Here is a 144,179-nt window from a genome sequence, read left to right as displayed (position 1 = left end):
CGTGTTGTGTATGACTGAACCTCATAGCTACAGGCAAAATTGTACTGTCAGGAAGATTTGCAGGTGATGTTTCTTGATTGCCTGAAGATCTCTGCACATAAGCAGGCTAACAAAAATTAATCCAAATCCTTCCTTTGCAGCACCACAAACACTGTTTTGGAAATGGGCTTCTGGAGCTGCCCTGCTCTGGGAGACAAGGGTTTATCCAGAAAGGAATTTAGATTGATTTTCTGTATGCAAGATCACAAATGTACTTCCATATGAGTGCTAGGGCATTCATTGATGAGAAGGCTCAGTGTGCAAAGGTCAGAAATGATCACAAAAACACAGACTGGAGGGTTGCAGATTCCTCGCTGCATCTCCCCCTCATCCGTCCCCCCAAAAAATATTAACAACAAATAGAAAAACACAAAAACTTTAAGGGGCACCTTGATCGTCGGATGCTGCTGAGCCCATCTTTCTCTGCTGCCTTTGATCTGCACTCCCCTCCTCTGTTCTGCACAGTGACAAATGCACTGCACACAGGGCACAGAGTGCAGCACAGCAGGACAGATCCTTTTAGCTAGAGCTGTGCAAAATGTTCATAGCAGAGCCCCAAATCACAAGAAACTTGCCTGGCTTCAGGTTTCATTGCAAACTTGGAACTCAGACCACGTTTGTCAAAAGGTTACTGAGATTTGCTAGCCCTTTGAGAAATTTATCTTTCTTTCCCTTGCATGCTCCTTTTCTCTCTTTTCCTCTCTAATCTGCCTGAATTTCTAAAACTATTTCGACAGTTTTTAGGAGCTAGGAGGGCTCACAGGTTTGGATTAAAAAACCTGCCCAAAGTACTCTCTCATGATGTCAGTTCAAAACTAGGTGAAAGTAGGTGATTCATTCCAAGAAAAAAGAAATGGAAACAACAGCCAAGTCACATCCTCTCAGTTCCTGCAAATCTGTGGGCCACAGACTTGGTTCATCAAGGGCTTGAAAATCTCCTTTGAAGTGCCTCAGTAATCCTACTGATTGCCATAGTTTTAGGGCCAAAGCTGGATTTTTTGAACCCCAAAAGCCAAAACGAAACAGGGGTGCGTTATTCCTTTGCAGACCAAAGTGAAATGGATCCCTGTGAAATAAAATCATAGTTTCACCCAGCTCTTTTTTTCAGTATCATGTTTAGGGACACCACGAATCAACAAAAGTTTGTATCGCCTTGCTTTTACACCATCCTTCACCCAAAGGTGTCCCATCACTTTGCGAAGATTATCGGAGTAATTAATTGACATGTGGTCAAAACAGAAAGTCGGTGCTAAGGTTTGAGCACAGGTCTCCTTAGAGCTTTAAAATCAAGCTCATCTGCCTTCCTAGCAGACGTGCTGTCTAGTTCTGTTTGTGCCAATGACATTTCATGATTCAGTTTGCATATTTAAAGAATAGGTGAGTGATCTTTCTCTGGACATACCTCATGTGCTCTGGTGCACATAATATCTAGTGGCATATGAATTCACACAGCGATACGCACTTTTTCAGAGCTTTTTGCACGGTATCTGAAGTATCTACCCTTTCAGTACCTAAGAAAGAGGCTGAAGCTTATGCACAGACTTAATGAACATCTTCAGTTTAAATATGACTTCTAAGCAATGTGTGAAGTTATCACATAGTGGTAGCGGATGCTTTTGTTTTTGATTGACCAGACCCATGAATTTCAGAGAACCTAATGCTTTTGCTTTCACAGATGTCTTATGAACAAGATCACTATTAAGCTAACACCTCTTGTGCCCTGATACAGATGTCAGGCTTGCTTTACCAGCTTGGAGGGACATTTAAAACAAAAGAAGAGAAAATAGTGCCTTAGGCTAGTGCAGGTTCAGTTGACTCATTATGTTTTAATGCCCAACCCTTGTTTGTTTTCTATTTCTCTTTGGAGATCTTTTGCCATGGAAGGTTAAAGATTACTGAGATAACTAACAATAAATGTGTCTGGCATTGTGACTTTTGACCAATAATTATAACTTGGGTTGACTGGAATGAATCTGTATCCAATTTTGTTTTACATCCTATTGCCACGAAATTGACAAGGGTGTGAATTAAAACCTTAGTCCTGTTGATTAATATCAAAATGGGGATGGCCATTTCTCTGAGCTTTGACAACAAGCTGAGCCCTTGTCTTTTATCAGCAGTGTGGACTGCAGTGCTGCAGTAATTGCTTAACTGCTCCTTTGCCCGTTAGGACTCAAATGACTTGGCTTTGGAGTGGACTTGAGAAATGACTCAGAGTTTCAACAAACACGCCCAGTTACAGGCTTTGTACTACACTAAATGCTTTCCAATATAACATATTTTTTAAAGAAAGGCTGTTTATTGCTCTCTGTAGACCTGAGGGCATATATTCAGTCACAACATAGGTGCAGGTTGAACGATAACTGCACAAACTGCTGTCTCACACCCTGCCAGCCTGCTTCAGTTCGATTCTGAAAGGGCGCCTGGTGTGGGGAGGAGAGCTCCTCTCTGTGTAAGCCCCAGCCTGACCGCTGCAGCTACTAGGGGTTAGCAACAGGGCTGCTTATGCAAGAGGTAGTGCCCTCATGTCCTGTGTACATTAGAGGCTGCACCTGCAGGTGGCCACCAGCACACTTCCTGGTGCAGAGACCAAGATTAGGTGAGATTTGCATGGGTGGTCAGTCATTAACAGTAGTCATGGCTTTGCTGGTCTGCACTGAAAAGAAGCACCTTAGAGCCATACTGGTTTGTGGAGCTTTAAGTAAGGCAGTCCTAGTGCTGGTCGTGTCTGAGATACCAAGCAGTTTATCGAGAGCAGCTGTTGGAGGTGGGCAGTTACAAAACGGCTGTGTTGGAACCAGTAACTGAGGCAAAAAGCATCAGTAATTCTCATCACCGAAGCATCCTGTCGGCCAAGCCACAGAACCTTCACTATCCGGCCCAGGAGCCCACACTCTGGTCCACGCTGGTCAGAGGCATACTGCAAAAATAAACTTACATTCTCGAATATGTGCTTTCTCTCATTCACAAACCTTCAAACAAAAGAGTTTGACAAAAATAAATGAACTTCATTTCCAGAAGTTCTTAGATTTCCCCTGTTGTCTTTTTTTTTTTTTTATACAGATTAGGTGATTCTTCAAATAGAAAAGCTTTAGAAGCACTGTCTTCCACAATCAAACATGTTTATTAAACAGATTATTATCTTTTCTGCTTTAAGTAGTTTCTAGCATTTTGGTGCCACAGAGGAAAAACAGTAGCAGGTTTAGTTATTAATAATATGTTGTCATGACAATTTTTTTTGCAATGTTGGAAAAATGCTCTCAGTAGCATTCTAGGTACAGTCAACTTTCAAGGTAGTTACATTGGCTGATTTCTTTGGGGAAGGGTGATAAGGGGTAGGGCTTCCCTCCTGTCAAAGTTTGAAAGATTTTCTAGAAGACAAAATGTGGTCTTCTTGCTTGGATTTGTAATTGTCCACTCATGTAAGTCGTCCCGTGAGACTTCTAAGATTATTGAGTATGAAGGAGAGCTCAGCATTCATGATACAGTTGAGATTTCTGTTTATTTTCAAGTTCACAAATGCAGGGGAATTTCAGAAAGGTCTTTGAGAGCTTCTTTCTTTGCCAGTCTTGGACTCAAGAATTCAATAACATAAATTCTTAGACAAAAAACCCCTGCAATTCTCCAGAATGAGGTGTGCGTCAGAAGGAAAAAATGGGCTGGAAATTTTTCTGTTTTGGAGAGAGGTATTGTCTAAGCCAAGAGGGATGAGGTGGTTGTGGATTTGAGTTTTCACAAAATTCGATATTAGCCAAATGTCCCATCAGAGGGACCTGACATTGAAGGAAGTCCTTTAGAGAAGGAGAGTTACGTTTGAAACTTTTGATGCCCACTGTATATGGGCCTAAGGCTGCTAAGGCATACAGGTATCCCATTTTACCCCATGGCAACCATGCCATTTAAAACGGGAAGCAGAGACCACCTTTTAAACTCTTTGCCTGCCCACTGCATGTCATCTCAGCACTGTGCACTGCCCCCAGGTAATCAGATACTCTGGTTTTCCAGTTAGTCTGCTTTATATGAAAAATAAATACCCATTGAACTGGAAGAGGAGAGCACTTGTGCACGTGTGAGGGGGAGAGAGACTTGCTCTGCTGCCAGAGATTAGCACGCTAATGTGAAATAAGGAAGAGAGGACCGAATCTCTGGGCAAATAAATATTTTATTATGTACAACAAGTGGAAGAGCTTTCTGCAAGAGAAGTCTGACTGCTGAAAACAGTGTATGGTGGATTGGGCCTCTTCTTGGGGGAAACCTGGCCTTGAGCTCAGGCAGAATGGTAAGAGGAAAGCAAGCCTTCCCTTCTGTGCTGCATCTCTGTCCAGGGGATATGGGAGGAGACTTTTTTTTTCCCTCCACATAGGCTTTACGAGAAAAGGCTGACCTGCTTTAGGCTTCTACAGCAGCCCCTAGTTTCAAACAGAGATGGATCCTTATCTGCTTTTGTGGGGCAGGAGCTAGATCCATTTTCTCTTCCTAGCAGAAATATCTCTTTTCATCAAAAATAACCCACCACATCACAAATCATTTCTGGCAGCCAACAGCTGGGCGTGGACATGGCAATAAGCAGTGAGTGAACCCTTCCTAAGCAAAACTGACCCCACCAGGCATCTCATGTCCCCACTACCCAGAGCAGGAGAAGCAGGAACTGAAGCAGGATCAAGAGGCATTTTTGTGTTTGCTCAGTCACACTCCCATAACAAAATCTCTCAAATGCTTGTCCCAGCCACCAGCCCACCCAGCTCTGCTAGGGGTCTAACAGCAGCAAGATGCCACAACTGGGCATCCCGGGCATGCCGAGTTGGTTTTGTTGTTGTCTGGGTTGTCATTGCATTTATTTTTAAGCCAGGCTTGCAGGTTTTATCTGATCTAAGTGTACAGTTGATATTAAATGTACATTTTGGTATAAAGTGGTGTGCCACCTCCTTACATCTGAGGACCCAGGGAGGTCCGTTTGATTTCTTCATTTCCCTGTTCGCTTGGGTGAGTACCCCCAGGAAGGACAGCAGTGGGCTGCAGTGTTGCTTGAGCCTGGGGGAGACACAGGATCTCTACACAGAGGAGAGACAGATACGGGGCAAGCAGCAACAAAGAGGTACTGATAGCCTGCCCGGGGAGCTTTAGAGCTGCGCTTAACAGAGGCCTTCCACTACGTATGACTAACACATGGCTTTTGCAGAAAAGGCTCTTTAGCCCTTTGGTAATCTCATAGATGAAGGAGGGAAACCTCTTAGCATGGGACTTGGGAAACATGTTTCTTTGGGAGAGACAAAAAACTTTTTCTATATATTCAGGATGGTTGTGGGGAGAAGAGGACAGGCTTTGTTTGAGGGATGGTGTTTATGTTTTACAGCAGGGCCCTGTGTGCTTTCTGGGTACTTGGAAAGGGGAGACAGAGGTCTTGCTTATGTCCTTCGTCCCTGGAGAACAATGCTCTACTGTCTTGGCAGAAGGGAGAACTACTGTTAGATATGTCAGGGTAGGGTTTATGAGTACTGATAAGGTAGCTCAGTTTAACCTGAGCAGCCCAAAGTGTTATATGTTAAGAGTACTTCCATTTTAGCTCTGAGCCATACATCTGCAGGTGGCCATGCACATTTCCTGCCATCCCAGGAAACCGGGATGCTTGTGGCCGTACTGCCCAGATATACAGAGATGGATACAGGCTGGCTTAGAAGCTCCTTTGTCTAGCTCTGAAACATCTGTCTCACAGGAGCCTGGGGACCTCAGCACCCAGCTATAGCCACACAACCCATGGCAGCAACAGAATTCACTGTACCCCAACACTGTGATGACTGGTATCTCTTTGGCAAAAGAAGGTGACGCATTTTTCCCACCAAAACCATCCCAAGTTGTGAAAAAACTGTAGATCATAGTTATCCTGGTCCATGTTAGAAGGAAGAAATGATGGAAACATTTCTGGCGAATATGGGCTGAAATGGCTTCGGAAGGGCTAGGTCTCTCCATCTAGGAAAAACCTGACAAAGTCATGCATCCCATGTCTTTGCCTCTCAAACCTTGGGAAGGCAAGCAGCAACAAGGAGGTTGTTTTCATATGTGGGTAGTGGATGCCTGAGTAATGGATGGCTGAGAGTACGCATGGTGGAGAGTGCTATACATACAATGAGATCAGGTATTATGTGAGGCATACCATGCCTAAGGTGTGCTGACAAGTCTCAATCTGTGTAGCACAAAGAGCTGTGGGACAGATGTTACAGCAAGGGGTACTCCAGCTGGGATGGGGTTGCAGGTTCCAGTAGTATCTGGAAATGTGAAATGCCCATGGTGAATGCAGCCCAGGGAGTCTCCCATCTGATTTTTCTGCTGCAGTCATTTCAGGGTGGCAGAGGTCCTGGCCGCAGTACTGACAGGCATTTTGGTGCGGAGGGTCAGGCTGCAGAGCTGTAGCAGCTGACACACAGAGAAGATGGCTGAGATCAGCCTCCGTTCCCATAACATATGGTTGCACCACGAAGGATTGCAAACACAGTCTCTACTGCACAGAGCAACTGCAGACATTTAAACCACCGTTGAGCTTTTATTGCAGTGTGCTTTTACTGTTTTGCCAAGCCATATTAGCACTGTGTATATCTGGGGATTAAACCATACCTTGAGTACCTGAACAGTACCTGTCATCTTGTGGCTACGGTGCAGAGAAATGTGCAGGACATAGGGTTAACTTTATTCAGGCTCTAACATCTACCTGTGCTGTGGGGAAGCATGCATCAGGTGACATGAGGTTTGTAAGGATGAATCACGCTTTCACTAGAAAGGTGATAGACTTGAAAAGAAGTGGACAACCTCCCAGGCACACAATTCCTTCTTCCAGGCAGAAGCAAGAGCCACAAACAATACGCACATCCCTTAAATCACATCCTTTCCTCTAATGAAAGATTTCAGCTCTCCTTGCACAGCTTTCCTTTCTCATATTTTTATCAGGGATATAAAACTACAAAATCCAGTTTGGCACTGCCATGATGTAGTGGGACGGCCTTTGCCAGCACAGCAGGAATCCCAAAGAGGAGGTGTCGCTACGACCCCGAACACGCTGTTCCTGGTGTCCTCATGGGCAGAGCTGTCTCAGAAAGTCTGCCCATTGCTGAAAGAGTTAAGAACATCTTGTCAAGGATATGCAGCTATCTGGAACTTTTGTTTATACAGAGAGGCAATAAAACATTCAGCGCCTTAGACCAATGTAAGAAGGGTCAATACAAGCTCCAGCAGTTGTATATAAATTAACCTTTTAAGTATGGCCTAATCCATAATGATTCATTGACAGGAATTATTCCAGGAGGCTGAGCTGCAACAAATTGTAGCAGTTGTAGCTAACTACAGTACCTCACAGCTGCTGAAAGCTTGGCTGCCTCTTAAGATGAGGTATCTAAGGGAAACATTTTAAAAGGCTTTGACAATGTATTTCCACAATACTTGTTAGAACTAGGACGTCTCCAACGATCTTATGTTTCTAAAGTGGAATAAAAGTATGAGGAATCTGAATATATACATGAAGGATGTTTTGAAAGATTTTTGCTTTTACTGTAGCGCTGACAGAATATGAAAAGGATGCTTCACTCCTACACACTGGAGTGGTCACCCAAGAGAGCTCATTTCTTCTCCTCACTAGGATTTAGCCAGGGTAGTGCAATGAGCGTTTGAGCTGAGAAGCCTGCAGCGTATTTGCAATTGTCAGAATTAAAAGTGAAGGAAGACAAAACAACCTCTCCACTCCCACCCTCTGTCAAACATGCCTAATGAATAGCTCTACACGCACTGTATCAGAAACCCCAAACGTTGACGGCGACGTGAGGCACTAATTTGTTGGTTATCATATCTGACAAATTGTCATCATGGTTCCACTCCTTCAGAGGGTGTTGTGCGTGTGACCTGGGGAAGGGCTCTCAGGCTTGAGCTAATGGATGTACGACTTGGAACAGAAGATGATGTGCCAAGATGGGAACCACAGAGTGGGCTGCCAAAAAAGAACAGTATAATTATCTGTGCATAATTCACGGCCGGAGAATAAGCTTTCCTCCAAAGTTGTCTGCTGTAGAGCTGTACCAGATTCATGGCTTTTTCAGTGAGTATTCACAAAGTAGTGACAATCTGTGCAGAAATGTTCACTTCTCCAAACTTTTTTTTTTTTTCTGTTGGACTAAAATAGACATTTCTATAGCACTCTTTGCTCTCAGGACTGGTCTGTTAAGACAAGTGATGACTCACAGATGTATATTCTTACTTTCTTCGATAGTTATCTCTCCCCTCACCCCACCTAACCTCTTCACCGATGGTATTTGAAAAAAAAAACAACTCCACAAGAAAAAGCACTAAAAATACAAACTATTGCAACAGTATAGGCTCATTGAATCTTCAGACTTGCTGCTATACTGTGACAACAGTGGTCCTAGTTCTCAAATTCTCAGGACAAACACTCAGACAACATGAGCCAAAGGAAAATTTCCTTTAATTCTTAGCACTTTTAGGCAACACAACTTGACAGTTCAGGTTCTGTTAAGCAGATGGCAAGGTATGAATGCACCTGTGAGCGTGCACGTATATAACCCACTGCTCTTTCAGCTATTATCAGACTGTATGAGTGTTGTTTGGTTCTTTTACCCTTGTCAGAGATACCACCTCTTCACCCCTGCTATGGAAGATGGATACTTTGTCTCAGCAGTAAGTAAAAACACATTTTCCAAACTGTTCATTTTCTTGAAGGAGATTCAGCTTCCAAAAGAGAAAGCTCTGGAAATTCCTTAGCTAGAAAGTCCTTCTAGAGGACATCAGGGTGAAGAACTGAATGTCCTATAAAGTCTATGCTGAATGGGAGGGAGATGGCTCTTACAGAAAGGCAAAGGAGATGGAAAATGTTCCCATAGTTGCTGGCAAGGAAGATGCAGATTTTGCTTGGGCACATTTCTCTTTGAAAGCTGATCCTGTTTTGTAAGGGTAGACAAGGAAGAGTTGCCAAATTCATAGGACAACGAAGTTTGGAAAGCACTGGCAAAATATGTGGAATTGGATTAAATTTGACAAAATGTCATATTGCTTTAAGGCTCCTCAGGGTGTCCTGAACCATTTTTGCTCCGTGCAGTACAGCTTTCCTGTAAAGCTTTGGCACTGCTGCTTCCAGCCCGAGCTGCTCAAAAACGTTGCTGTGGCTGTACTGAAGCTGTAGGGATCCCTTCTCACAGGAACTTTTCCAAGGAATTGGTGTTGATCTGCCTCTGGTCTATTTGTAGGAATCCCCCCCAAGGAAAATCCCGCACGAGCATAGGGTCTGTGCCATCCATGGGTGCTTGGGCAGTGCTCACAGGGTCCTGTCGGAGGCTGGGGCGGGCAGTGCTACGCGGACTTTAGAGTTTGGATCTGGGAGCGAGACAAAGTACAAATGTGCTTTCTAGGCCCCGACTAGCTGCTTCTGGGGTTGGTTGTGGGGGATGACACTTGTACATTTGTGGTATAAGCCTACCCTGTGTCACCGGCTTTGTCTTTTGTTACTCAGATGATTTATAACCACAAAATGTAAAAATCAGGACTGGAAAAAGATGTCCTGGTTCTGGCAGAGTGCTTCAGTCAGTGGGATAGTTTGTAATTTTAAGCACATGCTTAGTTGCTTTGCTGGATCGGGGTGCAACTTTCTTGCTAGATACTGCGATACTGCAAGACTTTCACTTTCTGGGGATGCTCTTGGAAGGAGGAAACAAAAACATTTCCTCTATAAATGTTTGTGGAAAATTAATTCAAATGTGTGAGTATGCAATGAAAATTAATTTCCACTTCTTTATCATGTTCACCAAACAACTCAACATAGTAATGAGGACCTAAGTTTACATGAACAGTGAGCAATGATCTCTGCAGCTTTTTATCCTGAGTGAGAAAACCTTGGGGTACAGACATATCCTGCAGTTTGCACTCATGTAAGTGCCTTTGTCAGACTGACCAACTGCCCAGAGGGCATCAGACTGGAACCACCTGGGGGGTGTCTCCTGAAAACACCCCAGGGACAGGCTGGTGCCATACCTGAGGCTGCTCTGCTGATAACCAGATGACTTCGCTTTCCAGAGATTTCAACCTGAGAGCTTTCATCAGCATTGCATTCACTGAGAGGAAATTACAAAAAAAAAAAAAATCATAAAAGAAAAGTACTGGAAAATCAGGTGCATACATGTACCCAGCCCCAGCATTGATCTAACGTAAATGGTAGCACTTATGAGGCAGATAATCCAGCTTCTCATTGATCTTGGCAGTACTAGTAGGGGGCAATATTTACATTTGGCTGAATTGCTCTTGGACAAATTTTCTCCACAGTATTAAATACAAAGAAGGCTTCCATTAACACCAGGAGAGCAGGGCTTTTCATTCATCTATTTTCCTCATCTATTTTTCAAAAACTACATGGCCTGTTCTGTGTTCTGTTGCTAGTCTTATACTGGGATAACTGCACTGAGTAAAGAAAAGTAGCAACCACATCAAAGTCTGCAGCACAGAAGAGCTGGACCCTGAATATTTGCAGCAAACACCAGAGTTTTCACCTTTTTTAAGTAAAACAGAGCAAGGATTTATTATCCTTCTCCCAGCAAAACAGAGCAAATCAGTATTCTTCCCTGGGTTATTTCTCTAAGCATCCTTCTTTCCTAAAAAGTCACTTCATGCTATCTCCATTCTGGAGATATTCTGCTTCTTTTGATGAAGAAAGAAGGGAATTACAAGGAATTGAAGGACTGAAGAGTTTATTGGCACCAGGAAACCAGTGTCTGTGGCATATCAGCATCAACAAAGAAATTGTCTTAACAGAGAGCCACACCTAGAAGTATTACAGTCCTCTCACGGGATCACACAGCATGTGGTACATGAACCCAGGTAGTGTATCCACAGCAAGCAAGGAAAAGCAAGTTTATAGAGCAGCAGCTAGAAAGGGAGCAAACAAGTAATGTGAAGGGAGACAAAACCCACCCATATAGTAGCAGAGAAACCAGAAACAAGTCTGTATGCAGAGCTGACCATGAGAGATAAAGATGAGAAAACGGAGGTAAAGATTTTTACTGTCTCACTGGGAATTAAAGGACAAGAAGCATGTGAGATGCTGTTGCCAGGAATAATGCCTGAAACACTGGAATAGCTGATAAGGGTGTTTGATTAGACTCATGACCCTGCAGACAGAATGAGACTCTGGAGAAATATTGTATCTTTTACCCCACCTCAAGAAGAAGGAGCTGAGATAGACACCCGCCTTGCCGAGCTGCAAAATCTATAGCTCTGGAGATGTTACACACTCCCTAAATAGAGCCAAGATCATCTGTAGGACACATGAGTCCCTCTTACAGAAAAGCATAAAAAGAGGAGACCTAGCCCTGGAGAAACACCTCCAGATAGCAAGGGAACAGCTAGCTATCCCAGGAAAAGGTCAAACCAATACAGCAAAGGAAGGCAGCAAAGCGGGAGGGAACAGCCTACCAATAATGCAGGCAGCAGAGGCCAGTGTGGGAGCTCTGTAGTGAAACAACAAGAAAGGCTGAAAAAAAAGTATTTGGCAAGGGCAAAGATGCAAGAGAGGTAGAGAAGCAGAACATTTGCCTCCATCCTGCAACTCCTAAGGAATGATAAAGCGGATTGCCTTTCAGATACCCACAGCATGGCTTCAGCAGAAGGACTTTGGGGTCCACACACCCAGCACAGCGTGGCCACCAGCCTTTGGATCCCACATCTGTCCTTACATCAACAGCCAGGTCAGAGCCACCTGGGACATAAAGCTGCGATGTTGTTGAAAGAAGCAATAAGCAGCAATTCTAACCTGGAGAAATGTGACCACATCACAGTGATGTACAATAAAACCACCTTGAGGTCAATGGGCAATGAAGGCTGTTGATAATAAATCCACGGAATGAGATATTATTGCTCAGAGTTTACAACAGTTGACATTCAAGATCACCACCCAGGGCAGAGCACCGGGGCAGTGCACAGCCTTCCTCCGGCCACAGTACAAACCCCCAGTACCCTCCGCATTTACAAGGAGACAGTCTCTGTGGGACATGTCCAGGATCTGAACAGGACTAAAGGGCATAGCTCTGTTCCCTGTGCCATGTCAGAAGAGGTAACATCTCCCAGAGAATCTGGCCCAGCCACTGTCTGCACTGCAGAGACCTCCTTATTGTACATCCCTGTGCATCATGTATAAAGGCTAAAGGGGGGATAAAATACTCTCTCCTGACCTGGCAGCTTTGGGCACTCATTTTTGGACACATCTGAATGCCTGCGCAAGGTACCGGACAGAGATGGATCAGGTCCAGAACTTATATGTTCCGGTTTCAAAAAGTGCATTATAATACTTTACAATAGATCTTACACTGCTAATTTAAATAATCATCAAAAATTATTTCTTCAGCTTGTATTTTTAAGAGATGGCTAAATTTGTGGTTTGCCTACTGTGCCAAGTGCCTGGCATGTGGCCACATGCTTTCACACATCTCCTTGCAGACTATGGGGTCAAATTCTAAAACCAGTGGTGCCATCCTACAGCTGAAGCAATTCCATCTACACGAGCTCAAGTGCAATCACAGTGGGACCAACTGCCTCTTTGTTTGGCATCAGGATGTATAAATATCTGACACTTCCTATGCAGGTATCTATATGTTTTGAAGTAACTGACATGTTAGAATTATCAATAAAAGAAAGATAACTTACACAATAATCATCACTTCCTGACAGCTGAAATTTCAGAGGAATCATCTCTGCCCTTCTTTTAATGAAAATGAGTAATGAAACCTTACCTATGTGAAGTTTGTCTCTCACTATCACAATAGCTCAGTTGACCTGTTAAGAATTGTCGAGAAATAACAGCAGAAGAATAGGCAGAGATTTTAAGCTGGACATTCTCTCCCATAGATATAAGACAGTACAGATGACCTAGCCTTAAAACACGGCCTCATTGAACATCTGCTTTTTTATTCCAACACATAGTAGGTAAAGCATAAAACAGATATTTAAATGTGTATTTCTTTTGTAAACACAATTTTTGAAGCACAACTTGAGATAAGACATCTGTGCAACAACTGTAGAAAAAATACAGTGTTTAATTCTCTTTGAAAGGTTTTGCTTCACCATATTTTTCAATGGGGAATTGCAGATTTTTTTTGTGCTGGCAAAGTACAAGCAAAATCCAAGAAGACAATCCCTTGCAGAAAGTGCTTACACAGCACAAACCATTTTCTTGCGTACTGAGGACAGTCACTTCATTCTCCTCCAAGTAATATTTAAGCTGGGATCTAAGGGAGGGGGAGAAAGGAGAAGCTGGTTAAGCTGGATGCTGATGCTGATAGTGGTTGTAAGTAAGTGCACCTGCCTCTCATGAGTCTCAGCCTCCTGTTCTGGCCAGCAAGTTTTTGAAAGGTGTATGTGTCCCTTAAAATGTGATTAATACCTCAGTGGAGTCTTCAAAAGGCAGAAGTTCCTGGCTGATATCTGTTTCAGTAGAAACAGAAAAATTCTGGGCATCCTCTGGTTTGAAGCAAAGTGAAGATAATAACCAAAGGAGAAGGAGGACAAGGGTAAAAACAGTGAAACTACCAGGGTGTGAGAGAGCAGTGATAAGGATATGAGGGCTCTGCAATGATGTGGCAATTCCCTTAGCCTGTGGCAGGAATATCTCTCACTGATTAGAGCTAATTAGGGAGGACGAGGGTTGAGCCTTTTCATCCTCCTCAGTAAATCTGCCTTTGATGCAGACTGGTTATAGCACAGCTCTGGTTCTAAAATGGGCTTTGAATGTCCTTTCTTCACTGGTCCACTTAAATAAACACAAGCAGCTCTCTAGGTCTGTTATGCACAATAATCTATTTTGGTTCCTGATGACTGATTTTTTTTGGCTCTGCAAACGAGGTGAGAACACCAGCTTTGTTTCTTTTTAACACTGTAAAGGAAGTCTTGTGTAATTTTGTGAGTGCTGGAAAAAGTTTAGAAAAGAGCTAAGGAGGTGATTTGGATTCCTGATTCTGCACCTTTTATTGAGGGACTACAACTGTGTATAGGTGAGAAAGCAGAAATTTTGTGACAGAAATCAGGAATGAGCAGTATTGGGAAAAGGATTCAGTTCTCTGTCCTAGAATGGATCAGTTAGCAACATCATGTCAGTTGGAAGCTGAAGCTGGAAAAATTCAGGTTGGCAATAAAGTGCATTGGCTTTTTACTAGGAGAAACAATACATTATTGAAACAATTTACTTAGGACTGTTGTGGGCTTGTCCTTAATTCAAGACTGGGTGGCTTTCTACAATTGAAATGGGAGATGTGGGTTTGGTTGCTCCAAAGCCTGGGTGAGGTTCTGCTGCCTGCGTTATGCAGGTGGCCTCTGGCCTTCAAACCAACTAATCCATGTACTCAAGAGCAATGGGCAGATCTCTGAAAGTTGAAAGGTTTGAATGGCACATGCCCCAGAGACATGCAGTTTGAATACCAAATGTCCCAAATGAGCCTCCTTGGGGAATCCAAATGTTTCACCGTATTCATCAGAAAAATTAAGACCTCAAGCATATGCGAATATGCCTGTGGTGACACAAGGCTAAATCCAAGTGACACCAGCAGCACCCAAGCACAGGTATTCTGCATCAGGGAGCAGCAGATGTTTCTGCCCAGCACTGCGCAATGCAAGCAGCTGGAGAAGCCAAAACCAGGTCAACGCCAGGCTGTGCCAGGCCAGCCTTGGGCCTCCCATCTGCCTTCCTGCACTGAAGCTCACCCTCTGAACACTGCCAGGTGAGAGGAGCATGGCTAAAGTTTGACCTCTCATGCAACCCATCAGGCTTTTACTGCAGCTTCATTACTGCACTCCTAATTGCAGTGCCCCAGAAGATGGTTTCTGGTCAGCTAAAGCCTCCCAGCAGGTTTCTGTCCTGGTGGATGTTGGCCAGTGGGGGAATGGTTTCAGGGTTCATGCTTTTGAAAGCACACGAAGCCTGAGCTGATACAGAAGAGCAAGATGATAACCACAGGCACTTAGGATTCATGAGGTAAGCCTGAGTGCTGTGCATGTGACTGAAGAAGCATTTGCTGTTTTAGTTCCTTTTATTGTGCTTAGTGAAGTGTCCTTTTTTTCTGTGGAATGCTGAGCCTTTTGGTTGGCACAGTTTGGGCTTTTGGCACATTTAGGGTTTGTGGTTTTTTGGTTTGTGGTTTTTTTTTTTCCCCCCTCTGCAGTTAGGAAAAGCCCTTTTTTTAGCTGTGAACTTTTTTTTCCACAAAAAAAAAATGCCCAAATCTTAATAAAATCTGAAGGTGGCAGTAACAAAACAGTAGCAGGGCTACGGCTACAGCTTCTAGGGCAGGTTTGTGTCATACAAAGAAGCCATCCCCAACCCACTGCTAAGCTAAGTCTGTAAGGTCTCACAGCGCAGCACTGTGAGTCTAGAAGGCTTTGTGGCTTGTAAGCCCAGTGTCTCCAGCAGGATTGTCCATCCCTGCACTGGGAAGAGCAGTGTTTGCCCAGCAGGGCTGTATTACAGGCAGAAGCTGTCTGTGCAGAGAGCCCACAGGCATGCCCACCCCTCAGCATGTTTGAACACCTCCTGCGAACACGAAGAAGGTGCATGTACAGGGGTGAGAATGTTTGCAGGTTTTGTCTGGGGAAAGTTAACGTACAGAGAGGCTTTTAGGCACGATGGTTTTACTGTGTTCATATTTTATACCCTTTATAATATCAGCAGAATGTATCACACTGAAACCGTAAATTGATTTGCATGGGTTGGTCATCTCAGAACAATGTCCAGCCTGCAGCAAACAGATATGCTGTACTTCGGTTCAGAGATAAGGTGTCTCTTAGTTTGTCAGTGGTAAAAATATTATCACTGGTATTGCTGGCCTGTAGCTGTGGTCTGGAGCGCCCCATGGCTCCTCCTGCTAGTCCCATGGCTCCTCCTTCATCTTTCCCCGCAGCCAAAGGGGAAGTTCAGCGAAGTTCACCCACCACCACCAGGAACTGTCCAAGAGGCGTGGCTGCGATAGAGAGTGATAAAGCAGCAGCCATCGCCATGGGTGACTGGCATGGGGTCAACCACAGTAAAACCCACCTGAGGAGCGTGTCTGTGAGGTTTCATCCTGAAAAAGGGTGCAGAACAGCTCAATATCCCAATATCTGCTGCTGCAGAGGACAGGGGATAGTAGGTCCAAGTGCCTCATGGAGGCTGCTTGAGATTCCCTTTCCAGATTGCCTGATAAACTGCAGGTGTGGCAGCAGCAACAGGCTTGGTGTGGGGTCTTTGCAAGGGGAGAATATCTGTCAGCTGCCTAATGCTTGTGCCCTCAACCGCAGCAAGGCCAGAAGGCACCCAAGTGTCCCTGCTGCAGTGCTAGCGCCTGACTTCCCTCAATTAGTTGCGTGATGGTCGGTGGGACAGGAGGCTGAGGGGGTGAGCAGGTCTCCCTGGACAGCACGGTGGGGATGATTAGGCAGGGACTGGCAGCGTGCTCCTGCTGCTGCTACTGCTACCGTACGGTGCTTCACGGAGGGGATGCAGAGGCGTAGCAGGCAAGCAGCAGGAGAGTAGGATGCCACATGGCGAGGAGGAGGAAAAGAAAGAGGTGGAGGAGTAGGCAGAAGGGAGATTCAGTTTAACATGGCATGCCAGGCCTCCACTGCTGCTTCCCTCCCTCAGGCCTGCTCATCATGAATTTAATTTGCGCATGGGGTGAGGGGGATTTTGTTGGCATTGTTTTATTCTTATTCGATGTGCTCCTTTGCATGGCAAAAGCTGGGAGTGTGCTCATCGCTGTGCATATAGGCAAACGTGGCCTTGGGTGTCCTTTAGTCTAAGGCCTTGATTCTGCAAACACATCTATAATATAAAAAGCAAGAGGACTTAATAATATACTTAAAGTGACACCTACTTTTGTCTTCATCTCTCTTTCCTTCCCCCTCCTGGTATACTTTTCCTTCTAAATAGCTAGTTTAAGCTCAGTATCTCAAAATCTGAATACAGAAGAGATAGCGTGGTGTTTTTGGGTTTTTTTTTAGATATCAGATTAGAGGCTGACCTCATCTACATAGATTCAGTAAAGCAAATAAAATCCACTTGTGCCCTGTTCCAGCTAAGTTTCAATATAAGACACCCTCTCTAGCAGGAAAGGCTCAGAAAGGGTCAGGCTTTGAATGGTGGTTGATACACAAGGACATTGCCATTTGGAAAGATTTGTCTTAACTTGACTCAGAAGGATTTAGGTATGTACTTCAGTAGATGATTGTTTGCTTTCCTTATAGGCATTAACTTGCTCTCTTAAAAAATTATATTTGGGAAGGCATCTATTGAATTTTTGAGCAAGTTAGTGGAAAGCGGTGCAATTACCTGTAATTCTGAAGGGGGATTAGAAAATTCATAAAAAGCAGAATAGACACACATATATATAGACACACACACACACATACATATATATATATATGTGTGTTTAAAAAACAGATTTCCAAAAACATTCCTGTGCTTTGGTACCGAGGCTCTGAGCAGCAGCAGCCTGCTCCCTCTTCTCAGTAGCTGCAACACCATTACACAGAGACACAGGAGTCACTATTCAAATGTAGCCCCTCAACTTCACAACCACAAGTGGGTTCTATTTTGGTCCTTACTTTTGAGGCTGCTTTTGATGAAGGGATCAGAGTTTTTCAGCTCCCTGCCACTACATGTTGCTGTTGACCTCTACCTGCTTCTAGCTTTTAGAACTTTGTTTCCATTTCTTTAGTGTGAAGGTTGGGGATGGGAATCTGTATTTTTAAAACCTTGGTGCCAGCTGCTGTGTGCTGTTGTACTGTGGCTGACTTTTACCTCCCTTACATTTCCTCTTGTGTTTCTAGATCTGAATTGTCCAAAGTATCTGCTGGAGTATGGCCTCTGGACCCACATATCCTGGTGATCTGAGACACAAATTTGTGTGGCAAATCCTGACCTGATCAAATTGGCAACAGAGCCTCAAGAATTGTTTAGGCACGTAAGGACCACTGATTTCGGTAGCTGGTAAGCCCCAAACTGAGAATCTGTGCTTTTTTTTTTTTTCCTGTGGCTTGATGCATCCCCTTCAAAATCAGTTTTTTCTATACTGCCTTTTTCTTTCCTCCCCACTGAGCAGACAGTGGTTCTGGTTATTCCCACACTGCTGCTGTATGATCTCTGGACAATATTTCCAGTGGGCTGTCATAAATCTTCAGTCCTCTTGCATTTCATGTTGTCTTCAGGCAGCCTGGGTTACAGCTGAGGCCGTGGGGCAGCCAGCAAGGGAGTGAGACCCTGCAGGTTCATGGTGTGCAGGGATAGGCACAAACCTCGAGTACCATCCACACGTGACATTGGGGGAACTTACTCAGACTGACCCTCTCCTTGTACAGCTCGGTAGCCTAATACTGAGTAATAACATGATATTTTAATATTGCTCTTGTTGAAGAAGAGAGATAGAGGTACTATTGGGAGACGGATTTTTAGCGGTTAAAGGGAACTGGCTTTTGGACTTTTTAATCTTGCACTCTTGCTTCTGTCCCACAGCTTGGCTGGGTAACCCTTCAAGGTTATAGTAACACCTTTTATGCCTTTTTTTGCTCATTACTAGAAGTATCTCAATCGTTATCCACCTTTATGAATCACCTGGAGATGCAAGTGAGACATAAATGCAAAAATAGTATTATTGGTATTGTATTATTATTTTTCCCAAGGAAATCGCTGTTTTCCACAAAGCAGGGCACATGATTTCTTGTTTATTGTGTAGTAATAGCCTTGTGTTGTGATGGTAAGTAGGACACAGATACAGCTTTTCAGTGATGTACAGTACTCTTTCTTATCTTTAATTAAATGCTATTCCCTTGTATTGGAACATATTCTGTGATTACACATGTTTACAGTCTCTAAGTAACTTACCACCAAATACACTAATGAAAATCGGTGCCCCAAAGCGACTTGTGCCTTTTGTCCTGTACTGTCCCACACCTCTCTCATTTATAATTTTTTTATTATTACTTCCAGTCTCCATTTTAAAAATTAAAGGGTTGAATTAAACACTTTCTTATGAATTTACTCCAGCCATCTCTGCTTTTGATCTGGGGACATGTACCTATCTAGCTCTCTCTGCCCTTCCCCAGAACAGTAACCCCTGGGGATACCATAGAGCATAGAGATGATACAATTTAATAAAGTCACAATAAAACATCCAAGGCCTCTCATACTTTTTCACTTTCTTTAACTCAATTTATTTTTCATTTCATGGACAGAGATTTAGTCCTGGTATTAGTTTATGATTTTGCTGAAAGAATTACCGAACACATACAAAAAGGAAATATTATTTTTATTATTTATTTTGTGCCATGTATACCATAGGAAAAAAAAAAGAGTTGAAATCACTTCAGTACCGCTGTGTTTTTCATTACAAAGTTATTACATATAGAAATTACTCCAAATTATCTGAAATGAATGGAAATTATGAGGTTTAAATTCCCCAGGTTACTGCAAGCACAGCACTGGAAATTTATTTTGTCATCTTGCTGAACATAATTGCTACAACAAAATTTCTTCCATTTTACAACCGCAGCATAACTTATTTATACCAGTGTTGTTGTAATTTTACATCAATAAGTTGCATGGGAAGGAGTATACAGGTGGTAATTGAAAACAATAATTTGTTGTGGGGTCCAGGTGGAACAGTTGGCTCAGAAAAGACTTGTTCGCTGCTCTGTAGATGCTTAGCATCTCTGTGGCCTTTGACTAGGGTGCTATCAAATCTCTGGTCCACCCAGCACTGAAGTGGCCTGATCATCCTAAATTACATTTCAAAGGGAGGCGAGAGCTACAACAGATCTATCATCGTGGCACCGACCTGCAGCTCACATGGGGAAGCAGAAGCAGAAGTGTGGTGCCTGAGAAGGCAAAATCAAAACTGGGCATGTGAACAAGTGGTGTGTGCGATCCTGGAGTCAGGAGCAGCATCCTTGAAGGAACCGAGCTGGAAGGAAACACAATCCAGGTCTGGGGCGTGGATGTAATGGCCAATACCAGCTGTTGCCCCTGGCTTTTCAGCTCAACCATCTTCAATGAGTGTGGCAATACAATGTCGTTTGTTTGTTGAAGGGAATGCTGTTATTTGATCATTTTCAATTAAGATGTGAGTAGTTGCCTGAGACACAAGCAATGACGTTCACACTCATACTTTGCTCTACTCTTTATGAACAGGAATGTGTAATTTGGGTGCAATACACAAGCACTCCCCGGCCAGGCATCTGCACTTCTGCGATCCGTAATTGTCAACAGGAATAATGAAACTGCAGAGGCTGGTACTGAACCTAGAAACTGATGAATTTCCCTGTTTGAGTTCCATTGGCCAAGTTAAAATAATAAAAAATAATAATTACAATGCTAATACGTTACTATGGATATACCTTATTTAGATAAAATAAAATAGGAAGAACACAGAGGGATAAAGAACAAGAATGAGTGAGGTGACATTCTCTTCTGCTGTTCAGACTCAGATTTTCATGATTCACAAGAGACAGGCTGGAACGTTTCTGTCACGAGTTCAAGCTGAAGATTTCATTGCCACATTCAGAGCTTAGAGGCCTTTGTTATTTAAACAATCCAAAGATTTCAAATCCTCTTAAAATCATCTGAGAAGGGAAAGAGAAGAAATTGGTTGAAACTTGCACTTGAAAGCAGAGGAGAGCTGTATGGATCCCAAATTTCAGGTTAAGTTCTGAGGAGCATCTGTGGAGAGAGGAGGGGTTCTTTGTTCCCTCCACATGCAAACCAAGTTGCACATGAATCTCTCTCTCTTTCTTTTGACAAAGTTATGCATTTCCATAATGGAGCAAGCTTTATAAGTACCTCTTCAGACAAAAATATCCCTCAAATTCTAGGAGTTTTTCAGGGATTTTTTTTTAACAGCAAAACTAGTGCTGGTTCACAAAACTCAGTTTATTGCACCAAGCAATGATGGCATTTGTTTTCCAAAGACACAAACAATCCTTGGATTGAAGTTGTTGGGGAAGATGTGCCAGCTTTTTTAAAAAAAGCCTCCCCAGCAACAGTGGATTTTTTCCATCTTTTTTTCTCTTTTTCTTTTTCTTTTTTCCCTCCAAATAACAGTCCTAACCTGGGCGTAACATGGATGTCCAAATGACATTCATAGTGGGACAGAACATATATAGCAGATGGGATGCTTGACTCTTACTTACTTTGGATGCTTGGAAAGTGTGTTCCCCTCTGCTTTTGCCTGCATGTGCACGCAGATGCAGGCAGACCTTTGCAGGATAAGAGAAGGTGCTGGAGAGAATGATCTGGCTTTTAGAAAGACCCTCAAGTTACAAATGTAGGGGCAGGTCTTGCTCTCACTGCAGTCCCTGAGGGTCCTGCAAATGATTTCAGTGGGGACACAACTGAATCTCTACTGTTGGAAAGTCTGAAGCTTAAACAGACCAAATTCTGCCTTTAGGAATGCACCCTTTAAACTGAAGAAGGAAAATACAGGGCCAAATACTGCATTTTATTTGATTAAGAAAAAAAAATAGTTTTTCTTCTGCTCTGGCTTACTGGTTCCATTATTTTATTTTTTTGGGTGGGGGCAGAGGTATTGTTTTGATTTTGTTTTAATTGAAAAAGGTGTGGGAGAAAACTGGGCCCCATCATTTGTACTGTTACCTAGCACGTTTAACACTTGGAAAGAGTTGGGAAAACGAGAGCCGCTGCAGGGAAAAAAAAAAAACCAGAAAAAAAAAAAAAAAAAAAGCTCAAAGAACCCCACAGACCATAGACTGAGCAGGGGACTCCAGGGAAGGTTTAGGATGTAAATGTTGAGAAAATCTCATTTTCTAAATTCACTCCTGGAAACAACTGCAAGAGACAGATGCCAAAAATAAGGGGACACCAAACGTCTTGAAAACACAGCAAAATCTGCATTGCTTTTGCTCTCTCCAAGAAGTCTTGGGAATGGGACAGGGGATAACACATTATCCTCTTAAGCCTTCATTTCACTGAACCCTCAAATAGGCTAGTGTCATGGAAAAGAAAATCAAGTGGATGAACGTTGCAATTTATATATATTTGAATAGATAACAAGAACAATTTTACTGTTTGCCATAAATGAAAAACCCCACCAAATCATTCCTCTGATTGAGGTTCTGAAGCTCTGTTTATGGCTGCAAAGTGATTTGATACAAAAAAATCACACATTTTGAGTTATTATATCACCCAGAAATTTGATGCCACTTAACTATGTAATTTTCAGAAATGATATAAAACCGCTGCAGAAAAATATTCAGGGAAGCCCAAAAGACCTCTTTTTATCTTTTTTTATGGGTCTAAAATGAGAACTCGCAGAGATCCTTGCACTGTATGTGAAGGCTGAACTGCCACCTCGGGAGCTTTATTAATATGTATGTAAATATGATCTGGTTAGATCCTGTGTTTCTGTGTCTTTTCACAAGGTGGAGCGGCTAAGCTGATCAGATCAACGCCCTGTGTTTATTTTTTTTTTCTGCCCAAGCAGCAACATTTAAAGATTCAAAGAGAATGAGGACAGCAGCCTCATTTATGTCAAGATTGTCTCAAACGTCGTTCCTTCCTCCCTTCCTTCCTCCCTTCCTTCCTTCCTCCCTTCCTTCCTCCCTCCCTTCCTTCCTTCCTCCTCTCTTCCTTCCCTCCCTTCCTTCCTTCTCTTCCCCCCACCCCCCCCCAACTCCCAGATCTGTATCAAAACCAATTTACTTCTAACTTAGCATGAGCTTTCTCAGTAAAGACTGGGAAAAAACTAAAATCACATCACACAGAATTTGCAGCTCCAATTTTTCTTGCACTGAAAAGTTATTTGAGCAAATGGGGAAAAAGTGGAAATTCATTCGAAATGTGTCCAAGTGACACATCAGGCTTATCCTCTGTGAGGATATTGGGACTCCCTCTTTACACTGAAGCCACTGTTATTTATGTATCTATATCCATGCCAAATTTTAGCTAAAGACTTTGCACGATTGAAAAAAAATGATAAAAAAGAAACCCAGAAGCTGAACATGTGTGTGCGGAGAGTTCTTGACTCATCATGCCTTGTTGTATGTAGGATAAAACTGAATACTTAACATTATATTAGCTTGTTTTCCCCTGTGGTAAGGACAGTGTTTCTAGATGAGAACTCCTCAAATCCCTGGATATTATGAAGACAGGAAAGATTATTACCTTGATACAAGTTATTTTGTGCAAGACTCTCCCCCCTAATTTAAACCAGGGGATTATAGCGTCTTCACAGCTAGCAAAAAAAGCTTGTGCTCTTGTTGCAGGTTATGCTCCCGTTTCGCCTGTTTTTTCCTTTCTTTCGGGGGATATTTTTTGCGTGGTTGGTCGCGGTTTTTGCTGCGGTTGTTACGCGGCCCCAGGTTTGCAGGCGGCGGGGCCGGCGCTGGGCCGGGGGGGCGCTCGGCGGCAGCCCGGGACAAAGCGGGGCGATGTCGGGGGCCGCCGCTGCCGCCCGGGCAGCCCCCGGGGACCCCGGCCCCTCTTGCGGGGCTGCTACCACCGGCTGCGCCGGGGGCGGGGGGGCGGGGAGAGGAGAGACAAGCGCGGGGCCAGCTGCAGATGGAGGCGGGTCGAGGGATAGGTCAAGGTTAGAAGGAGCTTGCTATTGATCTGGCTTTGAACGCGAGACAGGGAGAGCAGAGAGACTAAAGGGGGAGCTGTGAGACAAGACATTAACAGCTTTCAGTGCTAATGATCACAAGTGCCAGACAAGGGAGGAAAGAGGAGACTGAGAAATCACTTTGGAATTTCTCCCCCCCCTCCCCACTGGGATGTATTTTCGGAGGGGGGGAGGCAGGCTGGGGGCTCAGCCCCCGCAGCCCTGCCCGCAGCCGGCCAGGCGGTGAGGGCGGCCGTGGGGCTCCGGCGGCCCTGCCGCCCCAGGCCGGCGGGGCGGCCGCCTGGTCAATCATTGCCGGCCCTTATCTGCCGCGCTCAGTGCCCACTGGAAGACACTGGTTAATCAACAGATGATGCCCAGTAACTTCCCGATAAGCTGCGCTCCGAAGGGGTGCAGCTTCCTGCAGCTCGCCGAGAAAGGGCCGCAGCCGCTGCGAGCCGGACTTTGCACCCCCGAGGGTGGAAAGTGACCCCCCCACATTCCCCGCCACCAGGGCCGCAGCCCCGCGGAGCGGCCCCGGGGTCGGGCCGCGCTTCGCCCGGCGGGCACGGCCACTTTTTGTGGCCTCGCCAGCCGGGAGTGGAGGAGGGATCAAAGCGGGCAGGGGGGCAAGGGCAGCCCCGTCCCCGCCGGCCTGCCCGGACCCCCTTCCCCGCGGGTGCGGGGGCCAGCGAAGGGGAGCCCCTTCCCTCCGCCCCCCCGAGGGTGCCTCATGCCGACCCGCGGCGCCTGCCCTTCGCCTGCCCGGCGGCGCGGAGCCCCTGCCATCGCCGCGCTCATTTTCCTTTGCAGGACCCGGCTAAACAAACCAGAACACGCACGGCAAAGAATCTAAACGGCTTAAGCGCCGTTAAATGTCTTTTGCGTATTTGCCGTGCGTTAACAGAGGCGGAGGAAGGCAGAGCCGGGGCAGAGGAGGGCACTGCCAGGCTGGCCCGGCGCCCACCGCCCGGCCGCGGACCAGGGGGGGCCGCTGCCCTGGGCGCGCCGTCGGGCCGGGCTGCGGGGGGCCGGGGTCTGGCAGCGCCGAAACGCGAGCTGGGAGCGGTCGGGCGGGTGTAGGGAGGGAAAGGCAGTTTTAGTGGAGGAGGCGAGAGCGATGCTGTTTAGCCAAATTTCTCACAAAGCTGATTAAGGGCACCGAGATGAATTCTGGTCCCCCTCAAAGCTTTCAGGCGATTTAATACAAAAAATATTCATTTAACGTGGAAAGTGAATGACACGACTGCAGAGCAGCTCTCCTGGCGTACTCCGAATGGAGGCTGGGTTTCTTGGGTTTCTGCTCCATCTGCCTCCGAGCCCCCAGCCCTCCCCCTCCTCTCCATTCCCCTCGCCCTGTCCACACCTGGTGCTGAAAAGCTGTTTGCACCGAACAGCTTCCTTGTCTGGGGGGAGAGACGGAGAGAGGAAAAAATAATCGCAGGAGATGAGCTGGGAGAGCGGAGGCAGAGGGGAAAAGTTGGTTTCCAAGAATCTCCTAAGTTAGAAGCGCACGCAGTTGTGAGCATTTACCTGCGTGTGAAATAGGAGGACAAGTGCACCGAGCTGCAGTCCCTGGGAGCCCGGCGTCTCTCGATTCGTGGCTGAGACTTAATTCCTCCAAGGAAAAATCTTCTCTGCCAGGATTTTAAGGGAAGGGGGGTAGGGGGGTGGGAGAAGAAGGTCGGAGCGTGTGTGCGTGTGCGGATCGGGTGTGCGCGCGTGTCCCGCTACCATCACACTTCGGGTAGGGAGAGAGGAGGGAGAAAAAAAAAAACCTCTCCCCAGCCCACACAGATATTTGTGTTGTTGTAAAACTGTTTGAAAGAAATGCAGGGGGGACGTGCTCGCCGCCGAGGAGCTGCTGCGGCGGCGCCTGGAGGGAAGAGCAGCCCGAGACCCCTCGGGAGCCGCCGCCGCCGGGCGCGGACGGCGGGGAGCACGACCCAGCGCCGAGCCTGGCCGGCGGAGCCGCGATGAGTAACGGCGAGGCGGCGGCACCGGCGGGCAGCGCGCCGCAGCCTCCCGCCCGCGCCGCCTTCGGCCGCGGAGCCCGGCGCGGCGCAGCGCGGGCCCCGGCAGCCGCTCCGGCCCCGAGCGCGGCCGGGCCGCCCCGCCGCCCCCGCCCCAGCCGCCCCCGCCGCGGCCGGCGCCGGGCTCGGGGAAGTTTGGCCGTGCGTGAGGATGCGGATCCATGCCTGCCCCCGCTCCCCCCGCCGCCGGCACCCCGCGTCCCCGGGAACGCGGCGCTGCACAAAGCCCGGCGCGGTCCCCAGCCCCGCTGCGCTGTAGGCTGCGTGCGAGCGGGTGTGCGCGAGTGTGTGTGAGTGCGGGTGTGTGCGGTGTGTGCGAGTGGCGTTTCTTGTTCTCTTGCAGGGTACAATGTTAAAAAGCCACCGCTAGTCGCCCCCAGTGCTCCTACTCTCTGGGTCTTTTTGTCTCTAGTGCAGATTAAACGTCACGTCCGCACTTGAACTTGAATTTTATCCCATTGTACAGAGGCAGCCCCAGCCATAGAGAGACAGAGCGCTCCCAGAGAACCAGGACTCCGCCATCTTCACATTGCAATATATAATAGTAATAGCCAGCACCAGCCCAGCTGCACTGGGGGCTTCCTTCCTTCCAGTCCCAGTGCCAGGCGAGGGGGGAAGAGTGCAAAGTGGTGCAGGAGCACTGGCAATCCAAAAGCACCAGGGCAAAGCAGTGCCACTTGAACTGGGAAAGAGGAGACACAGTTTTGGCTACCCCTTTTCAAAAAAATTCTCTCTATATATCTACCCAGCAAGGGTCAATCTCTGAAAAACATTTTTTTTGGCATTTTTTTTTTGTGTGGGGCCAATCCCAATTCTAGTACTTTTTTTTATATTTCTGCTTTTTTTTCTTTATTTTGTTTTATTTTCTCTCTCTCTCTTTTTTTTTTTTTTTTTTTTTTTTTTTTTTTTTTACCCTCCTGGTGGAAAAGCGCACTTGCCAATTTGCCAAGCACTCTGGAAAGAGGGAAAGAGAAAAGTGTCACTGGCGGTGCATATCCTCCTAAGTTCAAGAAGAGATCTGGAAGTCCAAGTGGCAGAAGCAGTGGAGAAAAGACAGAGTGTGTGAAAGAGAGAGAAAAAAGAGCGAGAAAGAGCTTTTCCTGATGATGATGATTTTTAATTGAGAGGGGATCCCATCCAGTGCACCACAGCAGCAACAAAAAGGAGGCTTTTTTTCCTTTTCTTTCTTTTTTTTTTTTGAAAGAAGAAGAACTCGATAAAGAAGAAGAAGAAGAAAGAGGAAAAAAAAAAAAAAAAAAGAGGAGGAGGATCGCCCCCCCAGCACATCCCCCCAAACCAGTGCAGCTCTCCAGGCGATGCCAGTGTAAATGCCAGGGCAATGTCCCGTCGCAAGCAGGGAAACCCGCAGCACTTGTCACAAAGAGAGATTATCACACGTAAGTTTGAACTTGGAACCAAACCGAGCCGAAATCGAGGAGCAAATTAGGGAAGGGGAGGAAGCGGTTGGGGGGGGGTGGGGGGGGGGGAGACTCCAGGAGCAACCAAAGCTGGTAAATGACTTCAGAGAGAGGGAGAGGAGAAGGGAATTAAAGAGGGGAGGGGGGTGTGTGGCTGGGGGATGGGCTGGGGGTGGAGGGGGGGAGAAGCCCGAAGTTTGCTGTGCGTTTTTGCAGCGGTGCGGAGGTGAGGCGGGCGGGCAGGCGGGCGGCGTGGAGCGGGGAAGGCGCTGCCGGCGGGGAGAGCGCGGCGCGGCGCGGGGGGCGCGGGGCTCCCCCGGGAGCGGGCGCGGGGGGCGGCGGAGAGGGTCGCGCCGGGCCGGGCCACCCCGCGGGGCTCCGCCGCTCGCCCCCGGCCCTGCTCTTCGTTCCCTGCTCCGGGGGCAGCGCGGAGCGGTGGGAAAAGTTGGCTAAGCGCCTTGCCTCGGCGTGACAGCCCGGCCGGGAGGTGTGTGTACGGGGGGGGGGGGGGGGGGGGGGCGGACCGAGGTGGGTAGCAAGGGGGGGAAAGCGGAGCGGCCAGGGGGGGACTTAACGGGAAGCACACGGAGGCAGTGGGCCGGCCGGGGCAGGCGGGCCGGCAGCGGCGGGCGCCGAGCCCCCCGGCGCGGGGGGCGCGGGGCAGGTAGATGGGCAGGCTGCACCCTGCCCGCCCCAGGTGCATCGCCGGCGGGGGGAGATAACTCTCCTCCAAGAGGGGAAGGGAAGGCAGGATGAACTCGGTTGGGGCTAGAGGCAAGGCTGCAGAGGGCTGGGGACGGACGGGGGGTGTCTATCGGTGGCGGGGGACGCGGAGAGAGCTAAGGCGGGGGACGGGGCTGGAGGGCACGAAATGCCGGGCAGCGGCACCGGCTCGGGTGCCCGGGCAGGGAGCAGAGGCTGCACTTTGCTGAAGCCCCCATCGTGAAATGAAAACACACACATTACTCTCCCCCCCCAATAGGGAAGGAAAAAATAAAGCGGGGGGAGGGAAGGAGACGCCCCCCCTCCCTCCAGCTCCAGCATCCCCCCTCCTCCCGTTCCCACCCCTCCAGCCCCGGGAGAGGGGCGACCGCCTGCAGGCAGAGTAGGGGGCAGACCTCCGCGCCGGGCGCCCCGCTCCGCTGCTCCGCCGCTCCCGTCCCCGCGGGGCTTTTACCGCTGGGGGGGGAGGGGGGGCGCCTCCCGGGGCGCGGGACCCTCAGAGCTCCCCACTGCGCCGCCGCCACCGGGGCGGGGCGGGGGGGGGAGGTCAGGTCAGGGAGGTCCCAGTTTACCTCCTATAGCATCTGACCCGTTTGGGGGGCTGGTAGAAAATGCCCGGCGAGGTTTTCGAGGTTTGGGGGGGCGGGGACCAGGATGGGGCCCCGCACCCCGCCGGGAAGGCCGGCTCCCCCCCCCCCCCCCCCCAAGTCCGCAAGTTGCTGTGCTGCGGGGGGCGGCGGTGCGCATGGAGCCAGCCCGGGGCTGAGCCTGAGCCGCGGCGGATCCGAATATTTATGTTGAGATTTTAAAGAATTTAAATAAATAAATAAAATATTCCCCCGGCTTCTCTCCCCTCCCCTGAAAGCCAAGAATAGGAGCCATCTGCCAGGAGCATTTGGTGCTTGCGAGCTCCTCTCTTTCTTTGTTACCGGTGATAAATTTCTGTTTGTAAGATTTCCTTGGGAATCGAGATATGTATATAATTTTTCCACCTCCTGTGAGGTTGTTTTTCTTTTCGTAGAGGAGGGTTGTGGGGGGACGGTTTGGGTCCCGAAATTTCAATTTCTTTCGCTCTGTCTTTCCTTTCCCCCCCCCCTCCCTTTTTTTTTTTTTTTTTCTTGGTGTGCGCCTTTATTTTTTAACCCGTTCCTCCTTTCCCCCCCCATCCCCCCTCCCGCCCCAGCCCATCAGCTGGTGGAACACAAATGAAGATGCATCTGGTATTTAGCTCTTTCTGGGGGGTTTCTTTTTAATTCATTGTTATTTTGGAACCAGATTTGCATCACCATAAAAGGTGGATTTCCCCCCCTCCTCAATTCCCTCCCCTTCGTTAACTGCATTTTTGTTTTTAACCATCCGGTTTGGAAAATGCATTTCCCTTTTTGTTGATGGCTTCTTCCCACCCCCCCCACCCCCCCCTTTTTTTTAAATTTATATATTTTTTTATTTTTTAAGAAAAAGCATCAACAACCCTCTAAATCGCCCAGTGCAATTTCTCCCACTTCTCTTGTCTCACTTGCAAGGAGATGTGGGGTGTTGAAAGGGGGTGTGCGGAAAATCTGGTTTGTTGTGCACGTCTGATTTTGTTTAAAGGGGTGAAACATTTCTTGCTGCTGTTGCTGCTGGGGGGGGGGGGGGGGAGGTGGGGTGGAGAAGAGAGCCAGGTAGGTTTGTTCTTCCAATTTGATCTCCTTTTCTGATCGCTTTACTTGAAAGTAAATAATGAGACAGGAGAGCATTAAAAGGTGCCGAGGAGCTGCGTGTACAATGGGTTTAGCGGGGAGGCTGGGGAGGAATGGAGAGCAGAGCGGTATGCCGCTTCCCTCCCTCTCCTCCTGTATTTATTTATCTCTCCATCCTGAGGAAGCTGGCGGAGAAATCACGCTGCATACTGAACAGTGGCAGAAAAAAATTAAGGTATCCAGGGGAGGAGGTGGTGGGGGCCGGGGGGCTGCGGCTGGGGCTGGGGAGCAGGAAGCACAGGCATTGCAGCGCACAGGCACTGAGCCTCAGCTGCGGGCTTGCAGGAGGGGGGTTTCGCAATCTCCGCACTCCTCAGGAAGGTGTCATTCGTGGGGGGAAAAGGAGCCAGGGAGACTGTTCTCTGTAAGGGGGAGTTTGGAAAGTAGCGGGCAATGGAATGGGAAACCGAAACACTTTCAACAAAGTAAAGCCAACCCCAAGCCAAGCTCCCAAAGCTGGGATGAATTGATGCAGTTTTCAGAAATCTTGTATTTATGTCATGTTTAGCATGGGCTTCCCCCCCCCCCCCCTCTTTCTCCCTTTTTGGCGTCTGTCAGGAGAGTTGCATTTCAGGATGGATTGGAGGTCTGTGCCAGGCAAGGACAGAGAGATTGGGAGAGAGATGGAGGGTGGTGGGGGTGGGTGAGGGAGAGGGAGAGAGAAGGGTTTTCTGACACTGCTCAGCTGGAGTTTATTGGGTTTCATGCTCTTGGTGTTCAGAGAAACGTTTAGATCCTGAGTGTAAGACAAACAAACAAACACAAAAAGCAGAGAGGCTGCAACGTAGTTATGCTCCAGAGTTGCAGCGTCTCATTAGCACAGTGGTCTTTAAGACTGCAAAACGGAGTGGCCTGTTTCTCCTTGCCAGTCTTTCCCAGGCAGCCTTGTAAGGGATGCATGTGCAGGACAAAAAGAGAGGAAACACATGCAGAGAAAAGAGCAGCTCTGGACTTTTCTTCAGTGGTGGTGGACAGAACAAACTTGGTAGCTGAGCTCATTTTAATGGGTGGACAAAGCAGAAGAGGCGATCACGTAGGGAAGAGGAGGCTGAGCTGTTAAGCTGTTCTGTGCAAAGAAACGTTACTTTGGTTTGATTCAAGTTGCTGAGTTTCCAGCTTCAGATCTTCTGTTTTTAACTTGAGAAATCTGGTTTCAAACTAGCCTTGCATTTTGCATTTGAAGGACATGTGAAAGGCAAGAGCATGTGAAAAGCTCACTGGTAGCAGTTTTGCAGAAGGTGGCAAACCAAGAACATTTCTGTAGAGCAACAGCAAAGATTGGGAGGGAAAGGCACAGTAAAATCATAAAATTCCAGGTAGAGAACCAGGTTTCCCAAGGAGGCTCCTCACTACCTGGTCAACAGGTTCCATAGGAAGAGTAGTAATTTCCTTTATCACTTTGTATTTGTGTGTAGTCATTAAAAATAATTATAAAAAAAACCCTATGAATTTTTGCATGTCAAAGTTTTGCAAATTCCTTCAAGGAGGTTTTCTTAAAATGAATTTAGATTTAGTGCAATTAAGGTACTTTTCCTACAGACGACACCCCTTCCCCCCCCCCCCCCCCCCCCCCCCATGTAATCAACTCTAATACGAAGAGAATGTAAGCTGTGACTGAAGAATTAGAGGAAATTATTATTATTTTGGAGATGGCTGCATTTTTCATATCTGCCTAGCTGTGCACAGAAAAGCTTAACATGCTCTTAAAAGACATTACATGTGTTGGCTTTAAATAGGGCAGGAAAAAAGCCCAAAAATGGTTGTGTGCTGTTGACTTCCAGGTTGCCTTTCATTTGAATATATTTGTATTGGACTTTCAAGATAAAAAAGAAAAATAAAGCAAATTTTCATAGTTTCTGATCTTTTAAAATATTTTACAAAATCTAGTGCAGAGTAACTAGATTGTGGATGTGGGTTGTTCTGTCCTTTTTGGTTGATGTGCTCAGGGGCTTAAATGGATGTACAGTGGGTGAGAAATAATTTTGCATTTTTTTGCTGGTCGGCAGATGCAGAGCATATTTTGTCAGGCTAATTTAAATATTGAGAAATAAAGGTCTTGAAGATTTTACAACCTGGCTGCCTTTAACAGGAACGGTTGGAGCCCTTGTCTTGCGCAAAATGTACGTTTCTCTGTAGAACAAAGGGTTGTCTTGTGGCATATTTGACAATAATTATGACTTAGAGGAGTATGCGCTCGTAGAAGTAGTACAAATTATTGATATCAGTTACCGACTTCAGTTGACACCTCTTCAGCGGCTCTTCCCAGGGCTGCGCTTGCTGCTAGCGAACCCCTTCGCTCAAAAAATGCCTCGCACAAGGTGGTCGCTCCCCTTCCGTTTCCCACCTGGATTACTTCGAGCTCCGTCTTGTTTGTTGATGGAAAATACTTTCCAAAATAAACTTTGCTGGCTTGCTCAGCCGCCTCGCGAGCCTGCCTTGTGCCCCTGGCGAGAAGTGGCGGGTGTTGGCGACTAGGGGGAGCTCGCAGCCCGTGTGATGGGCTGCGGGGCCGGCCCTGCCCGGCTGCGGCTGCGGCGCGGTGCGCTGCCCCGGGAAACAGCCGCCGCGGCTCCGGCGCTCCACGGCGCTGAGCGGTGCTCCCAGTGTAAAGTTGTAGTATCGATTTTCACGAGGAGATCTATATAGCGCTAGCTGAGAGGGGCTGCGAGCCAGACAAATCTCTCTTTAGCTAAATCCCGGCTGATTAATTGGTTTGGGCGGACAGGAGTTTTTAATTAAAATGAGTTTTTAACAGTGCCTTTTATTGTCAACATGCAAAGTTTAAATTCTCGATTTGTCCTCGTCAGATGATGGCAGTCGGGGGGTAATGATACCTGTACATGAGCAAGTCTGTGTGTGTGTGGGGCGGAACAACCCACGGAGATCCGTTAGTTTGTTCCAGTGGATGTAAAAACACGGAGCGAGGAAGCTGGAGTTCTAGGAAAAAGTGTGCACAGCAATAAAGCAGACATGCACGTACATAATTTGGCATTGATTACATGTCAGAAAGCCACATGTACCCCTGCTGAGAGGATCTGATGTGAGATAGTGTACTGTACTTTGATCTTCAGGTCCTTATAGCAAAAAATCTGCAGTTTATGGAAATAGGCATTTTTTTCCTAGAGAAATAAAGGCAAAATCACATCTGTCACATAGAAGTTGGTGCTGAGCAGCTCACAGGCTGCTCTGCCAGGCTTGTGCTGCTCTCTGCTTGCAGTCGGCTTGTGCATCGTGGACGGACTTTAGCGGGACGCTTTCTCGCCCAAACATATAATTTCACGGCGTGCACATGGGAAGCTTCGATCAGGGGATGTTGATTTCACCCAGTCTGAGCAATTCATCAAGTTATGGTATTGTTAACATAGCACAAGCGTCTTCTTATTTTTAGGGTGCAATATGTGCACGGAGGTTATCCTGCGACAGGAAAGCATGCTTTATTCTAACCTGAAAGAGAAGTAAATTAGGTCAGACAAAAGATCAGGGCTGTCATCAGCTGTACAAAAACCCTTCACTCTTGGGTAGAGAGGGCCAGCAATTTATCTGATGATTTCTCTACCTCATTTAATGTTTGAATTGAGGTAGCTGGAAGCATATAGACAGGAGCCAGCTCGTTTGACAGACCGGTAAACTGAAGAGCACAGTGCCCGGGCCGCTGCTGATGCTAGTGTTCCCCAGCCATGGGGAAAACCTTCCCTTCTCCCCTTCTGAAACCTCAGACTTTGCTGACTGTGGCTTTCCTTCCATTCCGTGAGCGTTAACTTTTACCAAGAGAAAAAATTCCATGAGTGTTAACTTTTACCAAGAGAAACGATTCCTCTCTCTTCCTTCCCCTCTCCTCTGCCCACCCAGTGCACGCACACCCATGCTCCCCTTCCTCTTGCTCCCTCCTCTGCCTCCCACTCGTCTCATCCAGGTCGAAGCCTGGTGGAAAAGTCTCCCTGCGGAGACCTACTACCCCAAAATGGCTCTCTGCCTCCTTGCTGGAGCATTTCCTTCTTTTCGGTTGCAGTTTGGTTTCGCCAGGGCTGCCTTGCAGTTGTTGATTGAATTTGATCTCCCCTCAGTAGCCTCCAGAGAAAACACGCAGAAAAATAAACAGGGGCTGGGGGTTATCGCCTGCTTTAAAGTTAGCGATACTGTAAAAGCGCTTGGTGAAGCATCAGCATTGGCTGTAGACGGCTTTATATATATGTATATTTTTAATGAGGGAGGGAAAAAGCATCAATAACTGCATGCATTGATAAATGCATGATTCATTCAGCTGCTCTTACTACAGCATCTTCCTCTTTTCGTGTTTATTTACTTTCTGAAAATGTATCTGGGCAGGCTGCACACCGTTCCTCTGCACCCACGGTTACAGCCTCGGAGGCAGTTGTGTGTTCAGCTCCTAAATATCAGTCAAATATGCTTGTTGCCTGCCCTCCTTCCTGAAAAGCTGTTGCTTGCTCGGTACTGTAGATCCTTGCTGGAGCTTTAAGTAGCAGCTTCTTTTTCTTTCTTTCTTGTTTTTCTTTTTTTTTTCTTTTTTTTTTTTTTTCCAAAGGATATATAAAAAATGCCTAAAGCAGGCTATTCGAAAACAAATTAAAGCAGAGGGACACACTTCATGCGTTGCAGGCACGCGCCAGTAGAAGGGGGTTAGAAGAATATCATCATTTTACTGGCAAAAGTGACACCAGATCGGGGATTTGATTAATGGTGCAGCATTCACAGGGACTTAGTTCTGTGTTTTTGACATATGCAAGTCTTTTGTGTAGTTGCCTCAGTGCAAGAAATTCTGGTGTTTCTTTTTTTTTTTCCTGGAGCAGCTGATAATTTGTGTATGTGCTGGATATGCCCAAGGTACTTTCCAAAGGCTAAGCACTAGACAGCACAGTATAAAAAAGGAATCCAAAGTTAAGGGAGAGGAAAAAAACACACTGGTTTACTTAACTTTTTTATGACCTCTTTTACTAAGCCACTGGAAGAAGCCATAAATTCGCTGAATGTTATAATGAATATGCTTCAATGAAAGTAAAAAAAAAGGCTTAAGAAAATTGTATATGAGCAACAGTGTGCCATACACAATTGAGAAACACAGTCTCTTTTGAGCCTCATACTTAAGAAAAGAACAGAGCTGTTGTTGTTTAATACATGTTCAAAACTAATTACTTAATTTTGATCATGCCTTTTAAATTCTTGGGTATGAATCTGTGCTTCCAATATCCTTTTCCATGCCAGTTAAAAGCCTGTACCCAAATACTGTTCCTTCTCCTTTTGTGGCACCAAGCGCTCCTTTCTCTCCTTGGTTGTCGTTTAGTTTTAAATAAAACAAATGTATTCACTGGGGAACAAAGAATGCTTTTATATCACATCATCACATCCCATTTTATCTGCGGAGATTTACAGCTTCTGCAGTCTATAGAAGAGCCTGTGTATTTTCCACTCTCAAAAGCAGTAAATAATTTTTTATGAACATATAGTTTACTTAAGAGGAGACACGCCACTCCCTTCTTTAACACTATATATAGTTTCTGATGAAATAACATCTGACAAGTGTTGGAGATTCACACAGATCCTTGGATATTCTCGGCTTTTGTTCCATTTGGGTCCGGCGTGGTTATTGTGCAGTTTTCCTTCTTTTCCCTAAACCCTGATGTGTTGCCCAGCTCTTTGTGGCGGTGCTTGGGCTTGCTGCATCTCAGGTGTGTACAGAGGGTTAAACTGCTTTCTGAGGGATTCAGGCTACTTCTGCAAAAGGCGCCTGACTACTAACTCACAGCTGTGTGCGGGGCTTGCTCAAGCATTGGAGTGAAACGGGTTCTCCCCCCTCAGCCTCCCTGCACGGCTGGGTCCCGATCCTCTCGTCCTGGTCCCCTGGCTGTCGGTACGCAGCAGGGGCGGCTTGGCAGGCTGTGCCGGGGTGGTGGGCTCTATCCTGGCCGCTGTGGGCCATCGCCACCCACTGTGCCATGCTGCCGGCTGGCATGCAGGGACGGGGGCTGGCGTGCGGCGGCGGGTGACCGGATGGCGGCGGCTTGGCAGCGGCACCGGGGCCACGCATGGTGCGGCGGAGCGTGGCTGCTGCTCTGGCTGCCTTTGTGCGCTTTGCACATGCCTGAGAGTTGCTGGGAAAGTGAAGCAGAGCTGTGGGCCCCTGCGTTTCTGGGGCTTCCCCACCAAGTTGCCTCTTTTGGCCGACTCAGACTTCTATTTAGAAAAAAAACCTACAAAGAATTGTTTTTCAGTCCTCAGAAAAATTAAAAATTGATGGCAGATAAGCGGTGCCTAGTACCACTGAGTGTGATGCTGATGCAATATGTAGGCATAAGATCAACTCTGCACCTTGCAGCTGCAGGGAGCTGCGGGGAGGCTCTGGAAACAGGTTATTGATAAACTTTGACGGTGAGGAGCTGCGTCGCCCGCTTTGAGCAGCGTTAGTCTTTGTGCAGCGAGGATCCTGACACCGATCTCGGCGATAACCCAGCCAGAGAGCGTGTGATCCGAGCCATTTCCGTTAAGCATGTTGATGTTACAGTAAATGTAACATGTGGGTGTTGATTGAAGGGACATAATTTTCAGGCCTGCTTTGGGGCAACACCCTGAAGTCACTTCTTTGTGCTCGCTCCCCAGCTAGGCTGAGCTCTTTCTGGATGTGCCTTCAAGACAGCAGTGACTGTGTGCAGAGAACAGCATGCTCGGCACACTGCGGCACACTTGCGGGTGGCTTTCCGTGCCTGGACACTGGGACCCTGGGCAGCCCCAGCTCATCCCAGAGACGGGTGGCCCCTGGGGTAGCCTGCGCTTCGCCCCCCAGATGGGCACAAAGGCAGGCGGTGGTGGGGTGCTAGGGCAGGCAGGGCACCCAGCAGCACCTCTGTGGCAAAGACACTGGCAGCGCTTGTCTTAACCGTTCAGTTATCGATTTGTGCAGAAACCAACCGTGGAGGGGAGGTTTCACACGCAATACTTTGGCCCAGCACCAAACCGTTCCCTTTTCCCCTTTCTCTGCCTCCTTTTGGTACTGTGGAACAGGGAAAATGAAGATAATAGGTTCGCAACTTTTAGATCCCTTCTTACCTTGGTTCTGCAGTGCAATGAAAAGGCAAGAAAAGAAATTACTGCTGCCCGGACCCAGCCTCACCCGTACCCTGTGAACAAGCATCTACTGTTCTGTCCTTTGAGGGCTTGGAAATGGTTTTTAGTAACACAGTCTTGTTCACTATTAATGGGTATGATTCTGAGACATCTGACAGGCAGAAAGTAGTTGCATGTGCATTTGCTTTAATACTGGGCATGAGAGTATTGTTTGCATGGGGCACATATGCTCTAATGATGTCACCACGCTGAAGTAGGAGTGCTGGTGGTTTTGTGACAGTGCTTTTATGGAATTAAGAAGTTTGTCCACTGTATTTTGACGTGGTTGGCAGCCAGAGAGCTTGGAGACGCTGCTTACAGTCTAGCCAGCAAGTGTAACGCTTTTCAGAGAAAAGCAAATGATTTAGATTGTCCGGTTGCATTAATTTCATGAAGCCATTGGATAACAACAGTGTCACTCATGTCCCCATAGATCACCTGTCCCCGGCTCGCTGTGCTCCCTAGGTGGGCAATGCCTAGGCAGTCCTCTTCAGAGAAATCTCTGGGTGCAGAGAAAATGCCAGGCACACCTTAACACACCTGGAAGAACCAGGGCACGAGTCCTGGCTGGAAATAGCTCGTTTGCATTTTTTTTTTTTTTCCTTTTCCCACGTAAGGGAGATGAGATGTTTTCCCTTCTCCTATTTTGTGTAGCTTGATCTCTCCTTCTTAAAAAAAAAGAAATTAATTGTAAATAAATACTTGGGAGGAAACACCTTCCTCTCCTCAAGTCCAGCTACCAACAAACAGCAATAAAACCACAGAGTTAAATTCAAATAATGTGAAGCGACTCATTTGAAACCCACAGACACAAGTGGAGTCAGAACTTTAGATTGAGACTGGCCTAAATTGCCCCATTGGTATTAAAGGACTCCTTAAACAGCCTAAGATCTTGGCTGTTGTATTAACCAGGCATGACCTGATGCGTTATGGACTGGACTTGCAGGCTTTTTTCTCTTTCCCTTTGTGGGTTTTAAATCTCTCCTGTAATGTTACTTGACTGTAGGTTTTTAATGGCTTAATTGAGTTGTCAATAGGAAGCCTTTTATTTTTTTTTTAATGCCAAGTAAAAAAAAAATGCAAATCGACATGGATAAAATGCATTTGAAGACCTTTTCAGTATTTTGTTTTTCATTCTTTTATGTCTGTTTTCCACGTCCTGAGTAAGAGGATGTAATATAGCTTCTGCATTGTTGGGTGTATGGCTGGTCTCATGCTTGATGATTTATTAAGCTCAAATCAGAAATAGAGTCGAGGAAAAAAATCTTTTGATAGTTTGAAACCCAATTACTACTGATCACGAGGGCTCGGCATACCAAGAAAACGAAAAGCTGAATTTCGGTAATGTGACGACTGCCAAAATATGAAGGAATACCAGATGTTGTTTTAAAAAAGTGCCATTGCAGAGTCCTTGGAAAGAGAGAGTGAGCGAGTGTAAGTGAATAGGCATATGTGGATTTAACTAATATTCAGATGAAGTGTAGAACTGAAAAGAAAGAATTCACAACAGTTTAGCTATTCAAACCTTCTTCATGTTTCCACAGACGATCAAATACAGCACTTTTGCTACATTTTCTGAAGAACACAATTTAAATCACTGGCAAAAAAAAAAAAAATCCTCACATAAAAAAGATAATAAAGTTGAGTTCTGTGCTTTTCTTTTTATTTGTTACATATATATAAATGCCAGAATTCAGCCTTTGTCGTTTAAGAGACAGACTTTAATCTGAAGGCTTTACAGGAATGTTAGGTGAAACTAGTAACAAGCATTTTCCTTACGACCCTTGGTTCAGTTCCTGTTTTTGTGTTGTCTTTTCCAGCTCTTTGTCCCATCTCCCGCGTGTGTATCTGCATGCCTGTGTGTGCCTCTCTGTATGGGTTTTTTTAATATTTTGACACACTGCTCCCCCTTAATAGGAATTCTTCCTACAAATAGCGTGCACATTTCTAAAGGACCCTTTTCACAGTCTTTTTCTTTTGGCTCTAAAATGATGTATATGTAATTGGTAATTAAAGGTGCAAGCTTTCTTCAATATAAACAATATTGCTCAATGTTAGATCATTAAAGGGAAGCGCAGAACTAAATAATTACCTTTTGCATCGTGACACACTGTTCGCAGGCATCCGCTCCCCTCCCAGCAGTCCCTGTTCAGCGTGGGGTTATGGCTGCATTTTCACTAAAGCAAGGAGGCATCTTTTCATGATATAAATTGGTGAATTAATCATGTAGTATTGTCTTCAAACTCCTTTTAAGCTTAGATTAAGGGGTAAAAGGTAATTCATGGTTTTCAGAATGAGTATTTTGCTGTGTATTTGGTAAGCTTGGTGTGAGTTAGGAAAAGGAAGCCTTCCCGTGCCCATCATCTGCTCCAGCAGGATGGTTCATGCCTGAGCACTTTTCTGAGGTCCCTGTCCTTTTCTGCTGTCACTGGTGCTGCTGCTGCTCTCCGCTTTGCTGTTAGTGAAGTCTGATGAAACTTGCAATACAGCTGGTAGATACACCCATCAATTATTCATTCTGGAAGGCAAAAATGGGGGCAATTCTTTTTCTAAACTGCCTTTTTCAAGGTTCAACCATTTTTGTTGCCAGGTAATACATTTCACCTTCTACCTCTTATCTCTTTCCTATGCGTGTTTGTTTTTTGTATTTTTTTTCTTTTTCAATTTGCTGAAGAGTGGGACAAAATTCCTTTTGTTTTTCAGCCAGGATGAGAATTCAGATCTGGATTATAACATCTGTTTATCTCTGTCTTACTTCTTTGAGATATTTGTGTGACTTGCTTTCCCCAGGAAACACATAAGCAAACTGCGCGGGCTAGTAGTGAACATTTTTCCTCCTATTCCTTTAATCCTGATTCGATTAGAGGTCTCACTCACTGATTTACATACTGTTAGTTCCTCTGTTTTGTTCAGCCCAAATCCTATAGTCCTTGCAGAGGCAAAACAGCCTTAGGCAAAAGTCAGTGGTAATTTTGCCTGAGTAAAGACCAAGGTTTGTATGATTTGGCAGTTACACAGCAGAACAAGAGAAAACAAACCAAAAAACACGTTTTGCCCCAGAAATGGATTGTGATCCATAATTATTTTATAATGTAAGAATTATCTTCTAAATACCCATTAAAAACACACTGTGTTTTATTAATTGTGAAATTAGAAGTTATGTATTTCTTAGAAACTGACGCAGGTCACTCAGAAATACTTTCCCAGTCTTTGGGGGTAATGGTATGAAATCCATCAGGTCTGTGGGCAAGATTTAAACAAAAAACTTTTATGAACCTATATAACAACTGCAGGGTTATTTGACATCAGGAAAGTAGAGTGGAAGATTTCAGGCTCAGCCAATATTCCCAGTATGTTAAATAAGTGCCTCATTCTCTTTCCCACTGTACGCACTTTTGAAACCCCTTAACTTCGCATGAGGCTGTATCTTCCTTACCTTACTCTTGCAAATAGTTTGCTGTGATTCATGCTAATGGGTGGTCATTTAACCTTGGCAGTATCTTTGTGATGGGACAAGGTGGTACTAGTTTTGTATGCCACAGGGAGCCTGATCCTGCTTGTTTGGAGGACACAAGCTTTTCCCCTCTCTCTGAAATAGGAGGAGGGATTTGGGTGCATGAGCTTTGCTGGATGGGGCCTTGGCCAGATGGCTGAGAGACGTGGTGGGAATGAGAAGGTGGGATAAAAAGAGAGGAACTATTTCAGAAAGTGACTTGGGGCTTGAACATTTGCAAAATGGCTCTTTGCTGATATCCTTGCAGCGCTGGCAGCAGTGGGAAGGAGCTGTCAGGAAAGCTATGCCAGGTCAGCCTTTCCATTTTGTTTCAGGCAGGCTTGTTTGCGAAATATATTGAAATCATTCTGGGAGAGCGGAAAAGCTGAAAAATAAAAGAAAGATCTAATCAGGCTTGCCTTCTTTGGGGGTTGGGGGGAGGCTGGGCCTCTCGTGATGCATCCTTCAGAGTCTGTGAACATTCAAAGCAATCTCTTTCTCTTCTCCCCTCGTCCCTTTCCTCCCTCTTTCTCCTTGTCCATGTAAAGCAGAGGCTGACCATGTGGAACCGGCACTCGCCGACGAGGATGAGAGCCTGGCAATAGCAGAGCCGGGTGGCATCAGCATCGCCGCAGGCGGGACAGACCCCGACTTGTTAACCTGTGGACAGTGTCAGATGAACTTCCCGCTGGGAGACATCTTGGTTTTTATAGAGCACAAGAGAAAACAGTGCAATGGCACTGGTGGTGCCTGCTATGAAAAGAGCATGGATAAGAGCAGCCCTCCCCCCTCCTCACGCGCCGAGCTCAGGAAAGTGTCAGAGCCAGTGGAAATCGGGATCCAAGTCACACCCGATGAAGAAGACCGTCTTCTCACGCCTACAAAAGGAATTTGCCCCAAGCAGGAGAACATTGCAGGTACAGCATGTTTTACACTCAATCAACTGCCTAGGTAATCTTTTAAGGAGAGCCCTCTAGAAAGTGCCATGAAACAGAGGCTTCAGTCACAGGTCTTTATAGGAGCCATCAGTCTGGAGGATCCTCATGGCTCTTCAGGGCTTAGCAGGGCTGTCCATCCCACATGTAAATCCATGTAGCTATCTGTGCAGGGCCAGCTCCTGGAGAAAGCGGCCTTTCAGTCCCCCAGGAGGGCCAAGGGGCAGCCTGTACATGTAGGAAAAAGCAGAAGGTTTGGGTCAGAAACCATTTCAGGAGCATCCTTAAGCAGGTTGCAGTGGTGGAGGGATAGGGGACTTTAGTAAAATGCTCAGTTCAGTCCAGTTCAGATACCCTTTGTCACATGCAGACCTACTGGGAAGGACCAAATCCTGATCCCACTGACGTCAGTGGAAAAATCTTCTTCCAACTGACTGCAGTGGAAAGAAGGTTTGGTTGTGTGGGCTAAAGCTGGGGTTAAGTCCTTGCTTGTTCCTTCTGCTGGGACAGATGTCAGCTTCCTGGTCTGCATTACTTCCTGGGCCACCTCTCCTGGGTCTCTGCAGGTGGCTGGAGTCGGGTGGGCGACACCTGCATTCACGTGCGTGCCTCAAATGGGTCTTTTGAATGAGGAGACAAGAGCACGGGCTGGCCTGGGTAAAGCAAATTGCAGGCATTTCTAAAATTCTCCTACGTGGTGCAGTTCACATTTACTCAGCGGACCTCCCGGCTCAGAGGTGGGCAGGTGGGCAATGGTATCTGCCTGGGCGAGCTGCTGTGCAGCGGTTCCTGCAGAGCGCCTGGCATGGGGCCGCTTCCGCTGTGCAGGGCGTTTCTCCCCTCTGCAGCGGCATGTTCCTCTGCAGCAGTGAAAGGAAGGCTCTGCTCCGTGCTAGTGAGTGGGGGTTTTATGTTACACAGCAGGGTCTCCCCTCAAACAGGCCTTTTTTGTTCAAATCGACTGTATCCCATACAGGAGACCAGTAGCAATTTGTCTTTGCTGCCACTGTCCTGATTTCTCTAGGAACTGTCCTATGGGATTAGATCTGACAGTCTAGGATCCTGCCTGTAGTAGGGATGTCCCCATGACAGGATGCCCAGAAGACCTGTAAGAAGCTGCTGTCCTTACAGTTGAAGCTTTAGAGAGTCCTGCTTTTAGCATTGGAGGTCTCTGAGTCAGTCCCCAGCACCTCTGATGGGCTTGGCCATCATATAAGTGAGGATGCGAACTTTGAACTGCTGCAGTCTTCAAATCTCCAGGTGATCTGCCTCTTAGGAGAGGGCATATGCCACTCATTGACTACTGTGTTGTCTTCTAGGAATCCTTTTTTGGGTGCAGTCACCATCTTGGCAGGGGGCAGCCGGTAGCTTTGGGGGCAGCCTGTGCTCTAGTGTTGTATGCAACCCTGCTGTAAGGCCTGACCCTGTCATTTCCTCATCCTTTTTCAGCTTTCCCCATCCCTTTGCAGTTGTGAATGCATTTCTTGGCAGAGATGACTACCTCATGGGGTAGCAGCTCTGAGGGCTAGATTTCCTTCCCATTTGGTGGGAGCAGAGAAATATTAAAGACCTTCTCGGCCAGTCTGCTGAAGGTCTCCTGGATGGTGCTGAGCACTGTCAATAGCTGTTGATCTCTGTGCGAGCTGATGGTGCTCAGCCCCTTGCAGAAAGTGCCCAGTGCTTAGTAAGGTTGGTCCAGGAGACCTATGCTATAGTTGTAGTCCAGATCTTATCTTTTACTAATCTGTACCCAAGGTCAGTCTGTAAATACCTCAACTGCCGTACCAAGCCCACAGGGTGCTGTCCCATCCCGGCATCTGGGGGTCAGCATCGATATAACAAATGCAGAAAATCTGCTGAGGGAAGGGGTGAAGGGGATGTTCACATGTGGAAAAAGCATAGAAAAAAAAAATTAAAAGCCAATCTGGAGCACCTAATCTCTTTCAGACTCAACTGAATATCAAATGAAACTATGTCGGAAAGATTTTGAATCAAGAGAAATAAAAGGGTTTATCATTTGATTGGCATTTTCTCAGCAGTGCACAGAGATAGGGACATCCACTAAATAGTGCAGTAATAATGCTTTCTCAATTAGGAGCCCAGCTCCGAGATAAAAAGGTGCAGTGTCCTTCCATATTTTTTTTAATAGCAGCGGATAGTTTTCAATAGTAGGATAAAAGCCTCACATTACAGCCATGGAGGGTAGCCATGAAAAACCCACAGAAGTCATTCACTGGAAAGGCTTTAGTGGGATATACCAAACCCCTTATTTATATTTCAATAGAAAGGCTTTCTGCATTAGCCAAGAAAATCAGAATCTGCATTTAACATTAAAGGTATTTCCCAGTGAGCGGCTGTAGAGCATTGTTGTTAGATTTGTTAAAAAAAGAGACTAAATACGATTTCATAAAAGGGAAACTTAATCTCTAAGGCAGCTTTCTCCCACCCCGCCACCCCCTCTCTTTATTTTTTTTTTTTTTTGGTAATAATGCAACAGCCTACAGTATTTTTACTTTATATGTGACGAAAGATATTCTTAGCCTTTCTGTACTGCGACAGGAAGAATGAATTTCTTTATTCCACCAAGAAATATGTAAAATAATCCCTTAGAAGTATGGGGAGATATGTTTGTTCAAAGCATTTAAAATGTTATTTTAATCAAAGGCACAAAACACTCTACATGCTGTGTCAGCTAAAGGAGACCATTACATTTTAACAGCAAATCATGCTCTTTTTTTTCCCCCTCCTAGCCAGCACCCGCCCCACTCTGAAACTAACTTTTTTTTTATTAAATAAAAAGACGAAAAAGATTAAAGAATAAAAAAAATTCAGTGGCTCAAATGTATAAAGTAATTTAATATGGTGGAAGCATTAATTATTTTAGCTTAATTGAATTCTGAGGACTGCAGTAGTTGCATTTTTGTAGACAAGCTCTGTTTATTATTTCTTTGTGTAGATTAACAGTAAAGGAAACATAGATAACTTTCAGTTATTTATTGTAAAATAAATGTGTCAATTCATGTGTAAAGCAAGCTGTTCAAAGATAATTGAGTCTTTATATTTGAAGAGGGAAGCCAGAAATCACCCACTCGCCACTCGGGCTCCCTGAAATATGCTGCCACCGCTGCTGCCCTCAAATAGGTTTCAGCTCCTCTCCTTGATCTTGTGTTATTTTTGTAGACCTTCTTATTTGGTCGAAATTATTTGTGTGGCCTTCTGTGGTGTGACTAAGCTGCCAAACCTTACAGCTTCCCATGGCTGAGTGCAGTGAGGGTACATCAGGTGCTGAGGTTGGCTCTGCCATTGCACCCCTCTTCCCTCTGGCTGTGAGGAGGTGGGGAGCATTCACTCTGGTGCAGGCTGCACTGCAGTACTGAGGTCTTTCCTCCTCTCTTCCTTTTTACCTTTCTTTCTTTCTTTCTTTCTTTCTTTCTTTCTTTTTTCTTTCTTTTTTCTTTCTTTCTTTTTTCTCTTTCTTTATTTTTTCTTTCTTTCTTTCTTTCTTTCTTTCTTTCTTTCTTTCTTTCTTTCTTTCTTTCTTTCTTTCTTTCTTTCTTTCTTTCTTTCTTTCTTTCTTTCTTTCTTTCTTTCTTTCTTTCTTTCTTTCTTTCTTTCTTTCTTTCCTTCTTTCTTTCTTTCCTTCTTTCTTTCTTTCCTTCTTTCTTTCTTTCCTTCTTTCTTTCTTTCCTTCTTTCTTTCTTTCCTTCTTTCTTTCTTTCCTTCTTTCCTTCTTTCTTTCTTTTTTCTCTTTCTTTCTTTCCTTCTTTCTTGGTAACTCTGCTTGCTCTGGTCACTGAATGCCTCCTGACCACACAACAGACCTTGTGCCGCTTGGAGGGAGACAGGTAATGTTCAGGAGTCTGCAAGAATTTGCATACACACAGTGCAAATCTCCAACTGACATTTCTAGGTATCAGTAGAGACAAAGGCAACTTTATCTCCACAGTCAGCCTTTAAGGACCTTCTGATAATGAAATCTGTCATTTTTCCTGACTGGTAACTTGCAAATCCAAGCTTTTCAAGGTGCTTTCATTTAGTTATCACTGTCCGTAAGGTGCGTGGTAACATGTTAGCTGGCACTTGGAGGACGTGACCTGCTTAGGAGCAGTCTGTCCTGTGAAGTTGTTTTGTTTTGTTTTTTTTTTTTTTCCAAATTGGCTGACCTGTTTGAAAATCAGTTCTGCCTCTTGTACAGAGGGTGTGATAGTATCAAACAGATGTACCAGATTGTCGCACAGCAAAACACAGCCAGGCCAATGAGTTGGCTAGGAGTTATCAGTCACTGCTTCTTTCACTTTACCGCTGGCAGATATTTTGGAAAAAATTAGACCACTGTTTTATTTTATACCTCTGTCTTTCATATTTATCAGATCTTGGGCATAACTAGGTGACCTGTCCTGGCTGAAGAAGGCCCCAGGGCGGTGGCTCCTGCTGTCCTTTAATGGTATCTCCTGTCCTCCTCATGGTGCTGCTGGGCTTGCGGGCCACCAAGCTGTTTAGCAGGACTCTCTGAAACAATCCAGATTAAAGAAAAACTACTGAACAGCTTGTTTTTAATTCTGGATGGTTTCAGAAAACCCCAGCAGAGAGGAGGGAGACTCTGTGGGGCAGGCACCTCTTGGACCAGACCTTCTCCAGCTTCACTGGCTGGTCTGCACATTTGGGGTAGCATACCCTTGCAGACAGGTAACCACACCAGCAGCAGAAGTTCATTAAGACAGTGTAGTTAATTTCTGCAAAGATGGTGCCAGGGAAGAGGAGGGGGTTGATCTGAATTCCTTATTCATCCCATCCCAGCCGCCAGTGCTGGGCTCTATATATTATGTACTTGAACTAGATGTGCATCGTGAAAAAAGGCTCCCTGTCAGAGGTAGGATTTAACTGCAACCCCTGCTCCATGAATGTTCATTTCAGGCTTTTGAATGGTAAAACTGCCAGTGAGAGAAACTAAATAACTCGTATGTGCTGGAAGCCAGAGATAAACACCGCTGCAGGTTGCCATGAAATAGGCTATTTGATATATTTAGAATTGTTATTTTTCTCCAAATTAAGATTAGTTAAATCCATGTGTGTTGTGTGAGTGATTGTTAACTCAATGACATGGATTATCCTTTTTTCAAATCATGACAGCTAATTATTATTGCTGTCTACCCTGAGACATTCACTTACAATGTACCATTATGGACCCGCGCACCCATATTAACTGTAGGACTCAGACAGCCATCGTGATGCCTTCACACGTGAGGGGAGGAAAACATGAACTGAAACAACCCGAGGCCTGTGGCAGCGATGTTGGGCAGGTTGGGGAGCGGTGTCCTGAGCAGCAAGGAGCTGGTACGGAGCTTGGGGCCATCCCCCTTCCCAGGCCGCCGTGGCACATCCCCAGGGCAGTGGGTCTCACAGGAGTGACTTGTTTAAGGCAGGCCAGGAAAAACATGGTGTGAAGAGGCTTCCAGAAGTGTGTAGTAACAGTGCCCGAGAAACTTGAGTTGCAGCTGCAATCCTTTTCGTGAGGCTTTTCCAGGCTTGCTTCTTCCCTCACGTCTGCCAGGCTTTCCCTGAGCACAGAGGAGTTACCAGGCCTCCTCCTCCTCCTCCTCTGCTGCTTCATCAAGTATTTAGCAATGTGTTTTGCTAATCGGTGTTGTGGAGGGGACACACACCCCCCCCCACCCCCTACCCCCGCGAGTGCCAGCTGCCGCTCCCCTGGGAGCTGGGTTAAGGAGCAAGCCTCCTGCCCCTGGGGACCTCACCGAGGGCCTGACTTGGGTCGTGAGGAGAAAACCAAACCGGGTGATCTCACCCAGAGCCCTGCTGGCACCTGGAGCAGGGCAGGGGGGATGTCGAGGGAGCCTGGCTCTCCTCTGGGGACAGGACATCCCCTGCCCATGGCTGAGGCCTGTGGTGGCAGCTGCCCTCCCCTGGTTCACTGTGGCTTCAAGCATGACAAGGGGCTGATGAAATACTGAGGGCTTAAAGTTTTAAGGCTGCCGGTGAGGCCAGGTGGAGACCAGTGTGGGGGTCTCCAGGGGACATGATCTCCCACTTCGGGGGATCCTAAGAAGGAGTGGTGTGGAGGGTGCCCAGGGGTGGCTTGGCAGCCGCCTGTTGTCAGCGTGCCCCTGCAGCTTGGCAGGGAGGGATGGCAGGGCTGCGGCTGTGTCTCCCGCCAAGGCAGCGGTAAGCACCCTGCTAATCCTGGCGGGAGTTAAAGGTGAGAAACCTGCCGATTACAAAACATTTTCTTTCCCTTGCTTGAACTCCACCACACCCATGTGGCCCAGCTCCAGTGCCCTCTGCTCAGCCCCAGCCCAGGGGCCACCGGCTGCCCTCTCCCTGCCACCATCTCAGCTCACCCCCAGCCGTGTCCTGCCCAGGATCTGACATTGCCAGGCACCGAGGCTCTACCAGTGTCAACTATGAAATGAAAAAAACCCAAGCTAAAAACACCGCTGAAGAATATTATGCCCTTGATCCTCCCTGCCGGTTTTAGCTTTTTGTTTTGTTCCTTTTACCATCCTGTTTTTCAAAGTTATGTTCAGCACCCTGTGTGCGGTTAGGAACCCCGCCAGGCGGGGAAGGCAGGTGTCGGTGCTGGAGGGGCAGCATCACCCCGCTCTGCCCCATTTCCACCTGGGGTAACTCTCCTGAAACTGGCCGTGCCATGCCGGATTGATTGGGCGGCACAAGCGGGGACCTGCCCCTGAATGCACAGGGCACTGAACTGCAAAATGGGAGCTCTCTGCTGTTATTTTGTCTCTCTCTAATCTCTCTTAGTTATAGTCATCTTTGGTTTTATGTGTGACAATGCTAGGTAAAACCTTTTTGGCAGAAGTGCCGTTTTGCAGGCTGATGAGAGGGGATTTAAGGTGGTTGTTCAGTGCATGTGGCCATGTTGCTCTGGGGTGGATGTGCATCGGGAGTCACTCTTTAAGAGCAAAACTTGCTTGCTTGCACTGGCTAGGCACTTCTCTTACCCTCTTTTAATTCAGTGGAAGGACTCTGGACTTACTCAGAGGTACAGCTTGGTAAAAATGTCACCCAACAAAGTGGTTTTTTGTCTTTATTTAGTCCCTCTTGTGAAATTACTTGGACCATGTGTGGAAGACCAGAAACCATCTGTGTATCTCCGATTACTGTTAGCATGGAAAGATTGGTAGAGTTTTTAGGCAACACTAATGATACATGATGAAAAGGCACTGGTCAGCCAGTCATTACTTCTTTTTCTTAACAACTTTGCAAGCAGCTGTTAGGAGCAAAGTAAAAATAGTGCCCAACCATCCTACAGACTGCTTTGGCATTTGTCTGGATGTGACTAATAGCAATGGGCTTGTGCTCAGTGGAGTATTGACTGCAAGAAAGGAGTCTGTGTGCATTCGCAGGGGAATTTTGCGCTGGGATGTAGCCGAAGGAGAGCCAGTTGCGTGCAAGTATTACAAAAGAGAAAAGCACCCATATAGACAGAAAAAGTTGCTGTTCCTCTCTGATGGTGAATAAATACATAAAGGCACAGAAATTGTTGCTTTGCTTCAGCAGGACAGAAGTGCTGCTATAGCATGAGGCTGCCTCCTCCCTTCATGTCTTTTCCATATATTGTTTTTCTTTTTCAGCCCGTGTTTGAACTGTGCTGCCTATACACACAGTGACCAAATCGGCTGTGACCTAAAGGTTGAACCTTTCTAGGTTTTTTTGGAGATTGGAACATTTTTCTATCATAACTGGAGAAAAAAACCCCTGTGAAGTAATCATACTTTTTGTACAAGAAAGGCTTGGATTTCTATGTCATGTCGCATAACTTCAAAGGGCATAGATTTGGGGCTGAGTTTCAGTGCTGGCTTTGGTGGCCAAGTGGGAAGATGGGAGCCCGGAGGGTGAGAAATAGAGGAGAGAGGCCAGGTACAGAAATAAAACTGTGTTTCTCAGCAGACAACCGTGGAAGCCTGGAGAAACTGGTTAGCTCCTGACTTGGGAGACACGCACACTCGCTCGGACAAGAGCATCTTTTTCAGCATGGTTCCTTCTCCCTGTTCCCTCCCACCCTCCAAATGGTAATTGGTGGGCTGTGCAGTAGAAATGTTATAAAAAAAAAAAAAAAGAAGAAAAAGTGGGTGGGTGGGGTATCTAGGGATTTGGTGTCTAAGCTCAGGAGTTAAGCCGGAAATCCCAGAGATGTAATGAAAACAAAACGGACTTTTCACTCGCGCTGTGGCATTCTGGCAGTGAGAACGCTTTCGTGAGCCAATGTTTTCATTGTAGGTTTTCTCGAGAGAAGTAGTGGAAACGAATCGTTAACCCCTTAACAGGAATGAATGTGGTTGCTGCAGCCGGGAGAGCCGTCTTGGCTCCTAGTTGCCATGTTGCAGAGCTTGGGGGTGTGTGTATGTTTGTGTGTAGTGGGGAAGGTGGGGTAGATACTGCTTGTAAGGAGTTTAATAATCTTAATAGCAGATGTGAAGTGGTTACTTAGCGGTTGTTGTTTTTTCCTCTTTGCATGTATGCCTTTGCAGAAAGATTTGAGCATGATCAGCATAAACCACGGTTAAGTCCAACAGCTCTTAAACTTGCTCTTTCTTCTGGTGTTTGGTAGCGTATTTCTTGAGCGAGAAAACGGGGACACTGCTCTCCGGTCTCTCGGTAGGGTCATAAAAGCTGCAGATGGAAAAGACCTACCAAGTAGCAGATCCCTGTTTTCCTGGAAAGTGGAAGTACAGGATATGTGTGTGTCGCAGTCATGTTAAGCATATAGCTTTAAATGTCCAGCAGCCTTGGACAGCATTCAGCATTACAGGAGTAAGCCCCTTCATCAAAAACAAAAGAGTCTAGGGAGGAAGGGAGGTAGGAGTGATTAATCTAATTTACCTTAACAGCCACTTTCGGTGAAGAGATTGTGTATCCCTGTCCTCCATGCTCTGATCAGGCTGCATTTTATTTTGATATTTTATTTCACCTTTTGATCATGGCTGGCACTTACCATATTTCTCTCTCCACTCTCTCATTAGGCTATTTTATCTGCATGTATTCTTGCAAGCGGTATAGAGCATCAGCCCTCTGCTCTAGCTAAAGAGTATCTCATCTACCCTTTAGCATCTCTGAAGAGCAATTAAAGTCATTATATACCTTCTTCCAGCTGCCCTAGATCCTCTGGTCCAGCCCTGGCATGCAGGTTTGGGACTCTTGGTGCTGTGCAGACTTTGGACATAATTGCATAGCTGCTGCAAGGGGCTGTGTCCCTGCAGCTGACCTAGCTCAGCACGTCTGGCTTCTGAATAGATGTTTGCCTTCTTTCTTCCCACTTTGACAGCTCCCCCCTCCGCACTCCAGCCCCTCACTCTGCCCCAGCCCACTCCTTGTCTGCTTACTCTGGGAAAGCACTGCGGCGGCAAGGTATTTGTGGCTGAAACTGCCTTAGCAATGAGCAGAGGCTGAGGAGAGCGTTGGTTCTCCCGCACCCCCCTGTTTGAAGAGGGGAAAAATAGGAAAAGAAAGAGATGCTGCTGAATAAATGATGGTTCTACATGTTTTTTTATACTATGCTGCTTTCATAATGGTCATTTAAACAAGGTGGAGTGCTGGGGGAGGAGAGAACAAGACGAGATGGCAGACAGGGATTAAACAGTCTTCTTATAAGACATTTACTATTTTGAGAGTCTAACCTGTAGCCAGCTAATGTAACTGTAAAAGTTTCCTTTGAATTATTGGCAAGGCACCCTGAAGTCTTCTATTACAGCTGATGTACTTGTGTGCAGGCAAAATCCAGATTTGAATTTAGCACCTACTTGTTTTATTTTCTTTATTAAACAACTCCTGGCTCATTTTTTCCTTTCAATACTTGCTTTTCGTTTCCCGTTTTCTAGAGTGCCTTATTACTAGCTCATAAAAAGAGTTAGAAACTGAAGGGAAGTTTCCTGAGCAAGAAGGAATTTTTTTTTGGCCTTTTTTTTTTTTCCCCTTCCCCCTATGGCTTGGCCTGGAGCCAACCTGTCTTTCAACAAGTAGAGAGCCATTCCAAGTTGAAATTTATAGAGCAGAGTCCAGGTTCAAGGGCTGAAGCCCGCCAACAGCTCCAGCCTCTTTGTTACTGATTAATTCTGCAAGCGGTTCAGCTGGTTTGCTCACTTCTACCTGCTCTTCACAGCACTGCCGTGCTTCTGAGCCGGCTGCCACTGCTTTCCCCCTCCCCTGTTTTTCAGCAGCACCTTCACCCCTCACTGTACAGCATCCCCCCGCAAATTCATTTTAACCCCATGCAGCCCAAGCTGCACTTAGTTGGCTTTACTGCAAAGTTAAAAACAAAAATCTTTGCCCTCCACTTAACACACACACACACACACACACACCCTTTTCTTACAGCTAATTTTAAATGTCTGGAGCTTCCCATTTCAGTTCAGCTCATATTAATGATTGCTTCTTGGCATCATTTGGAACCCAAGTTCCCAGGTTTTAATTAGTTTACTCAAACGCACGCAGCGGGGCAAAATAGTTTCTTTCAGCTTTACCTGCAAAGGATGTTTCCTGTCTCAGTGAGGGGGGTTTCCCTTGCGGAGGGATTTGAAAGGCAGAAGTTTTCAAGTGGTCTCAATATGGGGCCCCACAAGAGTGAGTGTGGGAGGTGAGGGGGAGAAAGAGCAGGAAGAAAAAAAGGAGAAAAAAAACCCCCAACCCCAAAAGAGAGTTTGGGAAAGTACCTTGAAATGAGGATGGTCCCAGTCCTGCAACAAACTGGATGTTAAAGCATCATCTTATTGACGTCAATGGGGGTTTTGCCACTGGCTTTAGCGAAGGCAGGATTGCATCCTTAGCCTGCACCAAGCTGTAGGTATGCCAACGGTCCTTTTGCAGTCAGCAGGATTACTGATGTGCAGAAAGTTGAGTATGTCTGTAAGTGTCGGCAGGATTAAGATCTGTGCTGGTATTTTCAGACCCAAGTGAAATGCATGTGGGAGGTTTTTAAAGAAGAAAGTGCATGGGGTTTTAAAAAACGGAGAGTATAGCCAAGGCTGCCATTTTTAAGTGCCTTGGGGAAAAACCTGGATTGCTATTAAAAATATCGGAGAACTAATGTGTTACTAATTGTGACACAATTAACTTCTTAAATGTATTTGATTCCAAGTCTCAAGAAAATAAAAGATGGGGATGTATAACTAGAAATTTGGTCCTGTGTTTCAGTTAAAACATTTCTTTTTATTAACTAGAAATAAAAGCAAGCCTAGAGGTTCACTTTACTGTGCATCTTGGTTACTCTGCTACTAGAAGTCTACTTTTGAGTAGGTTGTTTAAAGAATTAAAAAAAGGCAACAACAAAGAAAAGAAGCTCAAACCCAGTAGCTGTCTGAGACCCCTATATGTGGCTTTACCACAAAGCTCTTAAATTCTTGTTTAAACATTTCTCCAGAGCTGTTACTCAGGAAATAAAAATGTGTGCTGTTTGTCTATAGCAGATTAAAAGTTTACCTTTAATGTGACAGCTTCTCAAATCTAGCGTAGGAAACATGCCTGTGTTTTATGGTATTATGAAACAGGTCTGGAGCAGAAACAATCTATTTAACTAAGAGAGAATGAGATAGAATTTGTGGGTTTCTTTCTTTGTTTATAATCAGAAACCTTTCCTGCGCCTGTCTCTAAAACTTTCATGCATACAAGTGGCCAGCACATGTAAAACACACTTTGAAATTTAACAGTAAACCTTAAAAGAATCTTAAGTTCAGAAAAATGGATCTTTTTTTTTTTAGTCTATGTAATGATCTGGCAGAGGAAACTAAAGTTGTTTTTTTTCCTCCAAAACATTCGTAATTTCAGCAGTAGAAAACTGAAGCACACCCGAGCTCAGAGAAAGCTCTCTCACATCTGCCTTCGCCTGTGTGCTGATTCCCTGGGGTCCCATTTATAACAATCTAACAAGATAGAATCTGCCTTTGAGTATCAGTAAATATGGCTAAAGATTACAAAACTGTACTTATAATTGTTCAAGACTAAAAGGCAGAATACAATGGTTGATTAATGTTTATGGTAGAGGGCCTTTTTGCAGAAAGACGTTAAAATCAGTAACCCTCAAAACCCCCTAAAAAGCCCCTGAGCCCCCACTCCAGCCTCCTCGGGCTCCACTGAAGGATGCTATCCTCATTGTGCAAAGTTCATCATTTAAGATGGTGCACTTTATTTTTCATGTTGAAGCTGATTGAGGATACCCCATCGGAGCTGTTTCTTGAAGGGGATGCACAAGCTAGCTCTCTGTTAGCAGTGCTAGGTGCACAGGGGCAAAGGACATCTTTGCTGGACACCAGCAACACCCATCCTTCAGGTCAGGGTGCTTTTGGCAATGCATCGACTTGGACTGGCCTCACCCTAACCACGTCTGCTCTGTGGGTGACGAAAAACACCCTCAGCCCTCAATGCTCCCTATCCATCAATTAACTTTCATTAGACATATTTAAGCAGGGGGAGGTTATGGGTGCAGCGGCGTCTGTCAGCGACCCCTAGCAAATGCACCTGCATGTTTTGGAAGGGCTGATGAGCTGAAGTGATGAGGTCTCGGTTAGTGCAGGAGCCTTGGGGCTGCTCAGGCTAGGGTTTGTGCTGGGCGACCGGCAGCTTGCAGCAGGCATTACCTAGGTGGGGTGCTGCACCGGTTGCCCTCAATCACTCTGTGGGGAGCTTGGGAACTCCTGTTGTCTTGGCTGTTGGGAGGCTTCCTTGCAGTCTGGAAAGGTTTATTTTTTTGAGAAATAGTGAGTGGAGAATGCGATACCAATAGATGTTTCTCTTTCATTAGCTCTTTTAAGATGCTTATTTAAATGTGTTTGCTTTGCTTTTCAAATGGTAAATGTCAGTGTTTCAGGTATCACTGTTAAAAAAAAATAAAAAAATTTAAAAATACATCTTTGAACAAGCCCAGGCCAGGACTTTGTTAAAATGCTGATCTAGAAATGGCAAAGGTGACTGGACATGCAGGAAGGATGGAAGATGTGGGGAAGAGTCGGTGCTAGTTTACATTCCAGGCTGGTCCCTCTTGGAGGCTCCTGCCAGGGCAGAGCCCAGAGCAGGTCCTGCAGGGGGGAGAGCTGTGGCCAGCAAGCGGGACTGGGTGCTGGCAAGGGTGCTCAGGGAATGTGCTGAACTGGTGGCTGTGACTTTTGCAGTGAAAAACCCATGTTTTGGGGAACAGGGTAAGGGCACAGAGAGAAAACCTGGAAGGCCTGATGTGTGTACGCTCCAGCGGAGTTTGTTTCTTACCGAGGAAACTGTGGCCTTCGAGGTGAGACACTAACTGGGGTGTGCAGAGCACTGTGCTAGCAGAAATACCACCCCAGCATGCCATCACGGGAGAACCCTGGCACTCCTAAAATCACGCTTGAATAGTTCTGTTTCCCACCCTTGCGTCCCTACAGTTCTCCCAGCCATGGCTGTGTGATGGCAGTGCTGAGCAGAGCCTAAACCTCATCCCCTGTAACCCTTCTCTGGGGCAGGTCTTCGTGGTTTGCTGGGTAAAACGCAGGAGAACATCAGCCTTTTCTCCAGTCCTGCAGTCCCACCTTTGTTCCTGGGAGTGGAGCAGATCCAGGAATTTTTAGTGCTCCTTTCTGTTGGTTTTAACCCTCCCATCTCTTTGCCAGCACCAGCTTTAAATCACCACCCACAGGAGATGTGCAGATAGCCACTCTCATTTCTTGGATAAGGCAGAAAAGGTGTGAATGGCGTGATTTTCCAAAGTGTCTGCCTGCATCTGGTGGGGGCTCAGGGTAGCCTGCTGTGCTCAGCACCCCTCTGGATGGTACCACAAGTGCTGCCATCCAGAGTGACAGCAGGGAGCAGGAGATGGCAGCAGGGGTATTGCCGGGAGACCCTGCCCTCTGGGTTCACTGCTCATAGCCCCTATCCTTCTGTGTATGCATTGGTATTTTTGAAGAAGCCCAAATCCCCCCGGGTCTCCCATGCTGTTAGCATGTTCCCCCCTCTCCAACTCTTTGGCAAAACGGTTGGACTGAAAAAATATGAAATCACAGGCAGAGCGCCGGGGAGGGCACCAATCTCACCCATTCCCTCTCGCAGCCTGCACACTGCTGGTGAGGAAGGCAGGCTTCGTGCCACTTCCCAGAGCCTGGGCAGCATTGCCGCCGTGGGCATGGTGCCAGAAGATGGCTTCTGCCTCATAATTGAATAAGGATCTAAGGAAATTTCACTTGAGAGCATACGATAGGGTCCTTCCTTGCATGGGGAGATGGGGTCCCCGGAGCTGGGTGCCTCAGGCGAGAACCTGTCTGAGTTTGGCTGGGTCGGGTAAGTCTGGGTACACTCACCTCCACTGTGGCTGTTGGTCCCAAGAGGAGCAGGGACTCCTCCATGCTGCATCTCCGCAACTGGGGTGCCGAGGAAGAGGAGGAGGCAGGGGGGAAAAGAGGGGTGGGGGAGAGGAAAATAAAAGATCTGTGACAAAATCATGCGACACCCACGTAAATATTGTTTGTATGAATTGGGTCCTTCATCTTTTGTTAGCAGCAGCTTGTTAATTAACAGCAGATTAGTGCTGCTTTCTTCTGACACATGAATATATTTTGGGCTAGAAAATACTTGTACTCAATAAAACTGTGTGACTGAACAATTCAGAAAGTACCAGTGGAGCGCCGTAATGGATTCCCTTTTCATCCCCTCCCCCCCGCCTCCTCCTCCTCCTCCTGCTCTAAATGCAAGCAGATTTCTGCAGTCTAGTGCAGAAGAGACATGTTAAACACAGCTAAATAAATCATGTTTACTCTTGGCGTTCTTGGTAGTGAAAAATCTGTTGGCTGTTTTTACTTCCTTATTTCTCAGCATTTGCTTCCTACCTGTTTTTGAGCTTGTGCCCAGAAATAGTAGTTTTGTCAAACGAGTGGATTATGCCAACCAGCAGTTCCCTCTGCCAAGGAAGCTGCTGGATTGCAAAACCCGGTGACTTCTTTCTTACAGTGACACTGAGATTCTCCCCCTTCTTCCCCCCTCCCAGTACTATAATATAAAAGAAAAGTATTAAAATCTGGAGAAGGAGAAGATGTAACCAGATCCTAGCAGTTTAAAACCCCAGATTAAGGAAAGTTGAACTTCTGTTCCAGAAGCCCTCCTTTCCTTGAAGCTGTTTGTGGAGGTAAAAGAGCTGGAGATAGCAATAATAGGAACCAGGCTTTTTCACTTTCTCATTATCATTCCTTGTCCCATTCCCCACCCCACCCCCACCCCCCCCCCCCCGCCCCCCCAGATGGGTGTGGGTTTTGTTTCAGTGTTGGGGTTTTTTTTCCCCTTTACAGAGAGCTTTGCAGCTGGGAGAAAGAGGTAACTAAGCCTTTATTTTAACCAAGTTGGCTCTTGAGCTCTGCTGTTGTGGGCAGCTGGCAAAGTCTGGTTTTGGGGCTGAATTCTGCCCCTGCCCCTGCTCTCCTGGGTGGCTTCATAAACTTCTTACTTGAGTGAAGGCTGCTGAAGGGGCTGAGCTCCTCTTTGCAAGGTAGGGTGAATGCAGATGTGACAAAGCTGTGCACAGCTATATGTTCATGTCTGTAGGTTTATGTGTATATATATGCAGCATATCTACTGTCATCGGCAGAGCTGTGTTGAGTGGAGGGGGGTGTAGCCCAAAAGGCTAATGTACCAAAACTATGTTTTGATGCAGTCCTGGATATTAAGCACTCCTCTTTGACCTCAGGTGGCAACTTTTCAGCCTGGACCGATCCTCCTCACTGCTGTTATCCCAGTTGTCAGTGATCCCAGATGTGACTGTAACATGGATTACGAGCCTGGTGGACTGTCCCTGTTTGGTTTTAAAATTAGAAAAAAGATCCTTTTTCCCATCAGAGCTTTGCATGTATTTACTCTTTGATCACATTGGAAGGGCCTTATCCTGTCTCCAGAGGAGCTTTAGTTCTGCTTTCAGTGGTAACAGGGATCTGGCCCATGCTGAATATTAGCATTTTAATGGCTTACTTAAAACCCCATTGCTGGTACACTCGCAGGGCTCCCAGCATGAGGAGAGTCCAGCTCCAGGGTTTTGCAGAGCGATGTTACAGGCTGCAATGCCTGCTGAAATAGAGGAGCGGGGATGGCCTATTTGTCATACATTATTAGTATTGTCAATAATAACATGCCTACAGAAGCCAAATTAATTCCTTCTTCCACTTTACTAAGTCCAAGAAATGCCAGATCAGTTTCAGAACAGGGGAAAAAATAAACAGAATCAAAGTTTGTATGTTATGATTCCTCTGAATTTCTGGTGGGAATACTCTACTATAGAAATGATATTTCCATAGAGGCATTGGCTGCCAGTTTGCTTAATTACATTAAATAGTGGTATAAACCTCGGCAGAACATAAACCTCTGTTACAGTCAGTCATTAGAATATTGAATCATAAGGAATAATGATACCAGTGCTAACGTGTTACAAGTCTTTATTATATTAGTGATTGAAGTGTTATTTAAAAAATAAGGTTTGTTGTAGCGGTTTAGGTGTGCATGCATATTTTCTCTGATCACCTATTAAGAGACTGAAGACTGGATTTGAATTTATTACAGGGAAATAAAAGGCTTGCTTAGAGGAAGAACTACTAGATGGCTCTTTATGATTTTACAGTTTGATTCTGCTTGTCCTTAAGGAAGGTTCATAACACTTACTTCAGAAATGCCATCTACATCTAGAAAATTAAGGTTAAAAGGACTTCTTTGTTGAAACTAATTACAGGCTAGTTCAGTTTCTTAGTTGGTGACATTTTAGAATTTTGCTTGTAATGCAAGAGGTTATAGAAAGATTTGGTTAGATTGATACACAGCAATAAGCTGCCGTTTGAGTATATTGACATTTTCATCAGAAACAAAACAAAACCCTGCTAGCCTTTATTTTACTGGGGTGATAGGTATGAATTTAATATTGTTTCTTCATCCTGACCATGGACGTTGGAAGGAATTATTTGCTTCATCTTGGTTTGTACAGTATCTCTGTTTTGTTACAATCTTTTTTTGTGTTTATTTGAATACACTTTCCTGGGTAATCAACTTCGGCTTTCATTTCAAGCAGGCCTGATAATAAAAAGCCCTTTATCTTATGGAGAAAGATGCTGTTCTGTACAAATGAATGGGTGAATCGGTAGTTATGGGGAAATCTGGTCCAGAAAAAATATACCTTAGAAAAAATGTCCTGTATGTAGAATGGTTCTTGGTTTCCTGTAGCTGGCTTTGCTCAGTTTTGTCATACTGAAAGGGGTAAGGTGTTTGTTTTATACCCTACTTGTGTATTACCTCTCCTGGTGCAGGGTTCAGTTATCCTGTCTAATTAGCACTTGTGACGGGCCAAATTCTGCTGGGATCCTAGTCTTTGGGTGAAACTTTTCATTGTGCTATTTAGCAGCAGGATTGGGCGCAGGTTTGCAACATGCTTCCTTGTGCAAATGAAACATTGGTTTATTAGTTCCCTGTTTTAACTTACATTATAGTGTGAACTAGATTGCCGGTTGCTGATTTATTTGTCCGCTTTCTTTTGTTATTTAAAAGCTAGTTAATTTTCTAGCCTCTTTTCCATTCAGAGAGTATTATTTACTCTGTTGTGCTGGTGTCCAGTAAATTGAGGACTGAAGCTTTAGATAGATCCTCAGGGTTCCCCTTGTTTGGTGGATTGTTTTTTGATTGCTCCAGTCATTTAATTTGACAGATTCAGTTATCAGACTTGGGCCTGCTTGTACACATGCAGCTGGATTGCTTTTCCCCTGAGAGATCCAAAATTCAAAAAGAATCATAATCTTAAAAACCTCTGTGTCTTGTGTCCCCGCCCTGCCCTAATCACTTGCCCTGCTTTGCTTGTTTAAGTTTGCTTGGTGTTGGTGAAGTGCTCTGAGTGTGAACATGCTCCATACACAAAGGAAAATTTGTGAAACATAAACATGCATGTTAGTGGGACTCCTCAAACACACTTATATTGCTTGAAATGTAATGTATGTGTTCACACTAGCCAGGTAGTCTGTTTTTTTCACATTGGAATATAGCACTTATAAAATGCCTACTTTGGCAAAGGGTAAGCCAAGAAAACAGGAGCTGTGATTCTCTCCAAAAGCTAATTGTGCCTGTATATTAAGTTTGTCTATCTGTGCTTTACAGGGACATCAGCATCACCTGATGGTCCTCCTTCACATTTCCAGCAGTGAAGCAGTTAACAGTGCTACTGCTTAACATATTGCTGTTATGGAGTCTTTTTAGTTTCCAGGACATTTAACTAAATCAGGTGGATGTCATTAGCTGATATTCACAGATGGGGAGACTGAGGCACAGAGGAGCAGGGTGACTTCATCTGCCTCTCCCCAAGTTCCCTCCCCTTCCAGGAATTGTTTTTGCTACCAAACAGCTGAAGAGCTGCTAAAGGCTCATCCTGCCTAATTCTATCAGTGGTGTGTGGTGTGGGTTTGGTTTTTTTTTTTCACTGTGGGACAGATTTCAAAAATACTAGCTGAAGGCAAACTTTTGAGCAAGGAAGAGGTACTTACCTGAGCAGCAAATCCTGCGGTTCTCTTTTTCCAGAGGCCATACTCTGCCTGAGGATACGCGTGTGCAGTGCAGCATCTGCCGGTGTGAGCTGGGCTCAGTCCCAAATGGCGAAGGCAGAGAAGTCCACCAGTGTTACTGACTCCTGTCCATCTGGGCTCTTCTGTGTCCAGTTCACTTCCTTCCTTTTAGCCTCTTGACCATGTGTTTGTGGTCAAGCCCTCTGATTATTTGTAGTGGTATTTCTCTCTCTAGCTGCCTGTATATATTATTTTGCCCTTTGGAAACAGCTCTTTCTATCCGCTGAGTTCCTTTATTAATTCCAGGGCTTGTTAAATTGCTGCGATTGTCTGTTGGGGGGGCTATGTGTTTCAATTACATCAGGAATATTTGCTGGTATATAGAAATATTCATGGTATAATCAGGCCTAAAAATTTTAATCCCCACAAGGATTTTTACAACCATTGAAACTCCCCAGGACTTAATTACAAGAGTTGGGGAACAAACTTGGGAAAATTGATGAACTGTTTATTGTCAACCCTTTATGCCTTTTGGAAAGCATACTCCACAAATCAGGGTGATTATTGCTATTTGTTAGTTTATTGTGGTAGCTTCTGGACATTGCAACTCAGATCAGGGCACCATTGTGTTAGGCACTCTGCACCCCTGGAGCAAGAGCTTGGAAGCATTTTGGGGCTGAACAGACCAGACAGGCAGAGGGATGGGGAGAGCCACGCTGCAGGAGGGGATGTGTGGTAACTGGGTGGCTTGTGCCCTGAGGTGTGTGCCCCAGTCCACTCCCCAGCCCAGAGCCTTGTCTGCAAGACCACCCTGCTGAGATGAGAAAACACCCTGCTTTCCTGTGTTACTTTTATGTCACGTCTGTCAACATGCTGTATTTCTTTATCCCTTATGATGTTTTTAGGCCCAGTCCTGCCCCTGTTCTCCTTCTTGGTTGCTCTCATAGCAGAGGGATATGGTCATCCTGGGGCAAACTCTTGTGTCGGTAGGGTGGGCAGAGGGCACAGCAGGAGGAAGCAATGAATGCAGCCTTGGGGTAGGCGAGAGCCTTTTTTCATGTGTGTTTAATGGGGGTGAGCCAAGTTGTTCTGCTTTTTTCCTTAGCTTCATGTTCAAAGCACAGACAAGGGGCCAGGAGCTGGTTTAGATGAGCATCAGGTGGGACGGGAGATGGCTACTCCTGCAGGAGCCCCCGCAGGGACCCGGCTTACAGGGATGCTGCCAGTGCTGCCATGTGGCACCTGGATGCCCCTGCGAGACTCCCATCCCGGCCCCTGAGCAGGTCCAGTGATGACACCCCCCTCCCATTTCCTAAAAAATGGGTTTTGACACTATATGAGCAATCTTGCAGGCATAGTATGGGCTACTTCTGGGAATCCACATGGTCTTTTAGGTAAGTAAAAATCTTCACGGCCTGCCCTTGGATGTCTCAGCCTTCCAAATACCATGCACAAATATATGGACAACCTAAAATGTGGATTTTTACGCAGTGAGAAGAGTTGCATGCTCAAAACAGGATATTTAGATATATTAGGATATTTATTAACCACATGGGGTGTTCCAAGCTCAGTTTATTTATCTTTGTAAAGTGCTTCCAGATCTTTGTGTGGAAGGCACTAGAGACATGAAAGGCTTATTATTATTATTATTGTTATTATTGTTGTTGTTATTATTATTACAGCATCTAAGTACTGACAGGCAACCACAGCTGTGCGCTCAATTCAAGCCGCTTAAATTTGGGGGCTGATTTTTATGATATTGACTCTTAATACTTTTTCCCATTGAATCCATATGCAGAAATGTGTGTTCACCTGCCCTGCTGAAGTACCATTATTCTCCAGAAATATGTAAATGCGGTGCTTTTAAAGAAAGGAAGAAAATGTGGCATAAAGATTAAGTATTCACATTTATATGGCAGAACTCAACTGCCATTTCAGAAGGGCTTCAAAGAAACCAACTGTATGAGCTGGTAGTTGCTTCTCTGTCATTAAAAAAGAAAATGCATTGATTAAAATAAAGCCAAGGATTCTCATAGACAAAGGATAACATTTATGGTGTTTCAAGGGTCTGACACGAGCTACGAACAGCCCAGGAAATGGAGAGCTGAGTTTCACAGTCAAGCGTTTTAATCAGTACGGTTGTGCACAGCCGCTGCTGCGTGTGTGTTATGTAATATCACACTTCACCCGCCCACGTACACCTAGAGACAACAGGCATCTTCGAAAGGTCTTGGCATTATTCAGAGGAAAGACTCCCAGCAATACCCCTGCATGGTGTTTAACCTTATCTTGTGTTTAGGCGTTTCTTTTTTTTTTTCTCCCCCTCCTTCCCCTTTCCTTTTGTTTTTCCCTTTTCTATTCCTGTGGTACATCAATAGTGGGTATTTTTATATCTCCAAAAATGGAGCAGATATAGGGGGGAAAATCCCATTAGCTCCATGATGTGTTTTCATGGCAGCTCTGAAGGTTCCAGTCATGGCCATTTTCTAGATTTTGTAGCATTGTTCTCATGCTGTTACTTTTACTATTTTTTTTTTTAAAGTAGAGTTGAAATGTTACATTCTGAAGACACCAGCTAATAATTAAGTGGTACCTAGCCTATGCTTTCTTTAGGTTTTTAAAATAGGAAATAATTAACCAGAGATTTTAAAGATCTGCAGAAAAGCCAAACAGGCCTGTGAAACCGCAGGATCTAATAACAAAGAAGGTGAGTTGGTTTTCCAGTGCCCTAAGAGCTTGAAGACGGCCTTACTCTGGCTTTTGAGTAACAGAAAGAGCTCAATAGCATTTCATTCTGGTATGAAGTAGCCCTGAAGTTAACTGTTTTTCCAAAGAAAGACACACACCCCGCTCCCCCTGCCCTGCCCCCCCCCCCCCCCAAAAAAAAAAAAGGATGTCGCTGGCTGCTAATTAGATGTATTTTAACTGCAAAGTCATTTTAGCAGCTAATATTGTTATTATGTGCTTCCGTGTGAATCCTTAGTGAAGCTATTAAACTGTGAGAGCCTGAACTTATCAGACATTTTGTAATGTGGCTGGGGTTTTGTATCCTTGTTCAGAAACCTGTGGGGAGTGAAGGACCTTTTCTGGCTCAGACGTGGAAAACACATTTCTTACCAACTGATTACCAGGGTGGGCAGCTGAGACCTTCTTGCATCCTCCTTTTGCACTTTTTTTTGTTGTCTCCTGTCCCCCCCCAGCAAAAATATTTCTTCTTTCTCTTATACTCCCTCCCTCCTCTCCCAGACACTGTCAAACCCCACAGTGCACCCTCTAGCCAAGGAAGGGGGTTTAACTGCAGGGACCAGTCTGTTATTTTGGGACACTTTCGACTCCTGCCTGTCGTATACAACAAGTTGGTGGTTCTCAGTAGCTGGTATGCTCTCAGCATCAGGCAGGCACCTGCTTTTGAAAAGCAATAGCCCACAGCAGACAGTGGACTTAGCCATCATTTTCCTATCGGTTTCTCACCCAGGATTCTTACTTTGTAATTGCTGGGTTGGGTTTCTCAGGGTTTGGATTTTTCCCCTGTCTTATTGCATCGGTTGCTTTTGTTCTCCTTCGCACCCTAAAACAAAGTGACTGATACAATACCCAAACTGATGAAAAAGAAGGAGATTTTTCCCCCCTTTATTTGCTCAGATTTGAATTGGGTTATCTGCCTATCTTGTTTATGAAATTTCTGCTGTCTTTTCTGCACAGACTGTGACTCCCAAATCTTCCACAGCTCCATTTCCATATTCCTGCGTGCTTGTTCTTTGTTAATCACTTGGCAAGCGCTTATTTGAATATTAAAAATTTCTTTAATCATCAAAGGCAGGAGCACAGCTTCATGAATATTCATATTTTTTTCCTCCTCAGACTGGATTCTAGTTCATTACCCTGCAGTAAAGCCAAACAGTCATCAATCGCGCTCATTACAGCCGCTGGCGTTTTGATTGGCTGCCTGCTGCTGGTAGCCCGCGTCCCCCATCCTCCCGCTCTCCTCCATGAGCTGTCGTGTACCTGCCAACAACAACAACAAAAAAAAATATCAACAATGCAAGAATAAATTTATCCCGTTGAAAAACAACTTTGCAAACTTGTCAAACAGTCCTCGTCACTTTTTTTTTTTGGTTTTACACCAAAAAATTTTAAAAAAAAAAATTAGAAGGGAGAAACTTGAGCTTTAGAGATGAATATTTGTCAAGAGAGTTGACGTAAGTTTCATTTGCATAATGACTTTGTACTTCTGCATTAATAAAATTTGCATATGAAGCCATGTTAATTACTCCTGATCATGCTTTTTGCATTCATGCATAGTAATTTTCTCCGACTTGTGAGAATTAATGTCTTGGCATGGGGGGAGGAAGGGGGGGAGTTGGGGTACTGTCAAATTTCTGTGCCAGTGCCCCTCACTCACACTCTCTCATTCTTGCTCACCACATCGCTGTTCTTGATCTGTGGCTCATTTATGCATTATCATTTGAAATTCTTGGGAAAAAGAAATGTATCAATTCAAAGGGAATCCTTGTTTCCCCCCCACCCCCCCTAAAAATCCCTGAGCAAAATACAACAAATCTCTTCCCTGCCCTCCTCCTTCCCTCCCCAGTGCAGCCTTTCCATTTCCAGCTCAAGCAAAGTTTTAGTCTTAGCATCATAAGTTGGTGCAGGGGAACTGCACCAAAACTGCTGTGTGTGTGCTGGGGGAAGAGGAAAAGGCTGGTGTGCAGGTGTGTCTGGCTGAGCGCCGCGCTCCGTGCACGAGTGTGTATAATAGCACGTCTGCCTATACCACTGGGTTGTTCTGCCTTTCCTGGGGGGTGCTGTTTGTCTGCCGCTTGCAGGGTGTGCATGCGTTGCTCTGCTAGATGCTGTTGGAAACGTTTGTGCATGTGTCTCTATGCTCTGTGTGTGTACACGTGTGCTTGTGTACATTTGTTTTGTCAGCCTTGTTGGTATCTGTATGAAAAGACATGGTAGAAAGATAATAATAGCAGGTGGGAACGGTCCATATGAGAGGGTGTAATACAGATGAGACAACTAGTTTTAGGAAAAGCTTGGGAAAAAATCTTTTGGAAAGATTAGTGAACAGATCTGTCTTTCACTTTTGGATGTGTCTGTTCAAAGCTGCTGCAATGGTACATGTAAAACCCATCTCAAAACATCTGCAGTACTCTCCCTGAACATGAATTGCACAGGGTAGGGATGAGGCTGCAGCCTGCACTCTGAATTTGTAGCCATACACTGTTTGAACAGATGTTTTTCTTTTTATTGAAAGAGAGTTTTTTAATAATAGAGCTGAGCTTTAGTCTCTAACCAGCTATTGATTGATTTTCCATCACCAGACAGGCACAGAGAGACACACAGAAAAACTTGGTTCAAGCCCTGTTAAGTGGCTTACGCGTCTGCCTGTGCACCACCTGCCCGTCTGCCTGTGCACATATACACACCCAGGCACCCACCCCTGCAAGCACACAGCACCCCCAGGGAGGCACCAGCTACGTGTGCCTGCATTTACATGTGATGTGAGACGTAAAGCAAGTTCTCTTAAATTCAAATCGGGTCCCCTGGTCTAAACCGTGCTGAGGTGGGACATTGTGAGAGTTGCTTGTGGCTTCATCTTTGTGCTTTGCTCAGGGACTTTTCTTGCAGGTGTGCCAGAGGAGCATGGTGGTTTACATATACCGTATCATATAGCCAGTTATGCTTAGGCTCAGGGAGAGGGACAACAAAAAGATGCAGTTTATGCCTTGATTGTGGCTTTTGTCACATTCATCTAGGCTCTTATGCTCATTTCCATCTTCTGAGGTCATGTCCAGTTTACCTTGTTTTCTTCTTTGCAAGTTTAAAAATAGCAGAGAGAAAAAAATATTACTCTTAGCTGTGTGCATAGGAGTCAATATAACCTGTGAGCTACTGCCATGTAAAGGCACTGAGTATACGCTGAGTTTGTTTAAGCATGAGGACAAAATTCTCCTTTACCATCAGCAATGCAGATCTTTTATTTACATGGTGACAGTCCCTGTGCATGTTTCACACTTGTGCTACGTGCAAAACTCCCCTTCACATCTGTGCAGACTGAATGCAGAATATATAATTGAGATCTGCAGTGCAGGTGAGTGATTTCCCAGGGCTGACCAAGAGGAAAATCGAGCCTCGCACATCGTGTCAGCGATGTCTGAGCAACACAGAGCTGCATGTGTGCGCCTGTTCGCCCTATCCGGATTGGGTATTTGCCTCCAGGATTGCAATGCAGTTCTTGTGGTCTGCTTTCCCTTAGTGCTCGTTGTTGCTGTGCACTTTGCGGCAGTCAGGGGTGGCTTGCAGGGGTGTTTGCTTTTTGAAACCTTTGTGCAACACGATGTGGTCAATTTGCCATAGAATGCCAGAGACTGGCTCCCCTCCCTTGCCTGGTGCTGCACGGGTTGAGGCAGAAAAGTCTCAGCACCACCTTAGGATACCGTCTGTCTACCTATCCGTATTTGTTTATCTTTTTGTCTGTTTGTTCATTTTGTGTTTGTCCATCACCTGTAGCAATTAAGCTGAAGAATGATAGAGCCCCTGTCTTCATTTTCAGCTTTAGATAGAGCCTTTATGGGGAAAAATCCCACAGAAGAGGAGCTGGAGAGGTAAAACATGAACATGTTGCTAGCAAACACAAGCTGAGTGTTTCTGGGCACCACTGTTCCTCTTTTTATAGCTATGAAAATGTATCACGTACCTAATGGTGGAGCTCCCCTTTTCTCTGTGCATTTCCTTGAGGCCAGTAGGTATGATTCCCCTTCATGATTTGCCACCGATCTCATTCTAGATAGGACTGTCCTGATTTGTGACAAAGGAGCAAACCCTAAAGTGGTGGCAAAGAGGAGGAGGAATCACCTGATTTTACTTTGCTTGTAGGGGCAGACTCAGCCACCTGGTCTGGTAGCCCCGCAGTCTTTGCCTCTTAGTGCTGGACTCAGGAGTGGTGGTGGGATTCCCTGAGCATCTGCCGGAGTCTCTCTTTGTCCATTCTTCCTCTCCCTTACTAACCCTTTCCTTTCTAATAATAGGTTAGTGCTTTTTATATTTCCTTGTATATACATCAAAGGACATAAAAACACCTTCTGAGTGACATGTTAAGTTCCAACCATTCATTGGCAGCTCATTCATATAGTCCTTCCCATAAATTTGTTAGGTACCTTGTTAAAGTGGATTGCTGGCTTGCCCCCAGTACCTCTGTCAGAAGGCTCTTACAGGATCCCTTTGCCCAGATGATTAGAAACCTCCTCTTTGAAGCCTTAATTCCCCTTCTACACTAGAGGAGATGTATTACACAAGAGCAGGGAGGGCCTCCCTGTACCCACTTGGTGAGCTCTTAGCATCTTCTTGGACACCTCAGGGCTATGCAAACTGTATCAAATTCATTGCCAATGGGCAGGTGCAGCCCACTGGGACTAGAGGAGAGGCTGTTGCTCTCAGGGTGGTGGTGAGTGCAAGGACCCATGCACTTCCACATTAAAACCCCGTGCAGTTGCGGTTGATGGTACGCTTGCCTGGCTTCATATAGTTCCTCTGTGTGATGAGCTCCTTCCAGACCTCTAGTATGGCACCACAACGTGCAGAGGGATGAGTGACTGCAGGACCTTAGTCATGGTGGGGCCACAGACACGTCTAGGTGTAATGTGAGATGTAGCTGCTGCCCTGTGGTCCTACTCTAAATCCCGATTTCAAGCTCACAACTTTCCCAGCAAGGATGAGTGCCCAGGCAGCTCGACATAGCCTATGCTAGCCTAGTTATTTTTATAATATTAGGAATATAATATATAATTAAGTCATTGGAGGGAATCTGTTAGTCTTAGCTTGTTTTATAAAAAACCCGAACTTGTCATTCATGTTACAGTGACAGTAGAGTGGTCCATAAACACACAGAAATCTCTGTCTGACATCAGTTTCTACATACCTAGTATACAACCCTGCCCAAAATGCAACATAGGTATGGTCTGGATAGTAGTTATCATTACTGCTTGTGTACTACTTCCAGGGAGATCAAACAGTTACAAAAGCCAAGGAACTGGTCCCCTAAAATAAAAAATCCTTCCTTGTCCCACAAGCCACAGAGATGGCTTCTATTTGAAACCAGTCCTCACAAAAGAGCACAAATTTTGTCGTGATGCTTGAAGCTCAAGTATTTACACAGGGAATTTAGACTCTTCACTTGTGGTTTTGGCAAAAGCTTCACACAAATGTTTTGCACTGGTGGTCTCTTAGCCATTTAAGATAAACGACAAAATCAAATGCAGTCCTTGCAGACTGGAGTGCTGGATGCTGTGCCAAGGATGAAGTATCCCTGTTTGCCTCATGTGTAGCTGTCAGATCAACATGCAGGCCTAGTTTCCGAATCAGGACTCTCAAGGTGGAAAGGGTCCCTTGGAAAATATTGGAAGGAACACAGATAAATATTTCTCCTTGCTGCCACGGTGCCTGTGTGTATCTGCAAGGCGCACATGCATGTGCAGCCAGAATTGCCGCCATTAAAAAAAAAAAGACCATTTGCCAGAAGATACCCCACAATTAACACACATATTTCCTGATCTAAATACAGGGGGAAACTGTGGTTTCTGATCTACCACTGTGCGGTAACTGTTGGCAAATGCCAGTTTTTTAATGGCGACCACTCCACCACATATCTTCATTTAGAAACTGCCCTTGATTAGTAGCTACCCTTTATTTAATAATTAAGTGGTAGGCATAGTTTTAAATGAAGGGGGTGGATTCTCTGTGGATGTAAAGTGGTGGCATTTGCTCAACTTCCCTTTAAACTCTGCTAATTTGCACCAGCCAAAAATGTGACTCATACCTGATTCTGTGTGTGTGCACGCGTGTGTGCCTGTATTTGTGCAGGTTTAGATCGATATTTAAGACTTGTATCTTAGTTTTTCAAAGCCGCAGAACTCAGTTTGGACTAGTGCCAGGAGGAGCGAGCATTTCTAGTGGAGCAGGAGAAAACTCTTAAATACAGCTTTTAAATGGTAGGTGATTCCTAGAGGGGTTAAAAATAAATAATACGGTTGGAGGTTACAATATCCTCTTTTAGCTACCAGGAAAAAGGTTGCTCCATTCTTCGCAGGCTCAATAGGGAAGCAGCTTGCATAATCGGGGCATGCAAAATGCACAACTGGCCGCAGCTCAAGCGGGAAGGCAGCACAGCAGCCGCCAATGCTTCCTTCTGGGAGCTCGGCTCCTGGCACCTCGCTGAAGCCATTTGAGCTCTAAGTCACTGCACTTTGTCCAGGCTGGTGTGTGGAGCCCACTTCAGTGGCGGCTCGGCAGAAAGCCTGCCCAGTTTTGTGTCGGCTCAATGCATTAACACAGCCGTAAAACAATAATCCCCCTTTTGATTCGGTCCCTGAGCAAGTGCCGGTGGCGATGTCTGCCCCCCTCCAGCTCTGCTCCATGCCAGGGCCGCCTGTCCCCTCCACTTCATGCCTCTCCATGCCCTCCGTGGGCCCCCAGCCTTGGTTCGTGGGTCCCCCAGGTCTCTTCTTGCTCTTTCCCTGCCCGGCGCGAGCCCGCCAGCCTCAGCCAGACCAGAGAGGGGTTCAGACCAAGCGTGTTGTGCGTTAGGCAGCCAGCCCCCGCCTCACCTGTTTCCCCTGATGATGCCTCCTCTGTCCCTTCAAACTTAGATCCGACTGACAGTTTTTTCTATTGTTTTTTCTCCAGGGCCGTCCAGGCCTGCAAACCTGCCGGGGGCTCCCATAGCTGCCTCCTCCCACCCTCACACATCCGTGATCACGTCACCTCTCCGCGCACTGGCCTCCCTCCCGCCCTGCCTTAGCCTGCCCTGCTGTGGTGCACGTGCAGTCTCAGTTGGCGGGACTCAGACTGAGATTCAGACTGAGACGTCAGGCACATTTGGATGTCATTGTCAGTTGTCAGGTAATAGAAACATTTTTTTTTTTTTGTTGCTATCTGAAGGTCAGTAGTGCTGCCAAGTGATGTCGTCTTTGCTGTGGGAGAGCTGCCTTTGCTGGGTTGCGTGGGGAAGGCAGAGAAAATGCCCTAAACTATCCCTCTCCCCTTCCTCCTTCCCCCTCCACCCCAGTGGAGGATGGGGAGGGGGAAAGGGTGTGCAAATCCTTCCATTTCCCCATCCCTCCCCTCCTGCCTTCCCACCTTCAGCTGTCACTGGCAGCCATGACTGGGCCATTTGTGCCACATTGTGAACAAATGCCTGAGACTCCTCACAGAACATGATACCCCAGTATCAAGATTTCATCTCTCTGGGCTGTTTATTTTAAGCTTAATTGGATAACATTTAACATCTGAGGGTTTTTTTTTTTCTTTCCCTCCTTTTTTTCCCCCTCCCCCCATCCCCCCCCCCCCTCCCCACCCCCACCCCCCCAGTCATTCATATTAAAGGCTCTCCTCTGCGTCCATGTGCACACAGGATGTATGTGCTCCATGCCATTTTCTCCCTTGTTTTGAGAAAACGCTCCTTGGTAACTTGCCACACATCCCTTGCCTCTCCCCCATCAGCTTTTCTTTCCTTTATTCCTTTTGGATGCCTGACTTTTGCCACCGCGAGGAGGGGAAAGTGATGTGGAAATGAGGGTGCAGCGAGCTAGCCAAAGAGGACACGGACATATTGTTGCCAGACCCCATCATTTAAAACCCAGTGATCTCTTTGAAATCAGTGGGTGTTTCTGAGCATGGCTCAGTTGCAAGATTGGGTCTATGGTGAACTGCGGGCTGAAGAGGTGAAAATGGGTAGGTCTTAAAAGAAAATACAGCTGTGGCAAAATCCACAAGTGTTTATGGAATCTCACTGTGGTGGGCCAAATCCTGCAGCCCTCATTCATGCTAACGTGTGTGAAGTTTTAATAGGGAGTTGCCAGAATGATGCTGGATAAGTAATGCATGAGGACCAGAGGATTTAGAAAGACAGCAATGACTGTCAGGAGTAAAAGCCTTTGGGAAATGACTCCTCATGTCCCCCTGCAGCTGGCAAAACTTTGCTGTGCTCAGCTTTTTCCTTCCACAAGAAGTGGTACCACCTGGCTGCAGTACGCTATATCTCCTGAGAATGTCCCTGTACATCTCCCACTGCTGTAATAAAGTGAAACAAAAAGTTTTGAAAGGAATTTAAATTTGCATCTTGGAAACCCTTGGTCTTGAAAGATAAAATATTCTTGAGATGAAGCTGAGAGCATTCTGCAGGGTCCTGTTTTGACCCTGGGTGAAGCTCAGGGCATGTGAGGAAGGCTCCCGTGCTGCCTGGGAGAGGCTCAGCCTGCACCCAGCCACTTGTGTTGAGGCGCAGGCACTGGGCTTGCAGCAATGCACCGTGTGGGGCATTTGGTCAGATTTCTTATGTGAGCTGCTGTACGCAGCATGGGGGCGATGCTGGATTAATCAGCCTCATCAGATTGACCAACTGGCCTGAGGTGGGTGTAGAGATGGGCTCTTCTGAATGGTAAGCGCTGGAGCAGAAAGTGAGATAGCTCCCCTGCCTCCCCCCTTCCCTCCTCCCTGTAACAAGCAAACCAAGCTGGAACTGATCTCATGTTTTGCTGTTCTGTCTTTGCTGGTGCAGCATGCACAGAGGTGCCTCTGGTAGGCAGGTAGCTGTAACTGAACTGGATGCCCTGCTTCCCTGTTGCTTCTGATGCCAGCAGATAGTAGGGAGGGAAGCAAGTACAACTAAAAATAGAAAAGGAAGCAATATTAAAAAATGTGGGAAGGTGAGGCTTTTGTACTTTGCGTACTTTGAGTTCTCACTTTGGAGTTGTGCACTGTGAGTTTTCAGTATTGCCTGTTTGCTGGGAGAGCGGTGCCAGCTCTGTGGAGAGAGAGGCTTGTTATCATGGCTTCCTGTAATTACTGCTGCAGTCTGCAGCACTTAGAGAATAGGTTATATCAAAGTTCATGCTACATGTTTATGACAGTAGCTGGTCAAGGTCTGCTTGAAAGAAACATTTTCTTCCCTAGAAAAAGGAGATTATGTCTACTTAACTCTTTCTTAGCTCCTATAGCGTTCACTGTATATGAGCCTGGGCATGGTTTAAACCCTGTGGTAAGGGTTACGGGATCATTCTAGCCCCCCAAATGTTTTGTGGAAATAAAAGAAAAAAGAGTTCTTTGTGTTGACTAATAATCTAGTGACGATCCCTGCATTGTGCCCTCTTTGTTAATATAGACATTTACAACAGTCACTTGCTCCAGCTTTAGAGATCTGCTTGTCTTTCTGACTTGATTAGCCTTTTATTCTGTCAGCCCTGTTCTTGCTTCTGAGGAATTGTTTCCTTCTTTGAACAAAAGCCATCAACAGTTCCCGCCTCTCCTCCTCCTTCATCATTTCTTACCTTTCCTGTTTTTCAGCATTCATTTAATTCAGGACCTGGAGTTTTTCCATGCAGTTCTCAAGCAGGCTGTGACTCTGAAGGCTTGAAGTTGCAGGTACTCCCAAATCTCTGCTGAGCACTCACATATCGGGCCCTCAAGAGTCCCAGCAGTTTTGTGCTGGAGAATCTAAACTTCTGGCTGCCGGTGGGATTTGGGGTATGCGCGTGTGAAAACTGCATTTGGAAATAAATCTCCGACCTAGATAAGAGCAATTGCCCAGCATGCTGAGTAGTGTTCAGTCATGCACAGGGGAAGCTGTGCTGCCTCATCCAGAGCTGTTTGCGATCTTTAGAGAACGTACTGCTGACAGTAGTTTCAATCACAGTAAATGACGCTGGGAAGTCTGCTTGGGTGTCCACTGTGTTGCTCGGCTGGTGCTGATCATGGTCCCTTCTGTCTCTGTTCAGTTCTTTGTGTTCAGGGTACCACAGGATGAGGAATTTGGGAGTAAAGGTCTATGTTTTTCCATGTGATTTAAAAAAAAAAAATCTACCCCTGGAACAATCTCTCTCTCAGTCTCTTTATTTATTTATTTTTTGCCTCAGAGGCTTCTGTCTGTTCAATTGGGTTCTCCCATTTAAATGTTTTTAGTGCCTATTTAATTAGAAGTTGGAATAGAGTCATGAAATTCACAGGGTTGTGTAGCTTGGATCTAAAATACAAATGGGCAAAGCATTCATTTTGCTTTACCCCTTGCCAGATCAGGGTGCTTTTTTGAGCCTGCTTTTTATTTCATTTCAATGAATTGCAACTGCTCAGAGTAACTGTAAAACACACACAGGTTTTTTTTCGCATAACAGAGGCATGCAAATGATTGTTGAGAGACGTAATTATGTAAAGAAAAGTATATGCCTGTATGCGTGCACACATACACTGCAATGCTTTTTGTGGGGCTATTTTTTCACAATACATCTTCATAAGGCTCTTTTTATGATGCTGATTTATTAATATTGTACATTAAGGCTTAAATTGTCAAAGCTGCCTAAGAGATTTGGATGCCCATTTCCCATTAAAGTTAACGAGAAATGAGCTTTGAAAATCTCAGCGCAGAAGTGCATGGCACTTTACAGTGTGATCTCCAAAGAAAAAAGTCCCTGCCCTGAAGATACTACATGCAAAAACCCCAGAGATGGAATTACAATCAGCATAAGACAAAGGGGTTTGTAATGGCACAGACAATAATTTATCCCATACGTGTGCATTCAGATATGTACCTGATCCAAAAATCTTTGGACCTGGGCCCACAAGTGAGGGTTTATATACCTCCGTAAAGATAATTAAATCTGTCCAATACACATATATTCAGCTCACCAGTGAAACTGCTTCCTTCCTGCATGTAGGCCGATGGAAGAGGTGGAAAACAATTATGGTACTTAGTTGCATATATAAAACCAGCAAGTGTGCATGGACAGCAGTGATTAATGAAGAGGGCTGTGAAGTTTAGGATCTAAAATAGAGGAAGGCATGGAGCAATAGCTCAGAAGAGAGGAATAAGCTCCTGTTTTTTCAAGGAATCAGCTGTATTGGTCATTAGAATGTTCTGAAAATCAGTGTCATCTTGTAAAGTTAATACCAATTTACTTGGCTACTGAATTTCTACTTAATGCATTGTTTAACTCGGCTGGTCTTTTCTTGGCAAAGATTAAGGTGACAGTAAAGATAAAAGGAGTACCTGTAAGTAAATAATGGGTTTAAAAAGAATACTTTTCCCTCCTTCAATTGTATCACTATATTCATTTTGTGTCAGTTTTATAACTGGTTTCAGCCAATAAGAAGAGCTAGATTAGACCACCCGGCTGCAAAAACCTTGATGCAATTAATACAGTCTGCCTAGAAAGCAGTATTATTTCAAAAACTTTTATGTTAATGATATGGTATGCACTCGGCACACTTCTTACTAGAACAAGAAGCAAGCTTTTGTTCACTCCAGACTGGGTTTTATTAACACAGGAGGATCAATGGAAAACAAAACAGTAATCAGAGTGGAGAATGAAAACTCATCCAGCAAAAACCTACTAACTCATCAGGTCCCAGGACGATGGCTGATACTCTACTCTTCATTTTTTGTTGAGTGGAATCTCAAAAAAAATTAATGAAAAGTCCATTAAAATTTGATTCCTGATCAGCACTGGGTCCTTTTTTGAGATGAGAAAGAGGAATTTGGTATATGTGTCTGAGGGCAAAGATCTAAGGTTTCCCTGAGACCTTTTGTAAATGTATCTTTTAGTTTTGCTGCGTAAAGGTTTGCATAAAGTACTGTCTAACATTCAGGAGAGATGTTCCTATTAGTCATGGTTGCTTGTATTTATTTATTTTAGTGAAATATTTAATGCATGCTATAGTAGAATTGACTTTGTGGACAGAACTCACAGAGTTCAGGGAGGTGTGAGAGATGTATATACTAAAAAGTGTAATGCATCAGTCTGACTGTATGCATCCCTCTTTTCATCTATCTATCAATCTATGTGTTCATCCATCTATCCAAGTATTAAAATCATATGTGACCTGTCTGTCTATGCAGCTCTCTGTCTCACCAGATATTAAAATCAGATCCAAACTCAAAATAGATGGATCTAATCACAAACTGATTTTTTGACTGAAGAGTGTGTTTGTCAAGAGGCAGTGAAGAGACCTTAAGATGGCAAAGAGATAGCTAAAATTAGGGTGCTGCATGGGGCAGCAGTGCTGGCAATTTGAGCATGGCTGAGGCTTTGTTCTAGACAGACGCCCGATTGCTATAACTTTGCAAGTCCTAATTATGTCAAGATAAGAACCAGCAGGAGCAACAGCGATATTTAAAGGTGCTTTAAACTGGATGCCTGCCATTTCCAGACATCCCAGGAAAAAAGAAAAGCCCTTAATTGCAATATTAACGGGTGGAACTGAATCTGGTAATCTTGGGACAAAAGGTTCAAGGCAACGTTGCCTGCTGCAAAGACAATGGCTCCAACATTGAGAGAGTTAACTCAATCGCATACCACTATGCTGAGCCCGAGAGTCTGAACTCTTCAAACGCTCCAAATGGAGAGCTAAATCAAAGAATCCTGTTTCAAATCCATCCAAGATGTTGCTGTTTTTCTCCTCTGACAGGAGAAGCATTTGGAAGTGCAGTTTCTTTCTTTTTTTATAGCTGTCTTAAAAAGGAGTTTGGATGTTTAGCACAGCTGGTGCTCATTACATTATGCACTATCAATAAAATAGCATGTGTAATTAATTTTTAATGCAGTGCTGTATGCAGCGCTTTAAAGCAGTTACTGTATGGGGAGAGCCGACACCGGTCACTGACATCAGAAATATTGAAATAGAGGTCTAGATTTTGCATTTTTAAAGTGTGTATGTGTGAGTGGGGGAAGGGTAATGCCTAACCAGCAATTCTCTGGCCACAATAAAATTTTAAAATATAGGAACAAGATGGATGAAGGTGATTTTATAATTTGCTTATTGGAATGAATGAATTTATTTCCTTTTGGAGTTTGGCGGGTTATGAGTAGGTGACTTCAGAGTATAGGTAAGTACCTGGGACTGCACAGTGACTGATCCATCTTTGTTAAAGCATGAACAGGCTTTGGTATCAGGTGGGAGATAAGGCAAAAGGGGAGGTTAGGAGAAAGCAAGGGAAGGACATCTCTGTTCTATCTCACTGAGCAGTTTTTTTTTTTACAGGGCTCCTTTCTTGTGCCGTGTTGTTCCTGTTAATAATAACCCCCGTCCCCCCCCCTTGATTCATTAAATATTTGGGAGTATCAGTGGTTTGGAAAGGAGAGAGTAGCTTGGTTACAAAGTGGCACAACTGATGGCAAGGTGCCTGCTGCTTTGACAGAAGACCCAAACAAATCAGTCGTCTTTTTTTCTTGGCGTGCAGTGGTTTCCAGAAGACACCAGCACAGATAAAGACTGCTTTACTGGTGCGCAGTAGGCAAGGTTTGGGCACCACTGTGCAGCTTTCGGTAGCCGATATGTCCAGAAGCACCTCGGCTGTCCAAAGGAGGAGCAGACCTATTTTTGAAGTTGTAGCATGGTGCGTTGTTTGTATTCACAAGCAGAACTTTCATGTTTCTGCAGCAGAGTAACCACTGGGATGGTTTGCAGGATAGGACCAGCCTCTCCCTGCTGCCACCTCCTTCCCACCCTTTTCAGGGAGTTGAATGCTTCTTGGTGAACGCTTCCTAAAGAGAGAAGAAATCAACGGCACGAAGAGAAGGAAGGAAGCAATCACCTACAAAGCAACAAAATTAGGGGTAGTGTTCGTCAGGTGCCTTGCCTTTTGGTTGGGCAACACACCAGCTTTCTAAGAGCTGATTTTTTTTTTTTTTTTAATACACATGCATGAGGCATAAACGTTTGCAATTATTCTTTCTTTCTCTCAGTAAATTGCCATTCATTTGTGCATAGCATATGCTAAACAGTTCACTTGTACAGCCTCACCTGGCGTATTCAGGATGGAGTTTTCTCTTGCCCCTTCAGCAGCAGCTTTTTGCCATCACTTTTCTTCTCGCTTTCTGTCAGATACATGCGGATGTGTTTGTGTGTCTGAGCCAGGAAGCGAATTGGGCTGTTTGTGAGAACAGAGATAAATCTCTTGTGCACAAATATGATGCTCAGCGCCAAAGGAAGTAGGGCGAGCCATGGTGTAAGGTGTAGGTAGTTGTGATGAGAACCACTCTTTAGTTCACAGGCCAGAGTGGGAAGGTGGAGGCAATAGTGAGGCATTGTACATTTTGCAGTGAAATAATTTTATTTTATTTTATCTTATTTTTTTTGGAGGAGTTGGATCACGTATTCTTCCTGGGTTTGCTCAGGTTTAGGCCAGAGAACTGCAAAAAAATTACCCCATGTCCCTCCAGAGCTGCCTAATTCAGAGGACCTGGGTTCTTTTTTCTTTTCTGAGTACTTCATAAAAATAGATGAAAGGAAGAGTTCTGCGCTCAGATGGGATGCTTTATGTTCAGAAAGGGATTTAAGTCAAAGAAGCCATGCTGATGCACCTCGCATGTGCCCTGCTGGGCTCCTGTGTGCTGCATGTTGGTCCTTCTTTCTGCTGAGCAGTAAACAGCTGAGCAACTGTTAGCAACATACGCTTTTATGCTGTTTGCTTTGTTTTGGACAGGCTTTTTCCAAGCATTTTTGCAGTATGTACAGAAATCTGGTAGGCTAGAGTATGGTACATGCCTTTGCTATCTTTATTTCCCTCTTGTTTTTGTCTTAATCAAACCGTTTCTATGGGTCCCTGTTCCAGCTAATGCAACCCACAGTAGCACAAACTGGAGAAGCCAGATTCAATGAGACAGTAAAACATGCACTTGGAAGGAAGCAGGCAAAAAATCCCACATAGAGAAAGCTTACATTTTTTAGGTATTCAGCTGCAAGAGTCAGAGGTCCTGGCACTTCTGGAATGAGGTTAATGCAGGCGCTAAGCGGGGTGGTGGGGAGACACAGGCACTGGAATCATGCCATGAAATGGTGCTTTCTAAGTTATTTTCATTGTTATTTAACATAAAAAATCTCTGGTTAGAGAGAAGCCAGTTTGCACAACATACCTGCAGCTTTTATGCTTGTTGAAATGTCACTTGGCTATTTGGAGCCAACTGTAAATGTATTAATTTCAGCACATCCCCTGGCAATACAAGGGGGAGCATCTTATCCTTTTTGTGTCTCAGACTGTCTCCTTACATGTGCTGTTTTGACCTAGATTACTTCATGTGAGACCCAGATCTAAACCTGATCCTTACGTCTTTTCCATGGCTGCGTGACAAGCATGGCGCTTCCAGGGTGTGCTGCGCTATGCCAGCAGCCTGCTGAGGGGCTAGGGACTGCCTAGGGACCCTTAGCTGAGCATCCCTTTCTAGGATGTGTTTTTTGACTTCGGTGGCATTGTTATGCCAGCTGTGAACATGAGCTATGGAATTCGGGGATGTACAGAGATTTAAGTAAGGATCAGAATATTGCTGGGAAATATGTGCTATGTAAAACTGTTCAGGTGATCAGGGTGAAAAACAAAAATTCATAGAACCTTGTAAAACCTCAGCATAATACCAGTGCCCTTTGCCTGCGGGGGAACTGTTTTTTCAGATTGCATCTTCTAACAGAGATTTGGGTTGTTTTCTCCTCTCTAGCTGAACAAAGATAAGTTCATTTATTATGGTACAGACAGGCTTAGAATGCAAAGTCTGTCCAAAAATTAGGTCTGCGTGTTTACAGATTGATTAATCCAAATCCTTTATAAAAATGTGTGAACCATCGATTAAACTGGGAATAAGATCACTGTGGTTTTGCCTACAGTGAGGACAAGATTAGTGAGTAACTTTACCTTTCTGGAAAACCTTATAAAATATAATAACAGTGATAAAAAATATTATTTATCTGTTTTTTTCTGGGTTTTTTTTCCCCTTAAACTGAACTAATACTTCCATTGTAAATTTGAGGTGGAATCTTAAAAGCTCTGTAGTCTGTTGAAGCCGAACACTTCGCTATCATGATCAATAGATACATAGAGCAGTTGTAAAATAATTCTGTGGAACTGCTGTAAATTCCTTCCCAATTTCCTTCATACTTTCTCTGCACATTTTCCAGGAGGAACGGAGTGAAAGCTTGCAGCGGTGCTAGCCCCTGCCTCCACACCACTGTCAACGTTCATTAGTGCCGTTGAGCACACTCATAAATGTCTGAGCTCTTCCTGTATTTAGAGCCCACTGGCCAGCAAATCTTTCCTTCTGCTCTCCCCTTTTCGAGGAAAGACCTGATGGTCCGGGGTTGATGTGGGCACTTGAGGTATAATTTCAATTCTGTGGCGTGGTATCATCCAGAGTTGTAAGGGAAAGAGTGTGTGGGAGGCAGTACCATCACTGTCTTAAATATTTTGCTCCTTGCCCTTTCCTGCTAGGCTCGCCAGGCCGTGTCTTGTGATTATAAACTGAGATTTCATAAATTTTTTTTCTCCTTAATAGGTAAAGATGAGTGAATGCTATATCCCACGTTCTCCTTGCTCTTTCTTCACAGGTATCTTTGCTCTCTGGGGCTGGCTGGGACTGCCAGGGAGGTATTAGCCAGGGGATTTCATTGCCCCAGGGTTAGATTTGCCCCTCTGCATGACAGAATGGGGCTGTATTGCATATAGCTCCCTCCCAGCAAGTCCCAGTGAGTCACCATCTTGCTTGCTGGGCCATCTGATGGGAACAAGCTGCTCTGTCCGTGGCCACCCCGGCCATGGAGCTTCTCTCCATCCACACCTTTCTGTTCCCCTGCTCTGCCCCAAGCATTCATACTTCTTTCTTTTTTTAATATATCATTTTAACTTTGCCATCAGGTAGGTCCTTCATTCATTGCTGTCACTGCCAGTGGTCCCTGCAGTAATAATTACAGCATTTTTTTCTAAAAATTGAGTCCAAAGTGGATTTGCTGGTTTTTTTGTGGGTTTTTTTAACTTCACATTTTTTTAAATGGAAATGACTGCTGAAAGTAAACACAGCTTGCAATGTACAGGCTTATTGGGCCAGCATGAATTTCCTTAATAAGCGGGGGTATGCGTGTGTGTGCGCGTGTGTTTTTTTTCCCCCTTAAACCTTGGAATAAGAGTGCTGTCTCTTTAAATCCTAACTCAAACTTTACTGGCGATTTTACAGAGCCTGGTTTCATTTATAGTGGAGCCAGACTTGCTGTGTGAGAGCCGTCCGCATGCTGGAATTAGTCTTAAGCTCGCTTCTGTGGCGTTGCCAAATTCCATGTTTGTGTTTTATTTAGAATTCTTTTCACGGCCAGTCGAATCTGTTCAGGCACACATAGGCAGTGTTGCGCCCCATGGAGAAAATAAGCAAGTTTGCGTTTTCTTTGGCATAGGCCATGGCCACAAAAGACTGCGGTCTAAAAAAACATTTTTTAAAAGCTATTTTAACCCATAACAGATGTATAAAGTAGGCACACGCATGCCAGCTTCCTTAGTTTTAATTAAAAAATAATTACGGCTTTAATGGGATGCTAGTGACAAATTTGGATGAATGGTGGGTGACATTATCTCAAGGCTTGCTTCAACTTATAAATTAGTGCATTTCTCTTGGCCAGTGGTACAGATGAAATTAAATGAAGGAGCAGATTAATATTTCTTAAAGTTACATTAAACCAAATGAAAAACCAAATCAAATAAAAAACCAAGACCCCTTCCTCCCTTTCTTGCTCAGACTCCCGTTTGCATGAGATCACAGAACATGGAGGAAAGGTCATTTTCCCTGGCTGATAAATGATCTGGCCGACGATAAACTAGGCTTAGGTTTGCAAGGTACCTGTCTCTTCTGTAATTTCACATTGGTAGCCACATCGCCAAACTATTGTGATTAATGTCAGCAAGCGCTTCTATTTATAACCACATCTAACTAGCTAACACAGTACCTCCGAGCCAGGAAATCTTAAATATAAACCCATCCCTACATTCTGCATGTTGCAATAGTTCTCTCTCCATACCTTGGCTAACTGGCTGCCTTTTGGGCTGTGATTTCACATCTTTAGGCTATTTTCAGTTTGGGGCTTTTAAGGCTCACCAGAACTGGGCTAGATGCACAGGCTTGCACAGGTAACAACAGTTTATATTTATGAAGAAATAAACAAAAGTGTAATAAAAATGTAATGAGCTAACCCCAGATGGTATCTCTGTTGTTATTACAGTCAGGTGTATGCGGAGCTGGGGAAGGGAGAGGGAAGGCTCAGCATGGGAGGCTGTGGATATCGAAGGAGGAGAAAGAGAGGTCTGACAGGTTCACTGGAAAAAGTGTCTTCCTCCTTCCCACGCAAGCCTCTATCCCACCCATGGACACCCTGAATAAGTGCTGAGAGGAGAGGCGATAGAGCAGCACAATTTTTCAGGGCATGCAGCAGAACTGCGTTTCCTCTGGACATGCTCATCCCACCCTGGTGCTTTCCAGCAGCCACAGCAGCCCAGCATGGGATGGGGCTTTCTGGATGGGAGCAGATGATCAGCTTCATGATCTATGGCACAGGCAGATGAGGATCATTTTGTGTGTGGACAGCCAAACGCTGCTTGCTGTTCTTAGATGTATTCTTTCATGAAACTTCTCATCTGTTTAACATTTAGCTCTCCTTATAAAAAAAACCCTGAAATGCTGATACATGTAATCTGGATGGTGAGAGCTCTTCTTCATTTAGGCATTGCCAGTTTTCTGTAACAAACATATTACATTATTTCCTCATTAAAAAATAAAAGCAATTTTGGGGAAAAAGCAGTGGAAAGAAAGGTAGAGAAAGAGGGTATCAGGTGTTTGGTGGATAGCTGTGCACCTTCCCCTAGACCAGTCCAGATTTGTCTTATGGTCTACAGATGTTTTGCTACTAATTTCCACGCAAATGTGGCAGTGTCCCCCACCTTGCATGCTGGAAGCTGCTTGCCATGTTAAGCCAGGGAAACCCAGCAAGAGGAAACTTCTCTGCTTGGTTTGAGCTAGTCTGGAGAATCTGAGCTCCTCAGGGTGATCTGTTTGATCCCTTGGGGAGAGCAGTGTCTCTCCTTGGTGTGCAGGATGTCCATTGCCCGAAGCTGAACCGAGCCAGACTCTCCAAAGATGTGATTCTTAGGCTTTGTTCAACTGCAGCAAAAGAGAGGGAGATTTTCCTTTGTTGATTGAATGAGGATTTCTGTGGTAACGTTTCCCTGAGCTTGAATTCCTCATGAGTGAAAATGAAGTTCCAGCATTAAAAACATGAGTCACGCAGTGCAGATGAGAGTAATTTCTGCATTCCTGGAATTTTTGGAAGGGAAACATTACATTCATGATAATCCTTTCAATTATACCTTATTGCTAAAATAATCCATCAGGCATTCTGCAGTAGAGCCCTCTGCTATTTGGTTACAGTTGAAGCTTTGAAAATAGCACCTGAAAGCTTTTAGACTCCTGCGTGTTAGTATCTTAATTTTCTTTTTATGTTGTTGCACACAGGATGGTCTGGTGTTTTTTTTTATTTTATTTTATTTAGTCTTTAGGATTTTGTTGTTTAATAAATAAAGCTAATTTGATTTGTTCTGATCTGTCTCAAGTATCTAATTGCTGCTGTAGAGAGCGATTAATGTCCAGTTGAAAGGATTCCACATCTATAAATGAGAATTGAAAGCAGATGTTAGTTTGATGAACGTGTGCTGCCCATTGCTTGTCTACACTGGCTCAGAGAGCAGGCTGCTGAGATATCGCTATCTATCAAAAGAGAGATGTTAGATGCCATATACACTTCAGAGTCACACACCTATCATGAGCTGACTGAACAGTTAACAAATAACGTATCCCAGGTATTTTTTTTTCTCTGCTTGAGAAATAGCTATACATAAGACAGTGTTATCCTCAAATTGTCAGAAGTACTTGACAAACTCCAGTTCAGGAGAATGCTCTGTGAATTGCTTACAACCAGGACTTTGTGTCTCAGTTTTTACTCAGGGAGTAGTGTTGTCTGAGGGCAGGTAAGTTCCATTTTCAGTGCTATTGCATGTGCAGTGTTGATTCTGAAGTTAATTCAACCCATTTAAAAAAAAAAAAAAAAAAAAAAAGAGGTTGTTGATGCTGTTCTTTTTTCTATTTGCTTACTGGCTAGGTGCTCCAGCATTTCTGGCAAGCCAGGCCAAATGGTTTTCAGAGTTTGCTAGCTTGAGTTCATGCAGATCTGTGGAGAGCAGACAGTAAAGGGAGTGAAAGACTGAATTGCCTGGGCACAAGATCAGATTTTGTAGTGCCCAGCCAACTTTGACATTCACCTGTGCACAATAAGCACAACAGCTTTTTAGATAAAAGCAGGTACAATCAGGATCTTTTCGCGTGGCATCTCCAGTTCAGTAATGCATGATGCTTTACAGTCCTTTCACAAGCGGGTTCTCTCTTGGCCGTTGGAGTACTCCTTCCCGGCCAGTGTGTAACAGCAGGTTAGCAGCCAGCGCGTGTCAGAGTGGAGGAGGAGAAATTTTGGCCAAGGGCAGGCATTTCTGATAATAGCAGTAGAATTGTCAGTGTTTCCAAAAAACAGCACGCTTGCTTTTTAAAGTCTCTTTTAAAAATCTTTCCTGTACTTTTAAAATGTTTGCCAGTATTACTGTGAACAAAAGAGAAAAAATAGCCGAACAAATTTACTCATATTGATTTTTTTGTGAAATAGCCTTTGCATTTTTATTTTTTTGTTGAATAGCTATGCAGGTAATATCTATGACTAGAAAACTATTTCACAGATGGACAGACGGAGTTGTAAAGACCACCACAAATCTTCCCTGCTGTCTATAAATCAGGCTGACTTGGGATGTTTATATGGCAGGAGAGAGAAGGAAAGAGAGAGAGAGGAGGGGAGAGGGAGGATAAAAAGGACAGAGAAAGGACTTGGAGTCATGGAGAAGGATAGGTACTGGCATGTCAGAGCTCCAGCTATGTCAGCTTCCGTACTGTAGTCATGTCAAAATTACAGCAGAGAACTTCCAGTGGGACCTTTAGTTCCCCTGGGACCTGAATAGGGCTCTACATACAGCGGGCAGGCGAGAGCAGAGGAGATACTTGTTTTACATTTAGCTGGCTTTTCCATTTGGGATGTAACTATAACAACATTAACTTCAAATATAATTACTTCCTAAAATCCTTGGGCTTTGTTTCATAGACAGAGCTGAACTGAGCAGCAAGACTTTTTCAGTTAAAGTAGATATACTTTACTGGATTAAGACCTGGCCTTTTAAGACTGTTTCTGATGATTTTTCCTGACCTGTATCTACCTGACTGTGCTAAAATGTCAACAGTTCCCAACTGATATACCTCACAAAGTGACTGGAAGTCTGAATGTGGACCAAAATAAAATAAATGGTAGCTCTACCCCTATCAGGTCATACTTTCAAGCTATTAAAATAACCCAAACTTGCTTTTTGTCTTCCTTTACTCCTCTTTTTCTTCTCCACTCTCTTCTTAGCTTTCTTTTCTTACAGGGAAGGAATGCAATTGATGTAAATATGACTATCCTAAATTAAGCTGGTGAGATACTCATGTGGCTGATATTACTAGTTAGTCTGTAGCGCATGGTGAAGTCCATTTCTGCGGAGGAAAGCCAGGACTGAAGTCAAGAGATGGGGCACAGTTTACGGTGCAGTCAGCAAAATATGTTGCAGTTTCTCTTGGTGTAGTCTCTTGACTGGTTGTTCCTACATCCTTATGTGGGGTAAGACAAAGCGTCCCTGAGAAAATGTGTAGAGAAAGCTGTCCTTTGTAACATGGTGGCTTTTCTCATTGCAATGAACCCAGCCTGTCGAATGAGCTGTGGATGTGTAATTTTTGCAGGACAGGGCTTGTCTGCAGTATTTTATTGTTTCTGGAAGTGGTCACTTGAGCAAGTACACATGTGCTGTGAGTCAGTATTGGTTTGCTCTGGCTGCTTCTTAGCAGGTATTCCTATGAATAAAGGTGTGCCTGGCCCTGAGCAAATTGTGGAACTCCCTCGTGTTGGCAGCAGGAAGGTGTAAACGGGTTGGGAGCTTCACATGGAGCACATAGCTCAATGCACATCAGAGGCTCGGGATCAGGAATCTCATGTTTGCTCTGCACAGGCAGATACTCTGTTGGCCTTACACAACTGAGGGCATGGCTGCAAGTTTTAATCATGTCTAAAATCAAAGAAGAACACCGCACAGGGAGCGTTCCTTGGGAAAAACAGTTCTGGGAGACCAACAACAGGCTCTCTTTACAGGTGGGAGAAAATAAAGCATTCCTGTCCAGGGGTCCCCAATGATATCAATGAAAGGACTCTGTATCTGGCTAAAAAAGGAAAATCCAGGCTGAAAAAGTATTGTGAGTGGATTTGAGAATTTGCTGTAAGTTTTTATTGCTGTCCGGTGAAAAGTATTGATAAAAGAAGATTCTTGTATTGTATGTCCTATTCCCCACAGTCTGGGAAATCTAAATCCAAGTCTAAGTTGAATTTTTACCTGTGATCTTGGAAAAGTCCCTGAATTTCTCCATGCAGTGTCTCCCACCGATTCAGTACGGAGTTCCAACTCTTCACTCTCTGATGAGTGGAGGACATTATGAGGATAAAGATGTGGAAGTTTCTGAGGTACTCAAATGCTAAAGTATATAAAGTATATAAAATGAATGAGAATAATTTAGGCTAATTTTTGAGGAATTACTTGTCCTGGCTTTTATTGGATGTGACGGAAGTGAGACCGAGGGCCATTGATGGTGATTGATGTTTGTCCAACTGTTACTGTGCTTAAAATACTCGCAAGTGTATAAGAGGTACTGCTGTTACTTCTCTCTGTGAAAACGATGGATCAAATTGTGCTCTCAGGTACAGCAGCTCAAGACCATTGCAAATTAAGCCGTTGGAAATCAATGGGGTTGCACATTTGTAACTGAGATCAGAATTTGGCTTGGCCTTTTGTGGTGCTCTGTGTGTTAATTCTTGCATCTAAACCTGGAAGAAATGGCTTTTTTATTACAGCAGTGCTTGAAGAGACCCCAGGAAAGTAAGGTGTAAATATTAGAGGCTGCCAACAGCTAGTGGCAGTTTCGGCCTAATAAACTGGAAGTAAATAACTTGGTGATTAGCCGGAATTGGCAGGCCACTTAAACACAGCACCGACCGTGTACATGGTTTTCCCTGTTCACACCTTAATACTATATAACAGCATGGATAGATGCCTGGAAGATATATGAGCCTCAGCAGAACTTGTTCTGAATCTACCTTGACACTTCTATTTGTGAATAATGTCAATGATAACAACAACAACAACAACAACAATAAGTACTTGGCTAGAACCTTTCATCCCAAGGAGCCCAGAGCACTTCTAATTTGCAGAGTGAGCAAACAATAAACAATAAAATTTGAGTCGTTACAGCAAGGGTAGTTTTGCAGCACAGATGCCAAAGTGGGAAGCCAGTGGAAATTGGGGCTTCTTGCTGCCGCCCCCACCACACAGTCCCTCTGTGAATCTGGCCAACTCCCTTTCCCCCCAGTGTGTCTCTGTAGTGGGGGTGTCTGAGGCTCCGTCTGAGGCAAACAGGTATGTGGATAATGGGAGCAGTGCAAGAACCTGAACAGGGTTATTGTGAATAGACTTGTATGTTCAGAGAAATTCAACCCGTGGAGATCCACTTTAGGAAGAAATATGATCAAATAGCAAGGGAACAAATGAACTCTTTCAGGGCAGGGCATAGACAAAGTCCATGGGAGTTATCAGAAAAATCAATTGCTATTGATTCAGTGAGCATTAGATCAGGCTTCTTGCTCCCTGACTGCCATTAAATTGTATTTCAGGAGACAACAGGGTGTTTTGGCAAGGGTAGTAAAAGAAAGTTTGGCACAGTCCACTCATTTTTGCCATTGCCATGCTCCTGTCTCACTTCTCTCCCTTCTTATATCTGTGTACTGTAAGTAGCAAGAGAAGATTCTGGTTCAGTTGTCATTTGCTGCCTTTCTGAGTCCTGCTTTAAACACACAGGATTGCTTCAACATTTTGGTGTTCCTCTGGATGACTTTACTTTTTCCTTTGCAGCGATGAGGTTCCTGCTGCAAGCAGGAATTCCCCTCTCCTGTGTAATAAAATGACCAGACGAGGTTGGCATTGTGTTCCCAAATAGAAAAGGATATAAAATACTCAAACAGTGCCAGGCTCCCTGACAGAATTAATACTTCACAGTATTGTATCACCCCTGCAGCCTCTGCTTTTCAGTTACCCATCCCTCTTAGTCATTTCATTAGTCATTATTTTTGGCAATGGGTGTAGCGATCTGGTTTGGTTGGAAAGCACCAGGGTACAGCGTCCAGGTTTGTTACTTATGAATAGTGGCCATCGTGTTGACATGTAGATTCATAAGAATTTAAGCTGTGTAGGGGTCAGAGAGTGTAGTGTTTCTTGACTCTTCTGTTCTCTGAAATGTCTTTTGGTGGTTTAGAAACGAAGTGATAATCCTTCAAAATGCTGCAACTTGCCTGAGATTGTGTAGCATAGTTCATCTTTGTGGTTTCTCCTAATCAGCCCTCACAGGTGAGTATGACCATTTTACAAACAGAAAAAGAAAAAGGACTTAGGCACAGACTTGGTTACTAAGTTCACAGCCTCTGGAGGTCTGGTCTGGTCATGTTGCTACATGAACAACAGGCATAAAATGAATGTATGGTTGAAAGTGATTTGCTTTGAGTTTGGATTAGGCCCATAAACGAGGTCAGCAGTTATCAAATTATCTTGCAGAAGATAAGTGTATTTTGGCCCAAGGTAGTCAGAATTGAAATGCAGGACAGAAGTATGTCTAAATTTCCTACTTAGGAGTGCTAAAACTTATGCATGGAGACACTGGAGCATTTCTGATGAAATCATGGGATCTTCTTGGCTTTTAACCTTTACCGTAACTGAGAACGTGCAAAACACATTTTAAAAAGAGGGGACCTGAAAGATTTAAATACAACTAATTTTACTTTGTTGAGATTAAGTACTTGATACCTGGAGCCTGCTAGGAAAGCAAACAAACCAGGGTTGGCTCTGCGGTGTGGATCTCTGGGTTTTGAAGAAGCCAGGAATCCAGAATGGCTGCTTCATGTGGGATTTCTTAATTTCTTCAACCTCTTTGGTGAAAGTCAGAGCTGTGTGAAGGTAGGTGCGCATGGTATTTTGCAAGGAGACATGAGCTTGTTCTGCCCATGCTTCAAGCCAACTGGACACAAGCCAGCCCTGCACAGGAAGCCGTACAGCTGTGTGAGTGAGGATGTTGAGCCCCAGCCCTGTCTTTCTGCAGGGCTTGTTAGCTCGGGTTTGGGGTTGCAATAACCACAGCTACATGTCTTCTGCCTTGGTGCTGGCTTGCATCTGGCCAGGTTGGAGTGCAGGCAGGGTGAGCCTTTGTCAGGCTGCCAGATACCATGTAGACATACCCTTCCTCACCCTAGGTAGCAGCTTCTCAGGCACTTAATTTTTGTTGAAGTCAGCATGAGCAAACGTTAGTCATCTTGAGTAGCGGTTGCCAAAGGAGGTGCTTTGTGTAACACATAGATTTAGCAATCTAGGCATTGACTTTGCATTACTAATGTTTGGTCTGCTTTCTCCCAGGCCTTTCTACTCTTGGTCACTGTCAATTCCCTTTCCTGCTAGTTGCTCTAGCCCATAATTGCATCTGACTACAGTGATACAGTTGTCAGCCCTGGAGAAGTCTCTAGACTTTATTGCTACCCTCCCTCAGGCAATGCAGTTTGCCACCAGGCTTGAGAGGCTGGTTTGGAGTCTCTTGAAATTGTTGAGATCTCGACAGTGCATTATGGTGATATCGCCCTTTCTCTTCACCTTGAAGAAGGGAGTGGCAATTCAGCCATAAGAGAACAAGTGGTGTTAGAAAGCTGGTGCTTCTTCCCTAGGGAGTACAGTAAAGGTTTCACCCTAGAGGGTACAAATTATGCTTCACAGAGTAAAACAGAAGGAGTAAAAAATAAGCTGGTGTAGGCTTGAGTTTCCAACTTGTCTGAGCTTTGATTGGTTTCTGTCATTCAAGGAACTGTAGAAGTGCATTTTATGTTTCCTTTTATTGACTGTTACTAATGCACTAGTATCCCTTCCTATTTGGCTTCTAGCTGAGGAAACTTGAACTTCATAGTGACATAAAAGCTTGACATTTCCCAGAAAAATTCTCCTTCCTTCACTTTTTCAGATGCTAACCCTGATATTCTGAAAATACCCCCACATGATCTAGGTGTGAAACTGTGGTCTGTTCAACCCACTAGACACTTCATGGTGACTTCTGTCAGGTTTCTCATAAGGGTTTGTGTCCTAAGAATTGAGAAGAATAGCGAACGTTCGCTTTGCATTGATTACTAAAGTTTCAAATTGTGTTTTTCTTCCTGTTGAAATGAAACTCAAAGATTTCTGAGAAATGGAATTTTGTTTTCAGTTTTTTAGGTTCAAACCCAATGGGTTCTGGGTCAGTATTGGTGTTGTTTCAGCATCTTTCTCACAGATCATTTGCAGCCTGACAGAAGCGGTCCCTAACCACTTGCAGTCTTTCTGATGACATTTCACTGAAACTCGGCTCTTAACACAGGCCATATTAGCTGTCAAGAATCTTTGGTAAAAGTGTTCTGAGCAGCTCTAGTCCACGGTCTTCAAACTTGTTTTAACTTTAACCATGTAAGTCAAATCTTAAGATAGGATCTGTGGTGTCCTGTGAAAAGGAATGGGCTTTACACACTGACTACATTGCTTGGCTGGTACAGTTTTCCTCCAAGAGCTTTTTTTTAATGTGATAGACCTAAGAAGAGCCTTCCAATTGTCTTTTCCGTGCCATGTGTATCCCAGCTAGACTCCAAATAGAATCCACAAGTCCAGACATGGGTCACTTAGCTCTGGGGTGTTACAGATGCCCTCTTAGACCTGAGAGGAAAGCACTGGAAACATACCTTGTAGAGTGGATGCACTTCACAGTTGGAGAGATGTAACCTAATTTGCCAGCTATCACAAAACACTCATTTAATTTCCATTGCTACAGTTTTGGCTAGATGTGTTCAGGCCCTGCAGGGTTCAATTCACAAGGTTTTATGTGAACTGAACCCTGCTCTCAGGTTGAGGAAAGGTGGGTGGAGAATCAAGTATGCTTAGAGGGATGAGTCTGAGAAATTCACACCTTCAGAACTCTTCATCATCTTCCTCCACGCACACATGCACTGAGCACTTTAGTACACTTCACTCGTGACTTCATAGTGATCCTGGTAATACTTTCTATCTATTCGTGTTTCTGGTTTTCTCTGCTGAGTCACTCAAAGTGCTATACAGTGCTTTCCTCTCCTTTGGGCTCTAGGTGCTGCCACTAATTAGCTCTTGCATTGTTATAAACTGCATGCAGGATCTGCCCCACACTGTAAGTTACCTTGCTGTAGATTTGATCTTCTCTTGGCAATTCACATGTGGAGTCTGTCTCTCTATCCAAGTTCATGAGAAGCCTGATTTATAATTTGTAGAAAATATGATACTGATACAGTTCTGCTCAATCTACTAAGAACAAACACCAGTGCCATACTGTGGCTCATTAAGGCTATTTGCAGCAAGGTCCACATCCAAAAGAACCTCAACCCAAAATCCAGTAGGCACAATCATACTTATGTTCCACAGCCTTGATATAGCACGTGCAAGGGCTTGGTGGCATTTTTAATTCACAGTTGTCTCCCTATCAGTGTCTCTTTCTTGAACTTTCATATTAATCCCAACTGCATTTTGGTGTGTTTGCCGTATTCTGCTCTTGCTTAGGCCCATTTGATTATCAGGAATTAATACCTGTAGCGGCAAAATTTATTAAAGATGAGATAATAAAAGAACAGGATTTTGTGTATGCTCCAAATTACCTCAATGAGCATATATTTTTACTTTGGCTGTAGAGACATTTTAATGTGGCTCCACAACTTCGTTCAAAGCAGTTCCCTTTCTTGCTACTTCCCATAGGTGTGTCCTCAGAAGGAATAATCCAAGCCTGTGAGCGATTTAGCCTGTGAGTGATTTAGCTGCATGGCCTACATGGCCTACCTCACTCGTCTCACAGTGACAGTATCTTTTCTTCATTTAAGCTCAGTACAGAACATGTGGCTTTGAACATGTGGATTTTGGTGGAAGACAAACAGATTCCCTCTCCCCTTGACGCTAGAAACAGCAATAGCACTGAGCAGTCAAAATATTTCAGTCTCTCGTTCTAACCGTATTTGAGCGTGCCTGTGTTTCATGTCCTGTTATCATTGCAGGAAAGAATCCCCCATACTTGATAGCTTTTTTTGGTGCTTTTTGCAAACACGAGAGTGAAGAAGTAAGGGGGAGCTCTTCCACAACAAATATCGCTGCATGCTCTGGGATCTTTTGGAAACAAACCTTTTTTTTTAAAAAAAATTATCTTTCAACAGTCCTTATTATTAAGATATTCATTCTTATAAAGGGATGTTAAATAATTAAGCCTGTGGAAGGGGCAACATCAACAAATGCTGGAATATATTTAAATAATGAAGAACATCTTTAATTTGTACATGTAAAATAATTGTGGGCCGATGGCAGGTTAAGCATTCATATTTATTAAAATGTACTTGCCTTTCCTTTAGAGGAAGAAGGTTGTCATTTCCTATACTCTCCCTCAGCCTGAGCCACTTCAAGGCTTCCTTCTCTTCAGTCAAAAAGAATCAATTATGCGTTGTGGTTGCTTTCCCCCGAAATACTTTGATTGCTTCATTTTGTTTTAGCTGAGAGCACTCAAGTCATTCCTCTTTATACAGGAGGGAAGAAGGGTGTAGAAATTACCCAGTCTGTAACCAAATAACCTGGCCTTTAGTGAGGATTCCTAGTGATTCAGAATATTGACAGCAATCAGGAGTCTCAGGCTGTTGAAACTTCCCCTCTAATTGAACTGGGAAAGGTAAACCAGTTTCAGTGCTCTGCACACTGTAATTGCAATAATTTAATTTAGCTATTTAACCTGTAATTCAGTGGTATTTATTAAAGAGCATAGGAGAAAATGAGGCCATTAGGAGCCAGAGATGAATACATTGAAATGAAAATGAACACTTCTAACTGCTAGTTGACCTTCGTTTTGTAGCAGTTTTTATTAGGCTGGTCACGGTAATTACTGGGACGTGAATCATGGAGAAAAGTGAATAATTCTGTAATGAACATTTTTATTCATTATCTTACATTTTCAGGAACCAGAAAAGTATAATGTAAAACTATCTGCAATGTTCCCCTTTTGTTTGTTTTTTGACAAATAATGGTTTGTGGACAATAGCACAGTGCAAAACATCACTCCACCGTGAGAATTCGTGTCACGCAGAATTGATGGGCCCATGGTGTTCTGCATGCAGCATGCGGTGCTGTGGAGCGCGCTCAGGCAGCCCGAGCATTTTGTAAATCAAGCAGGAATCGTAATAGTAGATGTAGGACATGCTGGTCACTTCTGTTAAAACTTAGGAGGGCACATTTTGGGACAAAAGCTGAGGTATTAAAATTTTCTAGTGACTTCTGCTGGGCTCTCTGGGCTGGAGTCTTTTCACCCTGGCTCCTGCCAAGGGGCAGTTTGTCTGGGGACAGGTTTTCCTGACCACCAGCACACCATTCTGGGGAGCAAAGTCAGCATTTGTGTAGGCTTCCAAACGGTTTTTGTAAGGCAAGAATGAGGCCTCTCCCAACACCGCTCACTGTGCGGGCAGTGGAGTGCTCTCTATTCCTCTCCTGTTTCAGCCCACACCAGCATTTCCAATGCCAGCCTAGCCCAGGAGCGCACGAGCTGCCTCCTCAGGATTTGCTCCAGAGGAGAAAGGGTGGGGAGAGAGCAGGAGAGGGCGGATTTGGGGCTCTGGCTCTTGCATGGCTGTGCTGGGGCTGCCATCTCGCTGGGGAGCAGTGGAGGGGACCAGCACCCTGCAGGGAGGTGGGAGCCCAGGCGCTGCCCTGTGCCGGTGCCTGTGCGCCGTGTAGCACGGTCTGCCGGGCATCCTGCCACTGCAGCCCTTCCAGCCATGTTGTTTCATTAAATCTGCTCCTTTGCTGCAGCAAATTGCTTGGAGTTAGTGTCTCAGCAAGGAGAACGGGCAGCGTTTTGGCAGTTGTGCTGTGATTGATATTCTGTTCGCTGCTCTTGAACACTCTGATCGTTCTTTTTACCACTCTTGTTTTCTTACTAGTGTTATTAAACCAGCTAGACTCTACAGGGACCTGGCCTCCTGCACTCCCATAGTTCACAAGATCTGGAGGGGTTTTTCTTTTGGCTTTGTGGTCTTTTTTTTTTAAAATTTTTTTAAAGTCTTTTTGTTTTTCTTAATTACTGCCCAATACAATGAGGTGTAAATTCAGTGAGTGCAGTGCAATGAGGAGGGTTACTTCCCGAATCCCTCCAGCATATCTGCACTACCCAGGGCCACAGTAATTCTAACGTGGATGAAGAGGGTGAATTTATTGATTGCAATTATTCACCCTGAAGAGGATGTTAATAGTTCCAGCTTCGAAGCTCTGTGTGCTGGAGATGATCTTTGCTAGGCATTCTTTTCTCTACTTAAAAGTGGCCAATAAACCTACACTAAGCAGCAGTGATGAAAAACTCCAGCTGCACTAACTTCTTAATTTCCCAAAGTGTGTGTTTTCTTACTTGAAGCTCTTTGATTTTCAGTCTGACTTTGGAAAGGAACATAGGTCTCATTTAGCTTTAAAGTGTCCCAGTGTTACACATTCCCAAGATAGTTTTCCTAATTTCTTTCACTGTCTTCACTTTGAGGCACATCTCAGTCCCTCTGGCAAATGTTTCACTGGGACTGACATTAACTTGAGACTAGGTATTCAAATGGCTGAGGCTATATTCTGTGGGTTTAAAGTGGTAAAAAACAAATGGAGTTGTAAGGTGTTAATACTTTCAACATTCACCTGGGGTCAGAAATTGAATGTAACTTAAAAACTGAGATTGGAAGTGTGCTTATGGAGAGGCACCAAGGAGCTGGGGTGAAGAAAGGGAATGTGATATTTTCCAGTTGATTGATTTTCCTGCTGTATCCCCTTACCTGCAAGCTACCTCTTACTGCGCAGCCTAGAATCCCGGCCTGGTAAAGATGTCACTGTTTGCACCAATTTTCTCTACTTCATACGGATTTAACGTCTGCCTCACTGCAGAGTCTAACCTGAATGCTTGCTGGCCATTGGAAAGCCCTTTGGAATTTGGCAGTGTGATCGCAGGGTGGCTTGCCAAGTCTTTTGTGGGGGGTTTAGTTACCTATGACTAGTTTTCTTTAGAATACTACCCATTCTTCTGGGGCCCTGTTACTAAATAGAGATGTACAAATGCATGTCTGACCACCCTGATACAGTGATCAGCCAGAAAACTTCATCTTGGGTCAACCTAATAGGGTTGAGTTTTATTACTTCATCTTATTAATTATTTATTATTAAGTCTTATTAAGTCTTCATCTGCAGTGACTACTTAAGAATTACGGATGGTATGTGAATGCTGACTCAGTATTGCCAGGATACTCAAGGATTTGAGAAGGCTTAATACAGCTCAAAGTTTAAAAACAATTAGGAGATTCTGGGCTGCATTTCTTTTAAAGACATTTATTTGCCTTGTTTATTCAAATGGGTAGAACTGAATGTCCTTACTATAGACACTCTCTTTGCAATGCAAGAGTTAGAAATCCTTGCTGTACATTTTTCTACATCTATATCAAAGATACTGTAGTGGTGAGAGTTACAGATATACCTGTACAAACAGATGTGCATTCAACATATTCCTTTTGTCTTCAATATGTCCTTTATACACACGCGCGCGCGCGCACACACACACACTCTCTCACACACTCTCTCTCAAATTTTTGTTTGGAAAAAAATGCCAGACTGTAATAATGGTATACTTTTTCTAGCATAGGATCTTTTTAAGCCATAGACTCTGCCACTGGGGATTCTACTATGAGATAATTGACCTCCACGTGAATTATGTGTCCTGAGTCTAAAGCAAGGGCACACGTGGTGGCATCAAAATCAATTATCTCACAATCCATCCCCCAGTGGAAAGAGCTGCTGCAGTTAGAATAGACCCATGAAAAAGATTTAGATATTTTAAAATGTTTTCAGTGACTTAATTCTTATAAATAATGTTACTGCAGTATGCAAAGAAATAGAATAACGGTGGTGGATTAAACCGTGCTAAGTGTGCCTATCGATGGACTGTCTATGAGCATTCAGAGCTGGGGCCAGAATCTCCCTGGAGTATCTCTGATGAAGTATCACCAAGGCTGTATTAACTGGGCTGCCTCCATTCCTGCCACGCAGGTGACTTTCAAGCAGGTGCATCTTCATTTCCTCTGTGGTCATCATCCTCTTGTGTGTGTCAGGGAGCAGCAGAAGTAATGGACAGAGCTGTTAAGCTCTGAGGACAAAATGCTACCTCTGCCAACCCTTACAGCCCCTTGCCAGAGTAAAGGTGTTTGGAGAGAGCAAAGGTATTTAACTCTGGGATGGCATCTCCGGTCAGAGCCTGATCACTGAAATGATCATAGCTAAACTATCATGTACTGGAACTTTGAAACTCTTCAATTGCCCAGTTGCTTGGTTACAGGACCATTTGTCATCTATTCTGGTAACAGGGTGAGAGGTGGGGGAACTGGAGGGAAGGGGGGAGAAGATTACATGTGCTGTTGAAAATGCAATGAGCACATTCGATCATATCTAATTCCCATTTATATTACCGTGGACATCCCTACTGTCCAGCTGCCCTCTCAAAGAGTCAGAGTGATGGGATTTTTTGATGCATGAATGAAGACTGGGAAGACGGCCAGCAGGCTGTTCATAGGCTTCTTCATCATTTATTACATTCTAGTTTTAATTGTTTTCCTGCTTCTCTTGAGATACTTATCTAGGAGGAATTGTACTATGCAATGCAGACACACGAGGTGGCAACTGAAGATTGCTTGCTAGCTCAGTACGGTAGATGGTTCTTAATAAAATAGAGAAGACTATTTACATTAATAGAAGAGGTCCATTTGTAAACCTTTTATTACTGAAGTGCACAAGTTTGACGCCTGTTTGTCCATTATAGAGGTGTGGGTTATATAATAATCACCACATAACTGCATTGTCTGTACCCTTATAGTAATGAAAATGAGATCTCTCCATCTGCTACTCTGTTACACCCTATTGTATCTGCAGGGCTACATTTATCTCTGGCAAAAGTTTCTGGTAGATTTACAATAGGGCAAAATTTGGCCTGCTTCATTTCTGACTGGTACTTCAGCAGTGGAAAAATTAAACAGAAGCCACCAGAAGAGAGCTTGATGATAGGAGGTAAAACAAAGAGGAAGTTAGCAAAGGAGGGAAGGATAATTAGTGACAAAAAGATAGGAATGGAGTGTGTGTATCACAGAGTGAGATCTGGATGGAGAAATTCAGATCTCTAGTTCCCTGTACCTTCAGTGAAGATTCGGGGTCATTTTCTGCAGACAGCTTTCAGATGTCACCCTCACTGCCATGTGGATTCCCTCATCGGAGCCCAGTGGCTTTGTTGCGGGTGGTACCTCTGATTACCTTTCATGGTCCCCGTGCTTCTCCCCAGCCCTGCTCTGTCCTGCTGAAATTGTGTGTGCCATGGTCACAGCCTTTCCTCCTTTCAGAGCTGGCTATGGCTGTGAGGGGGGCAGCGCCTGGCTGAGGAGCTTGGCCTGTGTTTGGTCAGCCTCCAGCCCCAAAATCCTGACACAAATGCTTTGTTGTACCCAGGGGAGCAAAAACTGGCAGTGTGGAGCTGTGTGAGATGTGGCTCCAGCCTTTGCCGGTCGGTGCTTTGTGTTTTCAGAGCACCCCGCACTGTGTAGGAGATGTGACAAAATGCTCCAAACCTCTGAGGAAGGTCAGGCCCGTAGGCTGATGCAGGAGTGACCACTTTGATATGAGTCCTCTTTGATTTGAAGAATAAAAAGATGCAAGGCGCTTTTTGTGCTTTGAGGGCTAGAGAATTAGGGGAGCTTTCATGCCTCTGTCCCACTTTAGTCTTCAGGAATGCAAGGTTTATGCGTTACTCCACTTTCCTCAAGCACAAGAGTGCAGTTGAGGACAATTGTGCATGTGTTGGGGCTTGGAAGATAAATGTAGGGGATCTTCCTAGGTGGAGAAAGCGGCTTTAGAAACAGGCTTTGTTGAATTGATACCTCAAAAATTATTTTATTATTTCTCCCAACACTTCATGAGTGTTTATCTCACCTCTTGGGGGAGTGCATAGGGCTGCTCATGTTGTCATCGTGAAAGTTCATGTTATTCACTGAAGCAATCAGGACTTCTCTGTTTGTCTGGTACCTAGCATTCCCTGTTAGTTAATTGGGAGAGTATTTGTTGACTCTGACGGGTTTGCTGAGCAGAGTCCACGTTGCCAAGTTCAGTAGACAAAGCATATACACCAGATTTATCCATTCCTCATCCATCTTGACAAAGGGATAAATATTGACTCAAGTGTTCAATCTTGTTTCCTTCCCATCCCCCCTCCAAGCAAAACCCAAAGAACATATTTTATGGATACAGCCAAATGACCAAGGTTAGATAAAAATACCTTGTGCTTGTACATATGAAACGGAATCAATTAGCCTGAATAACAGGTCATCTCATCTGAGACCGCACACATCATTAGATCTAAAAAGATGATAACATGTGATTTATAAATATATATCATATATATTTCATAACGAGTTAGGGAAAAAACCTTTTACCATCATATGTTTTTAATTATAAAATGAGTGTTAAAGTATGTGAATCAGCTTTATGTAAAAATACAAAACAGCTGAAGTACCCTGATAATAAATCCGTAGGTGTGTGTTGAGAAAGAGATGCAGTTCGCGTGACTGATGAAATATTAACAGTTTTGACCTGATCTCTTGGTGACTGATATTGATAACACTCATTTCTGGAGCGCACCAGGGCTCCCACACGGCACAGACTCCATTGAGGTTGCAGGGTGTGTGTGCAGCTTGTGCAGAGTCCAGTGTTTCTAAATGGGGTACTTGGAGCAACCCGATTCATTTTTGTGAATCACGGTCATAAATTTAGAAAGCAGAAAATGCCTGTTTCATAATGCTGCCCTGACTCTGGCAATGTGACATTGTATTTTTGTTGTCTACTCTCAAATGCTCCTCCTTGTCTGAGATGCTGCTGGCTTGGGGCTTGCTTCTCTTAAGGATTTGCTGTTCTCAGAGTTAGGAAACATTTTGCTGATAATCAGCCTACACTGTCAATGGCCCAATTAAATCCCATTACTTCTTGTTATACCCGAGTGGGATCCCCCAAACAATTCCTTGGCATCCTCACTATCTGTCCCCTGTCAGACACTCCTGGATGCTTATCTGGAGCCTCCCGCCAAACTCCAGCTATAAGTCAGCCTGATTGCTGTCTGCTCTGTACATGTCTGGGGCCCTTCTTGCTGCTTTGCATCCCATATCCCTCAATTGCATTTTTTTTTCAAATCTGGTGTGCCATGATGTTTTGGTTAGAAAATAACTTCTCTGTAGAGTTAAGCATCTGCCTGAGATTGATAAAGGCAAAACAGTCCAAAGTGAAGGTTGTCAATTAATCCCTTTGTCACTCAGCTTCGTCTGCTGGTCTCAGGGGTTGTAGAGGAGGGAATGCTCTTGATCACTGCTTGATCCAGGGACAATGACAGCGAGCTGTGGAAAATACCTTTACTTCTCAATTTGTACACTTCAGTCAGCCTTTGTTATGCACCTGGGCCAAATTCAGTCCTCAGTTTGACCATCCCAGGATGCTCTTGAAGTAAGAATCTGATACACAGCAAGAGTAAATGGGAAACTATTTTTCCACAGAACACTGACCCAAGACTGTGTATTATTCTGTGCACCTTGCTAATTGGAGGGTGTTGTCAAATTGGAGGTAATTCACAGAACAACAAAAATGATGAAAATGTTGGCAGGATCGTTTCATAGGGAAAGTTGAAAAGAACTAAAAATATACGAGCAAGTTAAATAAGGAGCAAGTACAGGAAATATGATTCAAGTAACTAGGAACATTGGGGTGATTCAGTAGTGAGACAGCCCCTCCAGACCCCATTTCCAGAAGGCTTGAGGTGACGTTATGAAGCCCGTGAAGCCAATGGGGCTTCAGTAATGGCTTGATGCTACGCACCAGGTGCATTTTCAGAATGAGAGCTACAGCTATGAATAAGAGGTAAACTGACCTATGTGTGAAACAAGCATTAGGAAAAACTTCCAGACCGTGACTGATTTTCAGGTTGTAGAGTGTTCTTAAGAGGTGGAAAAATGCCAAGCTTCAGTAAAGTACTTATAAACCCATCTCCTAGCATTTGGTGACTACATTTCCTTTGTTTGAGGCATTTAAACCTAGATTGGATGTTAAACCTAGACTAGGAACAGAACAAGAAACTACACAGTTGATCAGAAATCAAGAGCAAACAAACTAACGAAGGGATGGTTTGGGAAAGAGCTGCCATATCTGACTTGTGCCCAGTCCTGAAGTTTTCCATCTGCTGTTGGTTAGCAGTCAGTCTCCTGTGGAACTGGTAAGGATTTGGCTGAAGTAAGAATTCTGTAAAAGCTGAGGATGATTTTGCTGTCTGTATTGCTAGGGAGCATTTTGCCGTGGTATGCTGCTGTGACACACTCGGGTTGCATTTGGCAGTGCACGTGTCTCCATTAAATGCCCTGTGAGTCAGGCAGCAGACTTAAAGTTGATGTCGTTTTTTGCTCACACCAAATGGAGGTGTAGAACTCATAGCCACAGGATGTCACAGGGGCTGAAAGTAACAAACGGCTTCAGAAAAGGGCTAGGTAAAATCAGGAATGCTTGGTGGGTGGTTACCGAAAATGCTAATCCAGTCTGAATCAACCCCTGGCACTGAAAGACTCTAACCCATTGATTTCTTGGGGCTGACAGGTCTGGATGGGGTTGAACCTTTTCTTAGCTTGATTCATATGCTCTTTCTCTAAGCTTCTGCTGGCAGCCATGGTTGAAAACGGGGTCCTGCCTGTTGGCGTGACCCAGTTATTTTATGTTCCTATATGAGCAAGAGCAGTAGCGTCTGGCTGATGGGATCTCACTGATTTCACTCTGGCCTGAAAGAGACGTCAAGAGTCCAGCCCAGGATGCCATCATTTCTCTTACAGGCTTCCTGTGTGAAGCCAATGCAGCATTTGGGTCTGGCCTAAACACCCTTTTCCACTACTTTAACTAAAGGGGTCTTTCAGACAGATAATCCAGCATACTTCAGGGTATAGACTGTTTCTACTGATTGCCACCCCAGTTTAGCTGACCTGTTTTAGCATACCTATATAAAATCACAGTGAGAAATTTCCTGATGTAGCCAGTTTTAAGCTGACAGAAATAGAGGCTACGCTGGGGTTTGCACTGGTTAAAGTGAGTCCTTTTGATTAAACTGGTGCCAAATTCTGTGTGGACAAATCCTCATATTGTAACAAACCCACACATCCTCCCTTTCCTCTGACAATCATATCAGGCTGGTGAGTCCTATGGACCCAATCTAATAGAAATGGAATTTTTACCATGCAAATCTTATTACCTAAAGTGCCAATGAAACTAATGGGATTTTGGATAGTAAAAAATACTTTGTATGTGATACACAGTTTGGAATATAAATTCATGGGGTGGGGGGTAGGGATGTAAGGAAAAGGAGCTGTTACTGCATGTGGTCCTTTGTGACTTTGGAGGACCTGTTCCTCCCAACACCCCTCATCTCCCCGTTGATTTCAGTGGGACCAAAGTGGTATTTAGCGTCTTGCTGAAGACACTGAGCTCCTTGCAAAATTTGTTTTTCAAAATACACAACTAAGTGTCTGTTTGTTTCAGAATTCATTTGAGGGAGGGGAACAGAAATAAAAAATAGCCCAAATGCTCCATTCCAAGGACAGACATTGAAAGGAATATATATTTTTCCAAAGGGAACCATTTTTGCTGTCGAGGTTGGCTGAATGCGTCAAGAACAAAGGCAGCATTTGGACATATATTTTGATAATCCCTCGATAAAAAAAAAAGGCAGTTCAAGCCCCCTGCAATATGTACACACACATATATGGTGTATGTTATATATATGCTAGAATTGTAAGGCTGCCAACCTGTGTGGCAACTCTCAGGCCGAGGACAGTGTCAGCAGATAGATGCAAAGTTAACAACTGAAGTGCTGCAAAAGCTACAACCTTTCAAACTGTCTCCTGTAGTTCTTATTTGTTGTGTGATAAGACAGCACAATTTGCAGAGGGTTCAACATCCATTGTCACTGCCTGGGCAGAGTTCCTACCAACTTTTCTGGGAGCTTATTTTATGTGTACATTCAGCCTTAAAATATTTTAGAGTACAATCTTTTTACATGCAACCACTTGCCCAGTCCCCCTTGGTGGGATGGGAGAGAGGATTGGAAGGGTGAAAGGAAGAAAACACATGGGTTGAGATAAAGACAGTTTAATAATAATAATAATAATAATAATAAAGAAAATAACAAAGAGAGAGAGAAATAAAACCCAAGAAAAAGAAGGGATGGAAATGAAAATCAGTGCTTACCACCAACCAACTGATGCCCAGCTTGTTCCCTACCAACAGCTCCCTGGCCAACCTCCCCCTAGTTTGCTGACCATGACCTCATATGGTATGGAATACCCCTTTGGTCAGTTGGGGTCAGCTGTCGTGGCTGTGTCCCCTCCCAGCTTCTTGTGCACCCCCAGCCTGCTTGCTGGCAGAGCAGCATGAGAAGCTGAAAAGTCCTTGACTTAGTGTAAGCACTGCTCAGCAGCAACTAAAACATCGGTGTGTTACACGTCCGAAATCCGAAATACAGCACTGTACCAGCTACCAGAAAGAAGATTAACTCTATCCTAGCTGAAACCAGGACACTTGTTTTCCTGTCACCTTGGAAGCAAGGATGCAATAAATGATACCTTTATTTTTGTATTTATTTTAATGAAACACAGAAAAGGCACTTTAGAAAAGTGGAGGAAAGAGGAGGAGGTCAGATAAAAACAACTGCAGTGTGATGTTCGTTTTTGTGGCATTGATAGTTATTATTCCCAGAGAAAATAATGTCCTTTTTTATTTGCTTTTAACATTTTGCCCTTGGCATCTGTTCCATCCATTGTGGACTAACCTAGACTCTGTTCTCTGACTATGGGTTAAAGCGAGCACTTACTGAAAAGCATTCTCTACTTAATTACTTTTCCTTCTTCTGGAAGCTATTTTTTTTATAGTCACATGTTAATTGTGTATTAGTAGGCCTTTCTGATTAGTTGAAAACATAATGAAACCTTTGTAAACAACAGAGAGAAAGAGGGAGAGGGAGGGAGGGAGTGGTAAGGGGGGAGAAAGGGACAGGGAGAAAGAGAGGTGTGAAGTGGGGGCTGGACCGGTGGGGGGGAGGTCGGTGAATTTTGAAAGGCAGAAATAATGCCAGTGGAAATTTCTGTTTTTTTGAATGACAACTTCCCTCGCCCAGATTAATCAACTTACTTAACGAGAAATGAGATGCATGGAGATGCAAATTGCTGTCGATCTCCAAAAGCAGGGTGGCAAAGGCAGCAAGTTGGAATGGCATGGAGGGGGGCTGAGCCGCAGCTGTCCACTAACAAGTCAGTCCTATTTGTAAAGGGCACGGAGCTGAATAACGGTTTTGTTATTGGCTTTCTCTCTCTCTCAGCCGTAGGTGGAAATGCTGCATTTGTTTCCTGCGACTATTTCAGTGAGATAGATGTCCTCCTCTTTCATCTTGCCTGCCCGTTTGATTCCCACAGTGGAGCCCTGTGTTCCCCATGTACCCCAACGTTCCCCTGATGGGGTGGAAAATTGGGATGCATGAGGAACACAGGCTTAGGTGCAGGGTCTCAAACGTGCAAGGTGATACCAGGAATTATTAAGTTGTCTGCACCCCCCTTCAGAAAATCGGGAAAAAATTTTCAAAAAAGAAAATAAACAGTACTTGGACCCAGTTTGGTGATGCTCATAGCTCAGCCAGTGCGGATCAGATTCAGTGAATCAGCTGAATCAGGTCCTGTTGTTGGAGATGTTTTTTTCTTTTCCTGGAAAGCTGCTCCTTAAACATAATTCGCATTGGTTGTTTTTAAAAGGAGTACCCTCCGTTTGCAGCGCTGGATTTTGAACAGGCAGAGCCTCCCCTCACTCTGGTCCTCCACCCCCACCCCCTTCTGTTGCTGCTTTAAAGAGCTGTGCTTATAGGGATTTTGCAGCTCTTCGTGTGTTATTAGAAAACGTGTGGCTGGGACGGTTAAAATGGGAGTGCTACTGTATGCAAGAGCAATATTCACTGTAAGCAATCCAAGGAAATCCTGCCAAGGCAGTATATGAACAGCAGCCAAACAAAACACAGGCGCCTTTCCAGTGAAAACCAGCACACTTCTGCAAATAGAGGAAAAATTGACTTTCTGATTTGGAGTGTTTCTACAACTAAGAAGAATTACTACAGTGATTGTTCTAAAAATATATTTCAGCAGCACATTCTCAAAGGGGTTCGGATGCTTAGCATTGTTTAATTATGGTTCTATTAGGTGATCAGTCTGGATTGTATAGAAATAAAATAGGAAGTTTTTAGGATCTTCTTTTAAGCCAACACTGGCATTATTTTCTGCAGTATTACAGTGGCATAAAAGACCACCTATTTAAGGAGCAAAAATTGTATTTTTATCTTTGCACTTCAGGAAGTATGATTGGAGATTCATCTTTTGCAACTTCATAGTCATAGATTGCAATTTAACTGCTTAATCTAAAGCAACCCCCAAGATCCCTGTTTCTGTAATTGATGGTTTTTATTTTTCATCTAAAGTATCTTATACATTTCTCCTTCCCTTGTGTGTGCACACACCCCCCACCCCACCCCACCCCACCCCACCCCACCCCCCAGTATTTAGGCTTTTAAAGCTTGTGTTTGTTTTGCTTCTTTGTTCACCCAGTCTGGGATTTTCCTTTACAGGACTTTTGAGTCCTGTAGGAACCCTTTAGTGTAAGATGTTTCTGCAGACATACTGGCATTCAAAAAAAATTTGAATGATGGAAGTTGAATGGGATTCCACAAATTTGTTTATTGCCAAGAATAAATATGATTTTTTTTAAAAAAATGTTTTGCTAGTCTCAGCTACAATTTTTTTTCAAAGAATTCTTAATAACGGAGTTTAAGAATGCAGTTGGTTTATCTAAAGTGAGCTAAAGAAGTAGGATAGATCTATGGAGAATATTATTATCCTTTTTTACTTCCCCACATCAACATAATATCAGCTTAAGAAAAAGCAACAGAATTGCCAAGGATTAATTTCAGTTTATGTATTTCTCAAATTTTAACTGTTTTAACTAAATGTACAAAAGATACTTTACCAGATATGTCTCTATTTATTTCTTTTAAATATTTACAGCTCAGTTCTTTAGGCTTATAGCTGTTGTGAACTCAGCTCTCTTTTAACTACACCACCACAAACCAGATTTATCCCTACCTTGAAGACAGTGTCTTGAGACTAACAAATCCCAATGTGGAAGAAGACCCTCACCCAGAGCCCATTGAAGCTAGTGGAAAGATTTCTGTTGACTTAAGTGACATTTGTATTGGGATATTAAACATTCATTTCCTCTTCTTTTTTTGAATATAACTGCTCATTTTCAGAGTGAGATACTCCCTGCTTTAAACAAATCTTAAAGTTGCTCTAATTTACTAAATTAATTTGTGCTGTATCTACCATTCAGGCAAAACTTCCAGCAGGGTGAAACTGTTGTATACTCTTCTCTGAAGACAGAATTGTGTTTTTGAAGGTCTAGTTGGAATAGCTGGGGAAGGACGGATCTCTGACGTGTACTCAGCCCCCCTTCTCCTTTGTGCATAGTGCTGTATTCATAGCCAGTCTTACAGGGAGCAAATCATATATGTATACACATACACACACACACACACACACATATATATACACACACATATGTATATATATAAAAATAAAAGGAAGCTTAAAATGTAAGCATTTCTGCCTTGAATGTGAGTGATATCATCTGCTGTGTTCAAATTAGGACATGGAAGTTGTGGCATATGCTATGTCAAGGCACAGCAGTGCAGTTCTGTATCTTTAAATGTTGATGTGTAGCAGTGAAACCAGGTGAGATCTGGCCCCAGGTGCTGGCTGCTGCACGCATTGCTGAACAATTTATAAAGGATGCAGATTGGGTGATTGGATGAGTAAAAAGTAGGTCTTTTTCTAAAGAGATCTTTTGTTTTTGTGAATATTTCATATTGTAGGTTTACTGCAATGATTAAAAAATTCGTCGACTTAAGCTTTGTACGTTCCTCTAATAGCAGCTCAGTATCATTCAATCCTGACGTGGCTCCCCCTGATGTGCAGTACTTGTTGGCACAGACCCCCCCATTATGCCAAACTGAAGAAAGATTTTGTCGAGACTGTGAAACTCATTTCACTAGTGACTGTACATGACTGCTGAATTAAGGGTCCGTCACAGAATTACTCTGATGGCAAAGCTTGGATGCTGAAGAGGTGCTCTGAGGATTGCTGCTGCTTTCCCTGTCTGCATGTCAAGAGCCTGCACGGCTTGAAAAACAGCTCCACAGCAAAGTTTTTCCTTCGTTCCTTTCAATGTAAATCCAGTTTTGAATCATTTTACCTTCAAGTCCATAGGTTCAAATTCTGTGGTCGCCAGAGATGAGGCATCAAGGTAAATTTGGAGATAATTTGGATAGTGGCCCATGCTGAAGGTGTGTGGCTCCTAAACCTAATTAGAGGTGTTGTTTGTTGCAGGCAAAAATTATTGATACACAAGGAAGGTTTTATTTGGAGACATCTGTAGGTTGGCAGCTGTGCCAGCCATGTCTGTTCTTCTAAGTAACGGAAGCCGTGCAGCCGGGAATAGCAGTGTTTTGGTGACAAGTGTTGAGAATATTGGTTGACTTGCACTGTGAAAATATTTTCATTATTTTTATTATTACTGTTCTGCAAGCAGATTTGGGATACGTGCCTGCCTATGCCTGTGTGTGCGAGCGGATGAAGTGGAGAGGGAGGGCTATTATTTTTATTTTTTTTCAGTCACACCTCCTTAGCATTTTGTACATATCAGCATTCTAGCTGAGCGATTTGCTAATTGCACTGGAAGACCCACTTTAAATTCAGGAATACTGAAACTTTGAAACTGTAACATTTTGACTGGCGAGAATGACCAGTCTTCTTTTCTCTTTCGCAGTGAGCTAGTTGAAGGAAGCTGGCATTGTCGCAGAGTGAAAGCTCTGCAGAAGTGCCGCAGGTTTTTCATATGGAAATGTGAAATAATGGGGTGATTAAATAGAGCTGTATATTAAAGTACATCTGACATTAGAATTAGCATAATGTGCTCTAGCCCTAGGCTGAGTACTTTATTTGCCATCTGCGTCGGACCAAAATCCCCTGGGGAAGCGCTAAAATATTCTGAATAAACTCAGCCCGAGTTCTTATTGAGAGTAAAATACCATTTGTGGCACGTCGTATTGATTCGTCTTAATTGCGGTGCAGAAAAGAACATTCAGTTGCTGATGACTTTTGTACTCTGTGACAAGTCGGCTGGAGTTATTCTAACACTGCAGTTGGTTAACCTGAACAGACTGTCGTGCTCAGAGAAGGAGAAAACCTTATCTTCAGTAGCATAAACTACAGTATCATCTCTCAGCTTTACTCCTTTCTATCTCGATGCAGCATCCTTTCTTTCTTTCTTTCTTTTTTTTTTTTTTTTTTTAAATATTATTCCCTGGAAACAGCAGCCAACGAACTGAAGGGGGAAATGGGGCTTCATTGAATCAGTCCAAGAAAATTCACATTCTTACCTAGTTATTCTCCCCAGTCTCCCTCCCCACACTTCCATCCCCACATCTTCTTAAAAAAAAAAATCCAGAAACATCTGACCAGCTTTCATCTAAGGGAGTGAAAATCAGTGGAACTTGTCCTTGAGGATCCATCTCCGGAACCATTAGTTCAAGAGATTTATTATGTATATTCTGTAAAAAGCTGTGGCTTCTCCTGTGCATAAGCCCACAGTCTTAGTCGGTTGTAATGGTTTGATTTTTGTCAACTCTCCACTCAAATAGGTTGCTGAATACCTTTGAAAAAGTGCTTATAACATGCATAAAAGATAAATATTTCATCTGAAGGAAAATACTTTGATGCTCCATGCAATTCTGTAACATTCATAAGGTCCAGTTTTTACCCTATAATTGCCTATCATTATACACAATTTACATATTCAAACATTCCCTACAAACCTTAGTCTAGCATGTTTTTATTACAAATTCAGATCAAGGGAATAACCTTTAACTTCAGAGACAAATGAGACAAATTTACAAGTGCATGTCTGCTGTTTTCTTGTGTTTTATAAATCCCTGCAGACCCGAACACTTTTGCTATAACGCCACTCAGAACAATATACATATATTACTACTTGTTTGTAGTGCTTCAGTAATGAGTCCCCTTTGTATTAGATAACCTATATAATTCAGCATCTAGGCCCTCCATAACGTCAATTATCTCCTCATAGCTAAATGTACATTCCATTAAAACAAGATTTACAGCCTTTATAATAGTTCTTAGGATTGAATGTGGAGATTTTGTGGATTTAAAGAAGCAGAGATGGGAGTTAGCATTTGTTAAAGAAACAATGAATTAAAACAAAAATGCTATTTCATTTACTATCTATGAATAGACACCTAATACCCTTAAGAAATAATTGTAGTAAAACAGACTGAAGTACTCCGGGGGAAAAAAACAGGAAAATTTGTTTTCAACCTTTGGGTTTTTTTATTGTTTCCTAATTTACTCTTTATTTTTCCATTATATGACATGGACAATTTCCTTTATGTATCCTCCTTTAAGTTCCTATTCAGATTACTGAGAATTCTTGCTTGTAAGATGAGAAAATGGCACCTTAGAAAAGTCTGTGGGAAAAAAAAAAATCCTAGCACTTGCCAGTTTTCAAACAAAACTACTTACAGGAAACCGATTTAAAGGGAAGCTGCTGGCATATCTCATATGTTGTAGAAGAGACTGACATTATTTCAAATGCATTTGAATACCTTATGCAAAGAAAAGGCCTAAAAGTGTCCTTGAGCAGTACAAGGGTTTTTAATGAATGCTGTAAATGGGATCCTATATATTAAAACACCAGCCATGGGTAGTCCAAAGGTCTTTTCATCTTAGGAGCGGGTACATTCCCCCTGATCCCTACTCCACTCCACCCCCCACTCCCCCCCCAAGTACTACATTCCCCATTTTCACTGATAGTTTTTGTTATTTTATACAGGAGGTTTGTAAAGCAACCTGTCCATCTGCTAGCTGATGTCTTGTGTTCAGAGAAACTAACTAAAAGACAGAAAGCTGTTTAGATGCTAAAGGTGGAGTCAATTGGAACTGTTATATCACAAAGGGCTAATTTAAAAGTTAACTCATTCACTATTGATCTTTTAATATTGATTTTCCTGTTGGGCCCTTACTTTTCACACTTCTCTCTTTCTCTGTTTTATAAATTGCCTTTGTATTTTAGAATTTAACACCAATTAGAAGAAGGTGTTCAGAGATGACAAACACGTTTTTTATCTTCCATTTTAATAGGACTTCTGGGTCAAAATCCCTGTGTCATGAGTTCCAGCTTTTGCTATATATTTTTCTTTCTTTTTCTGCGCTAAGTAAAAGCACTTCTTATACTTCTGTAGGCTAAACATTAACTTGCAGTAAGCCACAAGCTCTTTTAAGGAATGAGAAACTGGACATCCAGGAGGAAGTCGCCCAAAATGACTATTGACATTTTATACCTAAAAATATAATATTGCCATTTTGTAATGCACTAGAAATTAAACTGAGCTGTGCTTTTGGCTCATTTATCTGAATCTGGCAGTACAGATCTGAGGTATGATTAAGTCTTACAGAAAATGGGACTATTGAACACAAGCTGCATCTTCAGCCAAAGGTTGCCTGTGTCCATTAAGAAGAAGGAAGCATCTGTTTGTGTTATGCATGGCTGTAGTCTGCCTGCGGTCTCCTTTTTTGTTAAGTATAAATGCCAGAGAGGACATATAAAATGCTTCTGGGGAAAGTTTAATGAAAAAAAAATATCACAACTTGGAATATTCATATAAGCCTAGTTAAGATCCTTGTTTGTGATAACCTGGCATAGCTTATCTGGAAAAATTCAAAGACTGCAGTGATAGTTATTGGAGCCACTTTGAATTCATAGCAGGGTAATTCAAATCAGAGTTTTTAGCTAAGAGTATGATTTTAGAGGTATCAGGCTGATATCTCTAAGTCTTTCAAGGATCCATGCTCTTTGTTCTTGGGATTACAAAAGGATTGGCTGTAGCATGGCAGTTTGACTTCTCAACGAAGTGATTGGTAATTAATCTGTTTGGTTTTCCACTCATATGATAAAATAGTTCATTTGGCAAAAAATACATTTATTATTAGAAGAATCATAAGTGGACAATTTGCAGTCCTGCCTAATAGAAAAGGAACACTGCTAAAAGGCACAAATGGCTTCAGAAAATAAATTAGGCTCCCAAAAGCGGTGCAGTGTTTAATCCATGAAAGACAGTTTGGCAGTTTAGCATAGAAAGAATTAGTAGTGCATTACTAATAGTAGTATAATATTGATATATTTTAATACTGGTGTCAACCAGTGCTACTGTAGATCTTTCAACAGGTAGGAGATGCTCTCGGGAATATTCACATTGCACTTCTCAGTTACTTCCCTTCCTTTCTTCAGACACCTTTATTTTTCCATCCACCTCTTAGAAACATTTCATTTTTATTTTCCTGTCACGTGCTTTCCTTTCACCAACCTCATCCTGAGATTCCCCATTTCCAGATGATGGCAGGCTCTTTGGCTCCTCATGCTTGTGCTCTTATACCTAAACCTTTATCTCTTCTTCTTGACTGAGATGCACTTGTCAGCTGAGCTTTACGAGAACAGTCTGAGTGGAAGACGCTTAGGTTGTGAGACTGCAGGCGTCTTGCTGAGTCATAAACCACCGATTTTAGTTGCCAGTTGATGCTCATTTTACAAACCGTTGGTGGTAGCCCCCATCACCCTCACCAAGATGTGCTGCAAGACTCTCTTGAGCCCTTTCTTTAGACAAGGCAGTGTGGGGATGGATGCAGTTTGTTAGCTCTGGAGATAGAGGAGTTGCACTTGTTTTACATCTTCAACTCATGTTGCCATCAAACCAAAATTAAAATGAAGAGAGGTATAAAGAGAAATGGTTCCTTTGCGTTTGGTGTTTGAAACTAGTGACTCGCATTGAACTGGCAGTTCTGATCCTCACCCAGGCTTGGATCCTGCTTCACACTTCTGTCATTTTATTGAGGCTGCCAGTCCCTCTGAAATGGAGGTAGCAGTACTTCCAAACAGCCCAGGGAGTGCAGGGAGGGTAAAACTCATGATACTGGGTGTGTGCTCAACGGATGTTTATTCAATCAGAAATGTATGTAGGTAAATGTTCTTGCTAACCTGGATAATTTAAAGTGGTTATGTGGCTTATAAAACCTCTTCAGCAGAAATACCTATATTAGAGATAATTTTGCATACCCAGTCAAGCATTGGGTATGAACCGATATAGTTCGTACTGCAGATCCACACTGCAGGCACCTGGAAAGTATTTGGCCCTTGTTTAGGTGACCTGTCAAACCACATATAACCATATATTTTCTTCACTATGAAACACTAAATCTTTCCAGTATTTAATGCCCTTCTCTTTAATGTCAGCTGGTCTTATAAGGAGACTTGTTAAACTAGTGTTCTCAATTATGGCATTTTAATTTAATAATAATTCAATTAAAGGTGTGTTTTTTATGGAGCATCCACGCTACCTTTATTGGCATTATTAGAGTAACCATCGTAATAACAAGGAGTAATTTTTTAAAATGTTCATTAAAAACTGAGTGGTGGAGAAGAAAGTAACATTGGTGGAAAGACTGTAGGAACCCGATGCATGTCTGTTCCTGAGTGCTACATTAAAAGGTGTCCTTTCTTTAAAGCTTGCAAGTTTCTACTTTTCCTGAACTTCTAAAGGTGCGGTAAAGCAGCATCAAAATTCCTTAACATTTTTATTGCCGCTGTTGTAACTTTGTAAAGGGAACCAGAAAATTTATCTGGAAAGCATTGCTAGAGGTAAAGAATGGCAGTGGTTATGTGGACCCGACTGCAGCTCCTCACCACAGTCTTGGCAGGGGTTATGGGTGGGTGATTAAAAAGGGGCAGGGGGGAGTTTGTTCTCTGTTACAGTTAATGGAATTATTCAGGCATGCTGAGGGAAGGATTCATAAGGCACTGGATGTCACTGTAGTCCAGCAGAAAATAATGAATTCTCAACAGTTCTTATCTCACACTGATTATTGTTTGATGGTATCCAGAATAACTGAGTATATTTTAAGCGAATTTTATCTCCAGGGCAAAGGCGCTCAGCATTCAGAGTATATAGAAAGTCATGTACCAGCTAGGCAAGGAAGATCTGCGTATCACTAAATGATGCAACTCAGACTGCAGAAGACAGATAAGTCAGGGGATTCAGGCTGCCTGGTGCAGTGGGATGAATGGCCACAGACCCAGGCTACTTTTGTGCTGGGCTGGGCAAAATGACCTGTCTTCTCACTGCCCCCTGTAAAGGTAGAATTTGAGAGGCAGGAACTAAATTTAGCTTTGTTTTTTGCTGCTCATGAAAGAGGAGAAAGCTCATTATTGCTTTGACATTTTGAACGGAACATAATCTGTCATGCAGTAATGGAGGGAACACATTTTAATATTTCTGGAAAAGACCATCTTTTGTCTGAATATGCAGAAAAGGCAAGAGTGTTCAATAAGTTCATAGTTTATAATTACCTGCTTAGGGAGAAGATACTAGAGAGATTTTTACTCTACCAGATAAAAACATAACAAGATCTAATAGTCAGCAGTGGAACTCAATAATTTGAATAGGAAAGAAAAAAACATTTTTGTTAAAATACTGAAAACAGTCCATTGCCACGGACTACTCCAATACATAGTGAATTCTCTCTCACTTGACATTTCTAAATCAAGTTGGGAGAATGGGGTGCTGAAAGGCATGAAGTGGTTCAACTGCAAATCACTGGGCTGAAAGACATCTGCATGTGAGGTGCAGACTAAGTTTTTTCCTATATTTTTCAAGTACATATAGGTAGGACAAAATATTATGATCTTCAATTGCAGGAAGAAAGATTTAGATTACGCATTTGGCGAACCTTCATGATAGTAAATGAGAAAAGGAATGAAGTAGACTATCCAAGTGGAATTTGAAGCAGTGTAATAGAGCATCTGTGATAGATATGAATAGATACATAGATATGGACATCCCTTGGGTCAGCAATAGGACAAGGACAACCCTTAAGGTTTATCCAAGTCCTCTCATTCTTAATTTCATGGTCCTTCCTAGCCTTCAAATCAGTATTTCTGAACCCGTACACCTGTGTCTCTGTAGCATCCAGCCCTACAAACCTGGCTCGTGTCTGAAGGCTAGTGGCAGTGTTTGTTTGGCTTTAGAGCAACCTTGAAGCTACTATTGACTGCTCAGGGCTTGTGGCATGGGTGTCTCATCTCAGTACTTACACCACATCTACCAGCTAATGTACAGATAAAAATTACACTTGAGCCATCAGCCCCCCCAGATCATGTCTAGTTACAGACTGTAAGGTTGGATCCATGTGCAATTCATTGAACGGTATTAATGAAGTCTTGGCTTGTGCTTAACTCTAAGCACATGAATAATTTCATCACTATCCAACAGAGCACTTCAGCCTATGCTTAAGTTTCACTGATGTTGATTACTCACATGCTCAAAGTCAAGCACATGCTAAAGTGATAAAGACTGCATATGGCAAAGCCTATATAGCTAGTTGTCATAAAGTGGGTATTTAGGCAGACTTCAGTGCAGGTGGCAAGGGATTAAGATAGCCATATATCAAAAGTAGCCTTATAACAAAGAGTTTTATAGTGTAGGTGCACTGCATTATTAAATATAAGGATCATTCTTGAGCGATATGTGGCTGTTTCTGGGCATGTTTAAAATATTTAGCAAGTTTTTGAATATAAAAATGTTCGGAGTGGATCTTCAAAGACTTTTTGACATTGTTCTGTTCTTAAAAGTGAGCATCTACAGTGCTCAGGGCAACTTCTAGGCAAGATAACCATGAAGTGATAATATGGAAATGAACATTTTTTTTTTTTTTTTTTTTTAAAAAACAGGGAGTCTGGGGAGAGTCTTTGAGGGTTGTGAAAGTTAAAATATATATATCTATGTGCATGGGCATGCACACACGAACACTGGTGAAGCAGGCAGAGATTGGTAGCCAGGTAGCCTGCAGTCAATTTTGCTGTCGTGTTGGGTTCTCCTGAAAAGGAGTGTTAAGGAGCATAAAAGCTAAACAAAACAAAAAAGAAGACTGTTTTATGACTACTAGCTTGTAAATCTTAGATCACTAATAGCACTAATTTGCTCCATTTGAGAGAAAACGAAAAAGGAAGGAGACTTGCTTTTCTCACTTGAATTTCATGGAGGTGAAGTTTTGGAGAACAAAACAAAACATCTCAGTTCCATGTAACATGTCGTAGCAAGCATCCAGCCAGCTGCCATTTTGAGGGTAATTTTTTTAATCAGCCATTTCAGTTTTAGATTGGCCTTGATCCTCAGCCTACTCAGGAATTTTTCTCCTTACGTATATGCCTTTGCTGAAGTAAGCGTGTTGCTGTTGTCATCGTCATCGTCTAATACACAGCTGCTTTCTTCCTCCTGTCAGCTCTTGAGCTAAGCAAGGAGAATGCATGCACACACACACATGCTCACACACTTTATTTTTTTAAAGAAAAAAACCCCACAACAGAAAAGAATGCGTGCTGTGACTTTAAAAATGAAAGGAATCGAACAGCTGTGGGTAATAAATCGATTAATTAGAGTGGATAAAATGAAGGTGAAGGGTGCAGAGCACTCTTTAATTTGAAGATATATGACCTTGTAAGATACTGCACTTCATTTGCTATTAGATCACACTTCAGAAGGGGCTTTATTAAAATCTATTCTAGGGTGAGCTGAGGTAAAACATATTGTTAAAAAAAGCTTTTGACAGAGTATGTTATATACTTTAGTCTGCTTCAGTGATTTCTGTCACTTTTTATACTACACATGTTGCAGTGCAAGAAAAGTTAAAGGTCTAGACATTTTCATCATATTTCTGTAAGAAACAGAAATTTAAATATTTGAAGTAATAATGGGAACATTTACTGTTGCTTTGGCTGCAGAGCTGACATAAAATTCCCTAACTGCCTCAGTGCTGAGTAGATTTTTAAGAGGTAATGTATAAGTTCCTTTCCGTGTTTGTATGTGGCTTTCATTAATGTCAATAGCAGTTACGGGCACTTTTTCCAAGCTGAATACAGCTCCCAAACTTGCTTTTTTTCCAATGGCGGTTGTTAGAGATTAATCAAAGCAGCTGGGTCTGTCCTGTACGACGCAGCATGCAGGGCTGGGGCACAGGGGCCGTGTCAGCCAGGCGGAGATGCCTGATGTGCTGTGTGCGTTTTTTCTTGGCTGTGGAGAGCTGGCTTCTCCAAAATCAGGGTCTGAAGCTGCTATCCACAGCAATAGCCCTATTAAATCAATAGAAGCATGAGGAGCTGCACCACATTTATCACCTACTTTTGTAAATAAGTCTCAATCTGATAGATGCTTTTTCCTTTACGCTTTTGTGGATGTTCATTGTGTGATAAGATTAGATAGACTGACAGGCTGATAGGTAGGCTGATAATCTTCTAGCCTCCTTGTCTAAGGTTTTGTAGGTTTTGTTAGCAGCAGCCGTTTGTGCAACAGCCAGAAGAGGGGAATTCAGTCAGCAGCAATCCTGCTTCGCCTGGTGTGCCCGAGTTTAGGTTTTTTGGTTTTTTTTTTTGACTGCTGTGAGTCATTCCTCTTTACAAAGGTAGTTTCGATAATATGGTTCTGTTCACCATATAAACTCTTTCATTTTCATGCTCAAACACGAGGCTTTCGTGAATTGCAATCCCTCCGTATGGTAAAGGGCTCTGTAGTTCAGCTTCGGGTCTCGGCTCCTGCGGAGGGGCTGGGATCAGGCTTCATTCAGGTCATTATGCAGGTATGGGTCAGGCGGGAAGCTTGGTTCAGGCTTTGAACTTTCAGGAAGTTTAGTGCCTTTAGGTGTAGTGGAGCCATCACTAGCCAAAAAACGTGCTTTCATAAAACAAACAAACAAACAAGAAATTAATTTTAGATTTTCCAAAATAGGTAGTTGTTATTTCAGGAAACCTCCTCCTCATTAAAAAAAAAAAAAATCCTAACAAAACAACAACAACAACAACAAAAATCCTGGATCACGATTTTCAGGTTGACACATATTTATGAATTTATCAGAGTCTTGCAGAGGCATTGAAAAAAGGAGGTGGCGGGAGGGGGGGGAGTGCTTTTTGAAGATAGCACATAGTTTATATTGTGCCCAGGACTGGAATTTTCTAGTTAGCAAATTATGACTGTAGTGCAGACTTGTCCACACCTGCTCTTTATGTAAAGCTGAATCAAGGTTAAAGGAATGCTTTCCACCTTTATGCAGTTGTTCAAAGAGGCTAGAAAGGCAAACAGAACAATGTTTTTGGCTCTGGTGAGTGTTTCTGCATTGGAGGGCAGGCTCAGGCTCAGAAATTCTTGGGACCCAGTTCAAGCATGGCCCGACATTTGTTACTGTTAATTGCAACTGTGCTGTCGGCTTTGATTACCGGATGTTTCATTTGAGTGGCTTCTTGGTGTTTTGGCAAAAGGGATGTCAAAGTGGTTTATGCAAGGGTATGTTTTCCAAGCTCTTGTTGACTTGAATAGGACTTGTGCAGCTAAATACCTACATAATATTTTAAAAATGGAAGGGCTGGCATGACTGAAGCATGTATAAATTAAATTCAGCAAGATCTCCGGGGACTGCTGCATGAAGTATATAAAAATATAAAATGAAAGAGAGAAAATGACTCTGAAGCTCCTTGCAGGTGCCTTGTAAAACCTACCACACTGCATTTTCCTTGGTTTTTGTCTGTAGTCATAAATCTTTTGAAACAAATTCCTTTTTGTGGAATAAACACGTGAAAGGATTTGGATCCTTATGCATCATAAAGGAAGGTTTTATTTGCGAGTTAGAGGATATAAACGTATATAGCACTGATGCGTATGTGTGATATTTGTCATACATGTTAAGTGAATAAATGTGGTGAGTAAATGTGCTGTTCAACAATTTATATCAGTCAATACATTGCAATTAAGTCCTTCTTTCAGAAATGCCAAGGAGGAAATGTGTTAGCAAAATAAAGCTCATGCCAACTGTATTTAAATGTTCTCCGTGTATTATTTTTTGAGTGTTCTTTCTGTTTTTCTTTTATAGGTAAAGATGAGCCTTCAAGCTATATTTGCACAACATGCAAGCAGCCTTTTAATAGCGCTTGGTTCTTGCTTCAGCATGCCCAGAACACACATGGATTCCGCATCTACCTGGAAACAAGCCCTTCAAACAGTTCCCTTACTCCACGCATCACCATCCCTCCTCCTCTGGGACCGGAGACTGTTGCACAGTCCCCGCTGATGAATTTCCTTGGTGACAACAACCCTTTCAATCTTTTGCGGATGACAGGACCCATCTTGCGCGAACACCCTGGCTTTGGTGAGGGTCGGCTCCCAAACACGCCTCCGCTGTTCAGCCCACCACCTCGTCATCATCTGGATCCACATCGCCTTAGTGCCGAAGAAATGGGGTTAGTTGCCCAGCATCCCAGTGCCTTTGACAGAGTTATGCGTTTAAACCCCATGGCAATTGAGTCCCCAGCGATGGATTTCTCCAGAAGGCTTCGAGAGCTGGCAGGAAACAGTTCCACCCCTCCGCCAGTCTCACCCAGTCGCACCAACCCTATGCATCGTCTATTGAATCCTTTCCAGCCGAGTCCTAAATCACCTTTTTTGAGCACCCCACCACTGCCTCCCATGCCCCCCAGCAGCACTACGCCTCCCCAGCCTCAGGCCAAGAGCAAGTCCTGTGAATTTTGTGGGAAAACATTCAAGTTCCAGAGTAACCTTATTGTGCACCGGCGCAGTCACACAGGAGAAAAGCCCTACAAGTGTCAGCTCTGTGACCACGCTTGCTCCCAGGCCAGCAAACTAAAACGCCACATGAAAACACATATGCATAAAGCTGGCTCCATGACGGGCAGGTCAGATGATGGACTGTCCACCACTAGTTCCCCCGAGCCGGGCACAAGTGAGCTTACTGGAGAGGGACTGAAATCCAGTGAGGCAGATTTCAGGAATGAGAGCGATCCTTCCCTGGGCCATGACAATGAAGAAGAGGAAGAGGAGGAGGAGGAGGAAGAGGAGCTCGAAAACGAGAGCCGGCCAGAGTCGAGCTTCAGTATGGACTCGGAGCTGAGTCGTAACCGAGAAAATGGCTCCAAGTCGCTGCCGGACGAGAAATCCCTTGTCTTGGGAAAAGTCATTGAGAATGTAAGTCTAGGTGCCATCCAGCAATACAACGACATGCTAGCTGAAAAACAGAAGAGGAGTAGCTTCATGAAAAGGTCTTCTGACCAGCGAGACTTGTGTCCTCGAGATCTCTGCCAGAGAGATCCAGGTGATGAAGACTCAGTGGTAGGAGAGCTAGACCGCACTGAAGAAGGGACAGTCAACGGAAGAAACTTTGGCCCGGGTGAACCCTTCCCAAACTTGTTCCCCCGCAAGCCGACGCCTATCACGAGCCCCAGTTTAAACAATTCCTCTAAACGAATAAAGGTAGAGAAAGATTTGGACTTGCCACCAGCAACAATAATACCTTCCGAAAACGTTTACTCCCAGTGGCTGGTAGGGTACGCAGCATCGCGGCACTTCATGAAGGATCCGTTCCTCGGATTCACAGACTCCCGACAATCCCCCTTTGCGACCTCTTCCGAGCACTCGTCGGAGAATGGGAGCCTGCGTTTCTCCACCCCGCCGGGGGACATGCTGGACGGGGGGCTCTCAGGGCGCAGCGGCACAGCGAGTGGAGGCAGCACCCCCCACATCAGCGGCCCCGGCCCCGGGCGACCCAGTTCGAAGGAAGGGCGCAGGAGCGATACATGTGAGTACTGTGGCAAGGTCTTTAAGAACTGCAGCAATTTGACGGTGCACCGTCGGAGCCACACTGGAGAGCGGCCTTACAAATGCGAGCTCTGCAACTATGCATGTGCCCAGAGCAGTAAGCTGACGCGCCATATGAAAACGCATGGCCAGATAGGGAAGGAGGTCTACCGCTGCGACATTTGCCAGATGCCCTTCAGTGTTTACAGCACCCTGGAGAAACACATGAAAAAGTGGCATGGAGAACATTTGCTGACAAATGACGTCAAAATTGAGCAGGCAGAAAGAAGCTAAGGCCCCCCACCCCCCGCCCCCCCCACCCCCCCACCCCCTCCCCACCCCCGCTAGGTTAAATTTCAGGGGTCTAGGTACCATTTTATTTGTACAGTTTAACTATTGCCAACTGAGAAAAGATGACCTAACTTGCCTCCGTAAACATAACTTAGCATAACTATGGTAGGTGCCAGACTTTGGCACTTAAATGTAACCTGTGTCTACAAAGTTCTATTAAACCTGAGGGTTGATTAAGGCAGTAAAAATTGTGGAGCCTTTTAACTGTGCAATAATTTCTGTATTTATTGGGTTTTTGTAATTTTTTGGCATGTGCAGGTACTTTTTTTTATTCTTTCTCTTTAAATTTCTTTTAAAATTTTGTTGGGTATCCCTTTTTAATTTTACCCAGTCGTAGCCTGAGATTACTTGCATTGTAGGGGAGAAACATATCTTTTAAAATTATAATTTTTGGGCCGCTGCTTTGTTGAAATTTAAGCTAAGCATGTGTAATTTCTTGTGAAGAAGCCAGCATTTGAACAGAAATATTTCTTTTTTCTTTCCTTTCTTTTTTCCCTTTCCTCTTCTTAAATAACCTTGAATATTAGGGAAAACAAAATTGTACAGCGGATAACAATCTTTAAAATTAGCACTTTGTTTTGGAATTGGATCGAATATGGAGCACTGACAATGTGGCTGATGATAGAGAGGCCTTTTCTGGATGAATTTCATCACTAAAGTTAGGGCAACGAAATGTCATAGGTGCAGAAGGCAGCTACATTCAAAAAACAGAAACATTCTTAATTGTGCATTACTATCGGATACTTTCTTCTTGTTGTTAAGAACTCTGCCAACATAATGGTGCCACTTCGTCATTTTTCTGGGGTGTCCTTCCCTCCCTCTTCCCCTCCCATGACTTTTCCCAGAAACAGAAAAAGTACCATCTTGAGTATTGCAATATTATTTTCAAACCTTGGAGGAGCCAAATGCCATCTTTTTTCTTTTTAAACAGCAAAATCATAAATTTGGCTTCAGGACATCTACTTTAGTCGAGATTTGCTGCAGTTAAAATAATGACGTGGGGTTGGGAAAGTGTGAATTTCTCAATGAAAAGCCTCAGCTTATAAGCATATGGTTTATGGACAGAAATATTAGAAATATCTTATATGATGTTGTTATAAGGAAGGGAAAAATAAATTCTAGTTGATTTACCTGTCTTGGCAAGATTCCACTCCTACTGAAGTCAGTAAGAGTTTTCCCCTTGACTTAATTAGGAACAGAATGGAACTGAATTCAGACAAAAGCATTATGACAGAAAAAAGTGAAGAGAAGAAAAATGCACCTGCTTGACTTTCAAATTCCAAATTTTATAGAGCCTGTTATGACTAATATTAGCAAACAGTGGAAAATTATGGTTAGAGATTTTAATTATGTTGACCCGCACTTTAAAGCTTTTGTTTGTGGTTAAGAGAAAAATGGCTTCTCAACAAGAAATTACATCATATTCTTCTACTTGGCCCAAAGGTGGGTTAAACTGTAAGGGAACAGCTGAGATTAAGTGTCAGTGTTGCTAAGCATGGCATTCACAATACTGGCACTATAAAGAAAAATAAATAAAAATAATTTATTGGACAGTTTTTCTACTGCCATTCAATTTGACGTGAGTGCCTTGAAAACTGATCTTCCTATTTGAGTCTCTTGAGACAAATGCAAAATGTTTTTGTGAAATGGAAAGACTTTTAAAAAAAAAAAAGGTAAAACAAGAAAAGTACATTCTTTAGAAAAAAAGAGCCACATTTACTTAAAAAAAATTACTGGTTGAAGATAGTGGACATGAAAATGCCATAAGACCCAATCAAATGAAGATGTATACCCAGCACAACTTCGGACATCCATTAGCTGAATTATTCTCAGCCTTTTTTTTTTTTTCAGGACAACGCTGCTTAGGAAATGGAATGGAAATGATTTACTGCTGAATTAAAACTCAAATGACACAAATTACAAGTTGTTATCATTGAATGAGAAAAAACAATTCAGGAACAATGGCTAATTTTTTTTAAAAGTTAAATTTAGTGCACTCTGTCTTAAAATACGTTTACAGTATTGAATACATACAAGGGTAAAAAAGAAATTGTGTGTATGTGTGTTTGAGCAATCTTTTTTTTTTCAAAGTTTGCTTAATAGGTTATTAAAAAAAATGCCATAATGGCCATGTGTATATTGTTTTCTTTTGGTGACGGGGTTTTAGTATATATTATATATATTAAAATTTCTTGATTACTGTAAAAGTGGACCAGTATTTGTAATAATGGAGAATGCCTGGGCATTTTACAAAACCAGAAAGAAAAAAAAAATTTTCTTTTTTCCTTGAAAATGTTGCAGTAAAATTTAAATGGTGGGTCTATAAATTTGTTCTTGTCACTGTAACTGTAAAGTCTTGAGTTTTAGTAAATTTTTTTCTGCCTTGGGTGTTGAATTTTTATTTCAAAAAATGTATAGAATCTCGTATTTGGGGATTAAAAGGTGATTGCTACACCATGTAGAAAAAGTATGTAGAAAAAAGTGCTTAATATTGTTATTGCTTTGCAGAAAAAAAATCACGTTTCTGACCTGTACCTATTTTTCTCTTTTTTTTCTCCGCTTCCTCCCTTCCCTTCCCCGTCTGGAATGGATATTGATATTGGTTGATTCATATGATGTAGGCACTTGCTGTATTTTTACTGAAGCTTGTAATTTTTTAACTGTACGCTTGTCCTTTTAAAGGGATTTAATGTACCTTTTTGTTAGTGAATTTGGAAATAAAAATAAAAACAAACAAACAGGCTGCCATAATATATTTTTTTAATTTGGCAGGATAAAATATTGCAAAAATAAAAAAAAAAAAATTTGTATGTGAAGTCCTTATTGTACAGGAAAAAAAGGGGGTTGTTAGACGACCTTTGAGTAAAAGAAACAAAACAAAATAATTAAGTGCTTTTTTATTTTTAATTTTTTTTGTTGTTGTTGTTCACAAATAATTTTAGTTGTATATATATTTTTTTTTTGTCAGAAATGGCCTACAAAAAAGTGCTGTTCCCACAGGGCTCTAAATAACTTCAAAGCTGCCTGGACCCCTTGCATCAAGGTTTTACCAGGTATGGTTGAACCAGGCTGGATGGTTATTGCTTATTCCTGTGAAATGAAATTCCGTTCCCTTAAAGGTATCTGGGGTGACATCCCACAGCTTCCCCACAGATTTGAGAGAGAGAGAGGAGATTTTTTTTCCCCCCCCTTCCAAACAAGAAGATGTCCAACGCATCTTCTCTCTCCTGGCCACCCCCGACTCACTGCTCCCCACACCCTGCCACTGCCCTCTGGAAGAAAGTCGTTTTACAGCAAAATGTGAGAGCTGTTGCATCCATGTTGACACAAACCGGTAAAATGGTCTGCTGTTGGTACAGCTGTAACCAGGTTAAAGTAAAATTGGTCCAGGCACAGCCCTCCTCTTCCCTGTCAGAACAGGACCTACTCCGTGTACAGGTCTTGCCAGTCCATGTTATTAGCTGCTTTGCTGCTGTTCGCTCCTAATTGTACATTCCATAAATTTCTGAATGTTTGAGGGACTGGGATGAAATCCTGTGCCTTTCGATATCTCTCTTCTTTGCTGTCCTTTCTCTCTCTCTCTCATGCTCTCTCTCCCTTTGGGGTCGAGGGGAAGGCAGGTGGCAGAAGAGGCACTGATGCTCTAGTGAAGGGGACGAGGAGAAAATGCTCACTGCTCTTGCAGGAAATGACGGTAAAACTTAAAACAAAAACAACAACAAAAAATATCGCCATGTCAAATTCCTGCTGCTGCTTTCGTCGGTGCAGAACTGCTGGAGCGATTGGAGAGGCATGGGTGTGACAGCAGGGGGAATTCGGTCCAGCTATCTAACAGATAGTTATATGTCTTCCTGGCTTGAACAACATACCCTTAAGACTTCTGGACAAATTCTGGATCTCAATTAAACTGATAAAAATCAGGAATTATTCATCACTCTCAGTCCTGGGTTACTCCAGCATTGCTGAGGCTGGAATGTGGTCCCTTAAAGGAACATTCTCACTTTTTGGTGAAAATTCAGATCTCTGACAGTTGTGTAAATCCAGAGTCACGTCACAAAACTCAGCAGAATCCCTTGGACATGTATCAGTGTAACGAGGATCGGAAGTTAACCATGTATTTTCAGTCCACAATTTGCTGATTTAAGAAAGAATTTCCCTTTTCATTTTAGTGTAAGTTGCTTAGGAGCTCCAGTCTCTCTGTTGTTTTTAATTATCCAGGATAGCTAACACCAGCAGTTGTCTCATTTTGTGACTTAAATCACTGAAACTAATAATAAGTCACCCAAAAGCACAAGGGTTGTGTTTCTGCAGACTGTAGTGATTATGAAATGGCCCTCCTTCTTGCTTAGAAGAACTGTAGTTTACTAGGCCATAAGCACAATATAACATAGACATAAAATAGCTAGAATGCTGCCATAGTTCTTTTTCACAATTTAGATAGTTTCTTATTATTTTAAGGTTGAATTTATTACTTTCATTGTGCCTAGTCCTGCTGCCTTTGAAGTCCAGAGCAAAACTCCAGTCAACTCCTTTGGCAACAGGACAGGTCTGAGAACCTGGTTTTAGAAAGAAAAGTATCAATTTTTAAGGAAAGGGTCAAAAAATCAGCATTTCATCCCAGTCCTATGTAAAAGACAGTCCAAGGTTTTATTTATCACAGGCAAACTCATTTTTATGGTGCTCTTTGTATTTTAGAACTGCAAAGCAAAGTAACGTTGATTTAAGTTGTTTGCATTTGTACCGGCAAGGCAAAATATTTTTATTACCTTTTTCTATTACTTATTGTATGAGCTTTTGTTGTTTACTTGGAGGTTTTGTCTTTTACTACAAGTTTGGAACTATTTATTATTGCTTGGTATTTGTGCTCTGTTTAAGAAACGAGAGCACTTTTTTTTTTATTATGGATAAAATGTTGAGATGGCTGGAGGTCATTTCAATATGGCTTAGTGAAATATTTATTGTTCCTTTTATTCTCTGTACAAGATTTTTGGCCTCTTTTTTTTCCCTTATTGTCACAATGTTGAGTTCAGCATGTGTCTACCATTTCATTTGTACGCTCGTTCAAAACAACGTTTGTTCCAGTTTCAAGTTATAAAAATAAATTGGACATTTGACTTGATCTCCAAATCTTGTCTTTCCTGGTTTTTTGAAATTGAGGGGTGGGAAGGGGAAAAAAAAAGAGTGAGGAGTTGAAGCTTCAGTGCAGATGATAGAGTTTGTGCCGTATTTTCTGTTTGTTCTCATGGGGGTCAATCAGGAGAGAATTCTTGTTTGTGGATGCCATGTGAGCACCTGCGTGATGCTAAGCAGATGCTCAAGCCCTGCTTACATCCCTTGGACTTAAATATAATTTAAAGTATTTTATGAGTAGGGCTCTTGAGAGAAAATGGTAGAATAATGCTGCATAGAGTCATATTTCTGATATGAAATTATGTTATGTTTGGGGTAATTAGCATAGTTTTCTGCAGAGGGTGAGAAGGCTTTGCTCTTCTTGTGTTTCCTTCCATCCCCATGAACTTCACTGGGTGCTGTATACACCTAAGATGTGCTTTGCTTCTTGGATGCCAATGCAAACAGGGAGAACACTGATTTAACCAGGAGCTGAATTTAGGCCACAGACTGTGTATTATTCTGTGAGAAGCACCAAAATGTAACTGCACCTAAACATCTGCTCCTCCTTCTTGGCTAGAGACAAAGTCATACACAGTTAAAGGTAGAATTTTGCACAATTTGCAGTCTAAGGATAAGAGCTGACAGATACAGGCAGTTCACTGTCCTGATACTCTTTATCAAGCCAACCTGTTAGCAAACGCATGCAAATCTTAAATGAGAGAATTGTTATTCAAACCATTATTGGAAAGCTCAGGAAAGATTTGGAGTGTCAGAGACCAGATTCTGATTTCCTGGAGGCCCTGGTCCAACAAACCATGTAACAGGCTTGTGATTCAAAGCAGGTGGGTAATTGAAATTCATTTCAAAGGAACTGCTTCTGGACTTTAAAGTATTTGGCTCAACTCAGAAGTCGGGAGGGGAAGCTAAGTGGTTTGTGCTACAGAAGAGCTCCTACAGATGGTCCCTTCCTGATCTCAGGCTCCCTGACTCTACAATCTAAATTTAGGTATGTGTGTAAGTGCTTTGCTGGATCAAGGCTTCAGAGCGATATAAAAGTTACAGGCTTTGAAAAGTTGCACTCATGAAAAACCAGTGAAAATGAAATCAGAACCCAATGCTGACAATTATATTGGGCAATAGTTCACGCTGTAATTCCCCAAATGCCACGTTCATTTTGAATGCCTTCTGCAGTGAGCCGTAAAGGCTGTTACATTTTACTTCTAAATTTTGTACAGTTTGCATTTGAATGGGGTGTTTTTAACACCCCATAAACATGACTTCACTCTAGTGGAGCTTTACACCGCTGTGTCATTTTGTCAGCTTTAAAGTCATTGCAGGCCTTGCAGATGTTGATGTGGTGTTTGAAGATTTAGCAGCAGCAGCTGGCTGCTGTGCCTCCTTGCCTGGGGCCGGAGGGTTTGGTTGCTTGAGGGCACTTTCTGTCCACTGCATCTGCTAGGGGAGGTGGTATCTGCCGGCAAGGAGAAGCATGGACCTCCTGGAAGTAGTAATGCCTTAACTCATCACTACTGGATCTGCTAGAGCTTGTCTGTCGGAGCTGTGATTACTCACACACATTGGCATGAGGGAAAAAGCAGGATTAGGAGAAATCACACAAACAAGGCTGCAAACAACTAAATCCAAATGAGTGTCTTTGTAGCATCCTTGGGTTGGATACTCCGGTTTCACACATGCTTGTGTAACCCAAGAACTCTAATATAATCAGTAGAGAAAAAAGATTTAGAAAAATCTTTGTGAAATCCAAAAGAAACTGATGAAGTTCAAACTTTGGTATGAAAAGTGAGGTAACGTCAGCATTGTAACTATTATAATGAAGAAACATATTATAAAGGTGATTTAATTTCTCATGGGCTTTATTCCTCACACTGATTCCACATTATATAGCCTCTTTGGATTCAATAGGTTTAATCCTGATTTACGGAAGTATTTCATGGGGTTGAATCTGGCTTAGTGGGTTTTACATACAAAAAATTTACATAAATCATAAGAACATACAGCAGAATAGCAGTGGCCATTGAACCTGAACTCCATAACTGAGACCTTTCCACCAGCAAGTGGAGTCGAAGAGTTATATTTATCCTATCAAAGGACAGAAAGGTACCATGTGATCTGCAGGTCCGATTAAAGCAACATGAAAACAACACTCAGAATGAAAGGCTTTTGAACAGACCGATAATTATACACCAAAATAATTTGGGAAGTAATTCTGAATAATGAATGTATTTGAGAAAATTGTGATCCATTTGCAGACAACTTATAAGCAAAAAAGAGGCAACATTTGCCTAATAGTTGATTTTCTCAGAATTTTTCTCCTAGCTCAGCTAAACACTTACCTTTAGCTACTCAGCAATAACATGCATTTCACTGTCTGACAGATGATAGACCATTCTCTGGGGTCACATACGTTAGAGATGGAAAAGACCTATTCATTCCTTTTGCCTGTCCATTACCAATGCAAGATTATTTCTTTTAGTACATTTCCTAAACAGGACATCATGCAGAACAGAATCAAATATAATTTTATACCTACTTATTGAAAAAAAGTTTGGCTGGTAAGAAAAAGATTCTTCATCCAGTTTTGTCACTGTCCACTTCCCCATGGGTTGAATTACAGGATATAACAGTATGGTAATACATTAACTGAGAGCAGACACATCCTTCAGGGCTTGGTTGGACTATGGCTTGAGGGTAAGGCTAGTTCCAAAAGTTGTTCTAATTCTATTTCCTGTACTACTCTGCATTATACAAACAATGTACTGATTTACAGATTACTTTTTCCGCACAGAAGTTAGACATGGGTTTCCTTTTATGTGTATCTTTTAATTTACTTCTTATCCTGTCAGGATACCTGTGACGTATCTCCTGTCCAAGAGAAGACCATTTACATATTTTCATGTAGAGTTGGCAAGTACCGGTGCTGATTAGGGTAGAAGTCATAGGTACCAGAGAACATCAAAGCTAAGAAAAGTGTGAAGGAAAACAGTCATGTTTTAATGATTCCTATAAACTGGCTAGGAATTACAATAATGCAGGAAATACACATGGCTCTTCAAAAATTATATAAGCATAAAGAATGGATGTCTGATGACTAACAAGTTATATGTGTGTGAGTGTGCAAAAACTATGTATACATCTCCATGTACATAACTTAGATTCAAATTTCAAGTGTACTTGTAGAAAGCTAGAGTATAATATTGATTGCATTTGAATTTCTCCTAATTAACAGGCAAGTGTAACCAAGCTTGTTTTAGTCCACACTACTATATCTTTAAGATTGCCAGTTACTTCAGCAAATCTGATTTAAAATGGATATTACAGTGATAGATGAAGACCCATTGCTTCCCCTCTAGAAATCACGACTGGAGTAGCCATTGCATGTGGTCAATGTCCATATAACATTCTGGTAGACACTATTAAAACCCCTAAGATGCTGATTTTTACTAGAAACTGATGGATCACAAAGCAAAGTTCAGTGACTAACCAGACTAATATAGGGCATGAGAAGTTTTCACAGTACCAAAGTACCACTAGGAAGTATGTTTGTAATTATTTTTTTTTTTCCCTCACCGTATTTATTAATTTATATGAAAAGATGGATATAACTACCTGTGTGTCTGGGGGATGTGAGGTTTCACTTGCCATGGTGCATGGGTCGTCCAGCTGCTGTCAGAAGTGGAGAGGTGGGCAAAACTAAGATAAATTACAAAAGCCAAGCAGACATAGAAACGCTCCAGAAGAAGCTCTCACAATTTAACTCTCTGTGATGTGACGGTGAGAAGATTTTTGGAGTCAAGTAGGAGGTTGAAGGAGGCCAAAGGCATAAAGTCTTCATATGATATATGCCCAATGTGAACCCTCAGCAAAGCCAGGGAAAATTTATATTGATAGCAATAGTAGTATCATTCAGGATGTGGCTGCAGCAATCAGAAACCAGGCACTTAGCACAGAATACTTTGAATTCTTAGTAATGATGTAGCGTAATGCAGCTTTACTGAGAAAGCACCGTTCTTGCAAAATGCCCCCAAATGACTGACAGAACAAAATGATACAATTACAGAATTAGAAGAGGAGAGGGAAGGAGATGCTAAGAGATATAAACAAGGGAGAAAATCATGTTCCACATTGTAATAATGTTCAGATGAAAGGAGTGTGTTGGAGGATCATTGATGAATCAATCCTGTTAGACATTTTGAAATACTTAAGTGAAATGGGAGTTTAAGTCCCATTTTAGAGGTAACTTGATTTCTAAGACCCACTGATTTTTAACAAGCCTTGTATTTCCAAATGACTTTTCAAAATAAGGCAGTAGTCCAAAGTTACCTTAGAAAAAAATTCTCCTGTCACAGGTATTATTCTGCTCATCTTCCAATGGCTTACATTATTACTTTTAATGTCTGAATATTTTTCAACAAAAAGAAATTGGAATGACAGCCTCATCCTGTCTCAGTTTGTGGCTTAGCCTCATCTTGACTAAAGAGAGACATAACTCCTAACTGCCCACATTTCAGGTGCCCAACAGGTAGCACAAATTCAGGGTAAATAGCACCTGGCCAAGTGAGTGGTCTAACCATTTCACTAGTTAAGAAACACTGCAGAGCCATTTCCAGTTCAATATGGCTCAGAAGTGTTGTAGTTGTCTTATGGAGAAACCCTCGGAATGACACCCTGATGGAAACCTCTCTACCTGAACAAGGTTCAAATTTAGATCCATAATTTGGCTTATTGCAAAGTAGTGATCGAAGTAATTGAAGTAATAGTATGAAATGGTGACTATTTAAACTGTTCAAACTCCCAGCGACTAACAACATGAACTTTCTTGTTGAGGAAAACACATCTTGAGTCAAAAGTCATGTCTATGTATGAAAAATGTTTACTGATGAAAATGCTTCTATGTATGTGCTAATTTTGAAGTTTGAGATGTGAAGTCTTTACTGTTTACTCCTCTGCCATAGTTTATCTTTTCCATAAAAGAGTTGCAGGATAGCTTACATGGGTACTCCTCACTCACTCTACTGCAAAGTCAGGCAGATTAATCAGCTCTGCACTGACAGATCAGGCTAGTCTGAGAAGAGGAGAGGACCTCAGCAGGACAATTTCAATTGGGCCATCTTGTTCTGCAGTGGATGTTTGACCATGGCTGTAGAATGTCTTGTCCACCCATGATGCTACGATACTCCACAGCAGATCTATGCAGAAGAAGGATATGGAGATGGGGATATGTCTGTGAAGGTGGATTCTCTTCTCAGATATGGATCTGAAAGCAGATTTTTTTTTCTTTAGTAGCCAGTTAGGGAAATGCATTTGCTAATTCTACTTTGGAAGGGGCAAACCAAAATGGGACATTGCTTGGTGTAAATCAGCGTTCCTCTGTTGTGCCAAGGCACCTAGGCTTACTTATCACCTGAGAGTTATTTTCAAATTTGTGCTATCCACCTCAGCTTGGTAAATGGTTTTAATATCTTATATATTTTTCAAAAAGAATAAGATGTTCTTCAGATTTTTTAAAGCAAGAAGTGTTTTAAACCATGTTACTTTGATTGCTTTGTGACAGTGAGTGTGGATTCCCCAGTAAGGCAATCCTCAAAAAGAGTATTAGGAAGCAGTAGCTCTTGGTAAATTAAGTAGATGGTGCATGTCAGGAGGAACTTCTGTGATGTATGTGAATGATCAGCCAGAAGAATTAAGTAGCTTTTTTTCACTTTAGTGTGATGTAATCTCTCAAGAAATTTTTCCCAGAAGTATGTACTTGTCTTGATATGCAGAAAGTCTGGCCACAGAATTCACATGATTTTCCATACTCAGACACTGTTTCTTTTTTAGCTGTTACTCAGACATGATTTCATGTTACCACTTTAACCCTGGTGATGAGTGATTCCTCAATGTAAAAGAAGTATGTTTCTCTTCACCATGCTGTTTTCCCACTGATGAGGTTTCGGTCATTCTTCCTCTGGCCAGGCAAAACTGGACATTGGCTTCTCCCTAAACTGTGAACTAATGTGTACAGGTAATTGTGCCTCAAGGGAAGTTTCTTGGTTCTTGTGAAACACTCCTGGCCCAGAGAACTGGTGATCTGCTTCTGCAGTACATGATAGCTGCTTAAGCAAAATAGGATCTTAAGCAAAGATGAATTCAGATCCAGTGAGCACAGAGGACGCTAGAACAACCTGCATACCTACAAGTAAAGTGCTGTTTGGCTTGCCTCTCTGTCTGCCAGCCTCACATCGTATTTCATTTTGCTTGAATTCCCACATTCTCCTAATTTTCTCTTCAGGGTACCTTTTCTGTTCAGGGAGAGAAAGAGACATACAGCCTGAGGGGAACAAATCCATCTTGGAAGAGCTGCTCTGAAAATGGAACAGGTTTTGAGGGGTCAGTACTGGGAGCAGTTCTGGCAGTGTTTCATTAAAACCTTAGATGCTAGGCTGGAGAAGCACACCAAACCAAGTTCAGAGAGATCAGAAGTGTGTTGAAGGCTGGTGGTGGTGTTCAAAGAGATTCTAATATCTCACTAAGTTCACTAAACAGCCGTTGGTCAGAAAAAAAAGGTATGAAGGATCACAAGTGACAGGGGGCAACAATATGCTGTTGCAAAAAAGTGGCAGGTACCAACACGGGATGTATCAACAAGAGAGTAGTCTGCAAATGACATGATGTTCCCTGTTCACTCTCACCAGCATTGGTGAGGACTTTGGACATCTATTTGTGGGTTCAGTTCTTACAATTCAAGAAAAATGTAGGCCAGCTGGGGTGTTGTCCTGAAGGGAGAAAAGGAAGTGTTCAGAAGTCTAGAGTGTATGTTTGATGAGGAAATATTGAAACAATTTGAATTGTTTTTCCAAAATAGAGCAGAAGTAGCCAAAGTGAAGGAGAGAGATAATTCTTCTCAAGTAAGGAAAAACATGTTCTAAAGATGTTCTCCCCCTTCATGGTTTCATACCCTTCCATGGTACCTGGAAGAAGAAACATATCCACTGCACCTTCACTAGGAATTTCAGCTTACGCGGCTCTCAAATCCTTTCCTTGGCAAACCTTCCTTTTCCTCACAAATCAGTGGCCATGGCTCCCTTGAATGGCATTTTAAAAGAGCAAAGATTTAAAAAAATCTTTACTAAACAAGGGAGTTTAGTGGCAATGTTTGCCTTCACCCAGGATTTATCAAACATAAGGAGAGACCTGTAGACCAGATTCAGACCTGGTGTAAACTAGTGCAACATAACCATTGAAAGAGCTCCTCCATCTTCCACCAGACCTGAATTTAGCCCTTAATTTAACTCAGAGAAAAATGTAAATTAGCCTAATTAAACATACAGTTCAAGCAATCAAGATACTGGTTTTATACTATATTGATCTATTTTAAAATATCAACGTAGGACAGTTAAAAGCAAAAGGGGCAATTAATGTCTTTCCCTGGAAAGGTGTGAAAGGTACCTGTCAGGTTTCATTAAGTGTATTTATTCTTTCCTTTCAAATTGTCTCTCATTTGAGCAGACCACTCTTCTGGGCTAATGGTGACAGAAGACAGCAGCACTGCTGTAAGCATCCTACACAGCAAATGTAGCCTACTAGTGAAAGATGGGGAATCCTGAAAATTAAATACCTCTGAAATACCCCATATGCTTATAACTGTCTCAGAAAAGCAACACTGGAGCTTGGTACTTCTGGCTTTGTGAGAAATTTATTATCTTTGGGCAGCACATATAAACAATAAGACAAAAAATTGTTATTATAGTAGCTTTATGGATGGGGATGTTAAGCACAGAAAAGTTAAGTAATTTGTTCAAGATCATACAAAAAACCTCTGTGAATTAACGAGAAGTTTTGTGCAGGTCTGAGTCCAGCTCTGGTGGGTTTTGATCTTGTTCCTCAGTCACAGAGGACCATCCATCCTTTGGTAGATGTGTTGTTATGGCAAACAACATCTGAAGGTGTAAGAAAAAATGTTTTTCCATGCAAACTTCACCCAGAGCTTGTCCAAGTCAGTGAAAAATCTCCCATTGTCTTCAGTGGGTCAGCTAAAAACTGCAAGGGGCAAGGCCATCCTCCACTTTCAGGATGGACACCTGCCCATCACTGGGAGAGCCTGACCTGCCACAGAGAGGGAGAAGGAGATGGGGGTAATTTTCCTACTGGATTTGCTGCAATGGAAAGGGTGGGGCTAGAGACAAAAGGAGGGAGAAGAGGCGGTGGGCAAGGAAGAGTGTCTTAGTATATTTCCTGGCGAAACCTGTGCTGTGCCTTGTGTGTATTGCTGTGAGTTCCTCTGGAGCGAGTACTGCCGGGCTGTGATCACAGCCGTACAGTTTGCAAATAACCAACAAATGTGAGCAGCCATAAGTCTCTGAGTTGTGACCTTTGATGGTGGAATAGATTTCCCTCGTGATGCTGAGATTCTCTGACAGCTGAGCCTGACTCCAAGTTTACATGTTTTGTCAGGCCAGCATCTCTCAGGGTTTGTGGTTAGGGTGGCCTTGGTGACAGTCACTGTTTTCAGTTCAGGCTGTGAAAGAGATGCTGGGCCGCAGCAGCAATTCTTCGGATATTTCTCCAGCTGAAAATCTGCACATCTCTGAGCCTGACATTTTCTTCTCAGTGGTTTTTAATGTTACATGGATTTTTAAGAAGTATAATTTATGCCAGTGCCATTTAATGATGCACCTTTAACCAAAGATAAAACACTACCTATGTTGCTTCTGATTTAGCCTTTTTGGCCCGGTTGCTGCAGATCATTTTAGCAAGGGAAAGGTTGTCTGCAGTATGAATCCCCCAACCAGTGAAACTACTTTGTCTTAATTACCTCAGGACGAGAGAGTGCCCCTGAAGCAATCATCTTTGTTTGTTAACACACCCTATCTGCTGCACTACTCCCCATAAATAAAACATGACCAAGATTACAATGTCATGTTCCTGTGGACTCCAGACCCTGGTAACTGCTCAAGTAGAATGCACAAAAACATCCCACAGCAACCCAGTGCGTATCGGAGGGCATATTGAAGGGATGTTTCTCATTCCTAAGCAACCACATGCATACCGGCTTCTAATATTAAACACAATGTTTGCTCGAATGCTAACAGTACGTATAAAACATACTCTTTCTCGCCTTTGTCACGGGTAAACAGCAGATCCCAGGCCAGATCTGTAGCTGCTAAAAATCAGCAGAAGCTCCAAGACCTGGCCCAAGTGTTTTGCTCTCTGCAGATTGCCTAACTGGAGCCCATCCCCACAGTGTCAGCAATTACAGTGATGTTTGTGGGAGGGGGCTGCAGGTGATGTTTAGGATTTAAGGATTTACAAGCATTTTGCCTTTGTTTTCTCTTGTTTTTCTCAGTAAGTGTTTGTCCATTAGTGGTCTGCCAGTGTTGCTGTGCTCCCCAGACAGGATAGCACTTGATTGCTTAGGCTAGGACAAATGAATACTGCAAACAAATAGACTGGCCTCATAAATATCTGCTAGGGGAGGTAACAGGTATCAGCTGTGAAACAGTTTCCCAGGCTTTGATTCTTAGAGGGAAAACTGGAGGGTAGGGTCACTCCTGCACTGAATAGTGTTTTAATCTGTGATTGATCTCACTGAAATTAAGGGGCACTGTAAGGTTAAGGATGGTTTAATGGAGGTTAAGATAATGGCAGTGCAAAATCACCTCCTCTGAGAATAATTTAGGGTTAGAGTAAGGGGTGGGATGAAGCTACCCAGGTAGCTCAGAAATGCCCTCCTGCTCGTTAGGAGGAAGGCATATTTTGCTGCCATCCTTAAGGGGCTTCGGCTTTTGCTGCAGTGGCAACCTGGACCAGCGTGGTAAGACAGCAGGGAGGAAGGGCTGGTCTGAGACCTGGCACCTTCTGCCTGTTCTGCTGCACTGCTTCAGAGCCATGTGGCTTCAAAAAGGTCAGGGAGGGCTCTTATGACTTTCTGGTTGTACAGGTCATTTCTATTACAGAAATGTTATGTTACACCTGCATTGCATATCTACACATGTGTTGTGACACATACCCCCACCCACCCACACCCATTAACCCTGATAAAAACCTGCCTTATGTTGGTCTACAGATCAGCCACAAACACCATCGGTGGTGGTGTTTACTTTCTCAAATGGTTCAGCATGGTTCTTATTTGGAGAAGGTCCACAAGAAAGATCCAAGATCGGGAAAGAGAACAATTAAGAAAAGGTCTCTTCAGACTGTGAAAGAGATACCTGAGGTCTGTAAAATCATTTGGGTGGATAAGGATGGCTGAAGTAATGCTGGCTTGGGAAGGTCAGGAGTGGTTTTTCACTGTGTGTACAGGTAATCTGATGATCTCCTTGCTGTATGTTTTTAAGGGTTTACATGTCTTAAAGGGGAGGCTTTGCAAGTTTGCAGAAGAGAAACCTTCTATTGATTCTTGAGTATACAGAACCAACTCTGGCCTAGAAAGTTGCTGAGCCACAAAGGGCTGGAGACTGGAAGACTATTTAGAGAAATGTTGTATTTGCACCTGTATTTGGGCACCATTGAAGAAAGACGCAGATCTTTGTTCTGGTCCCACGCATTGCTGCTATGGTCATACTCGGGGGCTGACAGATCTGTATGGCTGATGTTACAGGCTGGTGTGTGCGCTTCATGGCACTTTTCTAAAATTTTATGAAATTATTTTCAAAGGCCCTCCTAGTTGGGGCCATGTTGTATGTTTGCAGCTGTGATGCTGTTTTAGTTTGTTCAGAATATCTCAGCTTCTGTGGCCCATGTTATAAAAAACATAATATTCCTCTATGTCCAGTCAGCTCTCAGCATCTCTGCTCAGACAATCGGTTGTGTCAACTGCCCTGGTGTTTTTTTGTGAGAAAGACAAACATCTCCTGAGAGGGGAACCAACAGCTCTTTTTATACAGGACACCAAACAGACATCAGAAAGGGCACACTGCTGTCTGACAGGCTGTTCCATGGATCATCAAAGGCAACTGCCTGCCAGTGCCTTGACCTACTGTATGCTTTGGTCAGGCCACGCATTTCATTCATTTGTGATTTCAGAGGTGCTTTTTGAAGGCAAAACCTCTTTTCTCGGCTAGTTGCTCTAAATGCAGGACTCTAAGTCTCTGTAGAATACTCCAGTCCTTTTAATGATTTGTGCCCTGTCACTTATAGAGTTCTGTCTTTTCCCCAGCACTGCAATAAAATGCTATTTTCCCTCTCTGGTGTTTTCTTCCTACCACTGTACTTTCAAGTTTTGTTTTGTTTGTTCAGTGTTATCTTGATAAATTCAATATTGTTCTTCCTGGTTTCCTCTCTCATCTTTGTCTTTATATCATTGTCCTGATTTACAAAAATCTGCTTTATTTCTTAAGCTTAAATCTGTATATCTGCCTTCTTATCTCTTGCAGTTGCCTTGTTTCCTCAGATACATCCCTGGCTTTTATCTGGCATCTCACAGCCTCTCTTGGCAACTTTCTGCTAAGTGTCTTCTGTTTCTTCATTTGTAGCACCATTATTCAGGCAGGTTTTACTCTGAGACTCGCTGGCTTTCATCAGTCAGGGTGGCACACTGGAAGTTATGTAAGCACCGACATTTTTTATTTAAAAGCTATCAGGTTAAAACGTGTAAAGAAAAAAAGAAGGGGGTGAAAAAGAAGGATGGTCAAAGCAATAAAAAAACCTTTAGTCCAAGTTAACTGCAGGAAGATTCTGCTGGACAACAGCTTTGGTTTGCAGGGAAATATAGGGGGAGAAAACAAACAGCAAAAAAAAAAAAAAAAAGCACAGATCTTCATATTGCATCAAATCAGTGCAGCATTAAACCTCCCCAGCTGAGGGTTTGGCCCTGGCTGTTAATTCATTTTTCTTGCGCAGAGACCTATCATCTGCAGAATATTTCAGTCATTTTGCAGCTGGGGAGAGAAACCTGTTGGGGCAGATTTATGTGTCCGTGCAGAGGAGTGAGGGTATCGTGAGCCCGCCTGTGCCCAGGTGTGCGGTGCTGTGGGTGTTGATCCTCAGCCGCTTCCCTCTCCCGCGGGCAGGTGCGTGGGCAGTGGCTCGGAGGGACGGCTGAGCTGCTGCCGGGAGGGAGGCGAGGCTGGTGGTAGATAGCGCTTTCTGCCCCCAGGAAGGGGCAGGAGGGGGACTGTGTGCCACCGGGGCTGCCTCTGAGCTGCTTGGCTTCCCAGGGCTGCTCCTTGGGCTGACCTGCCTTCATCACCTACTGTTGTCCCAGGGTTGCACCTGGAGGCATGATCTGAGCCATCATTTGTTGATGAAAGGATCTCGTAATGCAGAGAGTCTGAGTTACTGACCTCTGAGTGCTGTTGTAATTAAAGGTTGGTAATCCAGCGGGGAGGAGGACCCAAAAAAGTCACGTCTTATCCAATGTGAACGCTGGTTACGGGAGGCTGCTGCTTTCAGATGCTGGCACTAGGGGAGACTCCAGACAGGCCAGCGGAGTCAGCAGACAGAAACCGGCCTTGTAAATCTGAACTGCCAGTTTTTGTGACAATGAACAAAAATGTAATTTTTTAATCAAATGTATGTGTCATAACTTGGTGACCTCAGTGAATACGCTTTAATTAAGTCCTTTTGTTGCTTTTCACCCCTTTCCCCCCAAGCAATTCCAACTTTTTGAGAACAGCCAAACAAAGTCTGTTGTGTTTATTATGTATCTGACAGAACTGTGAATGATCCACAACTATAAAAACACAATATACCAGCTCCTGTCTTTGGCTTTTAGGCAGGACTAGCTGTAGCCATTGTTGAGGTACTGAGAACTTCTCTGTTCTCAGTGTGATGTGCTGCAGACGTCCCCAAGGGCGAAGCTGCATATGAACTGCTCAGCTGCTCGGAGCCTGCTCCCTTCCCTTGAAATCAGGATCAGCTCCAGGATTTGGCCCCAAGACATCTGCTTTTGTCTTGGGCAAGGGATAGCCTGTATCATTCTAGCTGGAAACCTGGCCTAAAGGTATGAAGCACAGGAGTGTATAGGAGCTGCAGGTGGGATGGAGCTATGGAAGCCCTTCAAACAGCTTTGAAGAAAATGTTCAGAAGGCCTGAGTGATGTGGAAGATGTAAAATAGGGGGTACACCGAAAGAAGGAAGGAGAGAACGAGGAATGCATGGGAAGGGAATCCAGACCAGGGAGATGGGGAAGGCAGTGAGAAGGAGCAGGGTGGTGTGGGAGGTGGGGCCATTAGGTGGGTTTCAGTGCTGGGCACCTGAGTGGGGAGTGGGAGAAGGGGGAAAGATCTGGAAATCGGAAGTACTAGTTTCCCAGTTGGGATAACAAGGCATAAGAGCACCGAGAGGTCCCAGCAAGGCAGGAGGTGGTATGATCTGAGGCAAAGGGCTATCAGCTGGGCTGCTGAAGTGTGTCTGAGTTTTCATTGCAGAAGCAGGTGAAGAAAGGAGCTTGATTGAACAGGTGATTATTCTGCTTTTGCAGACCTATGGAGAATTTTCTAAACTCAAAAGAGGATTGCAGAGAGGCAGACCATTGAAGATAACTAAGTGGATGATCTCATTCCATTATTTTTAACTCCATATACCATTGATAATTAATTTGTCTGACACCATATTGATTTTCTGTCTCTTGTTTTATTGTCAGTGTTTTGTTTGCAATATATAACTGGTAAAGTTACAATTAACCCGTATTGCCCTGTCCAAACACATCTGTGCATGTTTAGAAGCACAACATGGATATGATGCCTTGAAACAATGCTTGCAATGTATAGTAAAATGTTCATGCCTGTACTAATGAAAAGAAATATGAGAGGGGTGCTTTCGTGGATGAAGACAGAGCTAGAAATGATGCCCTGTTTGGGGAACCCAGTAGATATCTCATCATTAAATTATTCTTGTTTCACCCATATCTAGGACAAAAGATCTGTACAAAATATTCTTCTGTAGATTTTTAGCTAACTGATTAGCATTTCTAAGGGAATACTTGTGTTCAAGCCAAATCAGGATACTTTGCATTTCTTGAAAGAACTTCCCTTCTGATAACATTAAAAACCTTGATATGCATAAGCTAAACATGTGATTCTCTGTTTTTTCTTGTGGCCTGACATTCTATTAATTGTCTTAAATGTAATCTTTCTTGCTTCTAGAACAATTAATCCTGTTCTGAATCTTCAGGATAGATAATACATGTATTCATACACACACACATTCTCCCTTGTCCCCTTGACTTAGGTTTTCAATCCCACGCTGTGAACTTCAGGTAATTTGCAGCAAAATAACTAAATTGCTAAACCCAAACAAGTAGCAATGCCCTCCTGTGCGCCTTGGCTTCTGCACCATCAGTTCTGCATGGTGGGATGGCTTTGCTTTGCCATCAAAATGCACAGGTTCAACTGGAGACAGTCCCAGAGAAGCACCTCACAGCCACCATGAGAGTGCTCACAGTCCCCTTCTCCTCCCAGCTGTTCAGCCTCCTGCAACTGAGATACCCAGACCCTGCAAAATTTTTAATCTGCCTGCAATTTCCCTGATGACTGCCCAAAACTGTCCTTCCTGGCTGCCAACAGCTCTCAATACATCCTGGACAAGCTGACTAAACATCCTCCTTCCTCTCATGATGCATGCCAGCAATCATGCCCACGCGGTATTGTCACATCTTGCAACTGCTCCTCCTGGGTTTTACATAAGGTTGTGGTCTGGAGGGACCTAAGCCCATAAGTTCATTCTTATTTGTGAGTAGGTCTGTGGTTAGCGTTGGTGTGATCTGTGTTCATGCAGGCACAAGGAAACTGGCACAAGAGCCCAGGCACCTACCTCTGAACCTCCAGCCTCTGAACACATGGGAGTTCGGTCTTAGTCACCGAAGCTCTCTCCTGAAGTTAAATGTTGTGAACATTTGTTGCAGAGGTTGTTTGGGTGTTAAAGCTACAGTGCCTAAATTTTCTCTTGTTATCATGGTTCATAGTATAGGGATCATTAAGCTTAGTCATTTCTGATCAGAAAAGGGCCCAAACCACAACTTCTCATTTGAATTCTCTAGGGGACACCTGGGATTTATCCACTGCAGTTTGTAGAAAGCTATATAAGTGGCATTCTGGTGATGCACACTAATAGTTTTGCTTCTCCAGTTCAAGAGAGCACCCTTCCATTTGGGTAAATCTTGTCTGTGAAGGAAACACAGCTTTATGAAAGCTCTCCGTCAATTAAAACAAAAGCCTAAAAAGCTAAGGACTATCACAAGCCTCATAGTCTTCCACTCCAAGTGTGAGACATGCTTTGTGACCTTGATTTATCCAGTATGCAGCAACATGTGCAGACAAAACCAGAAGAAAAAAAAACCACCCTAGGAAAACAAGAGGCCTGGCGCCACATACTCCTCCATGGGGAGATGATGAGAGAACAAAGAACATGTGATGGATGTGAGACACATCACATAATGTGATGTCCTCAGATACTCAGATGAGCAAGTATCCAAGTTTTGACAGGACAGAAAGGCACCTGAACCTCTGCAACAGATTTCACTGGAAAGTGAAGATGCTGGGGTGAGTCTTTCAGTGTACAGTACTCTTCTTGCAGTGAATGTTCATGGATCATCAAATTTAGTGGTTAGTATAGACATGTTTTCTTCTGGACATTTCATGGCATTCCTGACTTTATTAAAATCATGTGTTGTACTGCTGTGCTTTTTTTATTATTATTATTTTATTCTTCCTTGTATGTAGAATGTCCTAGTTTGACTGCTGGTCCAGTGGCTATTTTCCAGGAAAACTGTTTTGTAACAGCTGGCGCACGTTCCTTGACTTTAGCTCATAGACTATCAGAGTTGAAAGTCTGCCTGTAATCATGTAATGGAGACAGGGCATGTTTCTAACTTACATAGTGAGGCTGAAGCTGTGACAGCAAATACCACTTTCCTTACAGACAAAGCTATAGTTAGGCAGAGAGAAAAAAATAATTGTGACCGAAGGAAGAAATTCTTCAGTTCTGCTCCCTCATTGAGTGATTGGAAGCCTGTAGGTGCGTATTGTTGGTACCTACTGTGACTACTTGCCTGTGGGAGATAATATTCACACAGAAGAATTAATAATAACCAATGCAAACACGTCCCAAAATCAGGAGCTGTTTTCAGTGGGGAAACCAAATTTTTTAGTTGCTTTTTGGAAGTAGAGCTTTGAAGAGAATCCTTCTGGAAATTAAACTTTGGGCAACCAGCAGTCACCATTTAATACAGTCTCACGTAAATAACAGAGGGAGTACTGAAATGATAAAGGGTTTTTGGAATTTGCTGCCCATAACCATCAGACATCTCAGATCCAATCTTCAGCCATTGTAGTGTTGGAGAGATTGTTGAATATAATGCTTTTTACAAGTTCTGATAGTCTGGCTTTGTAATTTTTCAGGGTGTACAGGAGAGAGTGGCTCACTGGGCAAGAGATGTTTGTGACATATTCAGGGGAAAACAATTAATGGTTTTCTTTGTCCCTCTGGGTGTTGCCTTAGTTGGTGGGGCTTGGGGAGATATGTAGTGGGAAGGCCTGAACAGGGTTATTGGTAAGCACAGGAGCTGCCTGTCTCCTTCGCTTCTTCAGCTGACCCCTCTCACACGATTTACATTGTTCTAAAAGGACAGGCCAACAATTTAGGACATTTGCAGCAGCTTCCTTGCTTCTCTCTCTGAATTCAAGTTGACACAGGGAAAACTCTGGCTTCAGAAAGCTGACCCAGGCTCTAGTTGCCCTCCTGTTGCAAGCTCTCCTTGCTGCCTGGGGCTGGGAACCAGAGGCTCTGCTCACCCATGGCGATGCACTGCTGGGTAGGCATGCCCTGCATACCCACATCTGCTCACCCAGTTTGCTTGTACTGGGGTTCTCAGATCCTCAGTTTTGTTCTCTTGTGTTTCACCCTCCCCTGCAGTTAGCTTTCTTGGTGACATCTCCAACCAGATACCTGCTGAAATGAGATGTGCTGTTCTAGCACAGATCCTGTCTGCCTAGCATAAAGATTCAATCTGTAAAGTGGGCTCTAAGGCATATAATTAAAAAGGAAGTAGAAAATTATTTAAACATGAGTCTTAGGAGGGGGAAGCTGTAATATGAATGTGTGTTTTAGCTCCCTGCAAATACTTAGTGGCTGTAGATACATGAAATGAATCCATTGGCTTGGCTTCCTCTCGGAGGTGGGTACCTTGATATGGTGTGTGAGCTGCACACTCATTTGACATGTAGGAGGACGTAACCCTGCTGAGCTGCAAAAAGTGGGACATCGTAAGCAGTAGGATAGTCGTCTGCCTTCTTGCAGTCAGTATATTTGGATTCATTGTCAGCTGGGCTTATTATGTCAAGTTTAATGCTTTGCTAGCTGTGGTTGAGTGGAGTGTGGTTGGCTTAACACACTGGCAGAGTGTTCGTGTCTACCCACAATACAGCATATAGACATGCTATGTGATTGTTCCTATGCTGGGCAAAGGTTGGTCTCAACAGAAAAGTTAATTCAAAATATTGCAGTTTTCTGGTGTAGATAGTAAGACATGGAAGTGTTAGATTTTGGGGTCACAGTGCACAAAAACACTATGGGGAAACCAGCATGCATTGTTCCTGCAGATAAAGACAAAATAAACAACAAAACAAAGGCCCGCAGAAACCAAAGGAACTGCTAGAATAAAATGTGAAATCCACTTTAAAAAGAAAAAAAGCAGGAAGTCAGCACAGCACTAACAGGTAATGCAGAAGGTGACAAGTAACATGTCTCTTCAGAACCCCAGACAATGCCTTCTCTTTTACAGCTGTTGTCGTTTCGTTTGAAGGACATTAGTAGCTTCTTTACTGCACTCATGGGAAGAAAGGAGTGGAGGCAGCACCTAGAAGTTATACTTCCCTGAAGGGAAGTGTTTAGGGTTATTGGGTAGGCTGCAAAGGTGAACTAAAAGTGATGTCCTTGGTGTTTGATGTTCAGGCACAAAAAAGAGAGAGAGCCAAAGTGGTGCATAGTTCAGGTTTTAGTCCTTCCCACGCGTATAGTGTCCTCTGTCATGAGGCACTTCTTGAAAGCAGAGTTCTTGAAGATATCAGACATAAATGTATCACATAAGCAGCCTATCAAAACAGAATATCCTTCCTGGGGAAGCCACCTTTCCTAATGGGCTTTTTACTGTGCTTAAAATAGCAACATTAAATGTGGTTAGCAGAACTTTCTTATACACTTAAAATTCTTATCAATTATATAACTTAACACTATTTCACACCAAGTTCTTTCCTTTATAGTTTTTGTGAGCTTCCAACCTGCTTGGAGAATTAAGGTGTTATCTTCTGGGTTTAAGAGAGTTACTTTTTTCATGCCAGTATTGTACAAAGTCTTGTGTTTACCTTGCAGGCGTCTTGATGTTGGTGCCAATGCAATTTATTCTTGTGATGATAAGAGGCTGGCTTGTACTTGATTCTTCTGTTAGCAGGGTGTTTTGAAAGTCTGTTCTGATATTTACTGGTTGTCTGTCTGCTCTGTTCCTTTCCACATCCTGCTGACTGAGTCTCAGTGCCACCATCGTTAACGTTCTGAGTTTGTAACAAGTGTGTGATATTTGTGAATAATATGCCCAGCCGCTGCTGTGTTACATGATTGAAGCTTTATCTGATCAAGACGTGTATCTTCCTCAAAAATATATTATTTCTCCTGAGATTACATTTGATCCTAACAGGGTCTCCTGGTGGTAGTTTTGAGATGTTGTTAGTTCATCACTTATTCTATGCTTTGGAACCCCCAATTTTTGTCTCAGTTATCCTTTTGTTGTTGACTTTAATGAAGTTCGAACAACACAGGGACTATTGGCATACATCTAGATATCAGCCTAGTAAGGTCTTGTGTGGGATCCTCTCCCTCTGCTTTTTTTCTCATTGAGGTTTTCTGTAATAGGCTGGAAATTTTTTCCTTTCTCTACTTGACCAGCTTTCACATTTCCTGGTAAATTGCTCAAACTCATTGCTAGCAAAATAGTGTCTATTGTCTGGAATTACACAGTGTGGGCTAACATTCGTGATGAAATGCTTTACTGCTTTGTTTGGGATGGTCACTGTGGTAGTGTCTGACAGTTTGTCTCATTTCCAGGAGGAGGGTTTTATATTAAACAGTTTAACATGAGCGTATCCCTTGTTTTGACCAGATCACTTTTTCTCAAGATGCTGCTCTCTGCAGTGCCCTGGCCAGACTCCAAGTCAGGGAATAATTTTCTGTCTATAAAAATCCCACTCGAAGTTACAAACAGTCAAGTCCTAAAGACTCTTGAATTTAAGATGTCAGGTTGAGGAAATGTCAGCTTAATGTAATGAGGAGAAAGCTCGTGATGTTTATTCCTTTTTTTCTATTTGTCTAAATTTTGAGGAAACAGAACTTTAGTTTTTATTAAAAATCTGCAAATGTTTTGGAATGTTGAATATATTTCTCCTGTTTTTCTACATGTCTTCTGTTTCAGGCAGCTGTTGGGGTGTGTATCTCACAAATGAATCTGTACTTGTATCATGAAAAAAGATGTTACGATATTGGACTCTTATATCACCCTGTAAATCATGTTTTCCAGTGTAATGAATTATCATTTAAAAAAAAGATTTGTTTAATAGACATTTTGATCAAAAGTTAATTTTTAAAAAAAAATTCATCAAAAAAAGAGAATTCTCAGCTCATTTCCTCAGTTTTCCCCAACTGAACTGAGATTTTGTTTCCATGTAAATCCTTTCAAAATAAGATTTCATCTGTTTTCTTATTGCATAACTAAAATTGCCCAATCATCTCCAATATTTCAGTAAAACATTTGCAAAATGTCTGCAATGAGGAAGGAAGGTATGATTTATGAGCAAAATTTGGCTTGTATTTGAGCAAAGATGCTTGTTTATCAAGACTGCACGGAATCTCAAGCCACTGGGAAAAACCCCCAAACAAATACACATTGGAAATTTCACGAGAATGAAAAGGGAAGTAGGAAATTTAAGTATGTATTGTACTGTATGGAACAAAATAGTTAAAGGTTGACATGTTATTTTTGGAACGAGAAAAATGGAATTAGTGACAAGTCCCTTTGAGATCCTTTGGGATGGAAGATGGCACATAGTGGCAGGATGCACAGTATTTGCTGTATTATTATAATCTTTCTAATTGTTCAGAGAAATAAAATGTACTTTGCTTGCCATCCTGTCCCTCAAATTTCCATCCCCTCTTAGAATATGCATTTGAACAGTATAAAATGATGTTTTGGCAAGCCCTGTTGAAGATAATTACACAGACACTTTATTTAGGTCAAAGCAACTGGGACTACAGTTTCTTCTTCCAAGTTCCTAGAGATTGTTATTTTTTGCGGAGGGGTCATCTGCATAACTTAGAAATGAAGAGGCCCTTGCATTGTATATGAGGCATAATTTTGGTTTTTTTCCCTCTTTGCCTTTGATCTGCACAGAATGAGGAAAACCTCCTCCAGTTTGAATTTCAGAATTACACTAATTCTGAGTTTAGAGAATCACAGTGTGCTGGGAAGAAAAGGGAGAGCTGGTTAATCTTCTGTAATGCTTTTTACACGAAAGGAAGGAAATAACTTAATAGCATGTTGCAACAACAAGTGTGTTCTGTGTGCATGGGCACGCGTGTGCATGAGTGCACGCATGCTCATCCCTCCAACTCTGTGGTTGGAGTTGGCACAGAGATCCCAACTAATAAATAAAGCTCTGACAGGTTGTGTTAATCATTGCTACTCTTGGAAACCCGCTTTCCTAGGCTTTAGTTTGTAAATCTCATGTATTACTCAGATGTTTAGCGCTCTCCTGGGGAAACATTTTGTAAACCACATGTGTAATTTCTCTCTTGTAAACAGAGGAGGAGAACCTAATTTTGGGGTTCTCCAGTTTTACAAGGTAAATTTTCCAAAGCCAGTCCCAGGCTACGCACTAGAAGTTGCAATTACTGATGCATCCCAAATGGAACACGAGGCTTGTTTTAAAATAAAATTACCAGTAAGCTATGAACCCTGTGTGGTGTGTAGGAAAAGGAAAAGCTATGGCAGTTCACCCACCATCATATTCAGTGGTGTTCCAGAAAAGGTGGATTTTGCTTACTCTTTTTTCATGCTAAAGTAACAGCCTAAGAATGTCAGGATGTCATATACGTTGATAGTTTCCAAGTAAGTTAAGAACTATGAT

The 144,179-nt window shown here is 43.6% G+C and overlaps 1 protein-coding gene across 5 annotated transcripts; it reads left to right on the top strand.

The window, feature by feature from the left end:
- The first annotated feature begins 26,097 nt into the window (after window positions 1-26,097).
- On the top strand, window positions 26,098-123,073 carry BCL11B (BCL11 transcription factor B). Of its 5 annotated transcripts, none has more exons than XM_056346654.1 (4): window positions 26,098-27,078; window positions 40,722-41,090; window positions 69,302-69,517; window positions 115,886-123,073. In XM_056346654.1, exons 1-4 carry the CDS (start codon window positions 27,021-27,023, stop codon window positions 117,895-117,897), a joined length of 2,655 nt encoding a protein of 884 aa, XP_056202629.1. In that variant the 5' UTR covers window positions 26,098-27,020; the 3' UTR covers window positions 117,898-123,073. The 5 variants fall into 5 exon arrangements, with proteins under 5 accessions (XP_056202629.1, XP_056202633.1, XP_056202631.1 ...); XM_056346656.1 differs by having other exon boundaries at window positions 26,100-27,078; window positions 40,725-41,090; XM_056346657.1 differs by lacking the exon at window positions 26,098-27,078 and adding an exon at window positions 29,547-29,739 and having other exon boundaries at window positions 40,725-41,090.
- The last annotated feature ends 21,106 nt before the right edge of the window (window positions 123,074-144,179 follow it).

Source organism: Falco biarmicus, chromosome 7 (assembly GCF_023638135.1).
Source record: "Falco biarmicus isolate bFalBia1 chromosome 7, bFalBia1.pri, whole genome shotgun sequence".
Taxonomy (NCBI): Eukaryota; Metazoa; Chordata; class Aves; order Falconiformes; family Falconidae; genus Falco; species Falco biarmicus.
This window is presented reverse-complemented; position numbering and strand designations above follow the sequence as displayed.

Bases quoted from the DNA above. Each gene is read 5' to 3' on its own strand.
- BCL11B (XM_056346654.1), top strand. From the start codon at position 27,021: ATGTCCCGTCGCAAGCAGGGAAACCCGCAGCACTTGTCACAAAGAGAG. The intron at 27,079-40,721 runs GTAAGTTTGAAC...GTCCATGTAAAG, and splicing joins ACAAAGAGAGATTATCACAC to CAGAGGCTGACCATGTGGAA. The intron at 69,518-115,885 runs GTAATAGAAACA...TTTCTTTTATAG, and splicing joins ATGTCATTGTCAGTTGTCAG to GTAAAGATGAGCCTTCAAGC.